Source organism: Eleutherodactylus coqui, chromosome 2, assembly GCF_035609145.1.
Source record: "Eleutherodactylus coqui strain aEleCoq1 chromosome 2, aEleCoq1.hap1, whole genome shotgun sequence".
Lineage (NCBI taxonomy): Eukaryota > Metazoa > Chordata > Amphibia > Anura > Eleutherodactylidae > Eleutherodactylus > Eleutherodactylus coqui.
This window is the reverse complement of record NC_089838.1, coordinates 242,124,725-242,268,903: the sequence shown is the minus strand read 5'-3', so window position 1 is coordinate 242,268,903 and position 144,179 is coordinate 242,124,725. Positions and strand designations below refer to the sequence as shown.

General features: G+C 42.8%; 2 protein-coding genes across 3 annotated transcripts; one reads left to right on the top strand and one right to left on the bottom strand.

Moving 5' to 3' along the window:
• Positions 1–31,347: 31,347 nt before the first annotated feature.
• Positions 31,348–115,581, top strand: ELL3 (elongation factor for RNA polymerase II 3). Of its 2 annotated transcripts, XM_066592722.1 has the most exons (12): positions 31,400–31,606; positions 48,266–48,319; positions 75,301–75,428; positions 81,759–81,922; positions 89,328–89,587; positions 92,542–92,666; positions 94,633–94,747; positions 96,757–97,219; positions 105,518–105,572; positions 111,542–111,713; positions 112,675–112,719; positions 114,585–115,581. In XM_066592722.1, exons 1-12 carry the CDS (start codon positions 31,469–31,471, stop codon positions 114,690–114,692), a joined length of 1,827 nt encoding a protein of 608 aa, XP_066448819.1. In that variant the 5' UTR covers positions 31,400–31,468; the 3' UTR covers positions 114,693–115,581. The 2 variants fall into 2 exon arrangements, with proteins under 2 accessions (XP_066448820.1, XP_066448819.1); XM_066592723.1 differs by lacking the exons at positions 75,301–75,428; positions 81,759–81,922 and having other exon boundaries at positions 31,348–31,606.
• A 2,573-nt stretch (positions 115,582–118,154) lies between these two features.
• Positions 118,155–136,852, bottom strand: PDIA3 (protein disulfide isomerase family A member 3). Its single transcript, XM_066592721.1, has 13 exons — positions 136,590–136,852; positions 133,020–133,098; positions 130,576–130,693; positions 126,344–126,451; positions 125,938–126,067; positions 125,707–125,826; positions 124,798–124,923; positions 124,119–124,301; positions 123,234–123,342; positions 121,682–121,810; positions 120,417–120,496; positions 118,817–118,874; positions 118,155–118,583 (listed from the first exon to the last, which is right to left on the bottom strand). The coding sequence occupies exons 1-13, from the start codon at positions 136,733–136,735 to the stop codon at positions 118,473–118,475; spliced, it is 1,497 nt and encodes a 498-aa protein (XP_066448818.1). The 5' UTR covers positions 136,736–136,852; the 3' UTR covers positions 118,155–118,472.
• Between the last annotated feature and the right edge of the window lie 7,327 nt (positions 136,853–144,179).

The window sequence follows — 144,179 nt, the reverse complement described above, 5'->3', positions numbered from 1 at the left end:
AAACACTTAGTAAGGCTCTGTTCACCTTTCCGTTCTTCTGTTCCACAAAAGAACAGAAAAGCAAAAATAAAATGGCCCAATGAATCTATCAAAATGATGGAAACTGACGACACCTAATACAGCCCATTGACTAATCAGTTGTGTCTGTTTTCATGGGTTACGTCACTTTACCAGAAAAAACAGGGCAGCATGCTGCGATATTTTTTTCTGCATTTATCACAAAACCCCAGATGGAAATATGAACAAAACCTCCTTTTTGTTTTCTGTTTTATTACACTTATATAGATGTATACATGTAAGAATAACATATGTAATATTAGCATATTTATTATTGAACTATTATATTTTAGGTTTCAATTTAGAAATCCATACCTGTTCTCTGAATGCAAGGTTAACATGGCAAACATGATAGTCATGAAATATATCTCTTGTACCTCATATTACATTGTATAACTAAAGACGATATCATTTGTTTCAGTATAAATCTGTCTTCATAGTGGTATTTCACTTGCTACTCTGAGCAAACAATGCTATGTGTGACTTAGACAAGATTTTAAGGTCATCTCTAATCTTATATCTGCAGCAGTGCGCACACTTAGTACATAATCCATGAGTGAGTGATGCATGCCTTGTATGCCCTTACAGGAGAATGGGAGGAAGTAGAGGGAAAAAAGACATTATTGGAGCCAATGGAACCACCACTGCGAAGCAGTGCAGCCGGCCCTGCTGACATGAGCACATGACAGGGCCTTTTAACAGATGCTAATTTATATAGGCCATGTCCTCAAATATCAGTAAATACTGCATGCCACTTACAAGTAGTGCAAATATCACCCAAAAATTAATAAAGACTCCATACTAAACTTAACAATACAGAACTTAAACAAAATTATAGACCTCATACCATGCCCCTTAACCCTTTCCAATCCAATTTGTATCCTGGTTTTCCTAGGGAGCTTACTCTTTTTCTGCTGTTATACAACAGCGCTATCTGCTGGCTAAAGCCAGTACTGCATGAGGTGACACGTTGGATAGGCTCCGACAGCAGAGAGGCTGGCAATATAGAGTAAGAGAACCCCGACGGACGTCTTCCAACATCGGAGCTGTACAGCATTAAATCATAATGTCTTCAGAGGTCAGACAGTGGATTGGAGAGGGTTAATTAAATACAGACCGTAGAATAAATACATACCTCATAAACAGATACCTCAGAGCAGGCACCAGAATGAGCCACATAGTAGGTATAGGCATCTGGACCCCAAAACAAATGAAGACCCTAAAAAGAGCCACAAACGCAGACCAGACCCCCAAACCAGACTTGCTAACCTAATACAGATACTAGTATATCAGCTCACACTTGTCCTTTGGGGAACCTTGCTGCTCACATCTTTGGCTTCAGGACCTACACAGCTATGGTCACGTGTCCTTTTCTGTGCAAGTCCTTCAACAGCTCCTGTGTGAAGAGCTATAGAAAGAAAAGACTGGTGGATAGGCGCAACTCTCCAGAAAAGATGGTGGAACGATAGGATGTATTATCCAGTAATACATTGTAAAATTGCCCTAGGAGTACTCTGAGTTATATAGACATAATTCTAATTGCCAAAGGCTAAAAATACCCTTGGGTAATATCCCTTAAAATATAATATAAATGCTTAATTATTCTAAAATAGACAAGGACAACATCAAAAAATATATTATAAAATAAAGGGGCAAATGGTGGTAGCAATATAGTGTCACCAACAGTCATCAATCAGTATTGTGTATGTAACTGTGCATATACACACCTAAACATAGGCCTGGGTGGCGAACTTCCAAAAGTCTATGTAGAAATTAGTAGGTCAACACCATTGGTGTACCTATAGGGGATGCGGTTCGACCCAGGCGCAGGAGTCTTAGGGGGCCCATAAGGCCTCTCTTCTCCATATAAGGAGCTCAGTACTAAAGCATTATAGTTGGGGGCTCTGCTACAGGTTTTGCATTGGGGCCCAGGAGCTTCAAGTGACTTAACTGGTTGGCAGCACCCCCACAGTTCATTCATTCTACACAGCTCTTCCTAAGGGCTCCTGCACACTGACAAAAGCAATATCGGGCCGCGATTCATGGCCCGATATCACTCTTGCAAACTTTTAAAAACCCATGGATGCAAGGCGTTTTCATGTGGAAACCACTTCGCATCACTGCGGGGTTCCCTTCATCCCATTGCTTTCAATGGGGCCACAGCAGTGCTGGCCCAATTGAAAGCAATGGGAGAACATTGCGATCTCCTGCCACTGCTGTGACAGCCACGGCATGGGATTCCTTCATGCCCACGGAGAGTCCCCTTATCACTGAAGATCCTGCAGTGATGGGGGACTCCCCATGGGGATGAAGGAATTCCATGCCACTGCTGTGACAGCAGCGGCAGGAGATCGCGAAGTTCTGCCTATGTTTTCAATGGGGCCGGCACTGCTGCCGCCAGAGCAAAATTGAGAACAAGGGTAAACCCCTGGATGTGACAGCCTCACATCCCTGCGGGGCTGAAGGAATCCCCTGCTGCAGCTGTCACAGCTGTGGCAGGGGATCGTGATCTTCTCCCACTGATTTCAATGGAACCGGAGCTGCTGATGCAAAAAGAATGGGCATACTGCAATTTTGTTTTCCCATAGCATCGCAGGTGTGAGACATCGCAAATGAGAATGAAACCATTGAAATATATTGGTTTCATAATCATACGTTTTCACTCACTCTCGCAGCGAGAGAAAATTGACCAATTTTCTAGCCTGTGGCACCCTAAGGCATTTTTGGACTCTAGACATTCATCTGGGACCAAAGCCTTCAATCCCATCAGGTTTGCTCCACCCCTCTCCTTTCCTACTTCAACAGCTCCTGCAAAAATTTGTTTTATGGGGATTGTTGCACATCAGTTTCACTGTGGCTTTTGCTGAGATATGCTGCAAAATATTTCAATCATGTCTTGCTGTTGTGCATTATAAGTAGTAATTCACCTGGTTGGTTAGCCTGTTTTTGATCCTACGGAAAGTTGGGGCATAGCACAGCATTCTCGGGGTAACCTTTGCTTGCAGGTAGTTTTTTTTTACATTTTCTATTGCGGTATCCTCTTTCTTTAAACTGCCTTGTGAGAGTTCTAGCTTGATTTTTAAGGTTTGCTTCTGTGGAACAGATACCTGATGAGTTAGAATACCTGTTAGTTTTTGGATAAGGTGAGATGATTCTGCATGGAGAAGGAAAATGACAGGGTTGAGTTTTTTGAACAAATCATTTCCAATTGACCATGGAAAACTGTCAAAAAGTCAAATTCCCTATCGCATTTGAAAATCAATTTGATATTTAATTTTTTGAGTTGTTTCATAGAGAATTGCAATTAGTTCTTCCCCACCCCATATAAAAATAAGGTCATTGATATAATAACTCATTTATGTACTTTTTTAATGCCTTTTAATGGTTCAGTCATGCAAATTTCCTCTCTCATGCTTCCAAAAATACCAAAATACTTTGGCATATGAACATACACAAGTGGCAGCCATGTATGCTGGATCGTCAGTTAGATCCAATCCTTGAACAGAAAGAGATTATGCATCAGAACAAATTCCAACAATATCAATAGAAGCTGACATAGGTTCTCATCCATGTTGCTCAATTCAATAAGCCATCTGCTTTTAGACCATTTCAATGCCTTATCAAAGTAAAGAGCAATTCTGCATCTGCATTTACAAACCCCATATTCTATTCCAGACACAAATCCTCAATCCTATTGAAAGCCTCTGTTGTATCCATAATGAAGGATGTAGTTCCATGATCAATGGTTCTAAATTAGAATCTATAAACTGATATATCATTTTGCATAACCTGCTATTCCCTACCATGATATGTCTTTATGGTGGAGTATTTGGATTGTGATGAATTAGGTCGGTATCCTCGGCTTGGTTCTAACCAGAGCAGCAAAGATTTTCTTAAGAAAAATACTTCTAATATATGTGTGTTCCACAAGTGAAATTAACTGTAGTTGAAAGCTAGCAGATTATTAAAACACCCACTCTTCAGTTCTTTTAAGGGTTTCCATCCATGATTAGCCCCTTTTGGCTTTTGGGGTTAATATGACGCAGGCTCGGAAGCCAAGCACGCTCAAAACATGGCTGGTGTTGGTTCTCTTTGACAGGTGATACCTGACTTCCACAGTTGCAATTGGCATTCATGCCAATTGGGTCTGTTAACCCTTTGAATGCTCCAAATGCCCCACCCATGATGAGATTGTCAGGTTCCGTCTGGGTGATATGACAGCTGAGGGCTTTCTGAAAGCCTCCAGGGCTGCTACGTATTTCTGCCTATTAAGACAGGCAGAAATACAAACTAATGCAATACTAAAATATTGCAGTATATGGTATAAACAAACAAACTCTCACAAGTTTATGTCCCCTATGAGGATTTTAAAAAAAGTAAGTGGAAAAGAAAAGGTCTGTCCCTGCCCACAAGCAGAAATCAACTGAATGGGTGAGCGCTGCCTCTGTTTGGTCACAGTGCTCAGCCAATTAGAGGCAGCGCTTTCTGGAGGCGGGGATTTTTCAATCCACGGCCACCAGAATACAGAAGATTGCCAGGGACTGGGAGAAGTGCCGGACAGCGCTTCTAGGTGAATTAATTTTATTCAGTTTTTCTACAGTTAGGGATGATTTTAGGGGTAGGTCTTATATTTCAAGGGTTTAATTCATCCCATTGCTTTCAATAGGGTGGCAGCAGTGCCGGCCCCATTGAAAGCAATGGGAGCGCATTGCGGTCTTCTGTCACAGTTGTGACAGCTGTTGCAGGGATTCCTTCACCTCCGCAGTCCCCGGAAGGATGAAGGGGAGCGCAACATATAAGGGCTTATTCACACGGGTGTCAAAATCGCACAGAAGAGAGTCGCACATTAAAAATTGCGGCTGTGCTATATAGTGCGTGAATTTATTAGCATTAAATTAGCCCATTGACACTATCTGCAAAAAAATGGACTGCTAGAGAGAGAGAGATTTTTATTTCTTCTGGCCAGCACAAAAGCTTCACTACACTACATATAGTGAAAAATACAATGGGATGTTTAGTTTAACTCTGTTAATCTCCCTCCAACCTCCCATTTCTATTGTTTCCAGTTTAAAATAAACAATAGGAATGTTTAGTTTAAGAGTGGCTTCAGACCATATATCAGCTGGGTTTTCACACCCGGAGATTTAGCTCTGCCCCTGGTTCTTCCAGCCTCCTCCCCCTGCAGAGGGGGACACCGTATATCGGCGAGCATGAAAACTCGGCCGATATACAGTCGTCTGAATAAGCCCTTAGGCTGCTAATCTCCCTCCCCCCTCCCTTTTAAAAAAATCTCCCATAGGAGTCTATGGAAACTCCTGCACCTCGCGCACCCAAGACAGGTCAGGTCCTATCTTTTCACGCAGCAGGAAGTTGATGTCCTATCATTTTAGGTGTGATTTTTTTTTTTTTCTTTTGCACACCTAGAATTCCTTCTTCTGAATGTTTCCATTGTAAACCATTCTAATTCTAGAATAGTCTAGTTCTAATAGTCACTTTTGTTTACACATGTAAGTTAGCTGCGCAAATTCCCCCATGTGAATGAGCCCTAAAGATACATTAATAAACTAATCAGAATAGAATTTTGAAAATTAAAAAAAAAATGTGTTTAAAAAGTTGAAGATGCGCAAGATTCGGATATCTATAAACCTAACATTTCCCCCGGATCACTCAGCTTCACTTTCTGAAAAATCTCCTCTCCTCATGAAGAATGGGTTAACATGGCTACAAAGAAGTGCAATCATCAAGGAAAATGCTAGTCTTGAGCCGCCTGCTGATAGTATTCATCATCCTACCCTTCAAACAAGCCCTGACTGCCAGTGCGTTCTCAGTCCTTCCTTGTCTCTGTCTTCTGAGTCACTAATATTCAAAGTGACACCTGTTTTAGAAAAACGCCTGGAAAGGCTGACGTCTGCGTGCGCAGCAACGCTCCAGTGTAATCCTCTGGGCACTATGGATTATGTGCGGTTTGACTATGTGATTACGGACATGCAGACCTTCATTCTGGTTTCGCAAACACTTATAGACGGATTTTATTTTAATACAATGCAGTCATGAAGTATCAGCATAATCTACAGAATTGTGCAGACATATGTAAGTAGCAGTACTAGAGTATACACAAAGAAATATATGATTGCTAGAGCAACCAGTATAAGATATATAAAACATTTATCAGGATTGTGTAATCTCCCTGGATGTTCGTCAGCATGTATACAGAAATAAATATTTTAGGCCAATGGATTTTCTCTATTGATACCAATGCTGCTTATAGGGTATTTACATCATCAGATGACTTTTCGAAATAAGGTGCTACATGTGTGTACTTAAGGAATAACACTGTATCTGGCCATTATATGACTTGTACATTGCATTTTTATCAATTTTCTCCTCTGCGGACAGTATCTCAGATCTTCCGTTCCCGCTGAGATAGTGGGAGGAGGCTAGCAGCTATGATGACTTCTACACATTGTTCATCAAGGAAACAGCACATTCTGCTCCATAACTGTAACACACACATAGAAATAATATAATCATGTAGGACAGTGTACAGCAGTACTGAAGAGTGTAGATGTGATTTCACTAGCTTTAAAGCACTTACTAGAGGCGTGTCCTGGCTTATGGAGGAGTGAGCCGCACCCTGAGCGAGCTCCCGCGCCCATCACCCGGTCGACAGCTCTGAGGCACCGAGCAGCGACCAAAAAAAGACCCACGGACGTCTGAGGATGCAGAGAAGGCAGCCGTGATCCTCCGGTCCCGCGGCGAGCAATAAGAAAGGCGCCCTGGAGCGTTTTCTCGGCGCTCCGGCTGAGGCGCCGGGAGGATCCAAGATGGCGCCCGCTCTCGCGAGAGCGGGAGCGCCGAAGCCGGAGACCACGGCGCCGGCCGCAGCCCCGGCAGGGGATAAGCTCCGGCGGCACAGCAAGCCCTCACCTGAGGGAAGTAACAGCAGCAGGCCGCCGGGAGGCAGAGAAAAGGACCGAGAAGGACACAGGAGTGAAGAGGAAGCAGAAGGGGAAGCTCCGCCGACCACCCCCCCGGGCAGGGGACGCGTGAGTAGTGCGGGCAGCAGCCCAGACATCCCACACAGCGCACTCTCTCCCCTAGCCCCAGCATATATGGAGGGGGAAAACCAAAACCCCAAAACATGGTCCCAGGCCCTGCAGACCCCTGAATCCCACACCACAGGCACCACCCCTAAAAAAAAAGGGGAGCGAACCCCACCAGCAACAGAGGGAGAGGAAGTGTGGAAAAGCCGTATCATGGCCATCCCCACACGGTCAGAGCTGGATAGTCTTTTTCAGAGGCTGGAAGCCTCTAACAAGCAAGTAATGGAACAAATGCACGCAGACATGCAGCACCTGGGCCATAGAATCCTGCAGGTTGAGGAGACACAAGAAAGTACAGCGGCCATTTTAGAAACACATAGGCAAGCTATACAGGCCCAAGCTGATCAGATAACAAGCATTATTATGCATATTGACGACCTGGAAAACAGGAACCGCAGGAATAATTTAAGAATACGCGGCCTGCCAGAAGAAGTAGAAGGGCAACATTTAGAAGCATGGGCGCAGTCATTTTTCCAGCAGCTCATAGACTATCCAGCAGAGCGCCACATCGAAATCGACCGCATTCATAGAGCCCTGGGCCCCAAGCCAACGGACCCCAACAGGCCGAGAGACATTATTTGCAGGATCCACTTTTTTAAAATAAAGGATATTATTCTCCGTAAAGCCAGAGAAAAGGGGGACTTAAACTACAAAGGCAAACCGATCCTGCTTCTGCAGGACCTAGCTAAACATACTCTACGCTTAAGAGGGGCCTTACGACCGTTACTAACAGCCCTGAAAAACCAGGGAATCCCATATAGATGGGGGTTCCCCTTTTCCCTAACGGCCAGGAAGGACGGGAAGACGGCCACGTTTCGCTCACTAGGGGACTTACCAAACTTCCTAGGCACACTGAACCTGCCAATGATAGCGTTACCAGAGTGGCCTGAAACACCGACTGTAGTAGCACCCACCGCTCAGGAACAGTGGCAAACCATCCCAGCAAGATCACGCCAAGAAAGGCGAACATCAGCAAAGGACACTACCTGACTTAAGACCCTCAGAATATACTGAAACAACACTCGTTATGGGAGCCACAAGAAGTGGTTGCTTTCTAGTTGATTAACTTTCCATACGTGCTACGGCTCAGCATTTACAGTAGCAAAGTTCTTCCCCTCATTGTTTTATTTTGTGCCACCCTTTTAAGTCACGGTCCGGGGGGAGACGAAACGACGCGACAGCCTAAGCACCCCCGAACCTTCCCAATTCAAATCCGTGGAGCAAGAAATTGTTTAGTTATTGTTAAAATGTTGATGTAGATAGCGAGGATGTTAACATTAACATAGGTGCCTCAAGAGTTAGCTAACAAGGCCCGTTAACAGAGGCCTATTGCTTATTAAAAACTAGTACGCCTGGGGTGGGACGCGGGAGGGTGCAGCTCGTACAGCCAGCCCTCCACGCCTCACATCCTAGGTGACCAAATGCACTTAGTGCACATACTGGCAAAGGTTAGGCCAGTAGCTCACCTACTCTACACGTGCAGCGGCCTAATGCTGCACAGGGGTCGCCTAGCGGCCCCCCTTTCCTCCCTACACCTCCATCTTTTATTTTCCCTTCTTTCTGCCATACCTCCCCACCCCCCCTCCAGCCACCCACCTAACTTCTCAGACCGACTTGTAAGAAACGCCACTCATTCCGAACCTAGATGGCGGACCTAAAATTCTGTTCGTACAACACAAGGGGCCTGAATAAACCGGCCAAGAGAGGGCAAATCCTTGACCACTTACATAAAGAAAAAACAATGATAGTCCTTCTACAGGAAACTCATTTTCAGGAAACGAAAGTCCCCAAATGTAAGCACCGGCATTATACCACATGGTTTCACAGCCCACACCCAACTAAGAAGGCAGGTGGTACCTCGATCGCTATCCATAAAAGTCTTCCTCACAAACTCTTATCCTCAAAGGTAGACGAATCTGGGAGATATGTATTCATAAAGATACTGGTTCATAATGAAGTTTTAACGGTGGCAAATGCTTACTTCCCCAACCAGGGTCAGCAGCAGTTCGGCATCAGGATGTTGGGGGCATTGGCGAACTTTGCAGACGGATCCAGTACCATCCTAGGAGGCGATTTTAATCTCAGCATGGACCCAGCACGAGATTCATCTGGGGGTAAGTCGGGGACTTCCCCAATATCCACACACAAACTCAGAACAAAGTTAGCAAACCTCAGACTGATAGACATGTGGAGGACACTACATCCAGGGGAAAAAGACTATAGTTACCGCTCAGGGGCACACAATAGCTATCACAGGTTAGATTATCTATACATTTCACATGGGTTGCTAGATAGATCCCCCTCCTCAACAATGGGTTCGTTTATATGGTCGGACCATGCTCCAGTCTGGGGTTCCCTGGGGATAGGCAAGAGGGATAGTGCGCCATTCAGTTGGCGTTTGAACGACAATCTAATGGACGACGCAGTTTGTAAACAAGAGATACAGCAAACATTAGACGAATTTAGAGCTAATCACGAAACGGACCCCACCCCAGCCCCTATTAAATGGGAGGCTCTTAAATGCGTCTTGCGGGGAGTTTTCATAGCACATGGAGCGAGACTTAAGAAAATCAGAATGGCCAAGCTTGAGGAATTAATGGCGGACCTCAATAAATTAGAGACTACCAATAAACTACTGCCGACAGATAATGTCGTCTCAGAGATATCCTCTAAGCGGATGGAAATACTCCGCATATTAGACCAAGCATCTCTCTGCCAGAGAGATAAATCAAAAGGGTGGTTCTATGAATTTGGGAATAAGTGCGGAAAGGGATTAGCAAAAGCCCTGAACCCCAGGATACAGCAGTCGTATATATTTGCAATTGACAAACCGGGAGAGGGGTTGGTTCACCATAATGCTGGCATACTAGAAAGCTTCCAAACGTTCTACCAGGACCTATATAGCCTAGAGGAGAGACGGGGGAACAGGGGCAGGAACGGATAACTGAGAGGAACTCATATATAGCAAAACATACTGCCAATCAGATCCAGGATTCAGACAAGCAGGCCCTTGAAGGCGACTTTACCCCACGGGAATTGAAGGAGGCAGTAAGATCACTAAAGTTAGGGAAGAGCCCGGGCCCAGATGGCTTCACACCCCGCTTTTTTAAACTATTTTATGACCAACTGGCTCCCATGATGTTAGAAGCCTTTAATGCCGTCACCAGGGATTGCCCCTTCCTGAAACAGGCCTTACAGGCAGTAATCACGGTCCTGCCCAAGCCGGGGAAAGACCCTGCCCAATGTGGAAGTTATAGGCCGATTTCGTTGCTGAACATCGACACGAAATTATTTTCTAAGATGCTCGCGGGCCGCCTCCAGCCCCATATCCCCAACCTGATACATGGGGATCAGGTGGGATTCGTCCCTGGCAGGGAAGCTGCAGATAACACAATAAGAACGCTATCACTCCTGTCCAGGGCTAAGAACACAGGAGAGCCATTATGCCTCCTGACAGTCGACGCAGAGAAAGCGTTTGACAGGGTGGGGTGGGGGTTCCTGGAGGCGGCCCTCAAGCAAATCGGGCTGGGGCCGCGGTTCTTGGGATGGGTGATGGCATTATATGCTGGTCCATCGGCCCGGATTAGAGTAAATGGAAGGCTATCACAACAACTTCAGATCAAAAACGGCACCCGCCAGGGGTGTCCATTGTCTCCTTATTTATATATTATTGTTATGGAGACTCTGGCGAGTGCCCTGCGAGCAAATGAGAACATTCAGGGAGTACAGTTGAATAATGATGAGCAGAAAACGGCGTTGTACGCCGATGATCTGTTAATTTATATAACTAACCCCAGAATCGCCCTCCCAAACATATTAAAGGAATTTCAAATATTCGGCCGACTCTCAAATTTTAAGGTGAACCTGAGCAAGTCTGAGATCCTTAACATAAACATTCCAGAAGAGGAAATAGAGGCAATAAGGTCCGCTTTCCCATTTACATGGAATAAAGACAGCTTCAAATATCTGGGAATTACAATTACACCCGATATAGCTGATCTGTTTCATAAAAATTATAAACCACTATTAACTAAATTAGAGGAGGACTTGGATAAATGGCGGGCGATACCCCTCTCCTGGTTCGGCAAAATAAGCACAATAAAAATGAACATTCTACCCAGAATATTGTATACCCTCCAAACTGTCCCGATTCAGCTACCAGGGGCATATTTGAACCGAATAAGAAGGATGATGATGCGGTTTATATGGGGGGGCAGACAACCCCGACGAAACTGGAGGGCACTTACTGGACCGCGGGAGCATGGAGGGATGGGAATCCCAAACATAGCACTATATTATAGGGCCACCTTATCTCGCTGCATTTTAGAGCTAACAAAAAAGAATCCTCAGAAGCGCTGGGTGAGAATGGAGCAGGACGCGGTACCATATAAAGGACAGGGTCTGATATGGTTACCGGGACATAAGGGTCTGAGAAATCTGGGACTGTCGTCCTTTGTGGAAAATATCACGGTGACCTGGATAGGACCAGCTACAAAAACAAAGCTAATAGCGAGACCGGGCCCTTTGACGCCCTTGGTAGGTAACGCAGATATCCCTCTATTCTTCAAGGGCTCATCTCTTACAAAGACAATGACAGACTCACGGCCAACAGAGATTCCTAGGGTGGGGGACATGCTGGGGACAGGGGGACTTAAGCCCTTGAGGGAGGTAATTGGAGATCGGGGACCCCCGGCTGGAGCATGGTACCAGTACCTTCAATTAAGCCACTATATAAGATCCCTGGGGAGGCCCGAAGAGTTAAATATGCCCTTGACACCATTTGAGAAGCAGTTTATTCATAATCCGAAAAAAACTCAAAAAATCTCAGAACTATACAAATTCCTATTAGAAGAGGACACACGGGATAAAGGAAAGGACTTAGAGAGGACGTGGGAGAGAGAGTTGGGAGTCACATATACAGAGGAGGCATGGAAGAAGGCCTACACACTGACTTTCAAAATAAACATCTCGAGCAGACTACAAGAGCTAAATTACAAGGTCATTACGAGATGGTACAGGACCCCGGAGAGACTGGCCAGATTTTGCCCCCAATGTCCGGATGTCTGCTGGAGATGCCTATCCGAGAAAGGTACCTTTACTCACATATGGTGGACATGTACGTTGATAGGCCCGTTGTGGCGAGAGGTGGGGGTCCTCCACGCGTGGGTCAGTGGCAACCAAACAATCCTAACCCCGGAACTAGCTTTACTATCCATGTTTCCCGGGTCATTGGCACAGGCCAAAAGCTCACTATTGAGATTCTTCATAATAGCAGCACGACAGGTGATCCCCAGAAAATGGAAATCTACGGATCCGCCCTCGCGGACAATGTGGCTAGAAGCATTAGATAATATCAGGCATCTAGAGGAGCTATGCGCCAGAGACGAGATGAAATACAACAAATTTTTGGCGGTGTGGTACACCTGGATTCAGATCCGAGACTCACAGGAGGTGGCCACATGGGTGGCAAATGGAACCACTCCACCTCCCCGACCACGCCCACAACTGGTTGCCGCGGGCCCCTAGGAGTGGAGAGCTCTCACCTAAACCAGCTAAAACTAATAGAAGTGGAGTAGGTCGGTCTCCCCCGAGCCCCCCCCCCCCCCCCATGTCCTAATCTTCCCTAATTATCACCTCCTTCCCCCTCATTCTCTTTCTTTCTTCCTTCCCCTCTTCTCTTCTTGAAACTGCAGGTTATGCAGGTATGTGTTTAGTATTTGTTTCATAAGCTGACAGTTCCGGAAGATTGTATAATGCAACTAACAGTAATAATAACAACCCCGGCGGCCAAAAAGGGGCTCGTTGAGGGAATACGAATACCAGAAGAAAGTTAAAGTTTAGAATTTAATAATTTTATTGTAACAAATGTGATTTAATTCGATAAGATAAGAAAGTTTGTCATATAATGTAAAAAATTAATAAAGACATTTTGAACCATAAAGCACTTACTAGTTAGCCAATGCAAAGCATCTGTGTGAGTTTGTTTCTCTCCTTCTCCTCCTACCCCTTCCCATCATCTCTGCATAGACTTCTATGGACAGCCTAAGGGTGGATTCAGATGACCGTATATCGGCTCAGTTTTCATGCCAAGCCGATATACGGTGTCCTCATCTGCAGGGTGGGGGGGATGGAGGAGCCAGGAGCAGGAACTGAGCTCCCTGCCTCCTCTCCACCCCCTCTCCGCCCCTCTGCACTATTTGCAATGAAAGGAGGCGGGACAGGACGGGGCTAAGTTCCGGGAATTAGCCCGTCCCCGTCCCGCCACTCCTCATTGAAAATAGTGCAGAGGGGCGGAGAGGAGGCAGAGAGGGGGCGGGAGCTCAGAGCACTGCTCCTGGCTCTTCCATCCTCCCCCCCACCCCCCCCTGCAGAGAGAGACAACGTATATCGGCCGGCGTTATCCTTGTGGGGATAATATTTGAATAAGTCAGACAACCCCTTTAAATATTTAGACATTTGCCTCCCCTGTTTACTTTCCACTTAAATTTCCACCCTTCCCTTTTGAAGTCAATCCAGTAGCACTATTTCAAATAGTCCAAGGGAACTTTCACTTGGTTACTCAGAATCCCTTACATCTTTTAACTTCCCCCTAGAAAAATTCCAACCTCATTTTTTATATCTCTTTTTTTCTATCCAAAGCCTTTTTATCTGGACAAAAGAAGCCAGCTAGAATCAACGCTCCCTTCTCTTTGGACTTACGGAACAGGTGGTATGGGTGTTCTTGACTTCAAATTTTACTAGATAGCGTCTCACCTGTTCATAATCTTGGACTGCTGCCATCATGTCAACCAGAACCCCTAGATCACTATGGAACAAAGTTTCTTGGATATTCCTCTCCCTGCCTTACCTTAGCTTTCCCTTCCCTCTCTTTATTTCCTAAAAAAAACATCCTACTGGTGAAACCATTTTTTGCTGTGTGAACACACTGATCTACTCTCACATTTTACCTATATCATCTCCTTAATAATCGATTTTGGGATATCTAGAACTTCCTCCTGCATTGGCGGATCCTGTTGTCAGGTCCTGGATGAGGTCTCATCGATTTAGAGTTTTTCACTTGGGAGAAAGTGCACACTGGTCCTCCCTAAACTCTCCTGCACCTATTTTCAACTCCTATCCACTAGGGCACTGCTGCAGAATACTTCAATTTGTCATTTCTTTCACTCTCTACTAACCTGAGCCTTTTTCATGAGGAAGAAAACTCCCTTTGATATACTTTGTGTAGGAACAGACCAGAACTAGAGCCTGCATCAAATCATTGTGGAAAAAGGAGAATCCCTCAACTTTTGGTTTTCAACAATAAATAATGCTATGCACATGCAGAATTTAACATCTTCTTTACATGGCTCTCGAAAGGCACCATATAACATGGTTCTACTGGCTGCAATTCCAACAAACTGCAGACTATCACAACCTCCTTCAAGATTCAGAGCTATATATTACCACTCTTGTCTCTTTAGAACTGGCGCTCCTGCCCTCACTCCCCTTCTCTTCTTTTTGTCTTTCCTTCCTCGCTTTTTTACATCCTACCCTTTTGCCTATTTAAATTCGCACGATCCAATGATTTTTTTTTTAATAACAACACTGGTCAACACTGAAGATGTTACTGACTTAAAAAGGTCCTAATCTGTAGTACCTCGGTGTGTTGAACATGCATAGGACCACGAAAATTTTTTATTGGTTCTCATTTTGAAGATATTTCATATAGTTCATTTTCTGTGTTTCACCATGTAGGACTGTAACAACATCCTTACAGTTACAGTTGCGATAACTTAAAGCAGCTACTGAATTCCTTTGAGTATAACAAGTACAGCTGGCACCTCTGTGGTGATTTGAAGGTAGTTGCCCTCTTAATGGGACTGCAGCAGGGATATACAAAATACATAGGTTTCTTATTTGAGTGGGACAGCCAAGCAAGGGAATTGTACTACTTGCTGAAGGAATGGACTCACAGACGAAATGTAGCAGTTGGAGAGAAGAATATCCAGCACCCAGCTCTGGTCGAGGCTCAAAAAATTCTGCTACAAGCCCTTCACATCAAACTAAAAGCCCATTTACAGCAGCCAATGATCGGTAAAAAATCATTAAACCGGCGATCGTTTTAGCGATCATCAGCGCGTCTAAACACGCACCCATCGGGTGCTTTTCGGGCACTGCTAGCTGATCGTTAAATTCAGTACAATCTAAAAATCGTCCTTCAGCCTTATCAGCAGTTCTCCACAGGTAGTGCTGATAGCATCGTTTCCCCCTGGAGAACAAAGGATCTGAACGCAGATAAGAGCCCTTGGGCTATTAACTGCTTTCAGCTAAGGCTTCATTTGCACACTTAATTGCTACTAAGTAGCTAAGTAGCTACTTAATACTTTATGCAAAATGATTGCTCAAAGTTGTCACTTAAACTGTCATTTGAGCGATCATCTGCTGGTGTAAATGCGATGAGCGAGAATTGGTGGGTACTCATTCACTCAATACATAAGTATTCCAGAGGTGGCATTCATGGCATATCTTGTAAAAGGTGAGATCACAGGTAACAGCCCCAGCATGGCTGAAAATTGCACCAACTTGCAGCTTTATTGTAAAACTGCAATTTTCAAGCTGACTTTTAATGTCTGTGTGGTTTGGCAGGTGAACAGCAGTTTTACCCCCAATCAGTTTGACCACCATGTTGATTTGCAGTAAAACTGAATATCTGCATGGTTTGCATGGGCCCGCACTTTTAAGAAAAATGCTGGATGTTATAATTCCCTATGAAGCCGGAGGGATGAAAGGAATGTAAAAATAAATGTATTTTAATTAGCTAGTAGGAGAGGCAGCACACATTCTATTTCCAGTAGTAGCCTGTTACCTGACCCTTACCTCAAACTGTTTCTGATCTGAGGGCTTTCTCAGTAGCCGCTGCCTGGTTCTTGCCTTGGATTGGGGGCCGTCCCAGCTGTGCAAGCCAGGAGCATGTGCTCAAGTTGTGCCAGGCTGCAGGCAGTAGCAAGAAGCTGCAAGATGCTTGGTTATGAGGGCCCCTGCAGTGACGTCAAGGAGGTGAGGCTCAGGAGGTAGAAAGGGAGGATACTGGTCAGTTTGTCAATGCACTTAGATGTCCTGTCAGTCAGTCAATGTGTCTATATACACTAGCCAGTGTCTTATATGGAAGTATAGATAGGCAGCATCTCAGCCAATATATATGTAATGTAAGTGGGTGGGGGGAGGGCTTGGGGCTTAGTCCGGCTCAGAGCCCACCAGGGAATTTATCTATTTCTGTATGGATCAATCCAAGCCTACTGTAGTAAGGTTCTGATCGGTCTTTACTACTAACAAAAGGGTTGGAACACTCTTTTGTCTTTTCCTCACTTCAATTATTGTACAGCTGTTGTAAGAAACGCACCCTGAGGGGGTAATGTTGCCACAGACTCATATGGGAGAGATGTGCAAACAAATTGGCAAAAATTGCCAAGTGCACCAAAATTTGTGCAACGAACCTGAGCATGCTCTTGGGGAACTAACTGATTGGCTGATGCTCTGATATAATAAAAATCAATTTTCGCTGCATAGAAGCTGAGAAGGCATGCAGAGACTGTGAGAAAAGTCTACAGTAAGCTGAGTGGGCAGAGGACTTAGGCTAAAGAAGTCAGAGATGGTGCTGCCTGGGACAGAGAGGAGCAGGATCAACCAACGTGAATCGAGAGACAGAGAGAGAAGTAGAGAGTAGCACTCCTAACCCCGAACAACACCGCAGGATCGATTGGGTCATTATAAATGGCAACTCCCATGCATCAAACTGTAAGTGAGGCTAGCCTCATGTGATTGTTCTCAGCAAGAGAAACAACGTAATCTTGTAGATATGATACCTTTTAATGGCTAACAAAAATACATGATGTAATAATAGCGAGCTTCCGAACCAATGCAGGGTTCTTCTTCAGGCTTCTTCTACTTCCGCTACATTGATGACATCATGATCATCTGGACCCACACCAAACAAGAATTAATAAAATTCCATGAAAGATTCAATGCATTCCACCCCACCATAAAACTGACATTAAGCTACTCGCATACAGAAATCAACTTTTTGGACACCACCATAAAGATTTCAAACAACTCAATACAGACATCCCTATACCGAAAACCGATTGATCAGCCCACATACCTCAGATGGGACAGTTTCCATCCTAAACACATCAAAAAGTCCATTGTCTACAGCCAGGCCATCAGATACAACCGGATCTGCTCCAACCCAACAGACAGAGAGGAACATTTGTACCATCTTAAAAGAACATTTATAAATCAGGGCTACCATCCCACCTCAATTGATGACCAAATCACCAGAGCCACCAGGATACTCAGAAATCAACTACTCCAATACAAGGAGAAGGAAAGAAACAATCGTGTGCCTCTAGTAGTGACCTACAATCCGCAACTAGAGGTACTAAGGAAAACCGCAAGAAAACTCCACCATACCCTGCACAAGGATGACCGTCTGAAAACCATATTCCCGGACCCTCCGCTTCTGTGTTACAGGCAACCTCCTAACTTGGGGAACTTTATAATCAGGAATGCATTACCCTCTGACACACAAAAAGGAACTTATCCCTGTAATGTAAGGAGCTGTAAGACCTGCTCACATTTACTGACTGCGGACAGGATATGGATCCCCAACACACAGCAGGACTATAAGATCCCAGGGACATTTACGTGTTCCTCGTCCAATGTTGTGTACCTGATCATGTGCAGTAAATGTCCTGTTGGGGGTCTTTATGTTGGAGAAACAGGACAGAAACTGAAAGCCAGGATGAGATCCCATCGCCACACGATTGAACACAGAAAAAGAGAATTACCTGTGGCCGAGCACTTCTCTAACCATGGACATAACATATGAGATATGAGAGTTTTGATATTGAAGGGTGGTTTCAAGTCACAAAACCACAGAAGAATTTGGGAATATAAATTGATAACAACCTTTGACACACTGAATACTGGGTTAAATTATTCCCCAGGATTTATGCGTGAATGGGAAGTGTGAGACATTTATTATACAGATAAGACCCCCATCAACAGTAATTCAGGGACCATTAACTTTCACTCCCTTATCAGTATTTAGCTAAAAATGTTTGTGTATCTCTTATAACAATTCGAGCCTGCTGACTTTTTCCCCCCTCCAACAGTAATTTAGGGACCATAAAACTTTCACTCCGCTATCAGTGCCTAGACAAAAAAAGTTTGTTTGCTGTTGCAGAATTCCTTTTAAGTGCGAACCAATCACAACCATATCTGTGCCTTGTCATAAGTATGTATGTTATAAGTATGTATAAATATGCATGCCTCTTCAGATCCCATCCATAAGCCTGAAGAAGTACCCCTGCGTTGGTTCGGAAGCTCACTATTATTACATCATGTATTTTTGTTAGCCATTAAAAGGTATCATATCTACAAGATTACGTCGTTTCTCTTGCTGAGAACAATCACATTTTGCTCTACTGGCTAACACGGTACCAGATCTTTGTTTTCATTAGGCTAGCCTCAGTAACGATGATAGGTGTACACAACAGTAGGAGCAGGTACTTATTACCCAGCAGGGTCTGGGGGTATTATATTGCCCTGATATAGTATTATTATTGTTTATGCTGGTCTTGGTATTCTGGGTTTTGTCTGTTTCATTGGTAATATTGATCTTTTCACTTGTCTATATTTAGTAACAGTATGGTGGCTTTAAGGTTTAAAAATAGGTGGCAATTCCAATTCTAACATGTTCTGTGCTTCATAGAAAATGAGCGGTACTGTATCTATGTAGTAATCTCAGTTCTGGTATCATCTTTTTATGAAGTAATCTTGGTTCTGTTATTGAATCTATGTTGTAAACTCTGTTCTGATATGGCCTTTTTGTAGTAAATATTAGATTATTTTAGAAGTTTAGACTCATCGAGGAGACCACAATTTTCATACAACCCCAGGCCCTTGGTGGCCTCAATCTGCCCCTGCCTCAGCTTGTGCTTGAGATTCATGCTGTGAGAGGGGGGAGAGAGCAGCATAGGGGAAAACATCTCATTGGTCCAAGACCACAGAACAGTTCTTCACAACTCCACACCAGAGGTAGCCCACCCACTCAGCAAAGCTACACAGCAAAAAAAAAACATTCACAAAAATAATGGAGACTGGAGGAAAAGACCCCAAATATGCACAATATTATACATTGCATCTATTGTACATCTAGAGTTGCTTAAGCTGTGATTGATATGTTTTCTGTAGGGACAGGTTTTCTTTAAGGTTAGGTTTAGTAAGAATTGTTTTGTTGTTTTATTACTTGCAATTTTTTTGTACTAAACCGAAACCCTTTTTTTCTGCATTGGGTGGAGGTAGCCTTACAGACATTCAGCTGGAATGTTACACAGACTGTACCAGCAACTACGGGTGTGCCTAAAGGTAAGCAAGATGAGGCACCTCTCTCACGTAGCATGGTTTGGGGGGAGGAAAGTTACACATATTAATTTAAACACAAAAATGTGAAATGCAAGGATTACAATACTTATAGCTTAGGCTACATTCTGTTAAGGTTGTGCATCTGGGACATGTGGCTCTGCAGGTTTCCTTGTGCACACCTTCACAGGTAGGGGTTAATTGAGCTGGCTGGGTGTCGTATTCTCCACCAGCCAATCTCCCTTGTCTGCAGCAGATAAAAACCAGCAAACTCTTGTGAGAAATTGCTGGTCATTTTAGTTCTTCACTGTTAATCCCACTCAGAGCTGTGTGGTGCATGCTTGTCTGTAGTGTCCCTCTCTCCTTCCCTGAGGATGGTCTGGACACCTGCTGTCCCTCCCCTCCTTGCGTTCTGGGGTGCGTGCATTGTGTAATGTATGGTATGGTGACCACACACCTGCAGGTTTCTTCCTATCCCTGGGCAGGTGCGGCCTCCAGATGTCTGATGCCCTATGCATGTGTCAGATGGGTGATGCCTGACACTGTTCCCTATGTTAGCACAGTGGCTAACTTTCTATTCCCCTGGAGTGAGGACACTTGGAATGGCTATGGTTTACCATCTGTATGCATGTGAGCTCTGGATGGGCTTTGTGTTATATGTTGTATGCATAACCATTATTGTTGGTGTGAACAACGACGTATGTTATGTCTGTGCAGGTCACCAGACATGTACTTAATGTGCAGTCCTGTTCTGTGTTCTATGTGGTATGTGTATCCTGGTATGTTGGTGTGAACAGTGACGTGTGTTATGTCTGTGCAAGGTGCCAGACGTGCTTTATGTGCTGTCCTGTTCTGTGTTCAGTGTGTGTGTGAACAGTGTCATGTCCTGCGTGTGCTTAGTGCATCTCTCCAGGTTCCTGATCACGGATAGCTAGGTCCCAGATGAAGACAGTGGGGTCGACATTATCAGGATGATTACCCTGCTTTTAGGTAGGGCTCCCCCACTTTCCCTGGTTAGTAAGGGACAGGGGTCCTTCCATCATAGCCTGGAAAGGGTGCAATTGGTCCTTGCAACACTATAGTGTGTTTCAGTTTTAAAAGGATACAATCCTGTGTCCGTACAGGGGCATGGCGCTTCAGTGCGCCCAGTGGACATAACACATTCACACCTCGTTCGATGCCCATCCAGGCTTCTATCAAAGGGTTCCATCTGACATGCAGAAAAAATTTCTGGCACTTTGGATGGACAGAATATCAGATTATAATCAACTATGCTATTCTATCTGGCCAAATTGGTGGAAATGAATGGAAGCCCGCTGAAAGGGAGACCAAAGTTTGTAGCTTCGTTTTCCATATTAGAAATTGGAGCTGCCAGGGTGAATGCTGTTTTTGATGCTTCGTTCTAGTTTATAGTCACCTTATGGACCAAATACTATATTTTTCGCTCTATAAGACGCACTTTTCTTTCCCCCAAAGTGGGGAGAAAAGTCAGCGCATTTTATAGAGCGAACGTACCGAGATTCAAGGTTGCTGGCACGATCGTGACTTTAACACGCAAACAAATCTTAACTAAATTGCGGTCACGCAAACAAACTTGTGATGGTGCGAACAAACACGCAATCATTTACTAGTACTCTCACCTTACGTACTGCTAATTGGTGTTGAGCACTGGTGGGAACTGCTGCTGCTCCTCCGCCTCCACCAATCAGATTCTTCCCTCCTTGGCCCGTACACGGATGCCGCTGTCACGGAGCTCCAGTGTTTTAGACCTCTGCTTCTCCTTCTGCTCCGTCACCCGGAATTATCCCTGGGTGAGTTAAAATATTTTTTTCCTATGTTCCGCCTCTAAAACAGGTCAAAGTGCTGCACAAATATAAAAGAAAACATGCGTCACCCCATTTTTCGCTGCTCCCGTTCCCCTGGTGCTTGGTCTTCTGCTGCTCTCCATCTCCTGCTGCAGAGAGTCAGCAATGATGTTACCCACTAACACCAGGCGATATGACCAAATGGCACTCCTGTAAAAGGCAGTGGGATTGATTGGCATTTAAAATAACTTTTTGACATTTTACCCCACTGGCTTATATGTGAGTTCTGCATCCTGGCTGAAAGTTCTACTCCCCCATTGATTCCTATGCGGGTCAGCTAGCTATATATAGACATTAAATAACCAGCGGGGATGTTGATCCAGGTCTTGAAGTTAGGTAGGAACTCAAACGTTGATCCAGGAATTATTCTGACTGCCATTATGGAGTTGGAAAGGAATTTTTTCCTCCAAATGGGCTAATTGTCTTCTGCCTGTTTTTTTTTTTTTTGCCTTCCTCTGGATCAACAAGCAGGGGGAGGGTTGAAACAGGCTGAACTAGATGGACACTGTCTTCATTCAACCTAACATACTATGTTACTATATATGTGAGTACAGGCTTGATGAATAAAGTGCTCATGTATATTTTTGAAATGGCAACTCAGCTGACTGTGATTATACGTAGTGCACTGTCTATAGTACACATATACAATGAATTGTCTCACATAAGGAAGCAGATCTTCTGAGGAGAAGGTATTCAGTGCAGAATTGTATCATATATGTCGTACCAGTTCCTGGTGCCAGTAATATACATTTAATAAACTAATGTAATATAAAGTTTTACAGTATACTTTCATGATGGATGAGTAGACCGGATATCTATAAGTAAAAATGTCACTTGTGTGTGTTCTCTACTTGGCCAGCAGGTGTCTCTGTTCCACACTGATAACCTTATTCATTGGCAAAAGGTTGAGAGGACCATGTAACTCATTAATTGGTTTATTCATGCAAAGAAACAACTCATTTGTCTTGTTCATATGACTTCCTTACATGATTGTGAACTATACAAAACTGCTTGAAAGAAGATCTCTAACAAGCAGTAGCATATCTACATTATCCTACCAAAAGTAATTGGACACCTGAGCAAGAATCAAAAGTAGTATTTATTTACATATGTTAATACTTAGTGGGGCTCCTTTGGCCCTAATGACATCGCATACACTCCCTGGCATACTTTCTACTAACATTTGAAACAGTTCGGCTGGTATTTCCCTCCATGCAGCCTGCAAACATCTAGCAAGTTCTCTCAAGATGAAAACTGACTCAACATTCCAGTTCATCCAAAAGATGTTCAGTAGAGTTCTGGTTGGGACTCTGTGAAGCCAGACCAATCATGGAACATCCATATTCTCAAACCAATGTAAAACAGTGTTGGATTTGTGACAAGACACATTGTTGGGTGGAAGTATAGAATGTCAAGTTACACCTCTGTGTTTATGGCCAACGGGCCAAGACCATGCCAGGTAACACATCCCCAGACTATAAAGGAACCTCTGCCATATTTAACTATTGGCACAACACACTTGGGTAGAAGGTATTCCCCAGGATCCTCCACACTCAGGGCTTATTCAGACGACCGTATATCGGCCGTGTATTCACGCCAACCGATATACGGCATCCCTCTCTGCAGGGGAAGGAGGCAGGCCAGTCCAGGAGCAGTGCACTGAGCTCCCGCCCCCTCTCCACCTTCTTCCCGCCCCTCTGCACTATATGCTATGGGAGGGTGGGGCAGGGGCGGGGCTAACTCTCAGAACTAAGCTCCACCCACCCCCACCCCCTTTCATTGCAAATAGTCACGCTATAGAACATTCTTCCTTAACTGTCCAATGACGACGATGGTACTTGCACAATTGTAAACAGGCTGGTGCTTCTTCTTTGAGAGAACTCGCTAGACATTTGCAAAATGAATGGAGGGAAATACCAGCTGTATCAGATGTTAGTAGAAAGTGCACCATGGAGAATATCCAATATCATTAGCAGGCCCCACTGAGTATTAGTGATTCTTGCTCAGGTGTCCAATTTCTTTTGGTAGGATAGCGTGTGTAGGGGGAGCAGTAGCTTTTTCACTACTGCATTTTTTAGATGTAGACATAATCACAGCTGAGATCTTACTTTTGTGGGCTAATAGCACTCCTAATAGCACAGCAGCAGTATATGCAGGTGGTGGGAGGCCTACAATTAGATAATTGTACCTTACTATACACTATATATGATCACATATTGTGGAAAGTGAAGTCCTTGCCAGTAAGACACAGATCCAGTGAGGACTTTTGCTCCAGGGTCCAAGATTGTTGTAGTTGTTGAATAATGATGCACCATTGTGTTTAACTCCGTATGCCATAAGACTTCCGTTTATTTCAGCTGTTATAACCCCTTAAGGACCAGGCTGTTTTGTACCTAAAGGACCAGACACTTTTTAGGGATTATTCCCATGTGATGGTTTTACTGCCCTGTTTTATTTTCCTTCAGCTTCCAAAATTTTTTTTTGCTGTGTTTTTTCCCCCCCATGAAATATAGGGCTATTTTTTATTACATAGAGCCCTGTGTGGCGCAGAGTGTTAAGGCAGCAGAAATGCAGTCCCAAGCTCTCTCTCATGACCTGAAGGTTGCAAGTTCAATCCCTCAGTGCTTCAGGTAGCCAGCTCAAGGTTGACTCAGCCTTCCATGCTTCCAAGGTCAGTAAAATGAGTATCCAGCTTGGTGGGGGTAATAAATTATTTAAAAGCACTGCAGAAAAAGTTGGCGCTATACAAATAACAAGATTTATTTATCTTTTTTTTCCACTGACCTTTTTTTCTGGTTTTTAGTTTTATTAGGGGTAAAAAGCTTAATTTTTTAAATTTTTATTTATATATATATTTTTAATTAGTATATTTACGCTAAAATAAAGTAAGGAATGGATTTCTCATTTTGTTTCAGACATTTTGATATAGAATTTGTATAGTTTTGGATTACTAGGTGCATATGGCAACGGTAATGGTTTTGGTTGGCATCATCGATTTGTCATTTTCTTTTTATGTATCTATTTTTTTTTCTTTTGTAATTTGTGTTCATTTATTTTTAACATTTATGTTCCCCATGACGCGATATGAGACCTTTGGGGGTCATTCACATTGTCTTTTTTTTATCTCACACTTTGTTTTCTGTAGCTGGGGCATCCATAGGAGCTTCAGCTACAGGGGAAAACTTTCCCCTGTTGTGATGATATTCATTTACAGAGCTGATCAAGATCTGATAGGACCCTGCATTTCTGCTGTGACAGAGGGAAACTGGCAGTCACGTGATCGCTGGGTCACGTAGTGGAAGTAATACTTCCGCTTTCTCTCTTTAGTACATAGCGCGCATTGAGCGCTATGTAGCCAGAGACCGAGAAGGCAGAAGCAGTTAAAAAACGCTTCTCCTCCAGGTCCTCGGTTGTGTCTGACAGCTGAGAACCCAGCCTGCTCCTGCTTGATTATAGGAGCAGAGACTTTAGCATGGTTTCACACGGGCGACAAAATCGCACGATTTTCTCATGATACAACAGTGCTAAAAATCGCATGTATGTGAAGCACTTGGGTTCCTTCACTGTTTTGCAGCCTGCGACATTGTGAGAAAAAAAAATTGACTATTGCTACGATTTGCAAAGTTTTGTAGTCCATGTTTCCCTATGGAGCCTTCCTTTCTGTTGCATCACATCACAATCCAACAGATAGGACTTGCCTTATCTCCCCCGCATGTAGTATGGCGGGAAGTTTGAAAAGCCAAAGAATATTTTAAAAAATCTGTTCATGCGCAAGTACACTGTAGCAGCGAGCGTAGTTGTGCATATGGCCGCCTGAATCCGCCCTTAATCTGCAACATGTTTCAACCCGTGAAATACAAGGGTTAAATTCCACAGCATTTCTGCAGTTAAAACCACGGCCAAATCCGCATTTCCATGTGTGTGTACATGCATATTGCATTTTTGAGCTGCTCGCAGATGTGTTTTGCTAATTCGTATATATGGAGATGACTAGACCAATATACTTTATGGCATGATACATTTTCAACTTATTCTGCACATAGCTTTTAAGCAGAATATTCTCTTACAAAATAATGCCGATGACACTCAATCAACCAAATGGAATAACGGCATTCATTTTTATGACTTCATTACAAGGGAGAAATGAGTTTTGTATGGCTGAAGATCTAATAGGCACTATTACGCCTGCTCAATTGAAATATTAAAAATTCCAAAGAAATCCTACTAAAGAATAGATAGCAGATTCCCTTATGTCACAGCAACCCTTGTAAATATACATAGTCCAAGAGAACAATAATGAACACACAAAGTTGTGTAACTCCTGTGCGGTATTATGAAATATGACCTATTTACGCAGTTATTACACCTGCACAGCCTGTTGTGTACAGACATAGAATACTGCCCATATCCTCCAGGCCGTTCTGGAAAGGTGGAATTACCTGAAAATCAAAATTATGCCTGACTGCAAATAAGGTCACTAAGTAAGAACAGGGTTAACTCAGTCCATCTGTAAGAAGGCAAGATGGATTTCCCCACCACAAACAGCCCACTTCTCAGTAACAGAATCACACATGGAAAACTCATCCCCTCTTGTGAGACTATACACTCATTTCTAGACTATCGAGTCACTACAAGAACGAAGACACCCTGGATGAGAGTAAGGGGAGTCTGACAACAACTGGTCAATATACCATAAAATAGTCCAATTTCTACACACTAAGGCCTCTTTCACACGAGCGTTCTATCGAGGCTATTTTATAGAACGCTGGCCGTAAATCCCAATCATCTGAAGTGTTGGATGCCAATGCGTCCGTTCAGATGGGTGATTTTCCAGCTCGTAAAATTGTCCGGGCGAAAAGATAGTGCATATGGTGTGCATTTTGGCCTGCCGCTTTTACGCACGGCTGGAAAAGATACGTCTTGTCCTTTCTTTTGCCGGAATACATAGCCGGTTCCCATAGACTCCTATGAGAGCCGTCAGAGAAGGGAAGAGAGAAGAAAGTGGGAGGGAGCTTTGCAGTGGTTCGCAGTGCTAAAGTTCATCCCACCCCCCACCCCTTCCCCTTGCCAGCAGCTCCCATAGGCTGGGGAGAGAGGGAAGGGAAATTTGCATGGCAAGCGCTGCTAAAGTCCCTCCCTTTGCCAACAGCTCCTATAGCCTTCTATGGGAGATTCTATTGCTGGCAAAGGGAGGATTAGAGAGTTTAGAAGCACAAAAGTCTTTCCCACTGGCCAATTGAATTCCAGGCTATGGCATATATAGGCTGCAGCCCGGCCGTCTAAATGGGCGAGAAAACGGGAGATTTAGCCGCGACTTGGTTGCGGCTTTCTCTCGTTCATGTGATTTTTGGCCGCGATTCAGGCAGCCGAAAATCTCAACACCTTTGTGAAAGAGCCCTAAATATTCATAAAAATCTAATAAGAATCACAGAGGACGCCAATAAATAGGGGTAAGAACAACCCAGGACTATTTTTAATTCCAAAGGATGCCATTCCAATAGCCATTGCAACAAGAAGTTTATCATAAAGAAATACAAAAACAAGGGGACACTAGTGCTTCTATATAAAGTAATGAGCTGCTGGCTGCAAGCGACTGTCGTCAAGTTTGCTAAAAGCAGAAACAATGCTGTCACTTCAGCAATTAAAACCAATACTGGTGATATAAGCCAACTGGAAATTACACACACTGTATACTGTCCAGCAATGTAAACATTACAAGTGGCAGCCCAAACTGTGCCACCGTCTGTGCGATAACTGTCTGGAGAGTTAATTACAGCACAATAGACTTTTTCGTGCAAACGATTAAAAAGTATCTGGAATAGTTTGCCCTATCCATGGGATATAAATGTAGTCGTTCTCCCACTTTTTTGGCACAGCAGGGTACCCACTTTCTTCTAGTTGTTGCAGCAGTGTCTCCTACCACAGTGACTGAAGACCACAGTTATACAGTTAGTGCTGGTTCATTTGTGTACTTGGGCTGCGTTTACACTGGGTCCCAATCAGAGAGTGACGCGAACTCCGATCATGTATCATCTTAATTGGCCATTATATATCCACAATATTTGGCTAGGATATGAATGATTGTGCAGGCAAATTGTCTCTCCTCCAAGTGTCTCAAAAGTGTGCAAACAGCCATATAGAATGAAGATGGTTTGGTAGATGGTGATTCAATTTTGCATCCAAGCTTCGGGGGAACGAAAAAAAACTGTTAGGCCATGTGACCAACATGATGGCCATTGTGAATGAAGCATCTTAGATTCAACTCTAATGTTTCCAATGGGAAGGTAGGTGTGTAATATATTAAACTGGCAGAGAATTTCACCAGAAAAACAACGGTGTGCTTCATTTTAACATGACTGTATTCATTCTCATGTTAACATGGGGATTTTATATAAAATCTGAAAATTAACCATAATCTCTACAGAATGTGTTGGAAATGCTGCTCACCATTGTTTTCCTGGTGAAATACTCTCCCTGATATATTACGCACCTACCTTCCCATTCGAAAAATTAGAGTTGAATCCAAGATGGCAACATTCAAAATGACCGTCATGATGGTCACATGGCCTAACAAGTTTGTGCCTACCCCCATAGTTGTATGCAAAAGTGCATTACTGTCTGCCAAACTGTTTTCATTCCATATGAGTGTTTCCATACTTTTGAGACACCCTGTAGTTCTTCTGTTATTGAAATTTCTTCAACATTCACCAAATCCTTACCTCTTTGTGTGGGGGGAACTAAGTGTAAAAGGACAGAGGTTGTTCTAGACTCTACACCCTTGGATTAGTCTTTGCCCCATCAATGAGCAAAACCAAAAAGCTTGTGCGGGCATTACTAAAATGCAATGCTGATAATAATAATTAGGGTTGCTACTGATGTGTCCATAATACAATGATCCCAAAATCTAGAGAAAGCGACACAAAGCTATACATTCATATATGTGGTTGTGTACTTATATTTTTGTGTTGCTTTCTCTAGTTTTGTGACCTTTGCCCCCACCATTGAGTCACAAAAGGTCCGTAGATGTAATGATTAATGATGAGCCCTCGTAATATTTATCGTTGCGTTTATGTTACCAAACTCATCTGATCGGAACCATTCTTTGATTTGTTCAGGAAATTTATTGGTCATTTTTAAAAAGTTTTATTGTTTGTCATCATGTAATTGTGATGTGGCAAATACAGTTGTTTGTATGGTCACTATGGGCATTTTCATTTATGGGACTTTAAAACCAGTTAGAAAGGGTGTAGCATCACTTCAATTAAAAATTTACTTTCATTACTCCACATAAAACCATGTCAGCATGCTGAATGATGCTGAGACTCGAAACACCTTTCAGCATAGCAAATATGTTTTACATGGAAGTAATAAATGGCAATTTTTCATTTAAAGCGTAGCTTTATTTTCAGCTGCCATATGTGTGTAGATAAGAAATAATGAGTGGGGGTGGACTTACCGCCATTGCAGCCGGCACAGGGGTGCAAGGTAATGGGGGGTCCATCGCTGACTTAGTGGGATGCTGATCCTGGCCCCTTGAAGTGCAAAGACTGAGCATGGGACCACACCACCACAGTGCATGGGAGTTTCTAATTCTCCTCCTGATAGTCCCAAGCAGGCAAACTCAATACTGTTTTGGTTGAGAGCAGATAAAAACAGTTACACGTTGCCTCCCACCTTTCTCATGCCCACCACCATGGAATTTTCAGCATCGTGAGAGCCACGGGCGTAACTATAGGGGATGTGGTTGCACCTGGGCCCAGGAGCCTTAGGGGGCCCATAAGGCCTATATTCTCCATATAGTAAGCCGAGTAGTATGAATAAAGCATTATAGTTGGGGGCCCCTGTTACAGATTTTGCATTAGGGCCCAGAAGTTTCAAGTTAAGCCTCTGGTGGGAGCCCTCCTCTTTCAGACGGTTCCTTCCCACAATCTCCACACTGACTTGGGAAGACTGAGTCAATCTTGTGATGCAATGCTTTGTCTATATGATCTGTAACATGATGCATTGTTTCTATGTGATGCTACCCAAGGTTGGAGGTAAGGTTGGAATGCTTCAAAAAAGTGCACTTGATGGAGCATTGGTTCACTTAAAAGACTTGGTTCACTTAATTGTAAGGCATTCTGTTTTTCCGCTCCACAATGGGAGCAAGAAAACAAAATGCTGGATCTATCCAGTGACAGACTCAAAGGGTGCTTGATAGTCTCCATTGACAATTTCCCTATGGCTATCCACTAAGTTATCTGCGGTGAATGCCGAAGGTTTCTCTTTGAGTGAGCCGATTTAATCTTTATGTTCATTACGGTTTTTTTTATATTTATGGGACTTGTTGAAACAGTTGAGCCACTGGTGAAACTAATGCCAGGCTCACACAGGTCGTCGTTCCCACAATTTTCACATGTGTAACATGCGATGCCAAGAGCCTATTGATCTCTATTGGGTCACTCACACCTGCATTTTTTTTCCCGCAAACGTAAATATACACACCAAAATAGTGTATGCGGATTGGTGGCACGCAGAAAGTATGCATGTCATCGCACACTTGTGTGCTCGTGCGAGAGATATGCACACAGCCCGGAGGTAACCGCGGTCGTGGGAACAAGGCCTAAGAAAGGATTGTTTCTTTTCAATAAAAATTGTTAACTTTGTGGCCTTTTAACTACTATGTGTTGTGCATGTATGGCGTGCGACCCTGAGCTTAAGGCCTCCTGCAGATGGCCGGGTCAGATCCCACTGTGAGATTTCTCGTAGCGGGATGCGAGCCGTGCCCCTACAGTGACCACCGCGGCTCACCTGCTCCTCCGTCTCCTCTGCTCTGCCATTATCTAATGCAATCCTATGGAAGCGAGCATGGGCGGAAATTCCGCGGCGGGAAATCCGCCCGTGTGCAGGAGGCCCACCTTTACATATCAACACAACTGAAACTGTATCCATAACCTGACACAATTGCCCAAAGTTATACATATTATTAAAGGGATTCTGTCACCAGGCTCATGAAATTTGGCTTGAAGCTGAGCTCTGAGTCGCAGCATTGGACATTGTATGCAACACAGAACATGCTGTCCTTCCACTGGTCAGCATTAGGACCTGGTATACCCCGCTCAAAAAGTCCTAACTTTGCAAGGCATCAGGACAGTGTGTTCCGGGATGTTACAGGGGTTTTTTAGGAAAATACTATTGGATAGGTCATCAATAGTTGATCGGACAGGGTCCGCCCTCAGGACTCCGGACGATCAGCTGATCAGGCGCATGCTGTCAGCACTGCAACACACAGAAGAACGGAGTCTTGCCAGCGCTTGTCAGTGCAGGTTCAGCTCCCACTGATTTTAATGAGACCTGCAATTACAAGCACCAGCCACTACATAGCAGTTGGAGCAGGCGATCAACTATTGATGACCTGTCCTGAGGATACGTAATCAATAGTATTTCCCTGGAAACCCCCTTTAAGGGTTTGACATGTCCTGTGGGCACCTTGGACTTTGAGACTCATTAACAACGACAACTGCTGTAATCCCTATTGTTCCATGATGACATATTGATATTATATTATACATCACAATAACCAAATGGAAAGCCAGTCTACTACTTTAATTGGGAGTTTGCTTGTACTTTTTACACAATTTTTCCTAGGAAAACCTGAAAAACTCTTAGTATAAAAATGTATAAAACAACTGTATATGTCACGAAAAACCGCAAGGCAAGTAAAGAGACTCACAAGGTGGACAAATCATCAAATAGTATTTGAGCATGAGAACTAAAACAATCTAGTGGTTAAGGGGTTAAGAGAACAATAGAGATGAGTTGCAATCTTAGTAATGGGCACGTCACACATACTGCAGCTGATACAAAGTAACAACTAGAGAATATAAAGTGTCTTGTTCCTGGGAAGACCTAGAATGTATCTGGTCTGACAGTAGTTTCCACTGCTGCTGCTGGTAATGTCACTTGTGTCCCCTCCTCATTCTCCTCCCCACCCTCCACACGCCTCCCCTGGGCTGCGCTCTCCCGTTCCCCAGCTTCTGCAGCTGACTGTCAGTGCTTGCCATGTCTCGGCCTGGGGAAGAGCTGACTGGGACCCTGTCTTACAGGACCGAGCCCAGAAAAAGCCCCCGACTCAGCCTCTTCCACCTGAAGCTGACAGACTCTGCCCTTCGCTGCCTGCGGGACTTCCAGAAGGCACAGGTAAGTGACTGACAAGCAGCTGCACATACAAAGTGTCACTTCTTCAATACTGTCTACAGTAGTTTCCAAGCTGAGGCTCTCCAGCTGTTGTACAACTACAACTCCCAGCATGCTGTAAGAGCAGGAGAAAGTCAGAAAATGCTGGGAGATATGGTTCCACAACAGCTACAGGTTGCAGACCATTGCATTAACATACCCTACTTGTGCTTTCTGCTGGCACACATGCTATCATGCCATGCTACCCATATCTCTAAATTCTAAGATCTTACTATTAATTGCTGCTTTATTCCTTTTTAATACGTCTGATAACGATTCCGCTCAGCTAGCCTGCTGATCATATATATGGGATCAATCATTTTACAATAGGATAAGCATCTTGCTATCACATTACGCAGGTTGATTACGGTTCGGATAGTTTATATTTGATGCATTGATCAGTTCATGTAAATGGATCGTTAGCTACATGTAACCATTTACTTGGTTGGCTCCTTTGTATGTTCTTTCGTGTTTGATTCTCCAACTAGTTTCCCTGCTTTCTTTATCACATCTGTTTTATGTATTCCCATTATGTGCCCTGTATACTTTACCACTGGCATATGGGTAAACTACAGTACCATCTGCTCTACCCTCATGAAGGGCTCTTATGCCCTTGATATGTATCGTTGATATTTGCACTGTACCACCTGTTGGCATATGTTATGTGTTCTCTACCTTGAGGTGTGCTATCCAGCTTCCTAGTGCCCTTTTTCTATCCTTAAACCTCCATTCTGCGATCTACAACCTTAATTGTGACAGTTCCCATGTAGGATTCTGCCGGGTACACAACCTAGTTTTGGACCTAATAGCATTAAATTTAAAGCGGAAACTGTCATCAAGAATTTGCCTACCAGCGGCACACAGGGGTAGCGGAGTAGTGTTCATACATGCCTCTCATGCACAAATGTGGACGTTTGACTGTTTTATACCTTTTTAAAAACTCCAGTGCTGTATGCAAATTAGCTGAAAAGAGTCACAACTTGGCTGAAAAGCGTCACAGCGCTACAAGTGTAGGATGTAGCCACACCTTCCTGAGTGATGGAAATCTCTGCCTCTGGATGAAATCCCGCGCATGCGTTCACCAGTATAAATTGAGCATTGGCATAAGAATCTTCCTTTACAGCGAACCGCTTTTCTTCTGCGAGTCTACATGGTCCATTAAATCCCTTATTGGATGTTGTGAAACATGGCACTTTGCTGTGTTCACCACTAATTAATGATGCACAAACATTTTAGCGTGCATGCGCGAGTAAAAAAGAAAAGAAAGTTCTAGAAGGCAGATTTTCCATGTAGGCGCTGAACACTATTTACGGCAAACATGCACAGGATTTCGCTTGAGATTTTGGCACTTGGCAGCAGAGCTGTCCTGTCAATCGTTTCAAGATGGGGTTATCACTGCCTACGGGGCTGGGCCAGCCATACAAAGTAATGCTCATTTAAATACTTGGAGGGTTTAAGAAAATGTAGATTGTGGTGTAATCAAGGGGCGTTTGAAAAAGAGAGTTGACACTATATAGTCAATGTGGCAGTGTGGGTAGAACTTAAGACGTTGATGACAGAGTCCCTTTAATACGACTTCCCAAATATGATAATAAGAGTAAGGCGACCGATCACAGGTGTGGCATTGTATTTCACCCTGAACAGTGCCCTGCCCGTCTTGTGTTTAGTCCTGGGTTATTACCTATGGTCAGGTTGTAATGAATTCCAGATGGAAATACTATCATCATGTCTGATCATTATCTGACCTGTCATTCTACCATTATTGTCACCATGATGATATTGAGGAGGCAGTGATAGATTTGAGCCCTTGCTCATAACCTACGCTCTTCTATCCACCTGTGTCTCCTTGACATGAAACATATGTTCCAATTAAACGTTATAATCTTCCTTCTTCGCCTATCAGTTGTGATAATTCTTGCTTCTATCCATAGAGCTCCCTGGCATGTCATTGGTTAATCCCAGATGACATCTGATTTTTATGAGCGCTGCCTTTCCTGACACTCTTAATTCGATCATATGTCCACTATGCCTTCCAGTCACCTGAATGGTGTCCTTCTAGTCTACCAGCCGTCAGCACAACATTGTCTTAAAGTGTCACTTCCAATCTTAGGAGACATATCAATGAAGCAGCTAGAACAATTGTCAATGCATTTAACAATCTTTCTGACAGTTGTGTGGCTAGTACTTCGCTAGACTCGCCATGTAATTACAGAATATTGATGCTTTATTCTGCTTCCTGCAATGCTGTCCACTAACCGAGGTTTACAGATGTTGTATAGTATGTCAGGGTGTACTAATGCATGCATGAATACTAAATGCAGATGCGCCATATGTTGGATTTTCAGTCGTTTTATAAACGTGACTTCTGGTAGCGAAGCACGTACGTGCTCACAGTCTTTAGGTAGTACTTGAACCACAACGCTGTTGGTGGACACTATGACTGGTTTATAGTTTTGTATCTGCACCTGTGCCCGAGCTGCAGATGTTTAGTACTACTGTATGAAGTCTCAGTTTCTGAAATAAGATTAAAATGGCAACTTTCAGTCTCACAACACTTAATGATTTTAAAGTATTAACTGTTTAATTGCCAAGTTTACCAGAAAATGAGATTCAAGAGTTTTGATCATGTATATCAGCTACAATGTATATACATCATATGTATCATACATAATGATTATATATATATATTCAGATTAGAGATGAGCGAGCGTACTCGGCCACGCCCCTTTTTGCCCGAGTACCGCGATTTTCGAGTACTTCCGTACTCGGGCGAAAAGATTCGGGGGGCGCTGTGGGTGAGTGGGGGGTTGCAGCGGGGAGTGGGGGGGAGAGGGAGAGAGAGAGGGTGCCCCCCGAATCTTTTCACCCGAGTACTGAAGTACTCGAAAATAGCGGTACTCGATCGAGTAATTACTCGAAACGAGTACATTCGCTCATCTCTAATTCAGATCTGTCCCTCCTTGCCTTTCACCTTGACTTGAGATGAGTGGGAAGAGATGACCAATGTTGAAAAAACCCTTATCACTCTATCGGGCGTTATGAGGAAGGCCTTTGTCATACGACTGTTTTTGCGCACTGAGAAAATAGAACCCATTGGATTCATGCACAAGCACCTATTTTGCGCGCGCAATTGCGTCACACACAAAAAAGGCACATCTTGAACTCCTTAAACTACTAGTCATTTCAATGGCATAGAGTATGCATGCAAAAAGTACAGTAAAGAACGCTGTTGTGCGCGAAAAATGCACAAAAATGCAGTGCAAAAGTGCGTGCAACTATGCATACGCTCGTGTGACAGAGGCCTAAAGCTGGTCATCTTTTGCCACTAGTCTCTGCATGTCTCCAGCCAGGGGCACAGGTAAGACCGGTCTGTCAGGACCAGATTTGAATTGTAGATTCTGCGAGCATATGATCCATGGTAATATGCGGATCAATCAAATGCATTGACTTATGCAGTTCTGATCACATTAGTGTGTAGAAATAGCGTAATCTGCGAGCGAGAAATAAAATGCAGCATGTTCTATGCTACCATAGATATCCGTGACATAGAGCCCATTGTTCTCTATGGTCACTTATATACCCGCAGCCCATATGCAATTACATTAACGTATATCGTTAATTTACACTGAACAATAACTGGGTAGTTTGGATCATTCATTGGAACATAATCACGCATCTAGTTAACCCTTTGGCTACTGCTTTCTATTCAGCAAATCGTTACAAAACATGTTAACATGAATTGATGATTTTTAGGTCCGCATGAAAGATCCAAACAGCGACAATCTAATGTTTTATCCCTGATCGTTCGGTCGCTACACGTGTTTACACCTAATAGTAGATCACTCATTCTAATGATGATCGTGCCATGTAAAAGCCAAGGAAGCCTCCCATACTAGACTGCATTGAAGATAGCAGTATACAGAAGTGTATCTACGGTCTACAGTGATCATTAATGAATGATCTACTAGCTCGTACACTTCTCACCACCAGGGGGTCCACACTGTATATACTTTTGTATCACACCATTCAGCATTTCAAATGGTCTTGGAGTACTTCTGCATCCTCATGTTCATATGCAGAACAGGCCAGCGATCCTTACAAATAATATATAATAATAGCTTGCATTCTTATAGAGATTGGTTCATACTAGCAAGTAAAACATGTTGGTTTGAACAGTGGACTGTGTTCTTTGCTATCTACAGTTGCCTAGAGTCTTGCTTGTCTTCCACCCCAATATCTCATTTATGTTTGGCTACCCTTAAGAGGAAAGTACAATGATAAGGAACAGATAGAAGTGGTGACGCCATTGTAAATGTCACATTTAAATGTTTATACTGATAAAGTAGCAAATATTATTTGGCTAATTATGTTGCTATATTTAAATAGTGCTAAATCAAAAAATGGTTGATCAAATCAGGAGGCCCAAAAGTATGCTTCCATGGAAACCAATGAAAAGTACAATAAAGAGTACTTGCCACTTTTGTTTTTTTTTTAACATAAACCTTGTTGTTTACGGTATGGAAAAGTAAAATTAAGTGAGGATTATCTTTTGTATTTTTCACACAGAAGTGGGTTTCTCAGACTCAAGAGAACTGACTTATGGCTCTTCTCCCAACCCGTACCAAGACTAAAATATCGATAACTTATCCTCTGGGTAGGTCATCAATACCGTAACAAATTGGTCGGGCTCTGCTAACCATAGCCTCTTCAAACGGTTGGCAGGGGTCTCGTGGGAGGGAGCTCCACTGATTTAATAGGTTAGTCCCAAAAAAAGCACTATAATATGTCTACATTAAAACTTGAATTTGGCTTCACTGTGTTATTTCTGTGTGCACTGAACAGGAGTGCACTAGAGAAGAATCTGAATAATGTAAGTGCTGCTTGTGCAAAACCTGCCCAAGGCTTATGCATGTGAGTACTGTTTGCATATTTGTTATAGACCTTCAGAAAGCTGCTATAGATAATATCTAAAGAAAAAAAAGATAAAGATTAATATTAGGCTGATATAATTGATTATTATAAAAATGGAAGTGCTCCCTTTAAAAAAAGCAACAATTTTTGAAGTCTCTATTCTGTGTTTGACTTTACTGCTGTTAATACTCACTTGTAGATGGACACGTTACCTTGTCTCAGCCTACATCTTAATACATTGTGACCTTGGAACAACTATGATGCCTTGTATGTGTTGTATGCTAGATGCACTCAAAATATGGCACCTGATTGTTGCCAGCAGATGTCCATCATGCTCATAGTTACGTAGCCACTTCTTCTACTGGCTATAGAGAGAATGGTTTGAGGGCAACTGGGACAAGATTTCCTGTCCTTTCATAAGTCTGTCCAAGGAAAACTCGTCCGGGCAGACAATTTGTCCAGTCTTAATTTGTCCTATATATCATTATACCCAACCTAGATTTTATCTACTTAGCATTGGAAATGCAAAAGGGATTCTGAGCCACTTGTTTTAACCCCTTAGTGGCCAGGCCTGTTTGGGCCTTAATTACCAGGCCACATTTAGGAAATCTGACGTGTCAATTTAACATAGAATAACTCCGCAAATTCTGACATTGTTTTTTTCACCACATACTGTACTTCATTTAGGTGGTATAATTCTATTATGATGACTCTGCTGCTGAATCCCTTCCTCTCAATGCTCTTGCATTGAGGGGAAGGGAATTCCGCCATGGTCTTCCCTGCCTCTACTTCCTCACCATGTGGTTTGGACTCAGAGGCAGGGAGGCAGCTGTAGATTTTCAACAGAATTTCCATTGCGGACATTTCAACGAAAGTCTGCCCCTTTTGGCTCTAGCCTTATTGCGCCTGCCATTTAAGTATGGCATAAAGTATCAATAGTCAAATGTCAAATGTCTTAAGGGACAAGGAAAGCAATTGGAGGCAATGTGGATTAGATGAAAGAAATTGGACGACATGTCCTAGTGGACAAGGAAAGCAATGGACAAAATCCATGGATTGGACGAGATTTGGATGGGACAAAAAAAAATTGGATGAAATGTCCTGAAACCAAGAGAACACTTATAGATATATGCCAAGACAGTGGTCATTGATTTTGATCAACTGGTTCTAAATAGTGGTAGTAATACTGTGGTGTTTGTAGCACTGAATGGGACTTTTCATCCTCAAGCAAGTACATACAATATAGCTGTAGGCAGAATAGCGAAGGCAAACAGAAGTATTACTAGTAGGATAGTTCCAAGAACAGAGACTATAGCAGGAAAAAGCAACATTATATAACTTGAAACAGGACTTGCAACCAGAAATGGAACAGGATAAACATGAAGGACAAGTAGGTGCTGTGCACTTCGAGACTGGCAATATTGTTGTCAATGTGTAGACCTCAGGACGAGATTGAAAATAACTAGCATGTTAAATAAATGAACAAGAGTGAGAAACACCAAAAGAAAAAGAAGAGGTAAAAATACAGAAGGGCCTGCCAGAGCCTACCACGTGCTTTTGTTTTCACTAATCTGTCTATAAGTTTATGTTCAGTAATTGAAGCCTAGATTTAAAGGGGATGTCTGGTTACCAGACAACATGCCTTCAATAGTGCTGACTGTAGTAAAGCAACAAACTGAGCTGTACTTACTTCTCCTCCATGAAGCAGCACTTGTTCTTCTGGCATCGACACTCACATCTTGAGCGCCAAGATACTGGAAGTTCAGAAATGTGACACTGAAGCCTTTCATTGGTTGCAGTGGTCATCTGACTTCTGGCAAACACCGGACCACAGCGGGGCTGCATCCCTTCTGTAACCCGGTGTCTGCAGAGGGGTGAGTACTTCTTAGTTTGTTGTTTTACTACAGTCAGCCCTATTGAAGGGATGTTGTTTGGTAACTATACAACGCCTTTAAGTTATCTTCTGTGCCAGGCTAACCTTTTTTTTAGCTATAGAGCTATTTTCTAAAATTAATAAAAATCCAATATTGGTTGAATCAAATATATCCGAGTATAGTGTTTTCTGAAGTATTTTTGTGGTCCTTGATTAGTGAGTAACGGTGAGAGGAATCATTGAGCAAATCAGTAAAGCTAGAACGTTAAAAGCATATATTGATATAATATTATAAAATGTATGTTTAATCTATCTTTTGTCTTTTAAAATGGTTTGACAAATAGTAATAAAACTAACCAATCACAAGTTCTTCTGCTTCCAGACAAATAGCGTTTTGGAGATCTGATAAAAGATTCCGAAAGTTATTTACCCCTGTGTAGAGAGTCTGGCTCATAAAGAACTGTTCTCGTTTTTATCATGAGATTATCAGTTGTATTACTACATGGCAGCTAGGAACTCATTTATTTAGTGGAATGCACTGGTGTTGAATACTTAACTGCTGTGTTGCAGCTAATAGGAAAAAGTTGGCCCAGAATGACAGTGTTTACAAGCTAAAAGCTGATGGCGTCACCACAGGAGTGGAATTTGGATGGCATATTTTGGCTGCCAACCTCCCACCTCCGTCAATAAAGTACCCAAAATGTTGGATAAGAATCTACTTAACCGCCTATGTTTTTGACCAAAGTAAAGCTGAATATTCATATCAAAGTGTTACTTCCATGCTTTAACCCCTTCAGTGGCAGGTTTATTATTACCATGGTCAGTGCACCAAGCTCCGGAGATTTTCTTGGTGTGCCACTAAAGGGGTTAATGCAGTGTCATTATTGCCAAATGATGCAGGAAATCTGTCTTTTGTACATAAGGTATACGAATACTCTTTCTTTAAAGTGGTGATAAGAACAGTTTTCTGCCCCTACATTTAGTGAGTGAATTGGGAACACACATTGACAGTAGGAATACAGAAGTAGTCAGAAAAGTCTAGTAATTGCATTTACTGAGGACACATATCTTATCATTTTCTGGTTCCTTTTAATGAAGCACATTGAGGTATGGGTCATAAAATAATAGCGATATTTAACTAGGAGTTGAGACAACAGGTGCTAAACCCAACAAGAGCTGCCATCTTCTGCCAGACACTGGTGGCCTCTAGGTAATGGCTTTTAGATTGGCAGGCATGAAAAACTGGGGTTATATACACTATCCTACCAAAAGTAATTGGACACCTGAGCAAGAATCATAAATAGTATTTATTTATATATGTTAATATGTAGTGGAACCTCCTTTGGCCTTAATGACATTGCATACTGTCTGTGGCATACTTTCTGCTAATGTCTGATACACTTCAGCTGGTTTTTTTCTCTATTCATCCTGCAAAAGTCTGAGTTCTCACAAAAAAATGGATTCTCTTTATATTTCCTGACCTGATGGTCCAATTTGTCCAAAGGATGTTCAGTAGGGTTCTGGTGCAGCCAGTCCAATCGTGGAACATCCATATTCTTAAAACAACATAAAACAGTGCTGGATTTGTGACAAGGCCCATTGTCTTGTTGGAAGAGTATTGCCATGTTATTGGCAGCAAATTATTGCCTAGAATGTTAAGGTATATCTCCGTGTTCATGGCTTTTGTTATTACAACCAATGGACCAAGACTATGCCCCATAAATTATCCCCAGGGGCGTAGCTAAAGGCTCATGGGCCCAGGTGCAAAAATTTATCTTGGGGCCACCCAACTTCTCTTAACCCCTTAATGCAGAGGTGTAACTTGAAGCTCCTGGGCCCCAATGCAAAACCTGTAACAGGGCCCCCAACTATAATGCTTTATTCAATTGTACTGGGCTCCCTATATGGAAAAGAGAGGCCTGATGGGCCTCGTAAGGCTTCTGGGCATCCTCTGCATCTCCTATAGTTACACCAGTGCCCCAAACCATAAGGAAGCCATACTTAACTGTGGGCAGGTTTGGACTGGCCTACAGGGGTGCAGGTAAATTCCCTGGTCTGGCCCTGAGACAGGAGTGGGCCCCCTACCCGCTGTATGAATGGTGCACAGCACAGTACATCTACTGCACCGCATACAGATAGACAATGGGCCTGCTAAATGAATTTTACTGGTGGGCCCTCGGCATTCCAGTCTGACACTGACTGACAACACACTCAGACAAAAGGTTTTCCCCAGGTTCCTCCACACTCAGGTACATCCATCTGATTTGAAGATAGAGTAGCGTGATTTGTCAACTCCATATAATGTTCTTCCATTGCTTAACTGTCCAATGACAATGCTCCTTGCACCACTGTAGGTGGGCCAATGCATGACACTTTGTGATGGACAGTTTGTGTGTCGCAGCACAATCCATATATCCAATAGCATGCAGTTCCCACCACAAACTATGGTTGACCCCTCCAAGGGTCTACATCTTATGTTGCATGGTTTAGAACATGTAACATGCTAATAAGAAACAATCCATTCCACTGATAGGGCTGTCCAAATACTTTTGGCAGGATAATGTATTCATACATCCGGCCACATAGCCCATTTTGCACATGAATTTTGGATCAGTTGAGTGTGCATGCATTCTCAGGGGTGAAAGTCACTGCCAGACACCCCTAGCAGCGGCTTATCTCCTGAAAAACAAAAGGATAAAGGAAGTCAAAATCCACCTGCCCAAACCTTATCTCCGCAACAGCTGGGTTTGAAGGAGAGCTCTTTATACACATTAGATGGTCACTGGGTTTGGCTGATATACATCTAACATGTATGGGCAGCTTAAGAATCTAATTTTTCATATTATATCAATACATATTAAAAGGTGAGTCCAACAATTATTCATAATATGGCATAACTACTAGCTTTGCTTAATATCCTGTTAGATTACTCTATATACAACACGAGTATATTCTGCTGTACAGAGAGAAGAGCTTGCTGCTTGCACCATACATTACAGGTATAAATGGGTGCTGATACAATCTGAGAGCCTGCTGAAATATCCATCTACCATTCATTACTATCTGACATGTTCCTAGCAGCTGTTTGTATGAATCATCCTTATGACGTAATAGAAGAAAAAAAATAATAGAAGCTACTTGATAATAGAAACCACACTGCAGCCGGCTAAGATAATAAAAGGGCTACTTGTAATTCTGTTCTACAAGTTATTGATTTATTTTATGAAATGAACTTTGGTGCATGACGACTTCTGATTTCAATAGCTTCATATAATAATAATTGATTTTATCATTGGGCATACATATATAAACAATCATTATAATATGGCAGGATCTCCATTTTTCCATTGTTGTAATGCTTCTGCTGACCAGTGGGACCTAGATCTGGAGGAGGGTACCCTGACCATGAACCATGTAGGTCCTCTCCCATTACAGGTGTTTTCCAGGACATAAAGTAAAAAGGGTTTAAAATGAATGAAAATGGAATACTTGCCTATTTCTGCAACTCCCCTTCCAGCGCTGCAGTCTCGGTGCCTACTGCATGGAACCCGTAAAGTGGCGGGCAGTCATGTGCTTCAGTAGTCATAGAAGAATCACCACTGAAGCCCTGTGAGTGGCTGAGTGGTCACATGCACTGTGAATGGCACATGACCGCCCGCCGCTTCTTCTGTCCAGTGGGCATTGGAGCTGGACGGGAGCCACTGGGATAGGATAGTATTCAATTTTTCTTCAATTTAAGCCATCTTCATTTTTTTTATGTCCCAGAAAACCCCTTTAATGTCAAACACAGAAAAAATAGGAATCACACTCCAGACTTTGTTGCTTATACAAGATCAACTTTTATTCATGCCATCAGGGTTTCATTGAGATTTATCTTTTTTTTTATTATCCTGTCGCTGTGCTCTTGCAACCAGCATGAAGAAGCAATGGACTCTGTCCAAAACTTTGCTACACTGCAATCCTCCATGAAACCCCAAAGTCTGGAGTGCTTTTTTTTTCTCGTTGACATTACTGAAGGTCTTTGGGTAGTGGGGACCTGAACTTGCACCAAGCCACAAGCTTCTAGCGTTGGACACCATTGGACACTGTTGGTCCCCTCACATTAAAACAGCGTTTGGTTTGTATATAGAGTAGCAGCATGAGCCATATGTTACATACAATTTTAGGGAACAGTAGGAGGTATGATTGACCACTGCTTCAAACAAGTCTTCTTCACCATGCCGGTGAGGTTTAATAGAAAGGAGTTTCTTTTACTGGTAATTGATGAGAGTCCCAACAATTGTGGCAATGTATAGGCGATAAATGTTTTTAGTGGTAGGAAGACTTTAAAAGTAGCAGTGTGGCCCATAAAGATTACATAATATTCAGATTGGGCTAGAAATTTTTCTGTATTTCTGTGAGAGGCAGTCATCTGTGGAAAGACGACCGCTTAGACTAGAGGCGGCAAACCAGCAGCCACCCAACGCTGCATTAATTAAGGAAATAAGACCCATGAAGACCCAGCTAAATCTCCTATATACTTCTAAAGTCGCGAAGGCTATACAATGAACCCAATCCCATAACTTTAAATTGGCTAACAAACCTGACAAATTTCTAGCAGCAAAACCTAAATCAGTAGAAAGAATCAATACAGTGAATTCTATTAGATCAAATAGCGGCACCTGTACTTGAAATCCCAACAAAATCACACCCCCATTCCACGAGTTCTACAGTGCCCTCTACAAATAAAGAACCCATCGGACCGCTATGATTTTCTAAAAAATATCCCTCTACCGAACTTCATTGTAACTATAACTCACAATTGAATCAACCAATCACAAAAGATTAAGTCAAGGACACAATTAAAAACCTTAAACCAAGTAAAGCACCTGGCCCTGAGGGCTTCGCAGCTATCTACTAAAAAATGTATCACTTCCCTGTCCGACCCTTTGACACATTTTTACAACAAAATTCTAACAGGAATGGCAGTCCCAGATAAATCCTCGAATGCCCTTAGGAACAATCATCCCTAAACCAAATAAATATCACAAAGAAAAAAGGATAAAATTTGACAATTTGAGAATATCTCTGTTAATAACAGGACAGCATGGTCAACTGAAGCTGGAGTCCATAATTTGAACATAGTCACATTGAGGATCGGTCTGTGCATTAGAGTAGTATTTGTGGCTGTAGCCTTTCTGCTACTAATGTCTGCCTTGCAATCCTCCGGGAAAGCCTAAATATTGTACATGGGGATGGGCAAAATATACACAAGTCAAGCAGCACCTGTGGCTGAGTCAGACTGTAGCCATAGTGCTTGTTGTTTCCATGTCTAGGGTTCTTCTCGTGTTGCGCAGAATAAATAAGGAGGTGCCTGGTTTAACACTAGTTCTCTCCCTTCTTCTATAGACTCTATTTCGGTGCCATTGACATGGCCATCCTCTATGGCAAGTATGCCCTGTCCTGCCTTATACTACTTTAGAGAAGAAGCCAACACTAAGTGATTCATCTGTTGCAAGGCTGGATGTGCTCTGATACACATTTATGCTTAAATACAATGAAACCTGAAATCAAATCAGTTACAATTAAAAATCATATAGAGAGATCTAATAGTTACAAAGTGTCCCTGACATGGGCGTCTGGCTGAATCACCTTTGTGTACAAACTGTATCTCTTTGTACCTGCCAATCAAACAGACTGAGCCTAGCATTGCTCAAGAGAACATTATCTTGCACTACTATGTGATTGGATTGCAGCTGACATCTTGCTGATTATAAAAGCTCTTGTTTTACCATTAAACATTTTGTAACACATCCTAGTCGTCGCTGTATTTTACTCTGTAAGTATTGGGATTGGCGCTCAGTGTTTATGTCATTTAAGGAGTTTTTGGATGTTGAAGTTGAGTGGAGGGCTATTAGACATTTACAGGTATACAGGTGTGTAATGAGACCACATCACACAACAGTAAAGCTACAGTAGGGGTGGCTTTACTTACATAGGACAACTATTAGTAAAAAAATCACTCAAATGAGTGATTAATTTGTTTGTTTTTCAGTGATAATTGTCCAGTGTAAACATGGGACCCAGCAGGGTGCTGAGCAAGAAACCACTCAGTAGTCTCTAGTCGCTTTGTTTCAGCTGCTTGTCCACAGTGAATGGAAGTGACCCACCAGAAGAGCGCCCAACGCATTCCACCTCCATTCACTAATTGACTATCCCTCCTGTGTGAAAGCACATAAGTGATAAGTTATTGAGACAACTGTCTGCTGCTTATATGCCCGATTTTATATTTTTTATGTATATTTTGTCAATTTAAATATGTTCTTGATGTCATGATACTCCACCCCTTGCTACTCCCCTTGTATGAGACATGGGGTAGATCCTTTTATGTTCTGTAAGCTAATTTTGTATTTTAATATAACTGAGGAAGACCCCGAATAAGGGTTGAAGCGCTTAGCTTTTTTTTTTTTTTTTCAGTGGTTGTGGTAAGGTAATCCTCAGTAGCTAGAGGAACAGTGCTGGTTTTCTGCTTATCTTTGCTTAGCTCCTAAAGTCCAAAGTAACGTGTTCAACCCCTGTAATAGACACAGCAGTTGTGATCACCAATAATTATTCTGTGGAGCACAGAAGAACACCAATGATGCAGGACAGTAAGTAAAAAGATGGTGTCTGATCATTGCATTCCTTCAGAGGGAAGGAAGGGTCAGATGTAAAAAAAAAATGCAGTTGTGTAGCATAGGGCAGGGAAATTTGTACTCTACTGGTATAAACCCAGCGTATGGACCAGTTCACATATTAATTTTTTTTTTACAAATGCAGGAGATGAGACTGCAGGAATAAGAAATATCATTAAAAGAGATATATTTGTCTCCTATTTGTTGGATCCAGTCTCAGTTTTGGTTAAGTAAATACTGCATGCAAAGATCTGTATATGTTGATCTTTGAACATATTAAAATTTACATATTGAAATCATCTACATAAATATTTTGCAAATACATTCTATTACATACTGTATCAGTTAGGCTGGTTTCACATCTGCGTCGGAACTTTCGGGCAGAGATTCCGTCACAGATATGGCTCACAATACCAGAAGAAAAAGCACTGATTAACTGGGTGGAAAGTGGACAGACCCCATTATAGTCATTTAGATCCGTGCAGTGCTGTTTGGTTCCGTCCAGAGAGGGAGCCGTTCGGCCACGGGGATTCCCCTTTTCTGCTTCCCAAGAAGGAAAGGGGAACCCTGAGCCCAAGTGTTAAACCCCTCTTACTAATTCCAAGTTACAGCTTGTGGTATAGTGTCATTCTCCAGCAATGGTGGTCACATTTCTTAGTGCTTTTAATTTTTGCCTCTTACCAATCCTACCTTTAAATGCAATCCAATGGTTTGAGAAAGGTCTAGGATCAGACTGAAACATCATTTAACATATCTGGGCTGCCTTAATAAATGTTCCTCTATTTGAGTATCACTTTCTGAGTGCTGGGCTCTTTTATATAGATAGATATAATGTACATAAAAATCACATTGCATTACTTTTCATTTACTGGGTTACAGTCTGCATTCTAGCTCATCTGAGCTCCTAGACTCTACTACAGGTTGTTTCCAAAAAGAACCCGGAATACAAAATGTACTGCATGTTGATGGACATATCCTTTAACGTGACCCTCTGGTCCTGGACAAACAAAGATGGCCGCACTACTTCTTTGCATTAATAGTCTTATTCACTACGCACTGCTTTGATTGGCCAGTATTGCTCATGTGGGCAGCATTTGTCAATCAAAGTAGAGTATATTGCTTTGGCTTAATGATGTTAACTAATGCACAATGCATTTCATGTAGAGAGAAAATAGTGCGGCCATTTTTGGCCAGGACTGGAGGATTGCTTTAAGCATAAAATGTAGCAGAGTTATGTTGTAGGAGACACATATACTATACATTGTTATTATCTGTAATAAACATTAGGAGCAATCTGAGAAACCCAGAACTAACCTGAACAATTTTTAGGACCAACTTAAGACCCTTTGACAGGCCCGATTGTGGGGCACAAACATTCGCCCAGACTTTTGTTCACCCTTAGAGATGAGCGAGCACCCAAATGCTCGGGTCCGCGTTATTCGAGTAAAGCTTTTCATAAAATTCGAGAGCTCTACTCGAGTAACGAACCCTATTGACTACAATGGGAGACTCGAGCATTTTTGTATGTGGGACGCTGGGTGCCAAGCTTTTTTTTTGTTCTACTCTCCCTCTCTCTCCTGACAAAAAACGGGTCGAACACGGCTTGATGCTCGTTCGAGTAACGAGCACCATGGAGTACGCTAATACTCGAACGAGCATCAAGCTCGGCAGAATATGTTCACTCAACTCTATTCACCCATCATTGGCCCACGTAAAAGGGTCTTTAGATACTCGTAAAGCTTGCTGCGGTGAGTTCTTGGGTTATAGAAGCAAACGCTTGTTCGTTGGCTGTTCATTGCTTTTTACCAGGCATAAAAATGCTCACTGGTCAGCTCCACATCTTCCTGCATTAACAGAGAGATATATAGCCTGCACTATGGAGTCGAACAATTGTAGTAATGATCGTTTGTTCCCTTACCAGAAAATCTCTGCCCGCAATAAAAAAAATGTAAATAAGCTCCAATTGATATGTATTGCCGACCAGCACTCTAAGATTGGGCTGAGTATTGGCCCGCATAAGAGAACCTTTAAGTCTTCGACACCTAAATGGCGCATGGAACAATTTCTGACATTAATTCATATTGAAAATAACGTGTACAAGTTTGTTCAACATTGGCTGCAGCTTTAAGCCTTTCATTTTGTTTGCTTTAGGTGGAGAAGCAAACAATTGCCAATCATATATGCTGTTACATGCTAATATATGTTGACATATACAGTACTTTAACTAGTCTATTGTTTGAAACATACCATACAGGATTTATGGAGCTCACAAGAAGTGCAATTGAGTTTGCCTTTCTGGAAAGTAACTAGATCCTCTTCCACATCTAAAGAATAATGGTTATCTAGGGATTACTGCAATCATAAATCAGATTGTCTTTTTCTCTCTTGTACTTCTAATGGACATTTAACTTTTGCAACCATTTAATTGCTCCAATGTAAGTAAAATAAAGCAATTTTGTGCATACTGATGTTATCTGTCTCCATAGTTACAGACTACAAACAAACCCTGTGTGTAGTCTGATCCTGTCACCATGTTTTAATCTATTCCTTCTGCTTTCTCCTATTCCTGTCTTACAGATGGTAGGTTAAAGTGAAGAGAGGGTAGATGGAAAAGACTCATACATGTAGTAACCATGGAGACATATAGGTTTGCATAGCAGGTGTTTACATAACACAGTAGTATTTTTTCTTATCTATGACTGATTTTTAAAGTATTCTGTAAACTATTAAAGCTCTATTTACATTAGTATCAGAGGCTCTACTCAGAGCCCCCGGAACAGATGTGGCATGAAATTCTGGACAGATGCAGGAACCAAACAGAACCTCACTATAGTCAACAGGATCCATTCGGTAGTGTTTGTTCCATTATGAGATGGATCTGATCATCTGGGGAATTCCGTTTTCCTGCTTCCATAACAGAAGAGTACAATCCTTACCACAGATGTGAATTTAGCCTAAGCTGAGATGTGTTGACCAAGTTGCATTGATAGAAACATGTTTATGAGCATCAATCATTCTAAGTTTGGAGGCCTATATTACTGACCCAAATAGAGTTAATGCCTTCCTCACGTCCTAACAATGCTGCCCTGCCAGTATCGCCAAGGGCGAGATTAACTCTACGTTGCTTTTATTACTCGCATCTTGACAACTCCGTTCAGTTTATTTATGTTTTCTCTTTTTATGTAGGGTGCAGGAGCCTCATTGCCACAGCCTGTGATCACATTCCAGGAAAACCAAGGGGTGAGTAACCCTTCTCAAGATACAATGATTACCATATGCTAATGATAGGATTTAGGCTGCCTGTATGTATTAGAAAATCACTTCTTACAATGAATATTTGTTAATGATGAAGAACTGTAGGACTAGAAATGGGACTGTAATACTCAGACACACTGGATTCATAGTAACACATTACACTACAACTTTTATTTTCTTACTGAAAAAGTAGCAGTTGTAAGTATTTACGGTTTGTTATGTTGATAAAGGTGTTGTCTGGGTACAAGACTATTTTTTTTAAAAACTGCATCCAAATCTGTTAAAACAATTAAGGCAAATGTATTTGCCTATCTTCCCCCTGGCATTCCATTGCTGCAATTCTGTGGTCTTGTGGATCTTTGTTTTTGAACAGCTACCACCTGACAGCTGCAACCAATCAGAGGCCACATCGGTCATGTGGCATTCTCCTGGCATCAGATGCTGCAAACCATGTAGCCAGAAGAATGGCATCTGACTGCTGCATCCTCTGATTTGGCAGATGGTAGCCATTCCCAAGCAAAGACCAGAGGACCACAGGGCTGCAGCGCTGGATCGCCTAGGGAGAAGATGGGCAAGTACCTATGCTTTTATAGTCTTAATGGATTTTCTCATGCCCGAACAATGCCTCTATGTTATGTTTTCAAAAGTAAGGAATTACGTCTGAGTGTTCAGCCTGTTTGGCAGACCCCCAAGTAAGCAGAGGCTTACCTAGAAATAAAATTCCCCTAGTGTCTCCAACTAGAGCCATGTCTCCTTTCTCTAAGGGCCCAGTAGCAACGGCCTCTTTGGTATTTACGCCTTTCCAAGTGGGGCTTTATATCATTCAGATATTTGTCAGTACCCTTTGTCAGGAACCTTTGAAGGTTTATCTTTAAGGAGCAAGCAGTGAACAGTAGACAATGTTCCAGTAGGGCAGGTTTTCAGTTTATAATACTATACTATTAAAATGTATAAATATAAAGGTACCAAGGTGTACATGAGTCATGCTTATATCTACTTACATTGCAGTCATGTCAGTGATTATTTCCTTACAAGGTATTGCCTTCCTTTTTTTGCATCTTACAATCTGCTACACTCTGTGAGTGGTCTTGAAACACCAGACCAACTCAATGTTCCCCATGTAGATGACTCATAAAAATGTATTTGCTAGATATTAGCCATTCACACTACACAGACAAGATTGCTGTTTAACACGTCTGCAGTATAAAGTTGGTTATACATATTGTATTAGGGCTCAGTCACACGGGCGGTTTTTTGTGCGATTGTTTTTTTTTTTGCGCAAAACTGATGCGCACAAAAAATCGCGTGACCGAAGCCAGCGTCACGGCTGAAAAAAACGCTCGGTCACATGATTGGGTGGGTGAGAGCTGCCTCTGATTGGCTGAGGGCTGTGACCAATCAGAGGCAGCCTATTCAGCAGGTGGGGATTTTAAATCCCCGGCTGCTGAATACTACAGAAAGCAGTTCAAGAGAAGAGCCGGCTGGACGCAGCTGATCTCTGGCAGCTGCAAAAAGGTGTGTATATATTTTTTTATTTTTAACACTTTTTTGGATGATTTTCAGGAAAAGGCTTATATTTGAAGCCCTTCCCGAAAAATTAATACAGCGCTTGCCGGCAGCCCATTGCTTTCAATGGAGCCGGCTCCATTGACTTCAATTGGAGAACATCGTTCTTCTCTGCCACCGCTGTTACAGCGGTGGCAGAGGAGAATGATCTTTAGTATATGTTCTCAATGGGGATGGCGCTGCTGCCGCCAGCCCCATTGAGCGCATATACAAGAACAACGATTTGCGCAGAACGCAGTTACATGCGTTCTGCGAATCGTTGTGTCATATAATTCTTGGCACATCTGCATAAAAAACGGCCATGTGACCGATCCCATTCCAAAGCATTGGGTATATATATCTGCAGATCGCAAGCGCATCTGCAAATCGGGCAAAAAAACGCCCGTGTGACTGAGCCCTTAAAGGGGTTTTCCAGGCAGTGCTGGCTGTCAGTGCTGGGCTAAACAGGGGTCAGAGCAGAAGCCACTGCTCCAGTGACCAGTGAGCGTAACTGCAGACATAGCACTTATTGAAATCAATAGGAGCTGCACCTGCAATTACAAGCGCCGGCCACTACACAGAGGTCGGAGCAGCGGCTTCCGCTCCAACCCCTATTTAGTCCAGCACTGACTGGAAAACCCCTTTAAGGTTCCATGTACAATGGCTTTTTAAGAGTAAAATGACACTTACAGAGACACTTCAGTCCTCATTGTACCTTTGTTTCTAATTCATACAGAGGCACATGACGGTTTACTCAACTACGCCATGACTCATTGCAAAGATTTTTACCCATAAAAGCAATACACAAGACAAAGCCTCATGAAGTAGAGCTTGTATTCTGTAGCCGCCAGGGACTTTATGCTACCATATAGCCTCTATTTTGTGCATGGGGCCTGAAGTTGACTAGTCACTCTGGCAATTTAATATGTGTGGTGGAGTCCAACCATCGCCTCTTGGTAGACCTTAGGATTTCAGTATGCGCAATACTTTGTTTCCACAGAAGATAAGCCACTGTCAAAAGTTTCTGGCAGTGACTTATTCACCCCCTCCACTGAAATAAACATACTTTTTTCTAGTTGTTGTCAGAAAAAATTGATAAAGGGGTTGTCCCTGAAAAGTATATGATTGATGGAGGTCTGACTGCTAGGATCCCCTATTGGTCACGAGCATGAGTATATCAAGAGTGTTCCTGATTGAGGTGGTAATGCTTGCACAGTTCTGCTCAATTCATTTCTATGGCACTGCCATAAATAGTTGAGTACAAGTACTCTGCTATCTACAGCAGTTCCATTGTAATGAATTGAGTGGTAGAACGCACATGTGACCACCACGGCATTCATTTGGGGATGCTTTGGACCCCACTGAGGGTCCTAGTAGTCAGACCTCCACTGATCAGATACTTATATGCTATCCTGTAGATAAGGTTAATGGGTTATCCAACTTTTAAAAATTGAAGGCCTATACTTAAGAAAGGCAATTAACATCCGATCTTAAAGAGTCTACCGCTCCGGATCTTCACTTATCAGCTGATTGAAGGGACCGCAGTGCTTGCACAAGCACCGCAGGCTCTTCGATCTTTATATCTGCACACAATCATGTTCGTACTCAGAATGCCATATTATGTATAGCGGCCGTTCTAAATACTATAGGTTGGTCCCATTGAAGTGAATGCCTCTGAAGGCTGCTATGCATAATATGGCATTCTGAGTAGGAACACAATAATGCAAACATTGAAGAGGCCGCGGTGCTCACACAAGCGCTGTGGTCCCTTCAATCAACTGATCCCAAGTGGCGGACCCACACTAATTAGATATTGATGGCCAATCCTGAGGATAGGCCATCAAGTTTTAAAGGCTGGATAACCCTTTAAGCGCTCTTCATGAGAGAACCCTAAAACAAAGCAATGCATTATACACTGCACCAAGCTATTCTCTAAAGAGGACTTTAGAGAATAGCCATTATTGTAAGTTAAGGAAAGGGGTCTCTATATTGTGTGGTGATCATTAGAAACTTCTGTGTAGCATCTATCTAATGCTTTCACATACTTTATTGTAAACTGCTAATGGACTGTTATTTGCATTGACTATAATTGGATGAGACAGGACTACATTGTATTTCATTTGAAGACTGTAAAATAATAATTTCAATATGTATGCAAACTTGCTCTCAGCAGAAAACGGTATTCATACATTTAGAAGATGCACATTCACACTGTTACATTGAAAAATGCATAACTTCTACAATTTGAAAAATACATTAGTCTATATAGCAAACAAGAAAAGGAAGTGTAGAACGAACACATCACACGGCTCATTGCCTCCATCTGCTATTATCATGGTGATTTGGTTGTGTGAGCAATGTGAATTTAGTTAATATATATATTTGTGAGATTTGACCAACTCTGGCAATTTCTCAGTACTCCATACCCTAGAAAGCACTGTCTAAACTTTCTAATGGCCTGAATCCTCTAGGTTGAAGGCCATTGCAATGTGGCCACATCATAAGATCCACATTTTGGCTGCACTTCTTTTATCTCCTGCTCTTTAACTGAACCAAACTTAGAGCACTACAGAGCCCTTATGATCTAAGGTTCAATTCAGCAGAACCACACGAGTCATGTCAAAAATCACCGCCAGCGGCCATGCTTACTGATATAAAGCTATCAAGGGCAGGTACACCACTTCTCACCTGAATGCAGAAAGGCAAATTGCTATACGGAGGAGCATTGCACAGGTGCAAGATACTGATGAGCAACCACTCACACACCTACTACATATGCAGCAATATGTTTGTAAGTGTTAGTGTAGGGGCTCGCAAGTTAATGAGGACCCTCGACGTTGGTTATGAGCTTGCTATTTTGTCCAAAATATTAACTAATACCTTGTATCTGTCATTTTTGCAGTAAAGAGTAGGCTTTAAATGCTGGGGTATAGTTCTGTTACGTTTGTGCAGGGTGAAAGTACAGTGCCCTTCACGGACGTCCCAAACACATCAGATCAAGACATATACAATGTCCACAATGGACCAATATAAACATATAATATATCACCAAAATACTTGAAACACAAAATAAGGCAAATAACGGTAGCAAAAATACGGGATGGGAACGCAATCGCTAACAAACTTTGTTGTGACGACCCTGCCTAGAAGCAGAGCGATTGCTCTGATAGGGATGGCCCCCACATTAGGAACCTAGGGGGCCTAGTCTGTCCCTAGATGCAGGAGAGGGAAGATGTTTAATGCAGATGGAAAGAGCAAAGTATATAACACAGTACAAGGGAAAAGGGTAATGAGCCCCACACAGGATAAATAACCATAGGTACTTAGCTTACAGGAGTCTGCTGTCTGACCAAACACCTCAAGCAGGACAATAATCAGTGCCCATGTAGAGGCGGGCCCAGAATACATATACTTCTATTATGGCTGATTGGCCGGCTAGAGGAAACACCTCCCTGTTGGCCAATCGGTCTGTACACGACAGGAGAAGTTGTAGCAGGTTTGTGATAAAGCACACATACACTCAACCCACTGAGAGATTTCTGACATATGATTCCTCAGTGACCTTCTGCAGTTACAGGAAGAAGACACTCAGCGCCAAATGACAGGGTGGTTATGTCAAAGACATGGTCATATGGGCCGGGGCTGATGCTGTGACATTACCCCAGGACCACCTCCCGATTGCAGCCGGCCTGCATGGTGCATCACACGTATCAATAGGAGTGGCTAACTTTGTATGCTTTATCTATGTGCAAGTATAATACTAAGCAGCCTTCCGCCCTATATGTGGAAGACATGTGAGTGGTTGTTCATCAGTATCTTGCACCTGTGCAAGCTCCTCAATGCAGCGATTTGTCTGTCTGCATTCTGTTAGGAAGTGTTGTATACCTAACCTTGTATCTTTATATCACTATATCGGTAAGGCCGGTTTAACATCTGCTTTGGAACCTCCAGTTGGAGGTTCCATCATAGATCCGGCTCAAAATTCGGAAGAAAATGCGCTGCATGCAGCTCTTTTTCTTTTGTCCAAATGCCAGCCAGCTGAATGGAAAGCAAACGGACCCCATTATAGTCAATTGGGTGTGTCCAGAGCCGTTTGCTTCCGTGCAGAGGCGGAGCCGTTCAGCCGTGGGGATTCCCCTTTGCTACTTCCCGAACAGAGCAGGAAAGCGGAACCCCAAGCGCAGGTATGAAACCAGTGCTAGAGATGAGTGAACGTACTCGGCCACGCCCCTTTTTCACTCGAGCACCGCGATTTTCGAGTACTTCTCTACTCGGGTGAAAAGATTCGGGGACGCCGTGGGTGAGCAAGGGGTTGCAGAGGGGAGTGGGGGGGGGGAGGGAGAGAGAGAGAGCTCCCCCCTGTTCTCCACTGCTACCCTCCGCTCCACCACGCCATCCTCCGCCCCCCTGACCCCCCCGAATCTTTGCACCCGAGTAGCCAGGTACTCGAAAATAGCGATGCTCGATCGAGTAATTACTCGAAACGAGTACGTTCACTCATCTCAGGAAACCACCCTAAGTATGGCCACTGGCAGTGATTTTTGAGTTGATTTGTCCATTTGCAGTGATATGTTTGTAAGTATTAGCACACGGGTTGTGTCACAGCAGTCTGAAAGTGACTTTACAGTAATTTTCAGGGGGAAAAAACAGTAAGGGCGGAGTTTTGTGTTTCTCCTCTTTCAAAGTAAATGATTTTAATGAGGTTACAAAATTCCATGGTAAGCTGCCAAGGGAGCTCTGTGTGCTGCCACTCTAGGCTAGGTTCACATCTACACTTGCATTTGTACTTTTCTGTTCCATTATAGGAGCAAAAATCCCAAAATAATGGCAGTGCCACATCCTACACATGACGCAGAGGCGTAACTTGAAGCTCCTGGACCCCAATGCAAAACTTGTAACAGGGCCCCCAACTATAATTCTTTACTCATAGTACTGGGTTCCCTATATGTAGAAGAGAGGCCTTATGGGCCCCCTAAGGCTCCTGGGCCTGGGTGCAAACGCATCCCCTGCATCCTCTATAGTTACGCCCTGACATGACAGATATCTGCTAGACAAAGACCCGGACAAGGTCGATGTGCTGAGATTATTGTAATGGAAGCATTCATAGCATTTTTAAAATATAGTTTGGATGCTGTCACATGTGTGTGGATTGTTGTCCAGTGGATTCTTGGATATTGGTGTATTGGATGAATTACGGAGTGTGTTAGACATTTTTCTATTTTTGCAAAGAACACCAATGAACCTGATGGACCTCTTTTGACTATAATGATGTCCCTCGGGTTTCTGTCAAGTTGTTCATCATTTCACTGGTGAAAATAGCAATTTTTTTTCCAGCTTTTTTGATGGAATCTGCAATGAATGCTCCTAATTGAGTATCATTTGAAGGCACATTACTGTCACTTCAGAATATAATAGAAAGAACAGACGGCAGTATGGAGTCCACACCACAGTGCAGTGAATCTCATTTTACAGTTTACATATAAACAGTTGAGTAACTTTACAATGCGGCAGATTTATAAAACTGTCTAAAAGAAAAACTATCTTTGTTGCCCATAGCAAGCAATCACAGTAAAATAAAAGCTGCGCTCTACTTGCTTGCTATGGGCGAAAAGACAATTTTTCTTTTACACTGTGTATTAAATCTGCCTGGATGGTCTTGCACCAGTTCTGAGTTACAGCCTGTACAGGGCATCCCACTTGGCGGAGGCCTGGAAAAAACATCTATAACTCCAAGACTAAGGAAGAGATTTTAATTAAATTTGATCCAAACATATCGTACTTAGTGATAAGCAGGAACCCATCAGAACATGTGCTTGAAGTGTCTTCTATCTGCGGTCATGCATGCCTGAACCCAATGCTCCATATTGCTTAGCGTTTTGCTGAGCATCTCCGGTGTCACTTCAACAATTTCTTGCGTCTTGTTCCTTCTCAATTCCGGGATAGTTTGTGGCTTATTCAAGTAAACTTTCCCCTCCTGCAGTGGGCAATGTCCCTTGGAAACGATTCGATCTTCAAAAATTGCTCGGATCTCAAGCATGGTCCCATTGGAGGCGTGGCAGGTCTTGACATCCCGTTAAAAGTAGCTGGTGCTAATTTCCTCATCGTCAATGTTTTATAAACATGTGGTAAATCTCTCCTTAAACTGTATTGGTCACAGTATTATCAAAAAAGATGGAGCCATTTATGGGTTGCCATGATATTGTGTACCAGATGCCAGTTTTTTTTTGGAGGAAGTGGGGTGTTGTCGATTTTGTGAGCATTTTTTGCTGCCTACATCTGTGTATTTTGATGTATATGTTGTTTAATTCTGTAATTTTGTTTTAGTTATTTACGTAATTATGTTTTTTACTATCTATGCCCCCCATGCTGTCATATGGCTGACCCGCAACCCACAGGCAAACAGATCTAATCATTAACCCTTTTGGGACCCACCAATTGCTTGTATGTTTTAAACACCAGCTGAACTGACGAGGGGGTTATCCCCGAAACGCTTTTTCATAAGCTGATCACGTACGTTATTAAATAAAAGGAGAAGTTTCCCAAACCTTTGGTCACTTCCTATTTGCTTTAACCTGGAGTGTTGCGCCTTCTCCACTGCCAGTTTTTTAGTTCTATTCTCTTACTCTAAATGGGTTAAGTCAACAATCTATGTTTGATGTCCTGCACTATTTCTTGCAGCATTTTCATTCTGCCTCCATCATGCATGTCCAACACCACCCTGCACATCCGATAACATTCTTGTTTCCAATGAGATCATTATCCCCCTCTACTCTTCCTTACTCAGACCTCATCTGGAATACTGTGTCCAGTTCTGGGTACCCCACTTTAAAAAAGACATAGACAAACTGGGGCAAGTTCAGGGAAGAGTTACCAAGATGGTGAGCGGTCTGCAAATCATATCCTATGAAGAACAGTTAAAGGATCTGGGAATGTTTAGCTTGCAAAAAAGAAGGCTAAGAGGAGACTTAATAGCTGTCTACAAATATCTTAAGGGCTGTCACAGTGCAGAGGGATCAGCCCTATTCCTATTTGCACAAGGAAAGACTAGAAGCAATTCTTAAAAGGGAACCTAGTAAGAACCCCTTATTCGTAAATATAGTGTGAAGTGTTGCTTTCTTGCTGTATCTAGGCCTCTAATGTTATCATTAAAGGGGTTTCTGGGACTTTACTACTGATGACCTATGGTCAGGATAGGTCATCAATAGCTGGTGAGTGTGGGGAGGGGGGGGGGTGCCGCTTGGATCATTGACGATCATCAGTTTTCAGTCCCACTGTCAGTGCGATGTTGGAAGCTGACAGCTCTATCGGCATTGCATTTGGTCTGAGTTGGTAATTGTAGGCATTAGAGAGGAGCAAGCACGTTCCGATAAGTCAGTTACTCAAGCGAGCCTCGCTCTTCTCGAGTAACTGCATTCTTGTCTGAGCATGCTCAGGAGGGGCGGCGAGGGATAGAGGGGGTTAGTGGGGGAGATAGTGAGAAAGATCTCTCTCTGTCTCTCTACATCCCCACCCCATCCCCACCCCCCGCCGCCCGCTCACCCCCGCAACCCGCAAGCACACTCAGACAAGAATGCAGTTACTCGAGAAGAGCGAGGTTCGCTCAAGTAACTGACCTATCCGAGCGTGCTCGCTCATCTCTAGTAGGCATAGCTCCCCAGCTCCTCTGGGTACAGCATTACAGTATTGAGTGCTGGCAGAGTAGTGATATTAGTATTGCAGTCTAGTGAGCTTGAAAAGTGACAATAGGAATTATTATCGGAGTCTATTCATTATTGTTTTATGAGCATAATTTCCTTTAGGATTCTTTAGTAAATACCTTCTATGTACTCTTATCACTCATGATCTTGTTTAACCTTAGATGTTCTTCCCCCCAGTTAAATCAATATTTTCTAAAGGTGAGTATAGGATACTGCACCAGGGCATGCTTCCTGGCATTGTGTCTACATTTATAAATATGGATAAGAATATTAACCCCTTGGCGCCACAGCTATTTTTTAAAAACTCAAAGAAAAAATCAAGTGGTGCAAAATGGTAAAAATAATGCAATTGGACTATTGTTTTTGAGTTTCGCTTATATGATCATGGTTTTGGTAAAAAGAATTGTTCACTTTATTCTATGGGTCAGTACAATTACAGTGATTCTAGGTTTTTCATGTTCTCTTATGAAAAAAAAAAAAAATTGGTGTGGCTCTCTGTTGCCATATTCTAAGACCTGTCGTTGGAACTGTGTGAGGTTGTGCTTTCTGCAGGCCAAGCTGTAATTTATATGAGTACCATCAGGGGCATAACAATAAGGAATGCAGGGGATACAGTTGCTCCCGGGCCCATAGACCTTAGGGGGCACATAAGGCCTCTCCTCTCCATATAGTAAGCCTAGTAGTACGAATAAAGCATTATAGTTGGGGGGCCCTGTTACAGATTTTGTATTGGGGCTCAGAAGCTTCAAGTTACGCCTCTGGGTACCATAATGGGGTACTTAAGACTTTTTGATCCCTTTTGATTCAATTTTTTGGGAGGCAGGCAATGTGACTAAAAACTGTAGTTTTGGCATTCTTACAGAATTCACTGTTTGAGATAAATTCGACAATATTGTAATAGTACATTCAGAGGCGTAACTTGAAGCTCCCGGGCCCCAATGCAAAACCTGTAACAGGGCCCCCAACTATAACGTTTTATTTATAGTACTGGGCTCCCTATATGGAGAAGAGGGGCCTTATGGGCCCCATAAAACTCCTGGGCCCAGGTGCAACCGCATCCCCTGCATCCTCTATAGTTACGCCCCTGAGTACATTCTTTATGGAGGCAGCAATACCAGTTTTATTTCATTTTTAATGTGTATATTTTTAAGAAAATGATTTCATTTAATTTTATTTTATAAAAAAAATTTGAATACATTTATTTTTGTAAATCCTACTAGGGGGTGAGAACATTTGATTGCTTTCAATATGAACTTTCAATATTATCTCATTAAATGGAAGTCTGTCAGCTGCTATGAGCCCATTAAACTAAACTAATGGGCTCATAGGAGCTGAAGCACTGAATCCAGGAATGTGAATTTTAGGGTGCGTTCACACAGCAGAATCGGACATGGAATTTTCCACTCGCATGCTACAGATTTTGCTGTGGATCCGCACGCTGATTTAGCCCTGTCAATTGGCTAAATCCATGTGCGGAATTTCCAATGCATTTCTTCACATGAAGAATTAACATGAAAATTCCACATTGGATTCCGCTGTGTTAATATACTCTTATACATACCTTTCTCAGCGTTCCTCCAATGTGGGTGTCCAATCTGCCACTGCACGTGTCCGGTGGACTATGTAGGCCTGCGCATAAAGATTAGACCATCTCCCAGGATTCAGTGCTTTAGCTCCTATGAGTCCATACGTTTAGTTTATGGGGCTCATAGGAGTTGATAGACACTGGAGCTGCTGCAGCAGCTTTGACACCACACATTAGTGGAACACTAATAAAGGGATATATAAGGGTATGTTCACATAATGTAATACAACGTCACATTTTCACGTTAATTCTTTGTGAAGATGTGAGAAGATATGATCACCATGAAAGGTTCTGCCCTTGGAAACATAGTGGTGAGTGGGATTACCAGTCTCTTTATAACAGCGGAGAACAGTGAAAATGAATGCTTGGCTGAACTGAATGTATAAGTGTATACCCTACATTGTATTGTAGGTGTTTAGCATACGCATTAGGCTAAGGCCTCGGTCACATGGGCGTTTTTTTCGCGCGATTTTCGGATCGCATGACGGATGCGCATCTGCAAATCGTGTGACCGGGGCCGACGATTCGCCGAAAAATCTGCAGCCAGCCCAGTACTGCCCGCTATCCTCTGCCACAGCTGTGGCAGAGGAGAACGATGTTCGCCCATTGAATTCAATGGAGCTGGCAATACAGCCGACGCCATTGAAAGAATTTTCGGGAAGGGCTTAAAAATATAAGCCCTTCCCTGAAAACCATCCTAAAAAGTGTAAAAAAAAAAAAAAAAAAAAAGATACTCACCTTTTCCCTGCAGATGGAGTTCAGCCGCGTGCGGCCGACAGTTCTCCTGAACTGCTCTGTGTAGTATTCAGCAGCCGGGGATTTAAAATCCCCGCCTGCTGAATGGGCTGCCTCTGATTGGTCACAGCTCTCACCAATCAGAGGCAGCTCTCACTCACCCATTCATGAGATCATGAATGGGTTAATGAGTGCTGCCTCAGATTGGCTGAGCGCAGGGACCAATCAGAGGCAGCTCTCAGCTGTCATTCAACACACTGACCTACCACCACCACAGAGATCTGGTGGGGTAAAGGACCTGTGGTGATGTCACTGCTGTGGGAGGAGCCAAGCTGTGTGTGTGTGTGATGTATGGGGTGTAGTAAAGCTGTGTGTGTGCATGTACTATGTAGCAGAGCTGTGTGGCGCATTGTGCTACCAGAAACACTGGTACTATAATTTCCTACACAACTCAGCAGTCCTGGCAGAATACACTGACCTACCACCACCACAGAGATCCAGTGGGCTAAAGGACCTGTGGTGATGTGGGAGGAGCCAAGCTGTGTTTGTGTTGTGTGGTAATCAAGCTGCTGTGTGTGTGATATGCCACCAGAAACACTGGTATTATAATTTCCTAATATTTACTAGTACTATTTATATACATTGGGGAGACATTTAATAGTTGCATATGCTTGTCTTATAAAATTAAGTATTTGGCTACCTTACATACCTGCATTCTTTTTTAACAATCACTACTGGTCAAAACTATCACCAATGCCCTGGGCATTGCCAGTACTCCCATTTTTTATTAACATTGCACTACTATAGAACGTGGCAGAATTTTATTGTTGCAGTTTTTTGACCAGTGAACTCTCCTATTTGTTAGAATGGCGTACAATAAAATAGACTGTCCATGGCTTATAACTTAATGAAAATGTAAGCTTAGAAGCCACCTTTAAAATGTGTTGCAAACATAAACTCAGGCAGATTTAATGCTTGGATAAGATTTATGGCTGCATCAGCTGTTTCCTGTTCTGTCTCAATAACCATCAGTGCTGAGTGCAGTCCAAAGTGTTCCGGATGTCGGAACCGCGTGTTTGCTGTGGGGACACTAAACGATCACTTACATGTCAATTACTGCCGCCCTTCATGTGTGTGTACGGTGCCCAGCGGAGACTGAATCCTAAATGTATCAGTCATTGTGTTATTTTGGCAGTGCCTCACTTTAGTGTTTTTAATGTATTTACATGGGTGCGAGAGGGAAAGCATTTCAACACTTCTAACAGTGTGTACATAAGACTAACATTAGATTCTCTGCCACTCTTGGCACGTTAATGTGTTTTCACAGGGAAATATAGCTGTTGCAATTGTTAAACTCTATATCTGGGTTCCAGGTTGATTTCAAACAGGCAAAAAAATAACATGGGTTATCAAGCAAGTGGTCCCGAGTCTGTATTCCACAGCTGTTTTTTGTTTAATTCTGTGTGCAAAGTATTAAATACCGTAGAGGCAACCAATGCAGTTGCTCCGGGACCCTTAAAAAGAGGGGTATAATTACCCCCCCTGTTAGGAGTGGTTGTCACCTGAGCCCTGTATAATTGATGCCCTAAATACAATTGAACACTATAGTATACGTGATATGTATGGATGCATTTCTTTCGTCAACATTTCATACATACAGTGTAAGGCTCTGCTCACATCTGCGTTGAAGGCTGTGATCGGAGCCTTTGATCCTGATTCGGCTCAAAACCCAATTGAAATAGCAAAGCATCCAGGCAAATGCCAGGCAGCATGACGGAAGCCCATCGGAGGGTACATTGGGTGCCATTTGTTTCCATTATTGGATGGACACACTTATGGCTGTCATTTCATTTGTCTGTTCCCATGATGGAATAGAAAGATAGAATACCGAACAGAAGTGTCAACGCTTAACCGTCATCATACAAATGCACAGGACTCTCCATCTCTTTAATATCACTGTGACATTACCAAACAAGTGATGAGGAAATGGCAAGGAGTCAAGAGATTGGAAAGTGAGCTGTGATGGCACAAATCAGCAAGCAACCCTATTCTATATTTTTGCTATACTAATTCTATGCTTTTATATTAGTGGACACCAGCCAGTAGCTTGGAAACTACATTTGGCTTCCTTGCTGTGTGGCTCACCATGGGAGTCCTGAGTTGTAGCCATATTTTCTGGTAATTGGTATTATTGCAGACATATCCTAAGCACCAAACAGTGCCAATATGAATGGCATAATGCTAGATGTAATACTTTCTTCACATGTATGCTAGGTCTACATGGCGGTTTTCGATGCAACTAAAGATTGCACTATAGACTGTTAGGTTGCTCTCCTGGGACCTGTAGTTCTTTTTCTGCAATCGTACTGGACATTATGTTCAGAATTGTCCTCGCTGTAGGTGGGAAAACTACATGGCCTGGAGGTTAGAGGGAAGGTTCCTCTAAGCCCACAGATTGCTTGGATGGCGTCCTCCAGGCTGGCTCTTCCCGCTGAGATTCTTCTTGGGGGTGATAGTGGTCTGATCAGTCTTTTTGGATTGTGGAGCTGGTGTCAACTTAATCCATCATGAAATGGTCAAACGCTTAGGGTTAGAGGTAAAACCTCTGGATTCACCTCAAGTCCGGCCACCTGCACAGAACACGCCACTGTTCACACTAATACACCCTGAACAGGACTGCTCACACCACATGTCAGGCCACCTGCACAGATACACAGAACACGTCACTGTTCACACCTACAGAACAACATGCATGAATGCAAATACAAGGGTACTGGGAGAGGAATGAGGAAACCAGCACCCTCTAGCTAGAGGGTCTGGTATTTATGTGCAGCAGACTGATGGTGATTGGCTGGCTGGAGAACTCCACGCCCATCCAGCTCAAACATCCCACACCTGTAGCAGTGTTCTCATGGAAACCCAGGAGCGCAATATAACATAGACCTTCTACATTGCATCTGAGTGCAAGAGGATGTAGTTATCAGGTGTGGATTTCTTGTGATTGTCAGGTTATGGCAACTTGCTTGTCATGACATGTTCCCATTCACTTACATTAGGTTGCAATGTAGTAGGGCTATGGTGCAATCTTTGGCTATATGACAAGTGTCGCACCCAAGGATGCCGTGTAGCCTTAGCATTTCTCTCCATCTTTCAGCTGAATGTGGCTCCTGATCATCACTCAAGGTTGAATTGTGGCTCTCAAAGAATAAAAGGTTGGGGACCCCTGCTCTATATACACCAATGTGTGTGTGAAGCGATGTGTCATCGATGCACTCTAATGATTGTCACTGCATTGTCACTTTTTCACTGATGACCTATTCTCTGTATAGGTCATGAGTAGTTGATAGACAGGGGTCCGACACTCCGGACATCTGTCCATCAGCTGATCTTCTTGTCTGCTGTCCAGTGCAGGAGGATAGGTCATCAGTGTAAAAGAGGGCAGACAATGCTTTTAACAAAACAACCTCAAATTAACATTAAAGGGGTTGTCTCACGAAAGCAAGTGGGGTTAAGCACTTCTGTATGGCCATATTAATGCACTTTGTAATATACATCGTGCATTAAATATGAGCCATACAGAAGTTATTCACTTACCTGCTCCGTTGCTGGCGTCCCCGTTGCCATGGCTCCGTCTAACTTCGGTGTCTTCTTGCTTTTTTAGACGCGCTTGCGCAGATCTATCTTCTCCATTCGGCTCGTCTCGGCATCACCGGCATTTTGGCTCCGCCCCCTTGTACGCGTCATCGAGAAGCTCCGCCCCCGTCACATGTGCCGATTCCAGCCTCTGATTGAATCAGATGCCGAGACGAGCCGAATGGAGAAGATAGATCTGCGCAAGCGCGTCTAAAAAAGCAAGAAGACACCGAAGTTAGACGGAGCCATGGCAACGGGGACGCCAGCAACGGAGCAGGTAAGTGAATAACTTCTGTATGGCTCATATTTAATGCACGATGTATATTACAAAGTGCATTAATATGGCCATACAGAAATGCTTAACCCCACTTGCTTTCGCGAGACAACCCCTTTAACCTAGTAAGTGCATGTAGGCAAATGGTCTCTAAAGATCTGAAAGAAATTGTTGGCTGTAAGTTAAGCAGAACTTAGAAAGTATATTTTTAAGAAAAAATGTAAATTTCTTTTGTGGGATCTTGCACTTTTTCTCCCCCAAACCCCAGAAAATATGCAGTAACTATTCTACAGCTGCATTGCATGATGTCTGCCAGTACACCTGTCGAGTTTAGGGAGGACAGAAACCTCCCATGAAACAGAAAGGCCAGAATTGCCAATGTTAACTTACTGAAGATATAAACTGTATTTCCTCCCATATATCTGTTATACAGCATATCTCGGTATTTTATATATTCTTGTGTATGTCCACTTGCAATTGGAGAAGGGGAATTTTGGAGAGATCACAACACAGGTTAATTTGAAACACATGAATACTATGTTACAGTGAGACTTATCTGCATCTGCAGATACTTGTCTTCTGTAGTGCTTTAAATCCAATATTTATTGTTATACGTGACTATATGAGATCAAAGTCCTGAATACACAAATTATACAAGAGCGTAGAACTGTCTTGTACTCTATATAATACATGCCTAATGCTTATTGGCAAGATGTTCAGGCCCATGGAGAATGCTGTGTGTGTGTATGTGTGTGTGTGTATATATATATATATATATATATATATATTTGTGTGTGCGTGCTAGTAATGTTTTTGCACGATTATTAGTCTGATTATTAAAATATAGTCCTTTTATCTAGTTATTAAGGACTCTTAGGAAATTACAACTAAAGGTTAAAGGGGTCGTCCCGCGCCAAAACGGGTTTTTGTTTTTTTCAACAGCCCCCCCGTTCGGCGCGAGACAAACCCGATGCAGGGACTTAAAAAAAAACCGCACAGCGCTTACCTGAATCCCCGCGCTCCGGTGACTTCTTACTTACCGGTTGAAGATGGCCGCCGGGATCTTCTCCCTCGGTGGACCGCAGGGCTTCTGTGCGGTCCATTGCCGATTCCAGCCTCCTGATTGGCTGGAATCGGCACGTGACGGGGCGGAGCTACACGGAACCGATCTCCGGCACGAGCGGCCCCATTCAGAAAATAAGAAGACCGGACTGCGCAAGCGCGTCTAATCTGGCGATTAGACACTGAAAACTGATAACTTCTGTATGGCTCATAATTAATGCACAATGTACATTACAAAGTGCATTAATATGGCCATACAGAAGTGTATAGACCCACTTGCTTTCGCGGGACAACCCCTTTAAGATCCTCCATAATATAAATGTATTTTTTTTTACTGTGTAGTAAAGTCCTGGCTGCAGACCTTTTTTATGTACACATTACTGCCAGTGATGTACCAAAGACGTTAAATTTTGATTCATCAGTCCATAAGACCTTCTTCCACTCTTTAGTAGTTTACTGGAGGTTTTGCTTGGCCCAGGCAAGTTTTTTTTTTTTTTTCATTTTGCAATCTTAGCAGTGAGTTTCTTACTGATACTCTACCTGTCACACCTGCAGCTGGAATGGAAACCTGTTTATTTTTGCTGCATTAAGCTGTAATTGAAGATTGTGTGCTTTGAGGCTCTAGATGCTGTTGATGCTCTAGAACTTCTTATCTGATTTTGCAATGGCCTTTGGTCTGCCAGACCTCTTCCTCTCAGAGTTTCCTCCAGTTTCCAAGTGCCTTTTGATGGTATAGAAAACTACTGAGTGTCACCTTGGCTTTCTTGGCAATGTCTTTGTAAAACTGACCTACACTTCTAAGGGTTATAGTTGTCTGTCTTCTTTGATTAGTTGCCTTTTTCTTGCCAATATGATAGCAATGTGCTCTATCCTGAAGAGCAAAACTGTTCATGTCCCGCCCTAAAGGGTGTTGTAATTCAGTCTGTTCCAACAATAGTTATATTGAATCCGAGGGTTTGAAAGTAATCTACAAAAGTGGAGACACCTGTAGGAATAGCAAATTTGAAACCATAATTTGCTTTCTGTGCTGCAGAGCAGTGGTCCTTGTTGTGTTCCTTGAAAAAAAACATTGGTTAAAATCATAAATCCAGACTTTGTGCTGCGTTTCATGTTAAAATCTCATAATATTTTTATGTTTTTAACTTGCTTTTGAACCTTCAAACCATTTCACAGTATTTGCTGGACTTAAACTGTGTTAATGTTAAAAATTACTGGAAGAATTGAGGTGTTCTAAAACCTTTGCGGGGAGGTGAAGATCAGAGAAACAACCCGCAATAAACTTGAGATATGTGGATGATAGGACTCTGCTGGCTGAAAAAGAGGAGGACCTGATAAACATGATTTTGAAACTTAAGGAAGAAAGTGAAAAAAATGGGGCTGCACCTTAACATCAAGAAAACAAAGATCATGACAACAGCAGCTGAAGGAAAATTGAAAATTAAAATTAAAGATGAAGAAATTGAATCAGTTCAGGAATCCATCTTCCTTGGATTAAAAATCGACCGGGATAGCGAATCCACCCCACAGATCAAACGTACGATCGCATTGGGCTGCTCTGCAATGGCTTGCATGAATAAGGTCTGGAATTACAAAGATATCACTCTAACTACCAAAAGCAGACTAATTAAAGCCATCGTCTTTTTTGTGATAATGTTTGTGTTCGAGAGTTGGACACTAAGAAAGGCCGACAGAAGGAGAATCAATGCATTCAAAATGTGGTGCTGGCACAAATGATTAAGAATGCCATGGACAGCCAGGGTAACAAGCAGAGGTGTTAGATTGCATAAAACCAGGGACATTGCTAGAAGCTAAGGTCACTAGCCTGCGACTGACTTACTTTGTCATGTGTGCAAACTTGCTAGAAAAAGTCAATAATGTTGGGAATAACCAGTGGAATCAGAAGAAAGGGTCAACAGAGAACAATCGTTGAGGAATTAAGGGTGTCTGGGACCTTAGGAGGCAGTGATCATGCTATCCTTGAATTCTAGATAACAAGGGGAGGAAGACCTAAGAAAACTCAGACCTCAAGGTTGGATTTCAGAAAGGCAGATTTTAATGGACTCAGAAAGAGGGTAAAAAGGAAGAATCTAATGGCTGGATGTTCTTAAGGACAGAAATGTCTAAGAAGGTTGGGAAATATTGCAAAATGAGATTCTCAGAGCACAATTGTTAACAATCCCGAAAAGAAGGAAAAATTGGAAGCATTTAAAGATATTGGGATGGATAAGCACAGAACTTACATGCTAAAAGCAAGGAAAATATGTTTATCAACTGTTAAGAGGGGGAATATCTAAAGAAGAATATAATGCAGTCTGCAGAAACTGTAGGGCAGGTGTCAGAAAAGGTAATAATGAATAGAGGCTTGCAACAGAGGCCAAAAGCAATAAAAAAGTATTTGGGCGGTTTATCCAAAGCAAAAGAAAAGTCAAACATGCTATTGGATGTTTATAGGATGAAGACGGTGAATTGTTTAAAATAATGTTGAGAAGGCTGAACTCCTAATAAATTCCTATTTTGTATCAGTTTTCTCTTAGAGAGTAGATGTAACATCAACTGATCTTCCCTGTGCTATTGAAGAAAAAAAAGAATGCAGGCTATCTAACTTAATTTAACTTAAATCAAGTCTCCAGGTCTAGATGAATTACATCCTAGGATACTGAGGGAAGTAACATAGATAACTGCTGAACCACTTGCCATAATCTTTGAAAATTCCTGTTTTATTAAACAGCAAGTATGAAAATACTTGGATGGGAGTGAAATAATTAAGCAGAGCCAGCATGGGTTTGTAACAAAGTCATGCCAGACTAAACTAATGTACTTCTATGACAGAATCATCGACTGGGTTGTTCAGACAAATACGGTAGATATAGTATATTTTGACTTTAGCAAAGCTTTTGACAGACAGCTTGTGTGCTGCTACATAATGCGTATATCCAATAGCATGCAGTTTCTGTCACAAATTATGGCTGACACCTCCAAGGGTCTCCATCTTATGAAGCATGGTCTATGATCTATTCTTCTGATGGAGGTGTTTAAATACTTTTGATAGGATATTATATAACTGCCCAGTGATTTGTCAAAAAGACACTCATTGAGCATCTATTGGGGTCTTTTAGGGATCTATGGACCCATTCCCTTTTTCGGTTGTAAGCATATCCAGATGCATACAGCAAACAATGTATGAACATAGCCTGAGATACCTTTTGAGGGAACACTTAGCTGAGCATGCATGAGTATTTATTAGGTGAGAGGGACGTAAGAAATAAGTGGCCTCTGTTGAAATAGTGCATTTTAATTAAGGCTTAAAGTATCCCTTTGCAGGATTAAAGGGGACTTCCTACTAACAAAATGTATCCCCTTTCATGGGTAACAACTGTTAGATCACTGGAGACCCCCAATACTGGGAACCCCACTGATCACTTGAATGGGTAACATCTTAGAGGCATCACAAGTTTCCAAAATACTTTATCTCTTATTTTTAGCCCTTAAAATACTACTTTACCAGGAAGACAAAAACACATCATCAGCTGTCAGTAGGATCCGTAATGCATACACATTTTATAGTTAATGAACTATTCATTTGACAAAAATGGTTCATAAAATTGTACATCTTCATATAATCATCTCATTTATATTCTCATTTTTGCATTTACTGCTGCAGAAAAGGAAGTACATTTATACCTATTATATAAGGTTGTTGTAGTACATTGAGGTCCACCCTGGAAGCAACTGATCTCTTATATCCAGAAACAAGGAAATGATGTTGGGTTTTGCATATTTCGTCAGTTTTTGCAGAGTACAGGGTATTTTGCTTGCGCAGGAACGTGTAACTCTGGTTATTAGAAGATGATGTAGAGATGGCATCTCAAGCTGATTAGGAGGCTTCAGTCAGGCATTGTTTGCTGCTCCAGTAACACACTGTACTGAAAGTTTACCAATACATTAAGGAGATGGCAGATGACCGTGGGAGATAAGCATTAAGATTAGTTCATGATATAAAGCTTGATTAGTCCTGTGAGCAGATATCTCTGGAAAGTGGCAGGTAAAAGGCTATGCAGAGCATGCGGGTTGTGTAAGCTGTCAGCGGGCTCTGTCAGATAAAATGAGCAGAGTCAGCCACTTAGCAGAAAAGCCACTTAAGAAGTTGAGTGTATTCTGTGTCAGGCAGAAGTCTGATGAGAGAGAGACAATTACTCAAACACCTGTACTTAGACTTGCATTTCAAGACTCACCATCTACTCCTGTTTTCCAGGACTACGAGTTGCAGCTTGAATGCTTTCGATAATGCTTAGGACGGTGTAAGAGCCGCAAGCTGGAAACTTGTAGAGGCCTGAATACAGGGATGCTGGGATACATGGCCAATCTAACATGTTGTATGCTCAGATTTAGGGATTAACCATCTCCTGTCTGCAGGTATTACTACTAGTCATGTGCTTTCTGCGTAGAAATAATGTTTTCGAGGCAAATGGGATGTAATCCCCTATTGCAAAATGCACATCCATGTAGCGTGTGGCACATGTGGCTGAGCAATGTATATGGAAATAAGTTCGAAACCATAAAACTTGAGTGTGCTTTTTTTTTTCTTTTTTTTTTTACAGTTTGTGTTTTTCAGATTAAAAATTAGCAAACCAAATGATTTTAGGCTACAATGAGATAAGCAAATAAGAAAGGTTTGAGTCACTTTGTAATAAAGCAACCTGCTAGACTTTGTCAGAGTATCTCCAAAATGGCAGGTCTTGTAGGGTGTTCTAGATGTGCGGTGGTTGATTCCTACCAAAAGTGGTCCAAAGAAGGACAACTGGTGAACCAGTAACAGGGTTATGCATGCTCAAGCCTCATAACCGCGTGTGGGGAGTGAAAGGTAGCCCATCTGGGACTTATAAGGCCATGCATGCTCCTCTGAGTAATATATGCAAATAAGGAAGATGGAACAAAACCTCTGCAGCTGGATGGCAGCATTCCTTTAAATCAATGTCAGACCCTTTAAAAGAGTCTTTAAAACAATGATTAGGAGTTGAAAACCAAGCCAGAATTCATACACGGACAGCTGTTTCAGGGTGTTTGCCCTTCATCAGTGTACAATAGGTTTCTGGCTTGGCTAGTGAAAGGCCTATGATGTGGGTCAGGAGGGGTATCCTCTCTTCTTTAGGTGAGCACCTAGAAGGTGTGTGGAGACACCTAGGAGGTGAGTGAAGAAACTTATAAGGCCATGCATGATCCTGTGGGTAATATATGCAAATAAGGAAGATGGAACAATACCTCTGCAGCTGGATGGCAGCATTCCTTCAAAACAGTGTCAGGACCCTTTAAACAAGTCTTTAAAATAATGATTGGGAATTGAAAACCAAGCCAGAAATCCATACACAGACAGCTGTTTCTGGTTTTTTGCCCCTTATCAGGAGATAGAAAGGAGTATAACACACAGTCCATTGTAGCTTGCTGTGTATGGGGCTCTGTAGCCACAAAGCAGTCAAAGTGCCCATTCTGAAGCCTGTTGCGCCATCAATAGTATCTACATTGGGCACATGAGCATCAAAGCTCGATAATGGAGCAATGATTAAAGGTGGTCTAGTTTGATGAATCACAATTTCTTTTACATCACGTGGTAGACTGAGAGCCTGTGCGTTGCTTAATTGGGAATGAGGTGGCACCAGGATATACTATAAGAGAAAGAAGGCATGCCAGCGCAGACAGTGTGAACCTGTTGGCAATGTTCTGCTCTGTAACCTTGGGTCCTAGTATTTATGTGAATATTACTTTGACATGTACCACCTACCTAAACATTGGTACATGCCAGTGGCCTCTTTCGGCAGAATAATGCACCCCGTCACACTGCAAAAAATGGTTCAGGAGTGGTTTGAGGAACGTGACAAAAGAATTCAGTGTTGACTTAGCTTTCAAATTCCCTAGAGCTCAATATGATCGAGCAACTGCGAGATGTGATAGAAAAACAAGTCCAAACCAAGGAGGCCCCACCTCTCAGCTTACAGGACTTAAAGGATCTGCTGCCAGCATCTTAATGTCAAAAATCACACCTTCAGAGCTTTTTTGGAGTCCATGCCTTGATAGGCCAGAGCTGTATTGAAAACACAAGGAGAATTTAACAATATTAGACAGGTAACAGGTAATGTTATGGCTGATTGGTATATATATTAATGGTGCAGTTACTACAGAGACCAAATAAAGAGAAAAAGAGTATAGCTCCTGCGCTCAGGGTGACCCATATGGTACCAAATATGACTGCCTGTATGGACTGGTATAGTCTGTAGGACATGGTAGAAAGTAACTGAGCCCTCTGTGGTAAACTAAATATATGAATTTATTAAACAGAGTTCCAGTGGACAGTGCAACGCGTTTCGGAGCTTTAGCGCTCCTTTATCAGGCACATATAACTGAGTCCATGTCACTATAGTGCTGCAAAATTGGTCTGCAACGAGAACCATGCACGCAAAAATATAGGACCTGTTCTACTTTGTGCCAAAGAGGCCCATAGGAGTCTATGGGAGGTATATATATATATATGTGTGTGTGTGTGTGTGTGTGTATACGTGCGCACCGGCACGGCATCGCGTTTGGCTAAATAATCATCATCAGGGTGGTGTGATTCCCTTGCCCATTTTGAAATATGCCTGTCTGAAGCCGCCTTAATGGACAAAAAATTCACAATAACCAGGTTATATCTGCTTCAAAGTTCTGGTCACTTGATGTGTGACCTGGGTGCTGGTTCTTGATTTGTTCAACATTGCATCTGCTGGAGCATGAGCGCTCTGCACTCCGGCAGGTCATATGATTCACCTTATGATGTCACTGATTACTCTGGGAGTGAATAGGGCCCAAGTGCTATGCAAAAAGCACATGAAAAAAAATGTATGGCACATGCAACAAAATATATTTCTATGACCTTCATAGACCAATGTTGTTCCCATAAAAGTTGAGAAGCTAGTCTGTGTAGCTCCTGATTCAGTGTCTTAGCCTACATTGGCATTACACTACGATCTTGCATCTTACATTTTCCTGCTCCTATTCAGAGAGGAAACACGTTTTCAGGTTATTTTTCTAATTTCATAAAACCCCTTTAAAATCTTAATTCTTGACCCCATAGATATGAGTACAGAGTTTGGCTTCTTATATAGCTGATACAATATAGTCCTGAGCATTTACACTCGGAAATAATTGAAAAGAGAGTAGAGAAGAGGCACAGATCCCATTAGCTGGAATCCTAAATGACCAGTGATGCATCTGTAAATATATCTTCCGCTGTGCTCACTAAATACATAAGCTCACATATTTGCCATCACGCACTAAGCTAGAAAATGAACTTGACTGTGTTCACAATAGGTGCACTTTTAGTTGTGCAAACACATCTGCCTGCTTTCTCAATTAACATTGCTGAAAATAGCTATATTGCACATCATTACTGATCACGTAAAATATTCAGAATATAAATATTATCAGAAGTTTCTCAATAACCAAGAAAAACAAATAGGATGTGCCGAACAATGGCTAACACAAGTTGCTGCAGTGTAGAAACCATATTGTAACAGCAAGTAAGTGGAGCGCAAAACCTTTACAATGTACAGAAAAAAAAGAAACATGTCAACACTGACTAATTTTTTTTTTCTTTCTTCACTGGACTTTTCCTTTAGTTACAATGGGTAATTTTGTATTAATGCACGACAATCCTGCTAGTGAAAATGAAACTATTGAAATCAATGGTTTCCTTTTATTCCGTTTTGCATCCCTGAATGTCACGGCCACAAAACAGGACAAGATCACAGTCATCTGAAGAGGCCCTTACAGTGCTATTTGCTTTAGCTACTGTTTTCCACCATCATCTCAGCAAAGTCAGGGTCACCTCATGTTCCTGATGTAGGGTCACCCTTATCAGGGTGAATGCCCTGCTGTTAGGTAGGGTTTTCCCTCACGTTATAGTTTAGGGTTAGTTTCCCAATCTCTCCCATTTTGTTACCTTTTGATACTTTAGTGTTACCTGCATCTTTACTGTGTTTGTATATATTCATCCTTTTAGGACGTAATTTTTTGTTACACTTGAATATATTCTATTAGTCACCTAGTTGTCAACAACTGTGACCTACATAAAATAAGTGAAGAGAAATTTCAGAAAATCCAGAAGAAGCAGAGAAGATTTTTGTGTGATGGAATAATAAAATTTACTTATGGTGGCCATTGTGTTTGAATGACTCCTATTCAAGATTTTATATTAATGCTGCATCAACACACCGACAAGTACTTGACTCTGCAGCCCGTGATTTTCTCATCCTTGTCACACCCTCCCAAGGCTCTTAACATTCTAATTGTGATTTCCCTTGCGCCCATCTGTTTACAGATTGTGGTCCCCAGTGATTTTGTTGCCTAACTGTTGTGTTATCCAGGGCAGCATCTGGATAACCCCCAAAGGAGATTCATAGACGTTTTCAACACTTACAAAGCACGTTCAATGACGAAGCTTTGCAATCCAACCCTGACTTCCCACCAAATGGCAAGGACATACTAACATTATATCAAAATGTTCCTGCATTGTAAAGCTAAAGCTATTTTTTAGGCAGAACTGAAAAATAAAGCATCTGGTTTAGTTCACCAAAATTCACTGGTTTTATATAACATTACATGTGTGAATAATTTCATCATGAATCTGTCAGTTCACTAATTTCACAAGATCAATTAAACAGACCCTTCTATAGGTTTCAGCAATGGAAAATGTGAAATCATGAAAAAGAAAAATTTGGGCAAATTTCTCGAAATTCAAAATCAGCCATGATTTGGTTATTGCTACACATTTGTATTGTTTCTTTTGCTTCACAATATTCTCCTTGGATGTCCTACTATGTAACTGGTAAGACTGGCAAAAAATAGCAGTTCCATCTTATTATTAGTTGGGTTCTGTCAGTGAAATTTGCCTCCTTCTCTTGACTCCTGACAACACTAAAGTATTTGTCATTCTGATTGTGTGGGAACTGCCTTTCTTGTCAATGCTATTGCTTTAGGGGTACATTCACACGGGCAAGTAAATCATGCGAGTTTTGTGCATTGCGAGACCCACAAAACGCATCCGAAAATTATATTCAATGTGTATATTTACATGGGCGACTTCCCTGGTAGTGATGTTGCGTTATGGAAAAATCGCAGTGTGTCCTGTTTTCGTGTGAGTCTCGCACGAGATTAGAACATACAGATGTGCTGTCTCCTGCACATTGCATAGCATACGGACAGGCTGTTCATGTGCTGTGGAATGTGAGTCTTTGCACACCAAACTCTGTCTGCACAAAATCGCGCACAAAATTGATAACATCTGGGACTAACATCACCGGCCTACCTACCCAAACATGGTGCTGCCATTGTGAACGGTCCCGGCAGCGCCAAAAAGTACAGCGAAAGGTGCCAATACGGGCGTGATAGCATGTGGTCACGAGCCCTGCATATGCGTCATGCTATCGTGAGCGTATATGCACTTACGCCTGTGTGCAGCCGCACTTAGGGATAACACTGTTACACAGAAATGTCCGTGAGGACTAATTCCATCCTGTATGAAAGGTCCCTAAGGCCAATTTTTCCCCAAAAGACTTCAGAAGGTGAACTTATGTAAAATTGTCTAGATTGAAGTCAGAGCATTCCATTTAGGGCTTAAACAGATGGGAGTGTTTTTGTCCCGTTATTCTGCCGTGAAAATCACGTCCGCAAAACGGGACGACATGAAACCATTGATTTTAATGGTTTTGTTCTCACTGTTGGGATTCTCGCGCGTAAATACTATGCACAAGAAAAGAAAGGTCCTGCCCCACTAGAAAAACTACATGCAAGAAAGGTAGGACAACTCCTATCTTACAGTTTTTTTTTATTTTTTCCAAACTTGCGCGCTATGGCGCAGTATTTGAATAGTCAAAAAAAAAATAGTAATTACTGGTTCATGCGCTGATATGCTCCATAATGGCAAGGGTATTAACGAATCCGCCCATCTGTTTAAGCCTTCATAATGGTTTTCTACCTCCTCATTCACGTTATTGAGGCTTACTTGATTAAGAGTTGTAAAGCACGTACAATTTCTCTATTCCTTCCATATTTTTGTTGAGTGTCAGGAGTGATGTGTTTGTGGTGTTGCAGCTGTGAATGGACTTGAGCTGTAAAAGGAGGTGAACTGCAATACCTGACAAAGCCCATGGACAAGGGTGGCGCTCTTTTTGGGAAAAAAATTAGTTCCTTATTTTTCTAACTTCATACAACACCTTTAATCCTTTGTTGACCTGCAGCAATATTTAGATAAAGATCATTTGAGGTCACAATGACACTCCTAAAGTAAAACAACCATGTGCATTTAACAAATGAAGTGAGCACCTCTAAAGTCGACAGTTTCTAGAACAAAGATTAGGTGCTTTAAATCTTCTGCAATTTAACAAGAATTTTTTTTTATAACCAACAGTACATCAAGATTCCTTCTCCCATCTCTGGTTCAGATGACAGAGTTCGGGTCTTTGCCTTCTACCTCTCTAGAGAGATTAAAGATAAACCTCAGTCAAGTTTCGAGTGCATTAGACAGGGCACCTCATGGTGAGAACAATTGCATATTTTTACCTTTTCCACTTTAGTAAGAATGTTTTATATGATTTGTTGGAGATATTGAGCAGATTACAAACTGTCACACATCGGGCCATGGTCTATGGATGAAGCTGTCCGTACGCTGCAAGGTCATGTCACTTGAAAACGAAATGTAAATATGTGGAGGTTAGATAAATGAGGTCTGACGGATCAACACTGCTCTACATGTAGACTTTGGATGTGGTCTTGAATTGCTGTTCTTCTCTTCTACTTACTGTATAAGTCTTCTTAATTTTGAAAAACTTCTCATTTTTAAAAAATACTCTTTATAAAGGGGTGATTCCATGAAGACTCCTTTCCCTATAAGAGCCTATCAGTCGGTGCTCGTCTACTTTTAATTTGCACAGTCCGAGAATCCATTTCAGAAACTACATGATTTTACCTATTATCATTCATCCCACAAGGCTGGTGGTAGATCTCCTCATTCACATGGGAAGATATACAGCCGATCAGTGAGCATTTTTATGTTTGCTGAAAATCAACCATCAGCTGATGAACAAGCCTTCGCTTTTTCATCGGCTGATGTTTGGGCGAACAAATGTTTGTGCCGGAAACTATAAGTATACACATAGGATACTATACATTAATACAAAAATACATTAAGCTATATGAGTTGATCAGCATCAGTGTTTGTAAATAAGCGGATAAGAGATGCAATGTGGTGTGTGGGGGATGCAGTGGGAAGAAGGGGGTCAGGTTTCCAAGGTGGAGTGTAGAAGCAGGATAAATAGAGATGAGTTTAGATTAGGAAATATGATAGGCTTCCATAAAAAAAAGATGTGTTTTTAGGGCACGCTTAAAGATGTAGGCATTAGAAATTAACCTGATTGTCTGGGGTAGCACATTCCAGAGAGCTGGTGCAGCTCCGGATGAGAGTGATGACTTTAAATTGTATTCTATATTTGATGGGTAGCCAGACTAGTGACTGGCACAGGGTGGAGGCTTCAGTGTAGTGACTGGCACAGGGTGGAGGCTTCAGTGTAGCGGCTTGACAAAAAAAATGAGCCTGACTGCTGCATACAGGATGGATTGGTGAGGGGAGAGTTAAGTGAGGGGATGATCGATCATTGGAGAGTTGCAGAGATCAAGCTAAGAGTGGATTAGGACAGCAATAAAAGTTTTTGCTATTTGCTTAGTGAGGAAAGGGCAGGTTTGGAAGATGTTTCTAAAGTGCAGGTGACATGAGCAAGTAAGGTCAGAACAAATATGTTCCCAAGATAGCAGGCATTATGGTGGTACCATAGACTGAGATGGAGATATCAGGTTCAGTTTTTGAGAGACAACATAGTGTTAGAGACAGCAGACAGACAATCACTGGCATTTTGGAGAAGCAAACTGGTGATGTCACTGTGATATGTTAAACATTTTATAAAAGTGCAATTACTTTTTAAACCAGTGCTAAAAGACAGGACTAGAAGCAATAGGATGAAACTGAAAGGGAGGAGACACAAATTAGATATTAGAAAAAAACGTTCTAACAGTGAGGGTGATCAATGAGTGGAACAGGTTACCACGGAAGGTGGTGAGTTCTCTGGTACTATTGTATCTTGTCTCCACCACAAGTATGGGTGGATACCTAGTGATGGGCTGTATCCGCCCAGTGTACGCCCACAAGCTACTGATTGGCTGCATGGAGCAAGGTCCTAGCAGCGTGTGGACTGAGGTTTGCCTTGGATGGATGGATGGAGGGTTAGGGTTTGGTTCTGTTTCAGTGTTAGACTTACATTATTTGCTGTAAATGCTTCCATGTGAGAGCAGGGCCTCATTAACATTTACAGCTAATCATGTAATCCTAACACTTAAAGTAATCCTAACCCTCCATCCAGCCAACAGTAAGTGCCCACACTGCTAGGACCTTGGTGCCCTTGTCACCTCATCTCCCCTCCAGCCTATACCGAATAGCACCCTAAACCCCCCTGCCCACCACCCACCCCCAAGCTGTTACCGGGTCCGCAGCCCTCCACCCAGCCATGGAGAGAGCGGCCCTGCTTCAGCGGCGCAGGAGGACAACAGGAGCAGCTATGAGCGCAGGAGCCGTGACCGGACAACGGAGACCGGAGGGGTGGGGGGCGATGAGTGGTAGGACCCGGGAGGCCAAACATGACAGGAGCAATGATGGAAGACTGGAGGACCGCAGGGCAAAGGAGATCAGCGTCGGGGTGACTGACAGGAGCCGGGAGGGCCAGGAGTCCGAAAATGACTGGAGGCATGAGGCGAGAGAGGAGGACCCGAGGACAAGCATCAGCGGCGCAGTCACTGAGCGCAGCCGGCGGGGACAAGTGACAGCAGGCAAGCACTAGACACAGTGGTGGAGGGGTGCATGAGGAGTAGGCAGTGCAGCTTGCAGCCAATCAGGGGCTGGGGGTGTCACCTGGCTGTCAAGCAGCCTAATCCTTGTCTCCAACCATACTTGTGGTGGAGACAAGATACAACCGTACAGAGTTCTCCTTCAATAGAAATGTTCAAACAAAGGATGGACAGATATCTGTCTGGGATGATTTAGTGAATTCTGCAATGAGCAGGGGGCTAGACCCAATGACCTTGGAGGTCCCTTCTAACTCTACCAATCTATGATCTAGGATATGCAGCTAGAACCAGTGACCAAGAAGGAGAGCTGAAAATATCATGAGTGGAGACTAGTGTATTTTCAGGTTGTGTGCTTACCATGTATTTCCAGGGACAGCACATGGACCTATTAGAGCCTATTAAGCTGAACGCAGAACTTTTTTCACATGGATCTATGGTCCATGTTAAAAAAAGCTCATGGCATGTCCTATTCATGTCCATTTCACAGACCAGAAATAGGAAATGCCAATGCATGTGAATGTGCTCTGTCAATGTAAATCTGACATCAGACGGACAAGTGTCCATGTGCTGTCTGATGCGAGTTGAGCCCATGTCTTTCAGACTCAACTTGCAGCTTAGGGGTTTTCCCATGACTTAATATTGCTCTACAACCACTCTGGGCTTCCAGGTTGCTGCTGACGAGGACATGTGACTGTTGCAGCCAATCACTGGCTCTAGAAGGTCACTACCATGCCCAGTGATTGGCTGCAGCATTGAGAGGTACTGGTCAGTACCAACTTTGAAGGATTAAGTGGTTGTGAAGTAATTTTATATCAGGAGAAAACGCCTTTAAGGGCCTAAACACATGGGTGCATGCGCTAATATGCTGATCACTACAAAGCGTATTAGCCCATGAATCAGTGTTATTTATATATTTTTTTGACTATTCAAACTCCACTGTAGCGTGCAAGTTTGAAAAAAAAAAAAAGCAGGAAGATAGGTTTTATCTTTTTTTATGCGAGAATCCTGATATTGAAAACAAAACCATTAAAATCAATGGTTCAGTTTCTACCTGTTTTTCACCCACGATTTTTGTGTGTATTTGTAGAAGGAACATTGCTTTTTGCGTGCCCATTGACGTATTTTACTGTATTTATGCATTTGCGTGCACCAAATAAAAAGCACTGATGCTCCCAGTCATTGAAATGGCTAATGGGTTCAAGATGTAATTTTTTCCTGTGCAATTATGCAGTGCTTCACGCATCTATTAGCGTATTGCATGCAGATTTGTGCATCACCATTGACTTCTATGTGGACTTTTAGTGCGCAAATGCACAGGAAAATAACGCTTATGTGAACAAACCCATTGAAATAAGTGCAGCTGGCCTTAGGATTGCTAGAATCAATAGTCCGCTACATTATAGGGCAGCAGTGTTGGAACACCCAAGGTAATGGTCCTTTTTACCAATTTATCATTAAATTGACTTAAAAAATATAGGGAAGCAAAGTAATGTCTTTAATTAAATTAAAATGTATATGTAGTAACATTGTCACCATGTTCTCTGCTCAGTTTTAGGTGATAATGAAAAACAATACAAAGACAAAACCTTCACGTAGCTCCTCTCCTGTTAAGCAATCTTATGTTTAACAACAGCTAAGCCCTTTATTCCAGTTTTGCAATCTATAGCAGTAGTAGATTGCTTAGACAGCAATTCTGTGTGCCTAGTGATACTGTATCTGTGGGAGTTTTACTAACTTTGAACATATCAGTGCTGCTCTGGAGCTTTGCATTGCTGCTATCGGCGTATAGTTGCAGGAAAAAATGAAACATTAGGAATTACCTGGATTTCTGCTTTCATTAGTTACATAACAACTAATTGAACACATTGAGTAAAAACAGATAGTGCAGAGAGACAAAGTAAGTGAACCTCTGTCCTAATGACTTCTCCAAGGGTTAATTCGCAAAAAGGTATTTCAAATAAGGAGATGAGATTGAAAGTGTGGATTTCACAGGTGCTTTGTTCAATAAATAAAGGCACACAAAGCCTTCTCAAGAAAGATTGTTTTAGTATGAATCACACTTCGAAGCACACCACTTTTAGACGACCTCAGAAGACATGCTATAGAAATTCTAGAAGAGGCTAGAAAAGCATTGCTAAAGACCTTTAGTGTACATCAATCCACAATTAGACAAATTTTGTACAAAAGGAGAGAATTTTGAGCTTTTCCTACTCTCCTGAGGAATGGGTGTCCTGAAAAGATCACACAAAGAGCATAACAGGTAATTCTGAAATAGTTGAGAAAGAACCCAAGGGTAAACTCAAAAGATCTACAGAAGACTACGGACCAACAGAAGACTCTATGATTTGCAAAAAGAACTCTGTTCATGTATCTACTGCTATAAAAACACTGAATGGTGTTCATGGAAGAACGCAAGAACGAAAGAAGTCCAAAAAAAACATTTTGGCCCATCTCAAGTTAGTACAAGGCCACTTGGATGTGATACAATGCTTCTTGGAGAATATTCTAAGGACAGATTTGAACAAAAATTAAACTTTTCAGCACAAATTCACAACATTATGTTTGGAAGAAAACGAAAACGGCATACCAACACCAAAACCTCATCCCAACTGTGAACATGGTGGAGAATGCATGATGGTTTGTTGTTGCTTTGCTGCCTCAGGCTCTGGACACCTTGCAATCATTGAGTGAACAATGTATTCTAAGGTGTATCAAAACATTTTACAGGAAAATGTAAGAGCAGCAATACATGACCTCAAACTGAAGAGATATTGGCTGATACAACAAGACAATGGCGGAAATCACACAAGTAAATCAACTAAACAATAGTTGGAAAAGAAGATTTCGGTTTTGGAATGGACAAGTCAAAGTCTTGACTTTAAGCCTATCGAGATGCTATGGTATGACTTAAAGAAGCCATCCCAGAAATATTGATGAACTGAAGGAGGGATGGTACAAAATTCCTCCTCAACATTGTGCAAATTTTGTTGGAGGTGATTGCTGCTAAAGGAGGATTTGCAGGTTATTAAATTAGAGGGTTCACTTACATTTCCTTCCTGCATTGTGGATGTTTACTCAGTGTACTCAATAAAAGTACTATTGTTTGTATCTTATCAGTTCAGTTAGATTGTGTTTTGTCTATAGCTGTGACTATGTAACCCACACTTTATTAGTAATCCATGCAGAAATTCAAGGGTTCACTTACTTATTTTTGAACCTGTATCTCTAGGTAGAGAAAAGGCATCAATCACACCAAGCCATGATGCCTGAGGCGACCAAAGGCCCCTCTGTCACATAAGAAAACATCAGTGTTATAAATTGCACATAGTTAGTAGCCTTCACTGGGGTACCGGAGCTAAGGTACACCTCTTTAGTCATAGGGACACTCTCAGTTTTGTGACCTTAGTAATCTGTGCTGTTCCTGTGTAATGGAACCTGGGTCCTCAACAGCAGCCATGCAACCTTAGCCATTAGTCCAACATATTTGAGTGTTGCTAATGTTTACCCAGTCTTTTAGAAGAGTTGACAGAACATAATGCTCCATGTCCTATTTGTAATTGCATAACAATACTGTCCAGCACTTTGCATTGCCTTTTAACCCTTTCCAATCCACTGTCTGACGTCTAAAGACATTCTGATTGAAGGCTGTACAGCTTCGATGTCGAAAGACATCGGCAGGTTATTCTTACTGTAGATTACTGGCCGCTCTGTTGTCGGGGGGGCCTCTCCAGCATGCCACATACCACAGTACTGGCTCTAGCCAGCAGGTGGCGCCATTGTATAATGGCAGAAAGAGAAAGCCCCCCTAGAAAACCCTGAATCCAAAATTGGATTGCAAACGGTTAAAATGATACGTGAAGGTTTTTGGTATTTTTATCAGTTATTTATCAGATTGCAAGGTGCATGAAGACCTACTGAGTTCAACATTTAAATCTATTCCAAAGATACCTAATAGTTCTTCAATGTCTACTCTAGGAATGGAGATAAACAGCTGACTTGCATTGGCACCATACAAGATAAGATCACCGTTTGTGCTACTGACGAATCCTACCAGTTAACACGTGACCGCGTGTCTCAGGTAGAGAAGGAAACATGGAGCAGGACGGCCATTGAGATCAAGCCCGGAGTATCACAGCGAAGTATGTATAGAGGGTAATCAGTGCAAAGTGACTGAGAACCTTTCTACTTTAATTTCATTGTAATAGGAATGTTAACTAAATCAGCATGATTGGTGCACAAAATTTCCTATAAGTAGATTGTGTGGCCTGATATTTTACGAGAAAATGCTTTGTTTCCTGCAAGTTGGTAAATCACTGATGTTACATATGACTGAAGCTGCCAGCCTGTCATTCATTAGATTGTCATGATTTCAGTGCCTGGCTATTGTTTACGACCTAATTGGATCAGCTCCCGAAGTTCAGTTATTTAGGTTGAACAAACAGATTGCATTGAGTGCTATGACAGTGAGCGAAAAAGGAAAGAAGATGACTTGTATTTTATTTATAGCTCACAAGTTTTCTTCTTTTCCATGTCTACGAAGAAGTAAGGAATTGGGGGAAAAAAACGTTACTTTTTTGTGCCCTTAAAGCGGCACTCTGCTGTGGACAATCCCTACTTATTAGAAAAGTCCCTCGACATTAAGCAAATCACAGAGTTTCCCCTACCATTCACCTGTAATCTATGAAGAAATGGGGCAGTAAGTGTATAATTTCCTTGCAGCACCACCACAGGGGAAATTAAGCCCTACAAAGTGCCTATTCATATCCTTCCGTTGTCTGTGTAATACAGAACATGGCAAGGCCTGCAGAGAGAGTGCCACTCTTTGTAACTCGGCTCTCCACCGTGGCCAGGAGATCCTGAACAGAGCACCCAAGGGGCATAACCATAATATATACAGAAGCAGCAGTCGCACTTGGGCCCTGGAGCCTTAGGAGGCCCATAAGGTATTTCTTCCCATATAAAGAGACCAGTATTATAAATGAAGCATTACAGTTGGGGGCCCTGTTACACGTTTTGCATTGGGGCCCTGTAGTTTCAAGTTACGCCTATGGAGGACTCTGTCAATTAACTAAGAATCCTCTAATGGGGTATATGAAAAGGGGCTTTCTAGACCAGACAACTCTTCTTTTTATTTTTTTGATAGTGACGTAATATAATGTGCTAAAGACAGAAATGACTCCGTACTAGAATATAATCTATGCAAACAGACATGGGTGTATGGTTTTACTGTCTTAGTAGTGAGTTAGTTGTACTGGATGAGACGTTTTTCAATAGAATCAAGTAAAGAGATATGGGTTTATCTCCATGTACAATCCCTAGAGCGAAATAATCCGTCTTTGTATTGATCCTTCCTTGTAATCCTTCCTTCTACAGGACAATGCTGATTCTCATAACTTAGTTTTGCACGTATGTATACATTCCATATAGGGGGACTTCACTGCACCCTGTAGATCTACTCCTCAATCAATACTGTTGTCTTCACATAACACCTTTATGATGACATAGAAAACGAACAGGATTTTACGACTACTAAATTTCTTTGAGGGGTTAAATAAATAATTAGTTATATCATTAAAGGGGTTTTCCCAATGCCTATAATTGCTTCATGGGTACGCTGTCCTTCCTGGTTGGCTGCAGCAGTCACATGTTCTGGTCAGCAGCAATCACTCGTCACAGCAGTGACCTTCTACAGCCCATGATTGGCTGCAGCAGTCACATGTCCTGGTCAGCTGCAACCAGGAAGGAGAGATTGGTAGTGAGGCAATTTTAGATCATGGGAAAGCAGAAGTATACAAAGAAAAAAAGCTGCACTGCGCATGTGAAGTGGCGTGCCGGCCGACGCTTCCGCACACAGGTAAGTAGAAGTCCTGCAGTGTTCTCTGCCACGGGCAGGATTGGATTCCGCTGTGGACTCCTGCATGCAGAATCTGATCTGCCTTAGGGGTTCTGATTTGTGACTACTTTAAAATGAGTCCACAATGCCGTTGGACAGCAAAGAAAGCAAGTAGCATACTCAACTGCATAGCTTGAGGTATAACCAGTAGAAAGAGGGAGATTGTGATCCTACTATATAGAGTTCTGGTAAGACCACATCTGGAATACTGTGTTTAGTTTTGGAGACCTTATCTATAGAAAGACATTGATGAAATAGAACGGGTCCAAAGACTGTTACAAAAATGTTGGAAGGTCTCAATAACAGAACTTACCAGGAAAGACTTAAAAAACTTAAGTTGTAAGGCCTGGAGGAAAGAAGAGAAAGGGGTAGAGGGGGGACATGATCAAAACCATTATATAAAAGGTATAAATAAGGTTCAGGATGGAAGTGTATTTTTTAGGAGGCTAAGCACTAGAACAAGTGGGCACAATCTGAGATTCATTGGGGGGTATGGGGGGTGGAGATCAGAAGTAATGTCAGGAAATATTATTTTACTGTAAGAGTAGTAGATACTTGGAACAAGCTTCAGCAGATGTGGTTGGAAAATCAGCGATAAATGAATCCAAGCATGTCAGAGCTAAGTATATATCTATACTAGGGCCTAATTCCCACATCTGGATTTCTGCCTTGTAAAACGTGGTGGAAATCCACGGCGTTTCACTGCAGCTTTTAGGTTCTATTGAACCTAATAGCTCAATGTACATGCTGCGGAATTTCACCGCGGAATTCCGCAGCATGAAATTACCCACAGCATGTCCTATTTGCCGTGGGTATACGTGCGTACAAGCCCGCCACGTTATATTTCCGCTGTAGCGCAGCAGAAGTATAGCGTGAATACGCGCCCTGCCCACCCCTGAGTGCGTCATATGACGCTGCCGGCGGCTCATGTGACACCGCCGGTGCGTCATGCGCTGTACTGCACATGAGCGCCAGAACGTCTTGCGGGACTTCACGTAGCGGATCCAGAGGTAAGTATGGGGTCTTTGGGGGGGTGCCGTGGCGGACTCCGCTGCGGTATTCCGCTTGCGGAGCCCGTCACGGCTGTGTGCATAAGGCCTAAGAGAGAAATGAAAAGGAAATCACCTAAGAGCAGATCAGATGGACCATGTACTCCTTTTCTGCAATCAATTTTCTGTGTTTACATTTAATATGCAATAGGCACATAAACTTACATGAAATCAACTGAGAAAGGTGGCTGAAATGCCACCTCCACTGTATACATTTTTTATGAGACATGAAATAAAGCTGATATTGTATTAACACCCATATCTGAAGTCTGATGCTTATAGCATATTTGGATACTTGGCTATTTCCACTGATGCCGCTGGAGGATCTTTTCTACTGTTTGACAAATGTAAGAAGAGAAACCTACGTATTACACTACTATATGAACACTTGTGCATTTTTATGGTCAGAATGGAGGCGGAGTCAGCATCACGGGGCAGATGTGTTGGCTCGCTATAGGTGCGGGGTAATTGTAGCCCATATGGTATACCGTAGTTTACTGATCTGCAAATTCATGCCTTTAACTGATGATTCATTTATGAGTGGGGAATCAAGACATATGTTTTCTGTACAGTTCGGGTGCCAATATTAGCACAGCCTTCACCTTCTATGAAGGATTTACTGTCAGTCAGTTAAGCTAAAAATTCATACGGTTAGCTTCAGTGGATTAAGTACAAGCTGTGATGAATATAGACACATGTAGGATTTAACGGCTCCTATGAAGGATTTCCTAGAACCCTGTTCTAGAAGCTTAGATAGAGGCTTTTTAGCAAGTGATGGATGGATGTTATGAAGGCTGAGTGACGCATGCCTCCCACAGTTCATCTTATTACCATCTCTTCTATATAGCCTCTCACCCATATATCAAGGACCTGATGGACTTAGAAAACTGAACACAAGCTCTGTTATTACTGTATACTTGGGTTTCCAAAATGAGGAAAATTGTTGGCCAAGTAGAAAATGTACTGCACCTAAGAGGCAGCTAAGTACCGTATAGGCAACCTATTTTTGTTTTGCAGTATAATCTTTGAATACATGGCTAATTAACTGCAATACTAAATGAGTGCTGCAACTTTTTGTCCCCAGCGTTTGCACATTACGGGTAGATTTGTTGCATACATTTCTATGATTGTCTTATCCATGTAAATGTGGCTTGCAGAAATCTATGCAGATGCCGCAGATTCTCGTTGAAGTCAATGGCAGCTGCACCTGCAATTGCAATCACCAGCCACTACACGGGGATTGGAGGATAGGTCATCAGTAGTATTTGTGCTTGGAAGACCCCTTTAAAGCACCATTGTTAGAAATATTAAAGGTGAGTGGGTAGCACTTCATAAGGAGAGCTCTGACAGTAGCTCTCCTCCAGTAGACAAACAAGCAATTGGACATCAACATGTCCAAAGTTGGCAATCTTTATTCTAGGCTAGTACACATACTCCATGTAAGCAGCAATATTTTGACTCTGCTAGAGAGTCTTTTTCAAGCTCCAAATACAGGTAATTAACATATATATATATATATGCAATCAGCTGGCGTGTAAAATCACTCCACCAATCAGGCAATACCCCTTTGACATACACCATAAACATCACCTATGAACACTTATTGTTACTAAGTGTAAGATGCATTGCCTTTTTGTTTACTATTACAACATTTTGGGTCAATGCAGAAAACAGCTAATAAATGCTGATTTTTCTATAGATGCCTCCAACAATTTCAGTGTTTCACGAATGGGCAGTCCAGAGAAAACTGAAAGTTGTAGTTCCGATAACCAGCACTGAACTATACAGCACTGGTAGTTTGAAAAATTCAAGCCAAAAACTTGGAGGAACTTCTCTGGTACCGGAATGGGAGGAAGGGTCCTAGCAGTATACTAGAGAGGGGAACGCCATGAAAAATGTTGCAAAAAATACAGTGACAGCTATAGTTTTTACACCTTCAAGAATCAATTAAATTGGACATTGTCTTTTTAATCATTTTACGTTCTTTATTTGTGGGGGTTTTTGTACAGTTTATCTTTCTGTATGAAAATTAGCTATTTTGTATTCTCCTTTTGATGACTCTCTTTGTCTCTGCCATCCTCGGAGGGGCTTTTTACCTGAGTGACATTGGGGGTTTAGCTGAGTGCACCTGCTTTCTGAGATTTAGCTAACAAGCCTCTAGCTAGCTCGGTCTACTCCCACTTCCACTTGCTCTCTAATTACTCTTTTCAGGGCCCAATTAGTGTGTTTGTCTTTATCGATATTCTTTTCCTGCATGAATAGCCTAGCAACCTAATATGACTGAATTCAATAGCTATCAAAGCAGCCGTTTCTGCCTTTGAAGTTAAAGTATATCCGGAAAAATATCTTAGAGAAGGGTGATCAGTGCTCTTCGTTGACTTCAATACTAGAACAGATGTTTACGCAGAAAATTAAGAAATAATGTATTCACTATATGCTGTGAAGGTTTAACAACATTAAGTCAGTAACCTGAATGCTGAGAGTCCGCATAGAAATATACAGGTAGGTGGATGGATGATAGCAGAATGGTAGCTCGGTGCCTTGCAGTGCTGGGGGACAAGGGTTGGAATCTAATCAAGGACAACATCTGAATGAAGTTTGTATGTTCTCCCTGTGTTTGCGTAGGTTGGGTCTGGGCACTCCAGACATATACTGAGATGTTAACTAACGTCTTATGAAATTGACCCTACTTGATGTTGGGGGATAAGTGTCCACATAGTAGCCAATGGCTTCCCTATTCAACAACTCTCCACATAGCAAGAATTCCCAAAGCTGTTCCTTGTGGGAGAAAAGTGCATTACAACAACCTGGTAGTTTTTATTTAGGGTACCTACACAGGGCTTTGATTTACTGTGGCTTATCTGCAGGAAAATCCACCTATCTTGCTGCGGATTTGCAGCAAATATCACCCTTCGCATTGCTTTGTGCTCAAATCTGCAGAGAGAGTTGACATGTTGCAGATTTCAAATTCCACACTGCAGGTCAATTTATGCATGGGAAGTTTCGACAATGTGCAAATGAGATTAATGAGGTTTTTACCACCTCATATACTTTGATAGTCATGTAATATGCTGTGGATTTGCTTCTGGAAAAGTTAGCATAGTATAGTTAATATGTGTTTTTTATCTTGTGTCACTGCAGTAAAAGTTAGAGGAGGAACTTGGCGATGAGGAATGGGTTTAGCTGGTCTGAATAGTTCACATGAAAATGGATCAGCAAAGCAAGTGATTGGTTGAGTCAGTACATGTACAGGCTGGCAAAGTAAGAAAAGTGAGAGTATCGGCTGAGTATCAGAACGACGTGTAAAGTCAAGCAAGGTAGCCTACCCTTTCATACACCAGTGGAATATGTGAATATGTACATCTAGTAGAGTGCCGGAATGAACAGCTAATTAAATTCTAACATAAGTGTGGAGAACTGAGCAATAGCATATCCATGACAAATCCAAAAAATCATCACAATACATATGTACCAGGGGTCTCAAAATGTGGAAACCCCTATATAGAACACCTATATAGAATGGAGGCACGGCTAACCCCACATTCTTGAGACGGACGATGACTGCTACGTTGTGGGCTCTTGCTCAACGAGGCCAGAAAAGCAGTCATTGATGCTTTATTAGTAATGTTTCTTGGTCATCCAGATTTTAGTTCATCAGCGACAGAACCTATTTCTTGGAAACTGGGAAGATATTTGACAACTGCACTGGTTGGGCGGCATTGATTCAAATCTGCTGTGATGATATATGTGCATTATTCACCTGCTATAAGGATGATCTCAATACATTCTGCTTGAGATAACACTATCATTCACATTGCATGTAATGAAGAAAAATCAGTGTTAATTCTCTGCCAGTTTGAAATATCGTACCCCTACCTTCCCATTGGAAAATTAGAGTTGAATCCAAGATGGCGGCATTCAAAATTTCCATCATGTTCATGACATTGCCTTACAGATTTCCCCCGCAGCTTGTATGCAAAATTAGATCACCGTCTGCCAAACTGTTTTCCTTCTACGAGGGTGTTTCCACACTTTTGAATCCAAGAGTAGAGAAGGGTGGAGGGACTCCTGTTAAGGAGGTGATCCAGATAGTTAAAGCAGTTTTTCTAGAATAGTTAGTAGGGTGCTGTCAATCCAATTACCGTCGCCATAGGTAAAGGGGCATAGAAATGCTTAATCGTAAAAAGGAGAAAACAATGGACCATGGGCGCAACCCTTGTGATGTAAAACAAAGGGATTAACCCAATTCATCTTTATTGATTAATTGATAGCTAGTACAAAGAACGCATTTCAGGGGATGCAGACCCTTTTCAGAAATGGCCGAAAGAATACTAATAAAACCAATTTCTATCCTTTGGCTTAATACACTTTACATTACAAGGGTTGCATGCACAGTCCATTATTTTCTCCTTTATTTATAAATTTTAGGGTGGATAGAGAGAGAAAAGAGGAAAAATTGCTTATCCAGATCGACACATGAGCATTCTACACTTTTGTGACACCCTGTATATTTTAATATTGGGTAATAAATTATATTTTTAAGATGTCGAGCGTATTTATATATATATAGCATCGTACCAACAATTTGCTTTTTTCTTTTAGGTAAATGTGTTAAGGTCTCCGGTAAGAACAATATGGAGTCTGGAACAGAGATCTCCTCACCCAGTTATCGTCCTCCAGTATTCTTAACACCAGCAGCCAAGAAATGCAACAGAGTGAGTGGAGAGCGAAGACCACTGCAAGAGTGGCTTATTCATCTTCTAGCCTTAAAGCCAAGTCGAAAACATGAGCTCATTCAGCGCTTAGAAAAATCCAACATGTTTCCCAGAGATCACACAGAGCTTCTGTCTGCACTCGATGAGGTATGAATTTATACCTGTTTATGTTTCAGTAACCACGAATTATAAACCAAAATCAACTCGCCATGTATTTTTCCTGGAGACTTACACCACAGATTACCTAAAACATTGCTGTCATCATACACTGTATATATAGCACTTGGTTAATTACCTATGAGGCAGCAAAGTTAAGGTTAGGCCCATTTCAGAGGAGCCTAATAAAGATTTGTTTTAGGGTTCGTATAGAGGTAGTAACATGTGGATCCTATGTGGTTCTACTGATCTGAATTTATGGTTACAGTAGTCATTGTAAGACCCCTTTTTCTGCTCTTTCGTATGTATTAGGGAATTATTAGTGAATATCTTTATCAATTTACTACAAGATCCAATCAAAAAGATAGTTGAGGGATAGGTCATCTGTACATAATCCCTGTCCGAATGCATCCATCCCATGAGGGACTCAAATGGACCTCATTGACTATAATTCTGGCTTCCATACAAAATAGTGCAGTGTGGTTTTTGCTTCATAACTGTAGTGGTGGTTTGGACATGTATTCTCATATCTACGTGACTGCTCCACCCATGGCCTATTAAAAGGCTCTCAGCGGCTACTTGTGTGTGCTTCCACTTGTGTAGAGCTTGATGACCACTAGATATGCTTCTATGATGTAATTGAAGAGATTTATTGCAGTTAAGTTGAGAGGGGGCGTATTATTGGAATGCGAGAAGCTGGATGGTCGATGGTTGGATGGTATTGATGAACTGCCCGCCACCTAGACTGTACTGACAAGACTGTCAGGAGGTATTGGGACTAGTGGATGTGTGAGGGCACACTCACAAGGTACAGGGCTCAGAGACGCCCTCAACAGATCACCTGTACGGAGGATCGTGTAATTGTCTCACCAGCACAAGCAGCTCCAACTGTTTTGTTGTTCGCTATTCAGAGACAGGTGACACCATCGTTACAGGTCCTTGTGTCTGTCGGAACCATTTCCAGGTGCTTGGGAGAAGAGCATTTGGTCATCTGGGATGATTTAGTAAATCCTGCAGTGAGCAGGGGGTTGGACTCGAATGACCCTAGCGGTCCCTTCCAACTCTACCATTCTATGATCCTATGATTCTTCTTCCATTACATTTACTGCCTTTAACACCCACTGTTGCCTCAATTTGCAGTGGTGTCGTCTCGACCTAACTGGACTGTTACGGAGTGGAACTGGGTTGTCTTCAGTGATGAATCAAGGTTTAGTTTGGGCCTAGGGGTGAGCGCTACAATCCTGCCTTTTTTCTGTGGAACGGCACACTGCCCCCTGCTGGTGTGATGGTCTGGGGGGGCCATTGCATACGACAGTCGATCACCCCTAGTAGAGGGACAATGACAGCTCAGCAATATGTTCAGGACATCCTGCAGCCACATGTGTTCCTCTCATGGCGGCTTCTAAGAGGTATTTTCCAGCAGGATAATGCTCGGTCGCACACAGTAATGGTGTTACAGGAATGCCTCCACAATATTGTCACACTTCCGTGGCTGGCGAATCACCAGATGTATCACCAATAGAACATGCACAGGTCCATCTGGGACACCAACTTCGACAACCTGTGAGTCTGCATGATCTAGAGGCTCAGTTACAATAACTGGGGACCAATATGCTGCAGAATACCACACTGAACCTGTATGCCTCCATGTCAACCTGTGCCGTATCTTGCATCCAAGCTAGAGGTGGTACAACAGGGTACAAGACCCTCCATGCCCATCCGTATCACATTGTGTATCCAAGCTAGAGGCAGTACAACAGGGTACTAGAGCCTCTATGCCCCCCCTCCATATCACACCCTGTATTCTAGCTAGAAGCAGTACAACAGGGTACTAGAGCCTCCATGGCAGCCCGTATCACATCTTGTATCCAAGCTAGAGGTGGTACAACAGGGTACTAGAGCCTCCATGCCCACCCATATCGCATCTTGTATCCAAGCTAGAGGCAGTACAACAGGGTACTAGAGTCTGCATGCCCACCCATATCACATCTTGTATCCAAGCTAGAGGTGGTCCAACAGGGTACTAGAGCCTCCATGCCCACCCATATCACTTCTTGTATCCAAGCGAGAGGCATTACAACAGGGTACTAGAGCCTCCATGCCCGCTCATATCACTTCTTGTATCCAAGCTAGAGGTAGTACAACAGAGTACTAGAGTCTCCATGCCCACCCATATCACATCTTGTATCCAAGCTAGAGGCAGTACAACAGGGTACTGGAGCCTCCATGCCCACCCATATCACATCTTATATCCAAGCTAGAGGCAGTACAATAGGGTACTAGAGCCTGCATGCCTGGCCCGTATCACATCTTGTATCCAAGCTAGAGGCAGTACAGCAGGGTACTAGAGTCTCCCTTCAAGTGTTCAGTTTTATGCAATAAATTATTCTTTTGCTCTGATATTGTAATCATTTACTTATATTAAAGTTACAATCACAGAGAGAAAGTTTAATTTGATTCCAACAACTCCTTCCAGGTGCTTAATTTTTTTTTTACAATGAGTGTATTTTGCTGGGAGCGTGCCAGTTATGAGCTTGAGAGATCTTGCCAATATGCAAAATATCATATTGAACAGATACACCCTTCAAATTATGGATTGATTTATGTCTCCTAATATGAATTACAAGAAGATATCTGCTGAAATCATTTTATTTTATGGAAAGATTTTACTTGGGTGGCTTAATCTAGGCTTGGTGACCTTTTATTCATCTGATAAGAAGAACAGTGTGAATGGGGACTGAGGTATAAAGTTTCAGACTTTTATGACCTGATGTATAAATAACACGGCTGAGTGTATTATAATCTGTTTTATCAGAGTCTGCCATTTAAACCTTATTGTTTAAGATATCCTCCTAGAACATACTGTACATGCTTTCCATACATATATGTAATTCAAGAAGTTCTTGGTTTTAAATTAAATATCAGAGCATTATTCTAAATGCCAGGTAGGATGCTTAAATCCAAAGGATGGAAAGTACGGCCTGAGAGAGGAGCTCTACAGCCAGGTACAGAAGGACTGGATGGGATACACCCCAAAAGAAAGGCACTACATGGCAAGTGTTATTGCAAGGTATGAGGAACCCACTTATTATTTAATACATTTTGTGAAGACCAATGCTGGAAAATGTTGCCTATATCAAGCATCAGTTTGCTGGCATGTAGAAGCTGATCGATTATGTTAGACAATCTCCAACATTGAGTTTGGTCTTAGTACATGGGGCACAATTAGATTCATGAAGTGGTCTTCAAACCCTGTTTCAATTAGCAGCAAATGCTTTGGTATCGTGTAGAGAGTAGTCTATGGCCAGGTAAGGGCTTGTTTACATCTGCGTAAGGGTTTTATGTCTATCTATTCCATTTTTGGAACAGAAAACCGAAACTAAACAGAATTAAATGTTTCCGTTTTTTCCCCTTTTGTTTTCAATGGGTTTAAAAAAAAAAGGAAAGTCTTAAATTCATGCAGCACACAAGTACGACAACCCTCATGGATGTAACCAACACATCAAAACCTTGACGCAATTAATATCTACAATGGGCCAACATTTACACGAATTAAGACACTATCTTCTACAAAACACCAATATAGGAGTGAAAACGCTCTACCTAACCAACTTCTGCTTGGCAGGCCCTGCCTAAAAGACCTCGCGTCTCTGAGGAATTCCTGATAGACCACACCTAAGGGACCTTTCACATGGGCAGAATATCCGCTACAGATTTCTGCATCAAAATCCCTTGGCTAACTGGATTTTGATGCAGAAATGTAGGCTGATTTAATCAATTTTCATTCCGCATCCAAATCCGCATTGAGCTGTGTTGATTTTGGTGCAGAATTTACTGCGACTTGCTGCATAGAATTCGGAAAACTCTACCTGTGTGAAGGACCAGTAAGGGAACTTCTGCAGGGACTGGAAACACCAAGGGATTTCCGATAGACGATTCCTAAGTCAACTTTTGCAGTGACAGGAAAGAGGCACTCTTCTGCACCAAGTGCCGAATGACTGGAGGCATCCGCTGAAGGGGAGATCACTGGGCCAGGGCTGACGTTGTAACGCCACCCAGGCTCCGCCTCCTGATTGCAGCTGGAGTGCTGCAACAAAAAACTTTCAGTTTGCTTTCTTCCTCAGAGAAAAAAATAGCGCAGTCTGCAGGGGTATTTGTTCCACTAAAAGCGGAAATATAACGGAACGGATGCAAACTGAAATCTTTGTTGTTTTGAAAACCTATTGAAATCAATGCGGGAAAAAACGGAAAGGTTTAATTGCTTTTTATTAGTAATTTTCTGTTCCAAAAACTGAACAAGCAGCCCCAAGAATGTACTTTTCCTTACTTTACACTATGATAACAGCATCCTTCTTACATTCTAAGATAAGGAAAAAATAATTATACATCTGTGATTAATCTTTGAAAATAATAGCCTGAAACTTTTTTCAATCCCTTAATTCTATTTAGCCAAATGTATCCATGCAGCCATAACTGGCTATCGGTGGGTCATTAACACTATTCGGGAGACCTTTGTGTAGTCTCAGCACACTGTGAACATTTCATATATGTTGTTATTGTTTTATACCAAGGTTTTGTTTCTATAGAATTTGCTACCACTGCAAACCTGCTGTTAGCGACCTGAAATATATGGCTCGCTACCACTCTTGACAACCTCTCCTTCCTCTGGTCAACATTCGGCATGCACCATGTTGGCTGTGGCTGATCTATAGCTGTGGTTTCCTTGCAGTCTGTATGATTAGGAAGGGATGGTTGTCACACAGAGGTTTTGCACACTTGACTAATTGAGGTCTTCATCTGGAATTATGTTAGTGGATTGCAACCTGCAGCCTTCCATTTGAAACTCCATCAATCACAGGAAGGTTAGTGGGAAAGCAAAATGTTGCTCAACCCTTCTCACATCCTGCTTATTATGTGGCACACATATGCCTAAATTGTATTTATCTTTACTGCAATTATTTAATCAGATACACCCAAGTCTTCTGGGCTTTCTTCTCATGGCCTTACGGTTGTTATGTCATTTCACAATCTTGTAGGAAACATCCAAGCGTTTCTTCATCACATCATTATCAGGCAACTGCAGAAAGGGGAAGAACACACCATGGCTTGCCAACCACTCATCCCAGTGACCGGCATAGGCCTCCTGATGCTGTAAGTTATGAGGGACGAACTCTATAGATCCTAACTTGTCCTTGATATGTTCCTGATCAGTCATGGCCCACTGGTCTAGAGGAAACGGCTGAGTGCACTCACTAGTCTGTTTTCTGTAGTTGCTATCATGGCCGGCCTTTACTACATGTGGCCAAAGTGGTCTCACAGTGCGTCGGACACCAGCTTGTGCGGTGGGTACCAGGCAGATGTAGGCTGAGGGTGACACTCTCGTTAGGTCTGCCCGGCCAGAAGATCTTCTTCCTCTATGCGGCAGCGGCTTGTGGACCTCCATGAATCCTCATCCTGGCTGTCTTCTCCCTTGTGATGTTCCAAGGCGCTGCTGTCAGTCTATGTGTGCCACAGGAAAACAGTTACTTAGTTCTATCACTATATTTATGTTATGATCCAAAAGGTATATCCGCGCTAATGCCGGTACTTTACAGGAAAACAACCTCCAAGGAAAGTCAATTTAATAGTGCCCATGGCACATTTAATATAATGCCAAAAAATGGCAATTATACAATACAATAAAAACTTTTTAAAAAGGAATATGCAGCACATATACAACGCGTTTCGGCGTTTTAATACGCCTTTTTCAAGTATAAACTACTTCTATTCCTCCACTCTATAAATAGTAACATACAGGAGTAAAAGATCCTACTCACCCTATGGAGCCGGTGACGAGATTGTCCTGCGTCTCGTGGCGCCCCGAGTGCCACGTCATTGCGCTTGTCACGTACTGACATCATCGGGGCGCCACGAGACGCAGGACAATCTCGTCACCGGCTCCATAGGGTGAGTAGGATCTTTTACTCCTGTATTTTACTATTTATAGAGTGGAGGAATAGAAGTAGTTTGTACTTGAAAAAGGCGTATTAAAACGCCGAAACGCGTTGTATATGTGCTGCATATTCCTTTTTAAAAAGTTTTTATTGTATTGTATAATTGCCAGTTTTTGGCATTATATTAAATGTGCCGTGGGCACTATTAAATTGACTTTCCTTGGAGGTTGTTTTTCTGTAAAGTACCGGCATTAGCGCGGATATACCTTTTGGATCTTTTCACTCCCCTTTTGGCTATTTTTTCCTCTTGGGGATTTATTTTCTCCTGCTCCTTACCGGATTTCAGAGGACTCCAAGTACCCGCTATAGGCAAACCAGGACGTTTGGTGCAGGCAGGTCAGCCCATTGTTCATATAGGGCTCCCGCCAAGCACCAGGTGAGTCTAGACAATTTTTTTCAATCTTTTTCTTTCATGCTGGGTGGCGCGGATCATTTTGTTTCTATATTTATGTTATAAGCTGTGCTGAGGTTGGTTCTGGTGCTGTATTTATGTTATGTTGAGTTTGTTACAGTATATGCTCACTGAGTTGTCTGGATGTGGGCATGCTACTATCTTGCTGCCTATCAGTGAAGTATATATAGTTTTTTTTTATTATTACTATTATTATTGGGGGGGGGGTGCCAAGTGAAATTCCGCACAGTGTGCCATCTAACCTAAGGTCGGCCCTGGCTTCCATTCACTTCTGTAAAGAGTTACTGCCCATGTGCTACTATCTCTCACACAGGCGATTTTCACGCACAAGCTGAGTTCGATTGCGATATGGATGGAACTTGCACGTGAGAAGAACCTATTGATTTCCTTCGTTAAATTGACACGCAGCGACTCTTCCATATCGGACCATCGGTCCGAGAGAAAAATCGCTCATATCCTATTTTTGGTTGATTTCTTGCTGAGAATTACCCATTTTTACTATGGGAACTTTTTAAAAAAAATGCATTGCACTCGCATGCTATGTCATCAATAACAGATTGGTGGGGGTTCAACACCTGACACCCCTGCCAATCAGGTGATAGAAAGGAGCTGTAACCATGCTGAAGACTCAAAACACAGTCCCTGTGTAGTGTCCTAGTATGGTACTGCAGGGTTGTGCCATTGAAGTAAATGGCTATGAGGATTTGCCCATTGTTCTGTAAGTTTGACCTTTTGGTTTATGTGTTGACTTTCAGAAACGTCAGACAGAAGCAGATATCACAGAGAACAAGAACTATAAAAGGATAAAATCTTCACAAATGGACAGTCATTTCCATGAACGACATTCTACGTCTCTATCCACGTCAGACACATCAAAAGCTAGACACCATCCAAGTTCTGAAATTGGCAAAAGTGAAGGTCCGGTCCCTGAAAACCACAATGTTGTTTCTAAAGAAAGTCACAAAAAACAAAAAACACATCAAACAATGCAAAACAATCATCGAAGAGAAACCAACATAAGGACAAAGTCTTGTGATGAGTCTGAAAATGACAAAGTGAGTTATAGACAGGAGACGAGTCCTGTATCTCATCTGGACAATACATCAGACTGGCACAAGAATGACACGAGAGCTCGGGAATCCAGTGAAGAAGAAGATGAGGGAGATGACTGGGAAGAAGAAGCTCTCCTGTTGGAAAGATGCCTCACATCTCCTGAAGGTAAACAAGGTCTTGAATTTTCCTAAAATGTCGGCCATGATATTAATTGATAACCCCAAATGCTGTGGTAACCTTCTTCTGAGACTTCAAATATCAATGTGCCTTAACTATCCAATTCCAAATGTTGGTGTGTACCGTTATTCTAAGAACCCTAATACAAGAGTGGGGTTAAACTGGGAGACTACATGCCAGTCTACCATTCATGGTCCCCAAAATGACAACACGGTATTAGACTTAAGTCTGCAATGTCTGTGTGTGCTATTACTGGGAGAGCCTAAGCAGCAGCATGCCTCTATTCTGAGTGCCTATATGGGGCAACATTTGGGGACATTATTACTATGTAGTGGTACTATTAGGGTGTGTTCAAACATTGCGTATTTTGGTGCAGATCCACAGCAAAATCCTCAGCATGTTTTGCTCTGTGGATTTTAGTGCACATTTACACAAAGAACCATATTAACCCTTTCCAATCCACTGTCTGACCTCTGAAGATATTATGATTTAAGGCTGTGAGGCTCCAATGTTGGAAGACATCCGTCGGGGTTCTCTTACTGTATATTGCCAGCCTCTCTGCTGTCGGAGTCTATCCAACGTGTCACCTTATGCAGTACTGGCTTTAGCCAGCATATAGTGCCATTGTATAATGGCAGAAAAAGAGTAAGGCCTCATGTCCAATTTAAAAAATACAATCCGTGTAGAATCTGCCGCGGATTTCCACGGTGGATTCCGCGCGGATTTGCTTTAAATGTTTTTTTTTTTTGCATGCAGATATCCGCACACATTGCTATCAATGTGATAGCAATGTTGCCAATCCGTGCGGAATCCGCGGCAGAATGGAGCATGCCGCGTTTTTTCTCCCACTCGTGAAAAACGCAATTCTTTTAAAATGCCATCCGCGGGTGCAAAAATCAATTTAATGGACCCGCAGATGGCCAATGTTTCCTATGGGCAAAATCCACTGCGGAATCCGCAATTCCATTTAGCTAGTGGACATGAGGCCTAAGCCCCCTAGGAAAACCAGGATACAAATTGGATTAGAAAGGGTTAAAATATGCACCATCTGATGTTGATATTTGAGGTGGTTTTAAAGGGGTAAAACTTGCTGCAGATCTTCCGCAAATTCATGGACAAAATCTGTACCGATGCTGCGGATTTTTGGCACAAATTTCTGTGCGAATTTTGGTACGGAATTTATGCTTCAGAAATTCTGCACCATTTCCGCTTCGTGTGAACATACCCTTAAAGAGATTGCACAAGTTATAATTTTTAATTTGAGTTCATGCTTTCCATGCATGAAAATAATAAAATATGTTATAGTCCATCTCTCAAAACCCCCCTCAGCTCCAATCCCACCAGTGATATCATGGTAACAGGTTAGCATGTATATGGGACATCACAGGCTACTGCAGCCAATCATAGAACTCAGTGTTACAATGCTGAATCTTGCAGTTGGCTGCAGCAGCCAATGACTTCCTGTATACAGGCTGAATGCAAGGGAAAGCAGAGCTGCTGGCACTGGACATGTGGGAAGCCCGGAAAGATCAGTATATAGCATGCTTTATTATTTTGAGACGTGGAGAGAATCAATTAAAAAAAATATATATATATATTTATATAACTTAGACAATCCCTTTAATATTACACTATTATTTACTAGCAATGAGGTGGCATAATTCAGCAACTGTATGGTGGTATTTATTTGTCATGGTATGGTAGTGTTATCTGGTCATGTTATGGCAATGTTATCCAGCTTGCTAGTTGAAGTACGGTTATATTATTTACTCATGGTATGTAGGTGATGAACAGTGGCAATGTTATCCGGTCATGGGGCGGTGGTAATATGGCGCCCAGAGAGTCGGTATGGCAGACTGTGTAACTACACCCCTGACCACAAATGTCAGTATATGCTATTATCTTGAGGGCCAAAATGTCAGCATGCCATTTTTATCACGCACTTAGAAGGTATTCATTTCGTGGCCACTATCTATTTCTGTGTAACACACTAGACACTGTACATAAAGAAAGCACGTACAAAGATGGAGGAGTTAACAATGTAAACATAGGATTTTTCCTGTATGACACGGCTGGGCTAATCTGCGTCTGCTTTCAGGTGAGTCATTGGGATTGATTGAGTTACGTCTGAGTCATCTCTGGTTAGGCTCGAATATCTAACATAAGGACAATACAAGGAATCTTTCTGTAAAGTCTCACAGCTAATTTGACAAAATACAGGCTGCTACATAAATTCCCGCATGGCCATATTGTTGGGTTCCTGTGCAATAAAAGATGACACCAAGAACTTGTAGACTACACAATTATACTGCAAATCTGTATGAACTATGGACCTTATGATCAGCAAGAAGGCACGGCTGCATGAAACTTTATCACAGACATGGACAGTCTTAGGGGTGTGCGACTAGTGTGATCACTTACTACTGAAGGGGGCGCCATTGTTCCTGGTGGTCGGAGCACCTAGAGCTTGCACCACCGATTCCACACCCCTGGATTCAGCTATATTAACTAGTTTATTGGAAAGTGTTATATAAGCAACCATCTAGCAGTGTTATTTGTGTGTCTTATGGCATTCTCATAGGTCAGTCCCACTGTCTTGATGCTCTTAAACATGGGTGGTGGAATGACTCCTGCTATTGTACAGATCGGCCAGTAAGAATCAGTGTTTTAGAAGCAGTGGGAAAGCTAGAGGTGTGGCACTTGTAACAAGATGCCTAAGCTAGGAGGAACCACAGACTGCCCTCACCACACTAACACTAACATTCCCTTAATGATCAGGCAGAGCACTACTGAATTGCTCTGCCCCATCATAGACAGAACTGTGCAGCTGTAATTTCAACTGCATCATCCTCTCTACCCCCTCTTTGCACTCACCTCAATGATCAGTACAAGGAGGAAATAGAAAATTATAGCCACGACATCACTGGAGCCAGGAGAAGTTCGTAACCAGTGTACACCAGGAATAAAATGTAACCCTGGTTGGGGGGAGGAGGGGTATGCATAATATTCCTGACCAGCAGGCCCTGGCGCTAACCTGTTTGGGACACGGAGACGAGTGAGGATGATGATGATGACTAGAAGCTTCTTCAGTCAATGATTATCCTACAGGAAGGCAGATGATGATGGCAAGTCTAACTATACTACACTAACTCTACCTAGTCTACCAATGTGACCAGATCACTACTCTCCCTATGGGCCAGCGATCACCTAATCTGTCACTATCCCTATACTGAATACTGGTGAAAAGGTAGGTCTTGCCCTATCTTTTGCAGTGATACGCAGCAAGCTTCCATAGACTTCTATGGCAGCTGGAAAAAAAGGGGGAGGAAGGGAGTTACCCTGTGTACAATGCTGGGAAAAGAGGACCGCTTGCCCTAACTAGGCATTTTAATACCAATCCGAGGATTTCAACCGATCATAGTAACGTAGTATGTTAAGCTGAAAGAAGACAATGTCCATCTACTTCAGCCCGTTGTTGATCCAGAGGAAGGCAAATAAAACCCCAATGAGGCAGAAGCCAATTTAGCCCATTGGGGGGAAAAAATTTCCTTCCCAACTCCATAATGGCTGTCAGAATACTCCCTGGATCAATGTTTGAAAGTTCCTACTTACCTCCAAGACCCAGATCAACAACCCCACTGCTTATTAAATGCCTATATCCTGTAATATTAAAGCGCTCTAAAAAGACATCTAGTCCCCTCTTAGGGTGACTACCCACTACAGTTTGTTTTCACTGCGAAATTCGCAGCGTTTTTTTTTCTCCAGGGGTCTATGGGACTTGCAATCTTAAAATCGCGATCGCGCAAAATCGCAATTTACTGCAAAATCGCAATTTTGCGCAATCGCGATTTTAACATTACAAGTCCCATAGACCCCTGCAGAAAAAAAAACGCTGCGAATTTCACAGTGAAAAAAAAACTGTAGTGGGTAGTCACCCTTAGGGCGCCCACCCACTGGCGATTTTTTTTCCCTGCGAAATTCGCAGCATTTTTTTCTCTGCAGGGGTCTATGGGACTTGTAATGTTAAAATTGCGATCGCGCAAAATCGCGATTTTGCGGTAAATTGCGATTTTGCGCGATCGCGATTTTAACATTACAAGTCCCATAGACCCCTGCAGAGAAAAAAATGCTGCGAATTTCGCAGGGAAAAAAATCGCCAGTGGGTGGGCGCCCTTAAACCTGTTGCTCGTATTGTGTGAATGGCTTTATAAACGCTAATCAAGATCGGGACTCGATTGTGTCAAAAAGTCATTTATGCGTATATATGCGAACTTAAAAATGCATACAGTCGTGTGAAGGAGGCCTAACTGTGATAGGGGTTTCTGTGTAAAGAGCTTGTGTGGTAGTGTCCATCACAGAGTGGAATTATGCTGTGATTAATTCAAACCTAAGTACATAAACCCAAGTAAGACCACATGCACACGGGCAGGTCGGATTCCGCAACGTGGGAGCCCGCAGCGCAATCTGACCCTGTGCCCAGCCGTTCCTGTATTATCTTCTACTTTTCTGTACTGTGGATGGTCCGCACAGCTCACCGTCGGACATGCACAGTACAGGTTTTTTTTTTCAACGCCTGCCTGCCCCGCGGAATCCGCGGCTTGTCTTTATGTCAATTGCGGATGGGCAACGGGTTGGACAGCTTCCATTGACTTCAATGTAAGCCATCCTTGCGAGAACCACAGGAAAATGGTGCATGCTGCGATTTTTCATCCGCGAGCTGAAACCGTATTTGGTTTCGACTTGTGCATAAAGAATCATATTTCCATAGCATGCAGTGGAGGGTTATTGCTGCGGAATCCAGAGGTGGACGCCGGCTCCAGATTCCACAGCAAAAATCCGCCCGTGTGCAGGCAGCCTAAATCTCAGGTGGTCAGAACTGAGATCACATGACCACCTGAGGAGACGGACTCCAGGGGTTTCAGATAGAAAGGAACAACTAGCCAAGGTAATAACAGCTAAATTAAATACACTAGTTACACCACGAATTTAATAAAAAAAATCACCGGAGTGGCTTTTTAAAGGGGAGCAAGCTGAACACTTTCTCATAAGCCAGTCAGTAATGGCTAGAAATGACTTTTTCTCACCAGCACTGTAGACGGACATTCTGAGAGCTAATCGTAAAAGAACTGGGGTGCCATAAGAAGGTACAGCAATAAACAGAGCAGCAATGTGTCTTAATGCTTCTAATTGGCAATTGATGTATATATGCATATATGGACAGGTGGATGATTTATACTCCCATGACCCTCTACAGTAGCGCGGACATCTGTCTCCTGTATTCTCTGCTTGTTTGCTCAGAGATAAAACCGCATCCTCAGAGTCACAATTAAAAACCATGTATCAGAAAAATGTAAGAGTTCTGTGATGGACGGATAAATACAGATTATTCATATACTATGCTTGCTCCAGGCAAACAAACAGCAGCATTACATCCACCCCGTTCAGCCAGTGTGGTTACAGTTTACAATGGCGAGATGGAACCTGCAATGATTGTTGATGTATTCCAGCTGGCTATTGTATCTTGCGGTGAGCTGCGCTATTGTGGGTGCAGGTAAAGTCCTGGACTGGGGCTGCACACCTGTACCCAGCCTAGCTGCAGAGCAAATAGCATCTGATGGATGGACAATAAGATGTGCACGTTGGTTCACAGCGCCTAAAAAGCATCATCAGTGTTAATCCAAGAGCAATCAGACTTTAGGGATGAAGAAATTAACTCCTTAGGGCTCACATGGGTGTATCTTACTCGTGTAGCTAAAAGCCCATGGATCTCTGGCACCTGCCCTTTTTTCACACATGCGAGTCAAAAACACAGCATGTCCTCTTTTTTTTGTGTAATACACATAAATATAGGCTATGAGGATTTAACATAAACAGCAAATAGGCATTTACATGAGTATTCTCTCTGTACTGCATATTATACATACATGAAAAATATGTGTGTAACACAGGGCTCACATATGTAACACGTGGGCCGTAGGGCTCTTTCACACGAGCGCATAATTGGTGCGTTTTTACAGCCGACCGATATACGTAGCCATTTGAAGCATTGGTTTCCAATGCATCAGTTCACACGGGCGAATATACGGCGCGTAAATACGTTAGAACATACGCGATTGAAATACGCGCCGACAAATATACGCTGGGCAAAAAGATAGTTCTGAAACTATCTTTTGACCAATATATAGCGGCGGCTCCCATAGGCTCCTATGGGAGCTTACAGGTGCCTCTATATAGGCATCGGAAAGCACCCTGAAGATTCGCTAAAAAACGTCACTCCTGGTCATGTGAATGGGTGAGAAAACTCTAGCTGTGAACGCAGAAAAATGGCTGTTCATACAATTTTACAGCGAGGCCAAGAAAACGTAAAAACACATACAGCCATGTGAAAGAGCCCTCAGGCTGCTACTACACGCGCGGTAGCGGTAGCCGCTAGCGCCCGCAGTTTTCCAACAATTGCTGGGTTGGGCAGGTGCAACCCGACAATTAGCGCTATTACATGAGTGTTAACGGCGCTTGTGTAATATCAACCATAGGCCACACCGGGAGGAATGTGCTGTGGAGTGTCCGCAGTAGACATGCCGCTGCAGATCCGCAAAACTAAATCCAAGAAACAGATACTGCAGCCGAGTATTTGTCCTTGCCCTCTCCTAGTTTGGACACTTGTCTGTGTTTTTCAGCCCTGAACTTGGTTTAAGGTCTGTGTCACACGAGTGTACGCATTTTTAGTAAATACCTCATTTTGGTGCAGAATTCATGGGCGGCATAGTCCGCAACACTGTTATGCAATGTTCTGTCTCATGCGGATTGCGAGCGCAAATTTTGTGTGCGCAGTACACATGAGGCCCCATTCAGATGGCAGCACTTTGGTTAGTATTTTGCAACACTATTAGTGAGCGCAAACCAGAAGTGCATCCAAAATACAGAAGAGGTGCAAACTTTCCGTTATACTTTTTCTCTCTGGAGGCTTCACTCTTTACTGCCCCTATCTCATGAAAACCTGTAGAACCGCCTTCATGAGGGATGCATGAGCCCACTGTTCATGACGTATGTATTCATCGCAGAACGTCATCATGGCGTCTCTAGTCATCAGACACGCATGCCCATGATTTGACCAATCAGATCACAATGTCAGAGTTCGGCTTCATTCACACGAGCGCATAAACTGCAACATTTTTACACCCGACCGATATACGCTACCATCTGAGCCATTGATTTTCAATGCATCCGTTCACATTGGCAACTATATGGCGCGTAAAAACGTTGATCCGTGAAAAATGGAACATACGCGACCGAAATACTCTTTGATGAATATACGCTGGGCAAAATATGGTTCTGGAACTATCTTTTGCCAAATATATGGCAGCGGCTCCCATAGACACCTATGGGAGCTGGACAAAGAAAGGGAGGGGGAGGCATTTTAGCAGCGTCCAACCCTGCGAAAAGCTTACAGGTGCCTCTATATAGACATTGGAAGGCACCTAGAGGATTTTTGCAGAGTGAGGGTTTTACGGGGTGCAACATATTTTCTTTGCTGAAAACGTCGCTTCCAGTCATGTGAATGGGCGAGAAACCGGTGCCCGTGATCGTGGATAAACATCCCTTCATGCCAATAAACGGCATGGATGAGAAAATGTAAAAACGCCTACGCTCGTGTGAAAGAGCCATTCATCTAATATTCTGTGATATGATCGCTTAAGCAATTGAATTGGCGAATAAACATGGTGTGAAAGAAAATTTGCTCATGCGATCAGTACTAAACTGCCTTCCCCTTTCCAGCAAGGGACGAAGAGGAGGAGGGAAGGGGTTGGGAGTTTAGCAGCATGTCTGCTAAACTCCCTCCCTTCTTCGGCAGCTACCATAGGCCCCATAGGAGTCTATGGAAGCCGCCACCGTATTCTACCAGAAGATAGTTCCTAAACTATCTTTCTTGGCTGGCGTAAAAACTTTTACGCTGCGGGAAAACGTCCATTTCAACTGTTGCATTGTAAACCAATGCATTAGATAGTCAGCGTATATTGACCGGCCGTGAAAGCGCGGACAATGTAGGCTCGTGTGAATGAAGCCTAAATTAGACAATTCAACATCATCATGTTCAAAACTTTGACTCTAACCTTCAAGCCATTATAATTCATATACCGTTCATATTAAGTTGCTTAAAGGCCTCCAATTTGTAAAAGAAGGGCAGACTGATTGCCAACGGTGCTGGAATCAAGATTGGTGCTCCAATCAATCTATATATCAATCTAATCGCATTCTGTATGTAGTAACTTTGTTTTTTACTCCTAGAAAAAGAAGAGCTCTCGGAGTCCGTGTCTTCCTCAGAAGTTGCTGACTATTTCAGGTACGTTTAAAGGGTTCTATGGGAGTTTTGCTGCTGATGACGCATCCTCATGATAGGTTATCAATGGTTGATTGTTGGAGTCTTTCGCTCTAGATCCCTGCCAATCAGCTGATTGCTGGGCCAGCTGTCAGTATGAACAGTGGAAGCAGACAGCGCTGTCAACATTGCAGTGGCCCAGTTTGATACTACAGGCACAGCTTCCATTGAATTAACGCATTTTTGTGATATTTTCTTTTGGCTGCAGTTCCGAAATACACAAAAACCGCCAAATGAGTACGCAGCCGTGGGCTGCATTCCCAGGAACGTATATCGACTCGGTTTTCACGCCGAGCCGATATACGTCGTCCTCATCTGCAGGGGGGGGGGGGATGGAAGAGCCAGGAGCAGGAACTGAGCTCCCGCCCCCTCTCTGCCTCCTCTCCGCCCCTCTGCACTATTTGCAATGAAAGGAGGCGGGACAGGGTGGGGTTAAGTTCCGAGAATTAGCCCCGCCCCCGTTCCACCTCTCCCCATTGCAATGGTTCCTGCTCCTGGCTCTTCCATCCTCCCCCCTGCAGATGAAGACGACTTATATCGGCTTGGCGTGAAAACCGAGCCAATATACGTTCCTGGGAATGCAGCCTAAGGGCGCCCACCCACTGGCGATTTTTTTTTCCCTGCGAGATTCGCAGCATTTATTTCTCTGCAGGGGTCTATGGGACTTGTAATGTTAAAATCGCGATCGCGCAAAATCGCGATTTCGCGGTAAATTGCGATTTTGCGCGATCGCGATTTTAACATTACAAGTCCCATAGACCCCTGCAGAGAAAAAAATGCTGCGAATTTCGCAGGGAAAAAAATCGCCAGTGGGTGGGCGCCCTTATGTGGCATTGTGCGCTCCCTGTTTTGAATCATTTCAATCCCTTATTGTTGCATTGCTGTAGCTAATCTCATTCAATAGTGTTCAGACCAAGGCTGCACAACTATATTTCTGCATGAAGGAAAAAAGCACAAAAGTGAAATGATAAAGATCTTGCACATTAATCTAACACTTTAATCAACCAGAAGGATTTACGATTGTGATAATTAATTATAGTAATTAGGTAATAAAACACTTGTGATATGCAGACCGATCATAATTAAACTGTTTCTTTGGCTCATATACAACATATAAAGTGTTTTAGATTTTGATTATTCTGTATGAATAGTTCATTGGACGAACTGCAAAATGTACTCAGGCTAATTTCATAACGAGCAAGTGCAATATCGGGCCATGAAACTCAGCCCGATATCACGCTCGCCAACATGCGATGTTCCCGTGGATGCAAGGTGCTTTTGTGTTAAAACCACCTTGCATCACTTCAGGTAGGTAGTGATCGCAGAGGATTGTAGAGTGTGTCACATTGTTTTCAATGGGTAAACCTTGCATTGCATCACACTCGCATTGAAAACAATGGGCGATGCAAGGGCATGCCCAAAGATAGGACATGCCGCGATTTTTTCCCCCACATTGCATCGCATTACAGTGCAATGTGGGGGAAAAAAATCACTCATGTGTATGATCCCATTCAAAATAATGGCGTTCATATTCGTGTGAGATTTGTGCGCCTCGCAACACACAAATCTTGTGCGAGGATCTCGACCATGTGAACCCCACTTAAGAATCCATACACTTATTGAATATGTGACTTTTTTATATTAAACTACTTAGTAAAGGATTTTTCATTTTATCAATAGACATATCAAAATACATAAGAGATAAGTTGTCTTAACTTTAGTGAAAACTTTTAGTACAGAGGGCTGAAAAGAGACTATACAAAACCAACATGTCCGGGAGTCTTCCAAACAAGTATGCCTATAGGCAGTACTAATATTATGTACTAATATATATATATATATATATATATATATATATATAAGCAATCCAAAATATACTATCTGAAACAAGTAATAAGTACATAGATCAAAGGCTATTGAAAAATTACCATTTATATGCAAAGATAATCTTTCAAATGACTGAAAGATTTTGCTATCTATTTGCATAAAATATTAATGGCCATTAACTCATTATCATCTTAATTTGCATGCAAAAGGGCCTTCATGTGCTGTTTACAGATCCCAGCATGTGATTAATGACATGCCCAGCTGTGCAAACAGCTGCATTGTTCTATTCGCGGCTGCCGGCAGATTACAATGTTATCTTCTGGCTCACGTGGAGTTAACAGCGTGCAGTCTATTGAGAGATACCTTATCTCTCGCTAGCTGAATGATGGATTTTAAGTTCACCTTAAAATCATTGTTCAAGCGAAAACTGCACGATGCCTGGGATTACATGTAATGATTATCGCTCATTTTTGGTCATTTGCACAAATTTTTAGTGATAATGTGTAAATGAGCCTTTAGTCCTAGCAGATAAAAATTAGACACTTTATCTTTTTTTCCTTCCTTTGCATAGAGTTTGCCTTCGCTTGCATTTAGAAAGCCTCATACTTGGTTTGCAGGCTTTCCTACATTCGTGTTTCTGTCTCCGGGCATTCTCAGTACTGATCAGCTAGTCTCTGTCATGAGCTTGCACAAGCTCAGTTCTCTCTTGCCTCTTTCAGAGGCTGTGTAGCATAATCCCCAATGGTCCCCATTCCCCCATGGCATTTCCAACATAGGTTTGTAATCATGCAAAAAAGTTTATTTAGAAAAGGCGGTGTGGTAGCACTTTGTAGCTATTTTTACTGATTCTCCTTGTAGGATGCACAAAGGGAAAATTTGTGATAAGGAGGGGGGGGGGGCACATCAGAAGCAATGTCCGAAAGTATTATTTTACTGTAGGAGTAGTAGATAATTGAAACAAACTTCCAGCAGGCATGGTTGGAAAATCTATAGTAAGTGAATGTAAAATTGAATGAGTGAAAAATGAATGAAAATTCCTAGTAGACTTGTGCAATGTAAATTTCCCCAAATCCACATGATATTATAATCCATAAATATTCAATATTTGTAATTTTTTTGTGGATACAGTGCTGGAAATTAAACTATCCACATGGTTTGTAAAAATGAGGTGATAAAAGACTCCATTCAGTGCGCATGTTGTCCCCTGCTGATTGTGTTTCTTAACCTTGCTAAGAGACCCCCTTGGCTGATGACAGAAGTAATTTTCAAGGTTAGGTACAGTATGTATAAGGAGATAAGTCTCTTGGCACAAGATACAGTTACAGAATATTAACTCCTTCCATACTAAAAAGCCATATAGATGCAGCACTGTCATGTATCACAAAGACCAGCAGTAGAAGACAAGTAGGTTTGGTCTTCCATTTAAGTCATGCTTTTAATATGTCTCATAGTTCTCTGTAGAACTACAACACAGACTTTAGTATGAATATGGGGCTTGTTGTTAGCCGTTTAAACATTCACGACCCTCGGCGACCCTAAAGGCGCTGCTTCTTTCAGCTGTGTGATATCCATGCCAGTATCAGCTCTGACAGTATCAGCCAGACGGCCTGGTTTTCTTTTGCCACTGATCTGTTCAAGCATTATAGATATTTCTAGCGTTTCTGCTCGGATTACATGGCCAAAACCCGTGTCACCTTACCCTCCAGTGATTTACCAGGTCTTATACGATTCTCTGTTTGTTACTCTCGCCGTCCGGGGTATACACAGCAACTGTCACCAGCACCACAGCAAATCCTCCTATCAGTTTTTGTCGCAGTCCAGCTTTCACATCCATACATGGCTATGGGGAGAACGATGGTTTGCACTGTCCTGCGTTTAGTTGCTATTCCAATATCCCTACTTTTCCAGATTTTGTCCATGTTTAGCATTGCGCTTCGGCCCAAGGTTTTATTTCTGGCATAGATGCTCCAGCCTAGTCACTTTTCGAACCAAGGAAGATGAAGTCTTGCACGCATTCTATGGCCTCGTTGTCAATTTTGCTTTAAATTTGGCCATTTTTGAAGTTGTCATAATTTTTGTCTTCAGGGTAGAGGCTCATTTCGGGGCTAGAATGCTATTTTTGAGGAGGAATCAATGATTCTTGTACAATCTGTCCTAACATTGACTGCCATGTGGAAAGATTCTGCATAATGGTCTCTAGTGTTAAAAAAGCAGCCCCATGCAACTGTAATTATGGTTGACCTTGTCAGACAACTACTTCCAATCCTGTGTGGTCTTTTTATACCCATTGAGCTCAGTAATAACCAAACTAATTAAAAACCACAGCTAGAAACAAACCCTGTGTGAACGAGTTCTAGCTAATTTATCTTTCAAATGTGTTTCTGCTGCCACTTTTACTGTCACAGTTTGATATAATCTTTGTACTTGATAAAGTAGTTGTACTCTGACATAATAACTACATTTTAGTATAGGTGAAACGGATTATATTACTAGTAGCTAGTATGTTTCACGATACAACATACTGTTGCAAAAAAAAAAAGTAAACCCTTTGGTTGAAAATTTGTTTTGGAATGGTCTAGAGTCCTGACCTTAAAGGGAGATTTCACGTTTTTCTTTTTTTTGGAAACCAGTAGGCAATCGGTAAGAATAAAGATCATATATTCACCCACTTCGCACTCACACATTCTACAGTTAGTCTGTTTGCGCAACGTTGTAGACAGCTGCAGCCAATCATAGGCCTCAGCGAAACACGTTGCTGGGCTGTGCATGGAAGGCATCCCAGAAATGGTAATGAACTAAAACACATTTGTAGGGAGGAATGGTCAAAAATCCTCATCGACATTGTGCAAATCTTATTTGCAGCAACATGAAATGCTTGGTGAAGGTGTTGCTAAAGGAGAATCTGCAGGTTATTAAATTCAAGGGTTCACTTACTTTTTCTCCCTGCCACGTTTACTCAGTAGGCTCAATAAAGGACACTAATGGTACAATTGTTATCTGTATTAGCTTGTGTTTGTCTGTGATTGATAACAATCAGACCACATTTTAGTAGTTAGGGTTTTTTTCACATTTGTGTTGGGGATTCTGCTTTTTTGCCACATTCGAGGAGCATGAAAGCAGAATCACCGTGATTGGACGAAACCGAGCAGTGCCGGGTGGGCCCCATTGACTATAATGGAATCCGCTTGCTTTCTGCCAACTGGCCTGCTTTTGGATGGAAGAAAAAGCGCTGCGTACAGCGCTTTTCCTTCTGGTACTTACAGCCGCTTCTATGATGGAATCTCCGTTCGGAGGTTCCGAAGCAATTGTGAGACCGCACTAACCAATGCAGAAATGGAGGTCATTTCAAAAGGTTCACTTGATCTTTCTTGCAACTTTATATTGGGGAAATGGTTTGTTTTGCAGCAAGTATATTTCATGCATGTGCCTTTTGTGACAAGCGATTTGATTGCATAACACATAGGAACGCTTGTGGGATCAAGGTGTGGTGATCAAAATGCCTATAGCCAGCTTCAGTGTCTTATGCAGTAATTATGGAGTCACACTAGATTTTCTGCCACAAATAACACACAGCGCTGCCTGTAGTTTAATTATGGCAGAAATGATTGTCCAAACTTGTGTGAATTGAGGCAGTACATGTATAGCTCTGAAAATTGCATTTGTATTCTAGACTTAAATGTGTGCATTTTTGCATGCTTTTATTGGTGTCTCATTTCATAGAATGCTTAGCCACCTCATTTCTAGGCTGGGTGCAAGAACAGCTCAGTTAAAACAAATACAGCTGCAGGCTTGAAGTTTTAGAAAGTCTTATTTTAGTGTATATGTGATATCATATAATTGGGTACTGCTTCCTACACCTATAACCAAAGTGCTGATTGACAGGACCGCCCCCAGTATATTCTGCTAGTGTCACAGACTTTCAGGACCATGTTGCCACCTAGTGGCTGGTTAGGGTAACCTAAGAACATCCCCTTCCATCTGCAATCTGTATAGAAAAACATGAGCAATCGATTGTTCATACAACAGAATAAAATCAACTAATTAAAATGGAAAGATTAATTAGTAAATATATTAATAGACAATGTCTTGTCTTTTGTCATGTGCAGTAAGTACACTACAATTACATCTCAAGATCAGCGAAAATCGTATGAAGACGACTTTGCCTCTGATTACACTGAATATCTAGAGCTGCATGCTAAGATTGCTAAAGTGCTGGAGAGGTTCATGCATCTTGGCTCGAAAATGAAGAAGTATCAGCAAGGAACAGTAGAGCACAAGGTAGGAATGTAATACCGTATAGATCCTGTAACATGCTCACATTAGTACAGCTGCATTTTTTATTATCCATTGCTATCATAACAAAAAACATTAAAACAATCTCCCACTGCTAGAAAAACCTAGATGGCTGCACCACCTCTCTGACTACCTGAAGCGCACTGCATTGGTAGTCTAAGGCACTGCATACTGGTCTGATGGAAGAGCCAGGAGCAGGAACTGAGCTCCCGTACCCTCTCTGCGTCCTCTCCGCCCCTCTGCACTATTTGCAATGGGGAGAGGTGGAATGGGGGCAGGGCTAATTCTTGGGACTTAGCCCCGCCCTGATCCCACCTCCTTTCATTGCAAATAGTGCAGAGGGGCGGAAGCTCAGTTCCTGCTGCTGGCTCTTCCATCCATCCATCCATCCATCCATCCCCCCACCTGCACACGAGGACGACGTATATCAGCTCAGCATGAAAACCGAGCCGATATATGTTCGTGGGAATGCAGCCTTACAGCCACAAGAGACAGGAATCTAATATCACACAGAAGTGTTACTTGTATTGCTTTATAGGTAGGTAAAGTGTATGCGCACACCTAGTTGGTGGTGAGAGGGGAGATAGCTGTGGCAGGGGCAACGGAGAACAAAAGGTTCAGGTGCTGAAATTCAACAAGCCTCATTTTCTCCAACAGCAGAAAAAACCACCATACACAAGAATTGTTAGCAACATCTTTTCTCATGTGTTGGGGGGCTTGAGGGGTTGTATCTGTTGGCAGTGTTGATAGATTCTAGTAGCATTAGATTAATGATATAAGGTCTTCCCTCAATTACTTGATAAAAGGATGGTGAAAAGTTTTACATTTCAATGAAATGTCAGCATACAATTTTTCTCTTTGTTAGATCAGATGAGTGATATGCATCCCATTTGATGTGTATGTCTGTTCATAGAAGACCGCTCTGAAATGTCCTTTTCTGTTTTAGATGGTTGAAAAGAAAATCCTGTCAGAATATAAGAAGTTCAAGAAGGTGACTATACTTTCCTTTGCAGTCAGCCACACATTCATGAAAACTAGTGCACGGAAGGTTTAGGCAGTGCCCAGCGCAGTCAGTCAACAGTTGGCATCTTTCCTGTGCCACCTTGGTACTGAAGTTTTTGTACTAGAACCAGTAGTTTCTGTTCAATATATGCTACTTGTCTCGGTGGAGCCATGTCCCACTTAAGATAGATTTGAATGGAGCAGCACTCAGCTGGTTCCCCTAAGGGCTGATTCAGATGACTAATACAGCCTTAGGGTGCATTCAGACCACCGTATATCAGCTGGGTTTTCACGCCCAGCCGATATATGGTGTCCCTCTCTGCAGCGGGAGGAAGCACTGAGCTCCCACCTCCTCTCCATCCCCTTGCCAGTATTTGCAATGGGAGGGGTGGGATGGGCTCAAAGACCCTCTCGAAAGACCACCAGTAGAGTGGATCATTCAATTGCCCAACAAGAATGAGAAGCTCCAACTGTTTCGTTGTCCACCAGAGACGGATGGTATCATTACAGCCGGTGTCTGTTGAAACCACTTCCAGGCACACTTAGCTGAAGGACATATGGTCATCTGTATGCAGTGGTGTCGTGAATAAGGAAACTGGACTGCTACACAATGGAATTGGATTGTCTTCAGCGATAAGTCCAGGGTGAGTTTGGCCACTGACAATGTTAGCGTCTGGAGGTAGGGGTGAGTACCTCAATCCTGCCTTTGCTGTGAAGCAGCACACTGCCCCCTGCTGATGTGATGGTCCGGGGGCATCGCATACAACAGTCGGTCCCCCCTAGTAATGGTACCAGGGACAATGACAGCTCAGCGATATGTTCAGGACATCCTGCAGCCACATGTGTTCCTCTCATGGCAGCTTCCAAGAGGCATTTTCCAGCAGGATAATGCTTGGTGTGTCACAGGAATACTTCCACAATATTGCCACGCTGCTGTGACCTACCTTGTTGCCAGATTTCTCACCACTAGACCATGTATGGGATGCCCAATGATGATGGATCTAAAGACTGTTACAGCAAATGGACCAATATGCTGCAGGACACCATATGGAACCTGTATGCCTCCATGTCAGTCTATCACAGCTTACATCCAAGCTAGAGGCGGTACAAGAGGGTATTAGAACCTCCCTTCCAAGGGGTCAGTTTTATGCAATAAATTATCCTTTTGCTCCAATACTGTAGTCTTATATCAATGTTACAATCACACAGAGATGTCATTCGATTCCAACAACCCCTAGTGGGGGGCTGGGACAACACCACAAAAACCACTCTGGAACCCATTCAAATGAAAGTTATTTTCCTGTGCAAATGCTGTCCATATCACAGTTGGAAGGAACTCACATGGGAACGCCACCTGTGTAAATACAGCGACACTCCCATAGTTTGCATGCTGCTCCATTCAAAGTCCTCATCACAGCTGCTCCAGCGATCAGTTAGATTATAGATGTGTATCAGTGGGAAAACCCTTTAAGGATGCGTTTCACACATCACCGATTTGTTGCAGATCTACAGTGGATTTCATCCTTTCAATTGAAATCAAATGGAATGCATGATACCTGCTGCAGATCTGCACGTCAGACATGTAAAAGCCCCCTAATATTTGCTTTATGTGCCTTGTTTTTCCAGTGCATTTACCATTTTATCCAACTACAATTTGAAGTCAGCCAAGGGTATGGGATTCGGGTCCGGGTGTAACATATACAGCAGTTATATATTCTGGGGAGCCCTGAAGAACTTCAGTTTACATATAACTGGATAAGCCTTTTACACTTTGGATGTACATATACCATTTGGTCTTTTAAAATCAGAAGTAAATGTCTTATAAGGCTGATGTATGTGTCTTTCTTCACTCAGACATATCCTGGCTACAGGCAAGAGAAGATGCATTGTGAATACTTGCACCACAAGCTCTCTCACATTAAACACCTGATTCTGGAATATGAGAAGAATACTCCAACTTAGCCAAACTTGTTTCCAAGAGACACTTCATCCATACCACAGAACTACCAGCTGTCCATCAGCATAATGGGACCAACCAATAGAAGAAAAGACTTCTCAGCAAACCAAGTGAAAACCGTGCCATCAAACTACTATACACATTACTACAAAACACTGACACCTCACAAATGTGTCAGCTACTGCCTTAAGGAGGCCACAAAGGTTATATAATGTACAAATGAGATGTTCCAGCTTTTATGGTGACCTGCAAAGATCAAGTGTAAGGCAGAATGAAGCAATTTTGGATCTATAAAAGATGTAGAAAAATCATATACTGCTGTGCAGTGTAAGATCTATGGGGGAGACTTGAGCAGTATATAAAATGCCCAATCTTGTAACTCAAAGAATCTACTATGGCGCCTGGATGGACATTGTTAGCACTTGAAGGCCATAGCCTTTGTAGACCAAAGCAAACTTGCATTTTTGTCATTTTTTTGTTTTTAATTGAAAATACAGGTTTAGGCAAATTGGTGTTTAACTATTCTGCTCAGTCTGGGGAAAAAAGTTTTTGGCGAGAGAAAAAAAAAAAAAAATGTAAGGAATTGTTATGGCAGTGCTCAGAGAGAAGTATGGGGGGGGCCTACTATAGGACCATCTAGACATGGCTGAAAGTCAATGCCTGACCCCTTAAGAGAACCTACTAACATGACATGTTACCTGCCAAACAGGAGACAATTTCACCAAACAGGCCTCTGATTCTCGGAATAGGCCTTTATTTAGCACAATTCTATTTTGAGCTAGAACATCTTGTGGAATCATTGTTCTTTACACGGACCTGGGATCTATAATTAACGTCTTGTGATTTTACTCGTTTCTGTATACATTGTTGAAATAAAGACATTTTACATTAAAATTAGAGTTTGCATTTAAAGGGGTTGTCTCACGAAAGCAAGTGGGGTTATACACTTCTGTATGGCCATATTAATGCACTTTGTAATATACATCGTGCATTAAATATGAGCCATACAGAAGTTATTCACTTACCTGCTCCGTTGCTGGCGTCCCCGTCTCCATGGCTCCGTCTAATTTCAGCATCTAATCTCCCGATTAGACGCGCTTGCGCAGAAGGGTCTTCTGCCTTCTGTTTGGCACGAGCGGCGTTCTGGCTCCGCCCCTTCTCCGCGTCATCGCGAATTGGCACACGTGATGGGGCGGAGCTACGCAATGATGCGTAGAAGGGGTGGAGCCAAAACGCCGCTCGTGCCGGACCGAACACCAGGCAGAAGACCCTTCTGCGCAAGTGCGTCTAATCGGGCGATTAGACGCTGAAATTAGACGGAGCCATGGAGACGGGGACGCTAGCAACGAAGCAGGTAAGTGAATAACTTCTGTATGGCTCATATTTAATGCACAATGTATATTACAAAGTGCATTAATATGGCCATACAGAAGTGTATAACCCCACTTGCTTTCGCGAGACAACCCCTTTAAGGACTAGTTCTGTTCAAATCTGACCAAAGGACAGCATGGAGTCTGAATTTTGCGTGTCTTCTTATCCAAAGACGACTGTGGCAGAAACAGCATGGTGGCTCAGTGGTTAGGACTGATACCTTAGGTTGCTGGGGTCCTAGGTTCAATTCTGACCAAGCAGGTGATATCCTTGTCTGGATGTGAATTTAGGCTAGGACCCCAGCACTTGCAAGGAAATAGTGCTAACCACTGAGCCACATTTATGAAGGACAAGGTCTTATGGCTCTTAGTGCATGTACCAGTTTTAAGTGTCTTGGCAGAGTTCTGGTTTGGTCCGGACCAAATCCAGCTAAAATACGCCAAGACTGGCTGAACTTTTCAAAAAAGTTAACTCAACACCATTATTGGCCTATTAAAAATGAGAGCATAAGGAGGTTATGATATGAAAAACCAAAGCCATTGTCCTCTAGGTTTAGGGGGGACTACACCATCAGTGTGCATATACATGTACTAATGTAGGATTATGAAGGAGATGCTGTCACAGGATTTCTTGCAGGCATTAAACTAAACAAGTAATCGTTCATGTATGAACTGCCCATATACTGTGAATGGAGGCGGGTGGGCACGATCCTTGACCCACTCCGCAATGCCTGTTCCTGTGTAAAGAAGCCACAACACAGGAGCCATTATCTCTGGGATGACCTGTTGGATATCTGCACCCAACAAGTTATCTGGCAGTGGCTAAGGGACCTTTTACACAGGACAAGGGAGATACCTCTAAGTTTATCAGAGGTATCAGTCCAAAAAAAAGGAACACACACCTACCTGGCCATTCTATTTCTATTACACAAGGAGTAACTGGAATGATATGAGGTGCTCAGTTGTGTTATGAACATTTTTATGTGCCATAGACATTGCTCAAGCAACAGTTTTGAAAGGGCATTAACCTTCGCAAGCAAGATGTAAATTTACATCATGTAGTTGGCTATGGTGGGTGCAGCCAAGCCCATTCCATATCCAGCTGGGGCTGGCAGTGTTCAACAGCTGACATCTTCGTTTAGAGCCAATGTAACCCCTCAAGTTCTGCAGTCAGCTTTTGTTGCTGCATCCAAGCTGTTTGTGGCCTCTTTGCAGAGCTTAATTAGCCTAAGTACAAAAAGCAAGCGCAAGTTTTTTTCTCTTTTTTTTTTTTTTTTAAACTTCCACACCCACCCTATATCAGAATTTCAATATTTGATGAAACAAGATGGACGAAGAGCAAAATTTGTATGTACCACTAAAAAAGTGTCAGAAAAAGCTACAGCCCATTCCGTAACAAGCCCTCACACAACTCTGGAGACAAAAGAAAACTTGTGTCTCAATATGGCGACATAAGGCCGCTTAAATAAAAAGTTTTTGCTGCAGATTGCACCAAGTGCGCAGGATAAAGTGAACATGTCAATTTTACTGCAATACGGTCTCTGCAAAAAGTCTGAAAACAATTGTTTTACTGCTTTTAACTACACTTGACGAACAGTATTTTAAACCACACAGCTCATTCCGCAGAAAAAACCCAGATGGATTTAACACTATACATTGACAGAACGTCAATGGGAAAATAAGGTATAGGGTTAAACCCATTTTGATTTTTTTATGCAAGCATGGATATAAGTTGTTTCAACAAACAAATCCTCTCCATTTGCATCATATGTAGTCAAAGGGTGTCCTGCTCAACACCCACCTCAATGATCCAGAGTGGATGCTGCCACAATGTCTTTAGGCGATATGTTAACATTGGGACAGCTACTTTGTGGGCCTTTGTCAACAAAAAGTCTGCACTGTTGCAGTACAATTCTGTTCCATGCAAAAGGTTCCTTTCAAAAGCATAGTTACATCCTGAAGGAGCATTTCCTGTGCACAGGTAACAGATTCAAGGAAGCCTGCTACAGGCGCTGATCCTTAATACTTTATTCCAGACTACCATGCACAGGAATTTCCTCTATATGCTAAACCGCAATATAAATGAGTCGACAAAAATTAAGGTGGGGGGTGTTTATTGTCGAATCAGTTTCAAAATGTACAAAAGAAATTAAAAAAAGTAATAAAACAAATACCATCAAATTTCAGAGCCCCCACCCCGTCCCTCCCAGCCTAGATGGAAAAGTGGTGCCCCCTAGACAAGCCACAGATATTCATAGGTCCTTGGATCCTTCCAGCAGTGCATCTAAGAAATCTCTATTCAATGGTCATACTCCCTTTAGGAAAATTTTGCTTCAGTGTCCAAAGTGTGTTCCTAATCCCAGTAATGTCAGGATGATGCCCCAACCTGCAGAAGTGCTGCTTTCAAAAAGAGCCTTACAATTCTTCTTTCTTCTTCTTTTTGGGTTTTTCGTCATCTTTAATAATTGGAGGGTTTGTAGCCTCCTTCTTCAAGTAACTAAGGAAGTCACTAACCTCTCTGCCACCCTACAATCAGAAAGATATACAAGTCAGGCTTGTAAATCATGTAAGGAAAAAGCCTTGAAAAATAAATCTAGTGTATTGGGCCCAGCCTGAGTGTTATAGTTCACACACCAGGATTGTTGTCGAATTTCAGCTGCAGAATTAGTTCTAAAATACAAATTTACTCCAATGTGTGACTAGAACCCAAGAACTGAGCCTCATTCATCCATCGTGGTTGTCTATTAGACTCAACTCACCTCATATCTCTTTGGACTTTGCTTGCTTCCAGCTGGTGCAAAGTAAATGGTGGGGAACCTGGAATATACACAAAGACAGTTTAAACACCCCGTCTCTATAAAGACTATGCAGTTCTAGAGTATACTAATTGTGCCTTTACACCCAGCTTTAGTCCACCAAGGCACTGCTGGAGATTAGGTGCCTCTGAAAACTTATTTTATGTAGCTGGACCCCCAAACATCTGTGGGGGGGATTTAAATGCCACCTTCAAAATTGACAGTGGCATTTAAAGGGTTAACAGCCCTGATGAGCTGCGCGGCTCGTCAGACCTGTTGTCAGCTGTAAAAAACAGCTGGCACCCACGGTGTATGGAGAGATAGCCGAGCGATCTCCCTCCATACAAGTCCTGCAACATGTAAGGACACTATAGGAAGGTCACTAAGGGGTTAATTGAAAGGATATGCTGCTGACAGCTGATAATGCAAACAAGTATGTGCTGGCTGATCATATTTATATGGAGCAACAAACAGAAGAGTAAAATGATAATTTGTCCCATCAGTCTAGATTATATAGGCCTCAAAAGGCCTTGTACCAGGAACATTTATTACCCAACCATTAGATAGTGACAAGGGGAATACAGACTCCTGACTTATCACCTATGAGTTTGTTGTGCCCAACTGCAGCGAGGTCAGTGACTGGAGCAGTAGTTGCACATTCATTGCAATGGTGCTGACTGGAACAGCCAAGTACATGCCCTTAATTATCTCCAGCAGTGCCATTGAATGCGAGTCGAGCGAGGCCACACAAGCGTGACCAGTTCCATCGTGGGAGGGGGGGGGGTGCATCAAGCCAAGAGTAACGATGGAACCCCCCACCCACCCCCCGTTTGAGATGGGAGGGCGTTTCAGCAGCGAGATCCCCACTGACTAGACTTATTACCTATGGACAGGTGATAAGGGGCTGTACCAAGAAACTAAGAATTCAGGTGCTTTTTTCCCCAGACTCCTGCATTTGCTCAGCCATTTATTTTACTTAGAGCTCCTATACACGAGTGCGTTTGAACGAAAAAAATAAAAATGGCTGCAGGAAACGCAACCATTACAGCCCATAGGTTTCAAAGGGTTCACTCACATTGTGTGTAGAATAAAAAAAACAAACAAAAAAAAACAAAACAAACCCACAAACGGCCATTTTCTTCGCCAGCAGTGTACACACCTGAGACTTAATAGAACTTTATAGGGGGGGGGGGCGGGGGGGGGGGGGGGCGGTTCTTAATTGCATGCAAAAAAAAAATAAAAATTTTGTACTTTTAAATGTGCGATTTTGTGGTGTTGATTACTAACACCAGCAACTAAGTAGTCTGCCCCTTCAAACATGGCATGGCGTGTTCTGCACGAATGAACAGGACCGGCAGTGGGGCCAATTTAAGTAAGGAGTGTGGCTTCACTTGCCAGTGGACATGATCTGGGTCCATTCAGAGCGCAAACAACCTCCTCTTGCGACCGTGAACACGCCTACGCCTGTGTGAAGGAGCCCTCAGGCTTTACATGGAGGAGTATCAAACCAACATAGTTTCTACATTAAATCAGTCACTGGTGGTTGCAGACACGTTTTACTCACCCTCTGACTTCATAGTAAGAAGGCACATCATTAGCAGTGGCATCCATCTTGGCAACAACAATGTTCGGATCATTGCCCAACTATGCAAAAAACAAAAAAACATTACATTACAAAGATGTGCAGAGTGGTAAGTGTCAAAATCTGGGATGAGTCTTAAGATACTAGAAGTGTCTCCTATGAACCAAAGTAAACCATTTCTCAGGGTCTTTTATTTATCTGTTGTGCAAATTTTACCTGGAGGATAGAAGGGAGAGAGGGCCATGATGGAAAGCTTCATGCATGTTATAGGAATAACTAAAGTTCAGGAGGGAAGTCTATTTAGCAGGAAGCCAATAACTAACACGAGGGGCTACAATCAGAAGAAAGGTCAGTCCATGGAACAAGCTTCCAGCAAATGTGGCTTGAAAAACTAAATGAACGCAAGCCTGTCTGGGTTAACTATACATCAGGGAGTCCATCACCTGCCTAAAGCACCGTTAGCTTATGTTGCTGTTAGGGAGCATGACAAGGAGCCGGGTGATGCATGTCATATCCATCAGTTTCCCGCGGTAACCGCCTGTGAAGTCTGCGCACCGATTGAAAATCTGGCTCTTTTTAAAGTCTTGTGCGCTCTCCTATACAGGTCTACAGGGCAGTGCATGCGCAGGACCAGTCAGATTTTTGGCTGGAGCATGGAATTCACAGGTAGGCATTGCAGGAAACAGGCAAGGAGGGGGGGGGGGGGGGGAAATTATGTAATAGACTAGATGGACCATGTGGTCTTTTTCCACTGTCATTTTTTTTATACTTTTCCAAGTCTGTTTATAACAAGAAATAGAAAGTCTCATAATGCCACGACACATCTTAGGGTTCTTCTCACTCCTGCTGGTATTGGCAGAAGCTTACCAGGTTCTGCAGGGAGGAAACTGCTTCAGCAATTCCTAAAGATGTCCACTAAGGTAAAAGTCTACCAGTAAGCGCATAGAGGCTGTTTGTAACAAACATCAAAGTTGTTTTTTTTTTTGTTGTTTTTTTTTTATGCTCTACTGGAGGGTAAAGTTTCCATCAAAAGCAGAGCATCACTAGCATATATGGCACCTATGGAATTTAGTTACTTGAAACTCAGACAACTCATTAATTCTGATATATGGACACAATAAACCTACACATTGAAGTTAATTTAAGAAAGGTTTTTTTTTTTTTAAACTTTACAACAAAAAACAGCATTAAAAACTATCCTCAATAGTCTTTGCCAACTTATCTAATAAATGAACATTTGGACATACCTTCTCTCCAAGCTCCTTGTATTTGGGTTCCAGGTTTTTGCAGTGTCCACACCATGGAGCGTAGAACTCAATCAGAACATCCTTGCTTTCGTCATTTACCAGTTCATCAAAATTTTCAGCTACAACCACCTAGAAGTTTACAGTAAAGGTCAGATTATAAGTAGGTACACACACTTTAAATATTCCGGGCAGATACGATACCTGCTAAAAATTTATCAGGTGAACGTTTCTGGAGACATACCCCATTATCCCAAAAATAAGCCCCAAGCCAATTTTTGAGGCTTGAAATATAAGCCCTAGTTACACTACATTAAGGCCTCCTTCCCACGAACGGATTTCCGCCGCGTAATTCGCGGCGAAAATCCGCTGCGTTGCCCGCAGCTATTAGGTTCTATTGAACCTAATAGCACAATGCTCACGATGCGTAATTCCACCGCGGAATTACGCACCGCGATTTCTCCCGTCCTCACCCGCAGCATGCTCTATTTTCTGCGGGTGAGGACGGGCTGTACGCACTGACGGCTTCCATTGCAGTCAATGGAAGCCGTCCATTCACGCTATCTCCCGCTGTAACCAGCGGGAGATAGCGTGAAAAAACGCTTTCCCGCCCACCGCCGAGCGTCATATGACGCCAAATGACGCGGTCCGGCCGCGTCACGTGACACGGCCGGCCGTGCACGTGACACGGCTGGTGACGCGAGGGCGGTGGGCGGTGACGGGCGGTGACGCGCGGCGGTGGGCGGGGAAGCGATTTCACGCTATCTCCCGCAGGTAAGTATAGGGGCTCTGGGGGGCGCCGTGACGGGCTTCGCAGCGGAATATTACGCTGCGGAGCCCGTCACGCTCGTGGGAAGGAGGCCTAAGGGGGAAAAAAAAAAAAAGCAATGATTACCTAGCAGGCTTAGTCCAGGTCCCTCCCGCTGCTCTCTAGAGGTTGAGTGGTTCCTGCAGTCCTCAGCCACTTGTACATCACTTCCTGCTTACAGGATTCATAGATCACACCTCCAGGAAACCAGTCAATGCAGCGCTGGAGGAACCAGTGTGATGGCTGTGATTGGCCATGTCTCAGCCAATTCAAAAATGCTGCCTCTACAATGTTATGACTGTTGATTGGTTCTTTGACTGCTGCTCAGCCATCGCTTCATGGAGGCGGGATTTATTTATCCCATAACCAGGAAGTGAGGTTCTATGAGCAGCCGAGAACTGCAGGAAGCGCATCAGAGCTGTGGAGAGCAGCAGGAGAGACGTGGACCAAGCATGCCAAGTATAATAAGACCTCTGCTGAAAATAAGACCAAGTGCCTCTTAAATATAACTATAACCTATAACCATATATTAAAAAATGGTCTTTTCAGGGAAACTGTACTACAGGGGGGCTCTTTATACAGCAGCAGGGTGCATCTTAGGACCCGATAACTATACGTGCCATAAGCCAAACAAAGTCGCTAGTTACAATCCCCCATCCAAGATGGGTTATGGGCAGATACTAAAACAATGGGTTGACAGATTGAACCAACAGGACCCATGCACAAGACTCCTACAGCTGTTTTTACCTTGACTGGGCCATCATTGTTCTGAGGAATAGGCTCAGACTTCAAGTATTTCTTCAGATTTCCATCAAAGTAGTCTTGCAGAAATCGCTCCAGTGCCTTTCCATCACGACTAAAGAGCAGAATTAAAAAATTATATTTATTAGAATTCCTTGTGGGTGTAGATTATGCTGAGAAAATTCTTACAGATGTATAAATGGTGGTCTCACACAGATGGATTCCAATTGTGGAATCTGAGATAGGCATCCGTGGCAAAACAAAGGCATTGAGAGGCACAAAGTTTCGATTTTTTCCTTCATACTCACGGATACGAGTTGTGTATTCCACGAGTGGGGGGGGGGGGGGGGGGGGGGGGGAACGACACACGACCGAAGGTGAGCTGCCACGGTCATATGCAATACAGAAATCCCAGGTACACAGGGTTGCCTGTATATGCTCCCAGCTGGAATCTGCTGCAGGTCTCCCACATGCAGAATCTAGTCTGCCAATGCAAGCCTGGCTGTAGTCAATTGGCTTAGAGTCAATCTATAAGGCACCTCTATCCGAGAACGGTGTTTTACATGCCATGCACAAACCTCTTATTACATTTATTGTACCTCAAGCTATCCATGTGCCACCTGCCAAAACCTAACCTGACAGATCTCTACTATAATTTAAAGGTTCTGGTGTCAATTTGATGGACTGTGGGTGTCCCTGCAGCCTTGTGCTTAGGACTGCTCTTTTAAAAAAAAAAAAGTGTTGCAGTTTGCAAATGTTACTTGTGCAAAGAGTTGTAACTTAATGCCATCTTTCTAGTGTAAACGGTTTTATGAATTCCCAGTATACACACTTACAAAATGCATTACCATGCTTTGGCCAGGAAGGCTGAGGTGTACAGCGAATACTTACGTGAACTCCTCCTGCATGGCATATTTGTCTCCTTTCGCAGTCTTAATTCCAACAACAGGGACATCTCCAGCACTGGCATCCAAACCAAACTCTGTCACTTCATGTGCAAAGGCCTTACGGTTGGCAACGGCAAAATTGAGTTTCTGGCCAGCATCGTGGAATTTCTTTGCCACCATCATTACTCTGAAAATGAAGGTAGGTTAAAAGTCATGAGTGGTAGGCTATAATCATTATACATATCCTGAGTGTCAGTATCTTAACCCCTTTCCTAACATACAGCCATATAAATCCTAACTGCCCATGTATGGAGTAGGCTCAGAGCCTAGCCCACCCTATAACAGCAGGTATCGGCTGTCTGACAGCTACCACTTGCACACAAATACACAACTTTGATTGTTACTGTAGTTTCTTTAGTGCTGTCAATTGTGACAGAGGCATTTAAATGTCCTAATTGACCAAAACTTAATGCCCTGAAAGTCATGTGTACCCCACAATGGTACCAATAAAAGCTATAGGTCATCCTGCAAAAACAAAAAAAACAAACCTCACAGCTGTGCCAATGGAAAAAAAAAAAAAAAGAAAGAAAAGTTCAAGAAATTGTCATTCCAAAGACTTATTGGAAGAGGTGGTGGTTAGAGTGATGAAGAAAAATCTAGAAACAAGACTAAATGTAGTTCACCTATTTCTCCAGTAGTTGGAGCCCTTGGGATTCTTTTCATAGTCCACATCATAGTAGGCCACAAGCAGATCCTTGCCTTGTATTAAATCTTTGTTGTCTTCAGTCATGTGAGGGCAGAGACCTAATCTACAAAGAGAAAAACCAGATTATTCATAAATTCTCGAACACAAGATAGTCACCTTCCCTTTGTAAGGAGCAGTCAGGAAATCAATGCACATTAGATCAGGTGATCCAATACCAAAATTTGGCAACTGATCTTTAGCGACGGAAGAAATTACAAGAAAGATTGCCGATCTGAGAATTCTTTATATATTGCTTAGTTTTGATTAAGATGTAAAGACAAATTGGGTCAAAGGTGAGGAGGATAAGAGAAGAATTGCTGTTGACTGCTTTTTGGGGCACTACTCATGTTTAAGTTCCCATATCACAACCGTAAAGACCCGACTGGTTTCCTTTGACATTCCTGTACACTGGTTTTTGATAGATCTCACCCACATTTCAGTGTGAGCAAATCAGATTACAAAGCCTTCACCCGATATAGCTGTAGGCAGACTGAACTCACCCTGCCTAGTCTAAGCAGCTCAAACTTACTCTGTTGGGCAACTACGTCCCAGTGATGCTCGCTCCTGTGCTGTTAGGCAGGAGCGAGATTCGTTGACAGTGCTGCCGGCATGTAGCCGGGACAGGGAGAGTTCTCCTCCCACCCATCTCTATTCACAGTAAGTTGGCAGAAAACTGAACAGGTCGTTCAAAAGAATTCATAAATGAATGTGTTTACATGGGGACGATCAGTCAAATTCCCGCAGGAATCTAAAACTATAATCATCCAGTGTAAAAGGGCCATTAGAGACAGCGGCAGTGAAATGTCATCAACGACTAAAGAGCTAAATGAAACCCAAGATTACTCACATGTTATTCTGGATGAAGGTCTTTATGTTGTGGGAGGTGATCTTCTCATGGGCAGGAAATTGGACAGAGCTCGCTTCAAACTTGTTTGCAAGAGCTGGTGGACGGTATACCGTGAGACCCCTTAAAAGAAAAGGACAAGTTTCCAGACGAGTCTAATCTGACAGCTCCTCAGGAACGTGCGGCTGAGGCCCACACCACTATATATGCTGTATCAGTACAACATTTACTTACTCTCCGTTTGAGTCGTTGGCATCCACTAGTTCTGTTTCATCTGTGTGCGCAAATCTGTAGTTATCCCTTAGAGAGTTGGCAGCCTTCAGATACTCCTCATGAGGAGTTTCATACAGATGACGGAAGAAGCCTATATGAGAAGGAGGGGTTTAAAGGGGTTGTTTGGTTACATGACAACTTCCCTTTTATAGGACTTCCAGTATTAACCTCTCCTCCACCACAATCCAGAGCTGTGGCAGTGCTGGATCCCAACAGCAGAAGAGGTAAGGAACGCTCTGTTATTTTAATACTGTAAGTCCTATTAAAGGGAATTCCTCCTGCAACCAGACAACCCCTTTAAATACTGCTCTACCACAGCAAGTCAAAGACTATCACTACTAATGCATTTTGAATTCATGATACTCACCAACTACACATGGTTCAGTCCCTTTAATGAAGTTCTCAAATTCCTCTACGGATCTCAGATCAATAGATGCCGGACCCGCCTGTTTCTTCATGGTGCTGATAATTCCCTCTTAAAAATAAAAAATTAAACATTTCTAAACTTTGCAACTACCATTGATTTTTCTAGAAAGGCTCACACTAATAAAGCATATACATTAAATCACTCAATTTCCTTCCTATTCAGTAGTATTTTATGGTGTGTCTGTCTACAGCATGGTTAGGCCACCTGAACACGGGTGGGTCGGACCACGCATGCGGGATTCCCGCAGGTGAGTTCGCCCGGGTGCTTGGCTGGTGACCCCAACCTACCTCTCTGCAGATGCACAGTACAGAGGATGCCACACCATCGCTGTAGCTATGATGCGGCTGCTGCAGCAATGCCGCAATGATTATTGCAGAATGGCCACAGGACAGACTGCTTCTATTGACTTCAATGGAAGCCAGCACAAAACCGCAGCATGCTGCGATTTCTCCTTTGAGTGGAAAACCGCAATAGATTTCTGCTTGTGAGCAGGAAATCGTGTCTTCTCATAGCATGCTATGGGCTGGATTTGCTGCAGAATCCAGAGGCGGAATCCCATAATGCAAATCTGCCTGTGTGCAGGCGGCCTAAATCCTAGTTTGTTACATGATCACCAAAAGCATCACACTAGCTCTCCATAGGTAGGAAAGGAAATGCTCACAAACTCCTTTTTTTATTTTTGGAGGGCGGGGAATGTTCACCAACCCCTTCCATTTTGTGTTAGTTTTTTCCTCCCCACCAAAGAGCTAGAACTGTAGTTTTCTTGTTAGCATAGATGTGCAAGCACTTTGGCAAAGAAGTTGTATTTATTTTTTAACCCAATAAGAACCAAGCGCTGTAAATTTAAGGTGCTTGGTCCTGGTATTTAATCCTGGCCGATAGCAAGTAAAATAAAATAAAAATGACCCCCAGGAGATCTTATATGACATAGGGCACAACGATCTTTTGAACCAAAAACTTTGGTCAAGTGAAATAATATTTAGTTCAGAGAGTTTGCATTTTCTGAGTTGTGTTTATGTTCAGGGTGGCAAAAATTACCTGTGCCGTCCCGTGGAATAAAGTTTAAAAAAGAAAAAAATTATGATTACACACGCAGCTCGTGTCCGATCCGTGACAGGAGCAGAAACTTTACCTTATTTACTTCTCTGTGATCGCCATTATCCATTGGATATCGATGAGCGCATGACTGGGGGGAGGGTCAGCTATCTCTGTCCCCCATGACAGCTCCAAGTTGTCAGCAAAGAGCTGTCATGTCCACAGCCCGCAGGACTATAATTGCCAGATGGAGCGTGTTTTTACGACCCTGGGGATTAAAGCCAAGCCAGCCAGAAGGCAAAAAAGAAAAAAAAAGCACAACTCTATAGGGTGGTCACTAAGGGGTTAACAGTTTACATGTGGTATCATTGTTGCTTGGCACCTTAGTGGACTATTGGTTTGTGACATTACTGCTAAGACCCGGGTCACTAGATCAACGGAGTCATAGGATGACAAACCAAGAACTGGACAACCCAGAATATTAACTTAACCCCTTAGTGACCGGGCTTTTTTGCTTTTTTCCCCCATTTTTGTTTTTTCCTACTCCCTTTTAAAAAATCGTAGCTCCTTTATTTATCCATCGAAGTCGCTGTATGAGGGCTTGTTTTTTGCGGGACGAGTTGTGTTTTTCAATGGCACTATTTATTGTACCATATAGTGTACTGAAAAACTTTAAAAATTCTTAGCGGAGAGAAATGGAAAAAAAAACGACATTCCACCATCTTTCGGTGCGTCCTGTTTCTACGGCGCACAAACTGCAACAAAAATGACCTGATATTTTTATTCTATAGGTCAGTACGATTACTACGATACCAAACTTATATAGTATTGTTTTTGTTGTAGTACTTGTATTTTTTTTTTAAGATATTAAATTTTTTTCAATTATTTTCTGCGGTCATTTTGTGCGCGCGATAACTTTATTTTTCCGTCGACGTAGTAGAGCCAGGGCTCATTTTTTGCGGGATGTCCTGTAGTTTCCGATAGTATCAATTTGGAATACATACGACTTTTTGATCGCTTTTTATTGCGTTTTTTCTGGGAGACAGGATAACTAAAAAAATGCATTTCTGGCGTTCTTTATTTATTTATTTTTTTTCGGACGACGTTTACCGTGCAGAAAAAATAATGCACTACTTTGATAGATCGGACTGTTACGGATGCGGCGATATCAAATACATATTTTTATTTTACGATTTAGATTTTTTAATAATGGATATGGCAAAAGGGGGGTGATTTAAACTTTTATAACTTTTTTTTTTTTACAATTTAAAAAAAACAACTATTGATCTTTTTTTACTTTACTTTGAAGTCCCCCTGGGGGACTTTAACATGCGATGCTTTGATCACTCCTGCAGTATGACGTAATGCTATAGCATTACGTCATACTGCTTTTTTACAGGCAGTCTTTTAAGCCACCCTGTGTGGATGGCTTGATAGGCAGTCTGCTAAGGCAGCCCTGGGGCCATTCATTAGGCCCCCGGCTGCCATGACACCTGCACGGATCCCCCGATCTCACCGCCGGGGGGCCGTGCGGGACCCCCAAACAGCGTTCGGGGGATTTAAATGCCGCTGTCAGAATTGAGCGTGCTATTGCCCCCAGGTGTCAGCTGTAATAAACAGCTAACGCCCGTGCTGTATGGAGGGAGATAGCGGCGCTACCTCCCTCCATACACGTCCTGCAGCTGCAGGACGTAAAAACACTATGGCCCGGTCGTTAAGGGGTTAAAAGTACAGATGACAGCTGGGAGAGACTCAAAGCTTTTCCACAACCTACAGAATGTCACTAACCAAGTCAGTGTCGGCAGCATACAAAGACCTCCGCACTAGTGGATATACGGGTTATGCCGCTGCACGCAACCAGTCCAGCACAATTCTTGTTCAGGTGGCCAGATACACCACCCTACCAAAAGTATTGTGCCTTTCTATGTTCTATTAAGCCTGGAGGCCTTTCACTAGGCCTCGCTGCCATGACTACTATTCGACACCAGTTACGTTACGGGGGTTCAATTGAGGAAGGAAGCCTCCCTCTGTCTGTAGCATTTAACACCTTAAATAACTGGGAAACAAAGCATCCCTGAATCTGGCCACTAGAGGTGGGTGCCAGCCATGTAACATCTGACATATATGGAGCAGACCCAAGAGCAGAGAACACTAAGCCCCTTCCAATAAAGTGACTAACATTTCATGTACATTTCTCCTTCCTGACAATATGAGCTTAAATATCGCTTGAGATCTAAAAGCATTTCAAGAAAGGTGTAGTATTAGCTTAAGTGTCTGTCTGGAAGGGAATAACCCATCACATGGACACTCACGTTTCAACTCTAGCTCAACTTCTAATTGCCAATCTCACGTTATGTGAGGTTTTCAAGCCTAAAGAGCTTGGGGCAGATATATTAGATATTGACCAAGTGTTTTATTTAAATTAAAAAAAAAAAATTTAAAAAAAATCTACAGTGAGGTCATGGCTCAAGCAGTGCATACAAGCCCAACAAGGTTACTATTGGCAAAACATTGTGAATTTTCAATCTAAAAGGAATTTTTACCAGCATAGTGAATGGAGAAATACTGCTAACAGCTATATTTCCTGTGCAAGTGCAGATACACCATTTACTCTGACGGCACTATTGCAGCTTGGGGTATACTACACTACAAGTTAAGCTCCAGAACTAATAGTGCAACACAGTTGTAGGCACCATGTACCCTTTAGATTCAAGCTACGCTAACAGGCATCTGTGCCAGACTGCCACCCAAAATGTGTTCTTGCAAAGGTGGCCATATGCTGAATTATTTCAGACAATCACTGTATATGGGGGAGGGGGTCCCAAATGACAGCAGATGTTTAATGCATTTTTTTCCCTTGACATGTTGAATTTCATCATGCCTGATCTTTTGCTCTCACAGGAAATAAACCGTTGCCAGGTGTCTTGCAGAGACTTACTACCGCCTTCAGTTTGTGAACACATGCCAAGCTGCTTCAGTGTGCTCATGAGTAGTAGAGGGCAAGCTGTACAGCCATCTAAAGTGATTTACCACCTCAAGTCAGAACAAAGCATACATTTACAGTAACTAAAACCACTCCATTGAAGAGTTCCACCAATGCTAGGGGTCACTGCATTACCCATGTATAACCATCTTACCAGCGTTCCTAGGGCCATCATAAGATCCAGATTCTTCTCCGTCTCTGAAGACTTTAAGAGTAGGGTAACCACTGACTCCATACTTGTTGCAGGTGTTAGAATTTGCAGTACAATCAACCTGAAAGTATATTTAAGTCAAAACCTGGTCTGCAAATCAGTTCACAAAAGTCAGGAAGTGTAATAGTGAAATGCACTTTAAAGTGAGAGTCGCAGAACAGTGCCCTTTAACCTGGGGAACAAACAAGTACCCCAAGAAAAAAAAGTTAGCAAGTATTCTTTCCCCACTAATCAGGCCAGCACCAAAAATTCTACTAGGAAAACTGCAAGACTGTGCATTTTTTATAGTGATTTGGCCAAGCAGTTTTTAGTAATTAGAGCAATTGAGCTCTGAAATTAGATTCCAAAATGTAATTGAGGATGGGGCTGTATGTATTAAAGGCCCATCTACACACAATCTTTCAAATGTTGACAGTTTTAGCAATCATTTTGCATAAAGTGTAAATGGACACCAATGTCCATTAACACTTTATCATCTTCATTTTGCATGTAAAAGGGCCTCCAGGAGCTTTTTGCAGTGCAAAGTATGTGGTCTGAGCTTTGCACACAGCTCCATTGTTCTCGCATGGGCTATCAGCAGATTACAATGTTATATCCGACTCCCATGGAGAACATGCTGTGCGGTCCCTGTTATCTTCGAAAAGTGAACAATGGCAGCATTTACATGCAACGATGATGTCTCGTTTGAATGAATTTTGAGCGATAATCATTGCGTGTAAATGGGGTAATTCACAGGGGCAATAACAGTCTAATAAATGATCAGGTCTGCGGGGGAGGGGGGGGGGACCCTAGAGGGTACGAGGCAGGCGATCAGGTCGGGGGGGGGGGGGCATGGAGGCCCTAGAGGGAACATCTTTAGCATTACGCTTAATTTTAAAACACTATGCTGCAGATGCATACTCCACAGAGGAATGGGGGTAGCAGCAGATAGTGACTGGAGATGCTGCAGACCCTTGTATACATCTGGATCCTTAAAGTGACTCGTTATATAGTGAGCATCAGTATCACTCACTAACCTTGCATAATTATGCATGGTCTGTGGCATCACTAGGAGTGTCTCCCCTTCCCATCTGTCCACAGAGGCATGTATGGGATGTCTGCCATCCCTTATATAGGGCTGCTTATTGATTGAGATATTTGAATATTGCCACCATTTGAACAATACATCGCAACTTGAGCGATAGTCAAAAAGCAGTAACGGTTCCTGAGGAACTACCATATCGGTAGGGCAATGCGTTGAACTGAATTAAAGATCTATCTGTATTGAATATACATCTAACTGAATTTAAGATACAAATATGGACTATCCTAGACTAATACCTCCCTATTGGGAGTCGTGATGGCAGCAAATTTATGAGAGAAAAAAAAAAAAAAACACACAACTTATCCAGTTTGCTCATAGATATGTATTCAGTTGGTAACCAGGGACTCAGTGAACCTGAGATTACCATTCAGACAAGCAATTACTTCTTAGCCGCAGACATATACTATTATGATAGTCCGCAGGATGTTGTAGCCCACTACTTTTAACGTAAATCAATAAAGTATTACGTTTTAGTTATAAGTCTACTCTGTGAAGGGCTTGCGTGTAGATGGGCCTCAAGTCATGTCATCGTTGTCACAACAGCTTGTGCAGACTAGTAATTTTCTATTGTGCAGCCCTACTTTGTTTTGAAGCTACCTCAGTTTACAGACTGCTTCTGAATTAACTGGCATTCGGTTACCACCAGGAAAAGCTGCTCTAGCCTTAAGGGCAAGTCCACACAGGGCAGAACTTGCTGTGGAGTGTCTGCAGCACAAAACCAGCACCAGTTGGTACTGAATTCGCCTCCTCATTTGGAGAGGTGGAACCTTCAAAGCTGCTGCAGCTAATTGACAAAAGATTCTGGGCAGATTCTCTGCAGCATGTGAGCAAGAGTTTGAAAATCTCAGTCACACTGCTGTTACCGTAAAGGTGGCAGGTGTTTTTATGCAGACAGAACACATGAAAAGCCTGCAGCAAGTCTACCCCATGAGGACATACCCAATCATTTCCTGCAATGGAAACACGTGTCACAACAAGTACTCTAGAGGAAAGAGCCCCGCTATTAGCCAAAGTGGCCACATCAAGGACAATTGCAGTGTCCTTGCAACTTAGGTCAGTGACACCACATTTCTGCCCTGCGCCCCAGCCTTACTATGGGTCTCCTAACCAAACTCCAAGCATCATTAGAATCCATGATACTGGGGTTAAGCAAGAAAAAAAAAAAAAAAAAGTCCATATCAGAGATGCAAAAACATGGATGAAATACGGTGGTATGTCACCAGGCTTAGTTGACAGACTTTGGCAAGTTGTTCGCAATCTGTTTTGTCCAAAGAAAGGACGTAACCTAGAATGGAGAATATACCTTAGCCAGAGCAACAGTTCCTTTCAGCTTTGTAGCAGCAGTCTCGTATTCTGGAGCAAGTCTCTTACAATGTCCACACCTGTATAAAAAAAATAAAAAATACTAAGTGATCCTTGTTATTAAAAGGGTTTACTAAGTGTAAAACTACATTCTGTAGGGATTTGTTTTTTTATGGATTACATAAACTGCTTTTTAACTTCCTGTTGAATAAACATTTGCTAGAGTCTAGTTGGTGGGGGTCTGACAGCTGAAACCCCCAGAGATTCCAAGCATGGGTGTCCTGTGTCCCCACATATGACTGGTGCAGAGCTCAAGCATATGTGCTGCAGGTTAAGCCTTTCCAATCCACTGACATCTTAAGACATTAGGATTTAAGTCTGTACAACTCCAATGTTGGAATACATCCGTCGGGGTTCTCTTACTGTATATTGCCAGCCTCTCTGCTGTCGGAGCCTATCCAACATGTCACCTCATGCAGTACTGGCTTTAACCAGCAGATAGGTTGTTGTATAATGGCAGAAAAAGTAAGCCCCTAGGGTAACCAGGATACAAATTGGATTAGAAAGGGTTAATATATCTCTAACAGATTGTCAGATTGTAGAGTGCTGAACTCCCTTCTCTTCAGCAGCTCCATAGAGATGCAGTAGGGAATGCCTATGGGGATGGGGAAACAGGACTGCATGCGATCAGTGGGAGTCCCAACAGTCAGACCCTTAACCTGCAAATAGGAGGAAAGTTTAAAACTTGGAAAACCAAACAAAGTGATGCTGAGCACAAATTTGCACATAATGTACATCAATGACATGATTCCATTGACACGTGAATTATACAGTCACTACTTATCTCTTCATGCAGCAGAGCTCTATCATATGTCTCTCTTGCAGGAAGTTCCTTCTCTTGCTTCATTCACTGACATGTAATCTAATAAGGATTCTTAAAGGGAATCTCATGTACTTTATGCTCCTCGATGAGTGCAGCATAAAGTAGTGCCAGGCATATTTTTTTTTTAGCAGTCAGTCACTTATGGGGTAACATGCAGAGTTTTTTTTTGTTTTTTTTTTTTAAAGAAAAGTCCACTATTTATTTGCAAGTCATGATCACTGACTTTCAGTCGGCATAAGAGTTATTGCTGGCTTCTTATTCCACATAAATGTTCCCGGCTTCACGTACAAGGTGCAGCGCTGAGGGATCCAACAGTAGACTTTGTCTAAACATTCTGCACGAGTGCCAACAACCTTGGCGGTGACATCAGCACTCATGCAGTCGTTTAGCCAACTATGGTCCTGTGTAAAAGGGCCATTAGTCTGCAGTGTCTATACTGTAATATGTAGAAGCTGTAGAAGACAGATGAAAACGCTTTAATTATAGCCTATTGCAAAAGAGGATTGCCACACCAATATACATGTATTTAAGAGGAAAAAAAATAATGTTTTCCTCTAAAAGAGGTCCATAGCCTTTAACATTAGAAGTCACTCCATTATCTTGTGCATTAGGGTCAAAGAAATCTTCAGACCGTTTTATCCTGCAAAATATTCTTCAGACTTATCGCTACAAGTGTCTACATCTAAGGCCTCATGTCCATGGGCAAAACGGAATTGTGGAATCCGTGCCGGTCACCAAAGCAGATGATCTGCAGTTTAATATGCCCCTAGACATTCATTTGGCATCCGCAGGTAATTAAATACCTGTAGATGTCATTTTTCTCCCAGCTTGCGGAGCGCACCGGAAAACACCCGCAGTGTGCTCCATTTTCTGCGGTTTCCCACACGGATGGCTTCCATTAAAGTCAATGGAAGCGGTCTGTGCCGCAGCACTGATACAGCTGACATTGCAATCGTGTCACGGGAAAGCGGGTTAACAAAAAGAAAAAAAAAAAAAGATCAGGCACGACGGAGAAGACCCGCATGGCAGCCGGACAGGTGAGTTATGTCTTTTTAGGCCTCATGGCTGCGGACACGGGTGGAAGCCACTGAGGGATTTGTGACTTTCAGAATAGTGACTTTCAGTAGGATTTTAATACAGCTACAACTCGTTAGATGCGTCAGTCACTACTACAATTTAATGTTAAGAGTAGAGGCTCCTTCAGACAAGCATATGAGTATAATGCTGCAAGCCTCGTAGTGTTGTATTCATCGGAGCCCCTAAGCTGTGCCAGCAGAGATGGCATACAGGCTGCGATAGGCACTGCGCATGCTCGGGATTCTGGCATCACGGACATGCGAAGTATGACTTTTTCCCAAATTCCCCCCTCAGTGCGTAGCGGAGCTGCGTTTACACTGTCCATTCACAGGCACTGCAAAGGTGCAGCGTTTCAGTTTGCAGCTCTTCAGAAACTGCGCATGAAACATGGAGAAATAGAGCATGCTGCGATTAATTTCTCCTGTGTTTTTTACGTATGTGCACACAGTTCCAACGCAGGTGTAAATGAAAGAAATAAGTCAATAGACTTTCATTGCCTCCATTCACCACATGTAACACGCAGGAAATACATGGTAACAATACAGCCATGTGAAGGAGCCCTAAGTTAATTGCAAGTGACATTTAAAAGCTTCACTACATGCAAAGAATATAGGAATATAATATCTATTCATCCATATGTATCGCTTCCAGAGGAAGACAGATAAGCGAGTTGTACATGGCAGTGGTGCATTTGCAGCATATTTTAGTGACAATTACACTGCAAGGCCACAGATTCTGCAACAGCAGAGAATAAGGAAATCCTTCCAGGCATCACATAGATGATGTGCTTCATACTCCAAACCAATCAGAAGCAGCCACCAAGTCCCTTACAGCCAATCAGCAGCAGACACCACAGCAAGGACACACCCATCTCCATCAGCCCAGCGAGGGAGGACGGGAATAGTAGTCCACCAAGTGACATCACCGACTGTACAGGAAGGAGAGCGAAGCCCATGAGAACTACAAGTCCCTGCAGCAGCCGAGCCCAGCAACTGACAAAAGCAACCAGGGACTAAAAGTGAAACAAGCAGAAAACTGCTACAATGTATCACCCGGCGGCTCCAAGACGTGTTTATAAATAGAACGTTCTACAAATAGTTACTAAGTAACAGATTAGAACGCAGACTGTATGCGGTACCGGCATCAGCGCAGCACCAGAGGAAGAGATGGGAGGTGAAACTTCTGGATAAGAGGGACCCCCATGTATAGAGGGGGCACAGCAAATTAGGAATACCCATGAATAAGGATATTGCCCCCTGCTGTAGGGCAGAACTCTTGCCGGGCAGTTACTAGTGTGAGTACATAGCAGGGGATGCTATGTAACTATAATAGTGATACCCGGAGTATAATGCCAGCTTATAGGGTAATCAAGGATGGATACCCGCAGAGAGCAGTGCCATGCATCACACATGAACGCAAGCTATTGCCTGTTATCAGCCATCTTCACAATGGGATTGATGACCAGCACAATGACTCGCCTCCAGCGCCCCGCATAGGGGGTTACCAGCACGTGTATAGCTGCTACACCCATCCTCTCCCGGGGCCCGCAGCGCTCACAGCCGCAGTGCCGCCCCACAGTGGCGCAGAGCCCCCCGCGTAGCATATACTCACCATGGAGCAAAGAACTCCACCAGGATGGTTGGGTACTCCCCGATGCTGCTTTCAAAGTCGTCGTCCGTGAGGTCCAAGACGTCCGAGGCCCGCGAGGAACAGGCGGCCAGAAGAACCAGCACTCCGAGGAGGAGACTGCGCGTCATGGTGGTGTCAGTGTGGAGCGCGGTGCGAAAGCTCTCAGCAGCACTGCCGGACCTGTACTACAAGGGAAGCCGGGGAGCTGAGGGAGAAAACCTGCCGGAAGTACCAACGGCCGGACCCGGAGCCGGAGTGTGGCACCCGTTCATTGGCTGTAGTGTGGTGACGTCATCGGTCGGGGCGTGGACCGGGGCATAGAACGCACTGTGGGCGTAACCACTGGAAAACTGAAGAGGTGGAAGGCGTGGCCATACGGGGGAGGGAAAGGGGTCAGCCACTGAGGAGTGACGCCGGGAGGTCACGTGGTAGAGGTAGCAAAGGGGATGGGTCCTGGCGGAAATGTAGAGCAGATAGGCCAAATTATGAGGAAGCGTTGATGAGAACAGGATCTTAAAGCGGAAGTCCAGTCTACGCTATCTCCTATGTGGTGGGGATATAGGGGAAGAGCGCAGGTGGGAAGTCTGGATGATAGCGCTGAGACCCCCGTGCTGCGCTACAGAGCGTGGGGCAGGTGTGTGCAGCAGTGCGGTGGGCATAGTGATAAATAGGAGATTCTAGATAGAAAAAAAATTAAAATGCTGAGGCTTTTCCCCTCCCCTCCGGTCATGGTCGTGCTGCAGTCTGCAAAATGTGATTGTTCCCAGCAAGAAAAAAACAAGTAATCTTGTAGATGTGATACCTTTAAATGTCTAACAAAAATAAGTGACGTTATAGCGAGCTTTCAAACCAACGCAGAGTTCTTCTTCAGGCTTAAATAAATACGGTAGATCCGAAGAGGCATGTATATTTATATACACTTATGGCAAGGCACAGAGCAATCTGCAAAAACCCCATTGGAAGTGAGAAAAACTTCAGTACAAATACCATAGTCTTACTAATCCAGTGTAAGGGCTCCTTCAAACGGGCGTATTTGTAGCTGTAAAAATTACGCACCCACTACACTGAGAATAGAACCTATTGATTTCAATGTGTTTGTTCACATTTACGCCTTTTGCGTGTGCATTTCTGTTGCGCAACAAAAATGCAGCAGGCTCTACTTTTCTGCGCATTTGCTGACCAAAGGTCCCCATAGAAGTCAATGTGCGCGCAAAACACAAGGAGATGGGTAATACGCTGCATAATTCCGCTGGAACTCAGACTAATTAGCCATTTCAAGCAGCTCGTCGTGCAAATATACATGCTTCGTGGGCAGAAAAAGTGCAGTAAAATACGCCGATCTGTGCACCAAAAAGGTTGTGTGGAGGTGCGTGCTAATGCACATACGAGGCACTAAGAACTTCTTCAAATGGGCGTATTTGCACACATATTTACATATGCAAAATTTGCGTGTGCAATACACACTAAATAGAACCCCTTGATTTCAATGGGTTTGTTCACATGCATTTATTTTTCCTGAGCGTTTTGGTCGTGCAAAAAAAATGCAGCATGCTCTATTTTCCTGCACATTTGTGCCCCAACAGTCCTCATAGAAAACAGTGGGGATGTGCAAATATGGGTGCAGTATACTAGGAGATGCGTGGAGCACTGCGTAATTGTGCAGGAAAAAGAACACATCTTGAACTCTTTAGACTAATTAGCCATTTCAATGGCTGGGAGCATCGGTGCTGTTTTTTTGGTGCGTACAAATGCACCTGCCTCGCGGGTGCAAAAATACAGTAAAACACGCCAATGCGGGTGCAAAAACACAGCGCTCATGCACGCAAAAATATGCATACACTTGAGTGAAGCCGACCTAAAAGACAATGCAAACGTAGACTAGATGGTCTTAAACTGCGCCAGATTATAGTAGTTCTGCTCAATGATAACTCTGTAAATTTTATGGTACAATTAAGCCACGCCCCTGTGATGAAAGAACGCCCCTTTGTCAGACAGCAGTAAAAAGTGTCTAAAGCTGGAATCACAGGAGCGTATATTGGTCGCACTTTCACGCCCCGCTGAAATACGCTGACCCTCTAATGCATTGGTTTACATGTTCACATGGTTCATCAGTTCACATGGGCGTATTACCCACGCGTAAAAGTGCCTGGCTGGCGAAGATAGCGAATTTTGGCCGGGTGCTTTTACGCCGCCGCCGGCTGCATAGACTCCTATGGGAGCCTATGACAGCTGCCGGAGAAGGGAGGTGGGAGGGAGTTTAGCAGCGTGACAGCTACACTCCCACCCCCTTCCTTCCTCCTCTGCGCCCCTTGCGGGCTGTTTGCAATGCGAGCGGACAGGGCGGGAGCTAGTTGCTAAGCTCCCGCGCCACCCACTGATGGCTACTGAGATGGGGCGGGAGCTTAGCACACTAGCTCCCGCCCCATACCACCTCCTTCTCTTGCAGAAAGCCAGCGAGGGGGAGAGAAGTGGAAGACAGCTTAGCAGAGCTAAACTGTCTCCCCCCACCCAACGGCATTGCAGACTCGGCATATATGCGCTGCGCCTGTGCTGTCTGAAAGGGGCGCACAAATGTGAGATTTGTGCACCCATTCACGCGTTTTTACGTCGCCAGCGGGTGAATGTAAAAACGCATACGGCCGTGTGAATAAGCCTTAAAACACAGTAAATGTGGTGCAAAGGATGTTTGACAGTTTTCTGGCACAATTTGTGTCAGAAAATTATCCAGTTTTCCATAATAAATAAGCACTGAGGCTTGTAGGATGTTTCATATTTTATTATTGACCTACATCCAACATCTGGGCGCCGCGTTTTTTGCCAGAAAAGAATTCTGCTTCCAAATGCCAAAAAAATAGTACTTTTGTAAAAAAAAGACGTGAAATCAGTTTAAGGGTGCATTCAGACGACCCTATATCAGCCGGGTATTCATGCCCAGCTGATATACGGCGTCTCTCTCTGCAGGGGAGGAGGCTGGAAAAGCCAGGAGCAGTGCTCTGAGCTCCCGCCCCCTCTCTGCCTCCTCTCCGCCTCTCGGCACTATTTGCAATGAGAAACATATGGAAAAAGGGTGACAGTGGGAGGACCCAGACAGAGACTGCTAGGTAAGTATAATAAGACATTCCCTGAAAATAATACCTAGTGTCTCTTTTGGGTCAAAAATTAATATGAGACAGGGTCTTATTTTCAGGTAAATACAGTAGTTATCCTGGGTACATAAAGTGCCAGCACAGTGTGACACAAAGACGAGGTTGCCTTTATCAATCATAAAGTGCACGGACATATGCAGCCCTCCCCTTACTTTCATTGGTTACACAACAGTTGAACATCATTAACAAGTCAGCAGTAGGCTTCCCATGATCGCCTGCACGGCTGGAGTTTGTTCTTGTGCTGACCTTTACACCGAGTGTTTTTGGACATACTGAAATATCTCTCACACTCAATTTTTGGAAGTAGGAATTCATCTATCACTACAGTGTCACACATATGCCTCAGGCACACAGGGGTGTTGTGGTCACATGCAGGGTCCACGCTGTATATATGGACCTATGATACTGCACTGTATATTCCCCAGGGCTCCCATTGCTTCTAGGTTGAATACCCCAAATCTGCAATACAGCACCTTATGGAACATCATGCAGTGGGCATACACCTTATGGAACACAAAGAACGATTTAGCCTTACTGGATAAATGGTCAAAGCAATGGAAACTGCAGCTCAAGGTTTCCAAATGTAAAATGATGCACTTGGAGATAGGAAATCCTCAGACAGACTATCATTTTAGGTCTTCTGTATTATCCAGGACTTCAGAAGAGAAGGATTTAGGGGGTCTGATTTCCGAGAGCTGCAAAATGAGTCCATAGTGAGGTTAGACAGCAAAGAAAGCAAGTAGGATGCTCGGCTGCGTAGTTCTAAGTATAACCAGTAGAAAGAGGGAGATTGTGATCCTGCTGTATGGAGCTCTGGTGAGACTATATCTGGAATACTGTGCTCAGTTCTGGAGACCTTATTTACAGAAAGACTGATAAAATAGAAGGAGTCCAAAGACGGCTACAAGAATGGTGGAAGGTCCCAAGAACAAAACTTATCACGAAAGATTTAAAGGGACTTTCCGGGCAAAAACTGGTCATCAATAGATAATCGCCAAGGACCCACCGTTCAGGATCCCTGGTGACCACCTGGCCCACTGTTAGTGTAGCGAGCTGGACGTGCATCGTAGGGCATGGAAGCGGAAGTGGCTTAACTTCCGTAGAAGTCAATGGGAGTTGAAGCAGATATTACACTTCTGCGTCTAGCCCTGGTGTTGGAGATGGAAGTGCCGGAAGTCTAAGAGCCAGCTTTAGCTCCTATTGATTTCAATGGAAGTAAAGGCAGCTAGGGTACTTTCGCTCCCGTCCCCTTTGATGCATGTCCGGCCCGCTGCACTGACAGTGGCTGGGGCGATCAGCTCATTGCCAGGGATCCCAAGCGTCAGGTCCCTGGTAGATTAAGTGTTGATGTCCTTTTCTGAGGATAGGACATCAATAGTTTTTACCTGGAAAACCCCAATAGGCCGGCTTCACACAGGCGATAAAATCGCGTGAGATGTGTGCGTTTTTAGATGCACAAATATGAACCCTGTTCTTTTGAATGCGGCCATACACATGAGCGATGATTTCCCTCATGGCTCAGCGATGCAATGTGAGGAACAAATCGCGGCATGTTCTATCTGGCTTCGTGATCTCACATCGCATCCCCATTGTTTTCAATAGGCCCCATTGAAAGCATTGAGAGAACTTTGCGATCCTCTGCCGCGGGTGTCGCAGCCGCAGCAGGAGATTCCCTTCATCTCCACAGTGATGCGTGGCTGTTTTCACATGAAGATGCCTGGCATCCAAGGGGCTTTCACACGGTGGGGAGCGTGATATGGCGGCGGGATTCACGGCTCTACATCATGCTCACCAGTGTGAAGCTAGCCTTAAAGAACTTAATTTGGAAGAAAGAAGGGACAGGAGATTCATCTTTAAATATGTTAAAGGTATAAATAAGGTTCAGGAGAAAAGTGTATTTAATAGGGAGCTAAACATGAGAACAAGGGGGCACAATCTGAGATTAGTTGGGGTGGAGGGGGATCAGAAGCAATTTGAGGAAATATTATTTTACTGAAGGAGTAGTAGATGCTAGTGACAAACTTCCAGCAGATGTGGTTGGAAAATCAGCAATAAATGAATGTAAGCGGCCTGAGATAAGCATATATGTATCCTAAGGGTGAAACAACATGTAAATAACCTACGGGTGGACTAGATGGACCAGGGGGTGTTGTTCTGCCGTCAGGCATGTATGTCTCTAACATCATGCATTGAGTCCATATACTCACTCTGTCTCTCACTCATCATCAGCACTGCTGGCTGCTCCCTTCTTGCCATGAAAGCTGCATCTGTTCTCCTGCTGGCTGTCTCCTCCAAAACTTCGCTTTTCACAAACTAATTCTTTCCTTTGTCTTCACAAGCTATGAACAGAGTTGGGCCTGAGGAGTGGTTTGTGCTGACAGAAGACAGTCACAACTATACGGCATAGATTTTTCCCATTCTATATTTAGGCAGACCTGTATCCTGTAGGAACACAGTGACCAAATATAGCTCAGTAGAAGATACATGGGGTTAGGACAAATTACTCACCTTAGGGTACATGCAAACTACATTTGGGTTTTATGTTAATGTATAAGCACAGCATGTCCATAGACGGTTATTATGGATCATACAGTGGACTAATACTGTCCTTTTAGACCTTTGCTGCAGCTGCATTGATACGCACAGTGTACTGTACTTTTCAATACAACTATATACAAAAAAATAATTATACTATGCAACTGGTATTTATGTCGTTCCCAAAGGCCACCTTTAGACTTGATTCATCACATTTTTTGTGGTTCTTTTTTTTTTTTTTTTATTAAAAACGTCCTTAGTAAAATTAAAGAAGAAAGTAAAAACTTGAACGTCTACTAAACTGCATTTTGGCTTTGTGTTATTGTGCAATTTGGCTGGTCGATATGCGCTCATGTGAAAGAAACCTTATTGTGTAGAAGCGCTATAACTGTGTGGGGTACGAAAGGAAGCACTATTACTTTGCAGAACACAGTTTTTCTGTTAGTACTATTGTTATTGGGGGCCACTAGCTATGCAGCATTATTTTTTCAGGGACACCATCTTTGAGGGGCACCATCTATGTTTTCGGGGGTAACTATAGGCAGGACGCTATTATTTCTGAAGTACCGCATTTGAGGGCACTGTGTAACAGTGGCTACAGTAATTGGAGCAAATTGGGCAACAACAGGCATAGAATTGATGGTATCAGCAGAATGGGGCGTTTGTGTAGATTTGGAAATAGCAAAGAGAGAGTGGAAGCCAAATCTGTTTGGGCAGCAAACTGCGAACACAAGTCATGGCTGAATGACAACTTCATGGCAGCTGGGCCACTTGGAAGAGATGAGGAAATTGAACAACTACAATGACTTATGAGTTACTGGGTTATTGTAACTGCATTGTGCATTGTGCATTGTACTTATACAATCTGTACAGCACCTGTGTAGAACTGGTATCTACCACTATATGGTTCCTGTATGGTGGCATTGTTTGTCTACTTTGTATAGCACCATTATGTCTTCTATAGACAATGTGGCTGCATTATTTACTGTATATCTAATATGGGCTTGTGCATGAATTCTTACTTGCATGAGGTATACGTAATTATAAACAGGAAGAGATTTTGGTTTTGTCATAGATGGTGGAGGGGTTCCAAGGTAAAGTTGTGTACCAAGCCTCAGCAGCTTTTAGCTACACCCTTGTGTGTATTATGTGTATGCACATTACAGGGTTATATAATACTCTAAGGCACATTTAAACCAGTTTTGAACAAAAAAAAATATATTTCTTGTTGCCTGCATAGTGCCAACATATTATGAAGTTCTGCATATATGGATCAATACAACTAGAATATACAGAGGTACTGGTGTACCTTGTTGCCACCGGCAGTTAGGGGTTTGACAGGGGTTGCATGGAGAAACGCCCTGTCACGCCCCTAGCTCCCGATTGGCTGAAATCTGGATGGATTTTTGTCTGGGCAGCAGGAGGGTTAGGGTTATTTTGCCTGTTAGGCTTACATTATATGTAAGGCTAACAGGTAAAGTAAGCCTAACCATAACCCTCCAGCCCAGGCAAAAATCCATACCAACGCTGCTGGTACGATCTGGAGGCTCTCCTGCTGCCGCCAGGTCTGCTGGTCAGCTGCTGCCGCCAGGTTTTCTGCTGCTGCTGCTGGCTTTCTGCTGCTGCCGCTGCCTATCTCCTGGCGCTGCCTCTTCTCCGGCCACTGCTTGCTCTCCAGGTGCCGCTCTGCCACCGCGTCTCCTTCTGCTGCTGGGTCTCATCCACTCGCCGCAGCCGCCATTTCCTTCCCTCCTCGCCCTGACGCCACCACTGCTGCCACTTCTTCTTGTGACTCCAACAGCACCTCTCTTCCTGCTCCTGCGGCCCCAGTGGCCGCCGTTCCCACTCTTGCTGCTGTCCTCCCCAACGGACAACAGCACTTTGGAGGTGA

What these genes read in the sequence shown, in the direction of transcription:
- ELL3 (XM_066592722.1), top strand. Translation starts at nt 31,469, where the DNA reads ATGTCTCGGCCTGGGGAAGAGCTGACTGGGACCCTGTCTTACAGGACC. An exon ending in GCCCGGAGTATCACAGCGAA is followed by an intron (nt 81,923 to 89,327) that starts GTATGTATAGAG and finishes TTTTTCTTTTAG; the next exon opens with GTAAATGTGTTAAGGTCTCC. An exon ending in TTCTGTCTGCACTCGATGAG is followed by an intron (nt 89,588 to 92,541) that starts GTATGAATTTAT and finishes TCTAAATGCCAG; the next exon opens with GTAGGATGCTTAAATCCAAA.
- PDIA3 (XM_066592721.1), bottom strand. Translation starts at nt 136,735, where the DNA reads ATGACGCGCAGTCTCCTCCTCGGAGTGCTGGTTCTTCTGGCCGCCTGT. An exon ending in TCCAACTACTGGAGAAATAG is followed by an intron (nt 124,302 to 124,797) that starts GTGAACTACATT and finishes CTTCATTTTCAG; the next exon opens with AGTAATGATGGTGGCAAAGA. An exon ending in TCTTACTATGAAGTCAGAGG is followed by an intron (nt 118,875 to 120,416) that starts GTGAGTAAAACG and finishes TGTATATTCCAG; the next exon opens with GTTCCCCACCATTTACTTTG.